Below are 125,260 nucleotides of genomic sequence, written 5' to 3' on the forward strand. Positions count from 1 at the left end.
AATGGCTGAAACCCACTTATTATAGCTCGCAGAGACATACCACAGCATAGCATGTTGGAAAACAGCCAAATGAGCCCAAAATGTCATAACATAGCATGTCAAAAAATGTATCAAAAACCGCATAGTATGGCAAAATATGTCAAATTTTGACATGTCCACAAAATGGCTTAAAATTGCTTATTATAACCCGACGAAACAGGACCTAGTCTAACATGTTGAAAAAAGGGCCAAAAAAGGCCAAACAGTCATAATATAGCAAGTCAAAAAAATGGCTGTAAATTGCTTATTATAACTTGTAGACACAAGCTATAGTATAGCATGTCAAAAAAAGAGCCAAAGAAGGCCAAAAACATCATAATATAGCATGTCGAAGAAATGGCCTACAACCGCATATGGCAAAATATGTCCAAAAAATGGCTGAAAACCACTTATTTTAGCTCCTACAGATACGTCATAGTGTAACATGTCAAAAGAAGAGCCAAAGAAGGCTAAAATGTCGAAAAAATAGCCAAATAAAGTTCAAAACCGTTTATCATAGCTCGTAGAGACATGCCATAAGTATAGCATGTCGAAGAAATGGCCGAAAAACCTCATAGTATAGTATGGCGAAAAATCTCAAATTTTGACATGTCCAAAAAATGTCTGAAAACGTCACATTAAAGCACGTAGAGTTGCGTCATAGCATACAGTGTCAAAAAAACGCCTAAAACACCATAATTTAGCATGTCGAATAAATGTCCGAAAACTGCGGCGTATAGTATGGCCTAAAGACCTAAAAATGACATGTTATAGCTTTTCAAAGCACATCATAGTATACTAAGTCAAAAGAAATGCCAAAAACATCTTAATTTAGCATTTCAAAGAAATGGCTCAAAATGACATAGTATAGTACAACAAAAAATATCAAATTTGAAATGCCAAAAACATCATAATATAGCGTGTTGATAAAATGTCTGAAAAAGACAATTTATAGCTTGTTGAGACACATCATAGTATATTATGGCGAAAGACAGCTAAAAACATCACAATTCAGCATGTCGGAAAAATGGCTATATAAATAATAAGTGAATATATTATAAATGATATATTATAGCCTGTTGCAGGAAAGGGAACCAGTGCTATCAAAATTGTCATGTATAGTACCTGTATCGAAGAAAGCCATTTCATCTGGCCTCAATGACTTCAGACCTGTCGCCCTCACGTCACATGTCATGAAGGTACTGGAGAGATTGGTTCTGGCCCACCTTGGACCACTGGTGAAACCTGCAGTCGATCCACTTCAGTTTGCCTGTCAGCCCCATGTAGGTGTAGAAGATGCTGTCATCTATCTGCTGCAGCGTGCCTTCTCTCACCTGGATGTGAGTTGTGGCATTGTGAGGATCGTGGTTTTTTATTTCTACAGTGCCTTCAATACCATTCAACCAGACCCGTTGAGAGAGAAGCTGCTCAGGATGGGTGTCAGTTCATCCACTCTCTCCTGGATCTCTGATTATCTGTCAGACAGGCCCCACTTTGTGCATCTGAGGAGCTTCCTGTCTGATGTGGTGGTCAATAATACAGGAGCACCTCATGGGACTGTTCTGTCGCCATTCCTGTTCACTCTGTACACCTCTGGTTTTCAGTGCAGTTCCGATCATGCGACCTGCAGAAGTTCTCTGATGACTCTGCGGTGGTTGGGTGTATCAAAGATAGGCAGGAGTCAGGGAACAGGCAGCCGGTAGATGACTTTGTGGATAAGTGCGGCAGGAATCATCTGCTCCTGAGTGTTACAGCGATCTTCAGGAGGACCAGAACCACGATGACACACATCAAGATCCTGGGTGGGGAGGTTGGACTCGTAGACAACTACAAGTACTTAGGTGTCCACTTGAACCACAGACTGGACTGGAGTACCGACACTGACGCTGTGTACAAGAAGGGGACGAGCCGACTGTATTTCCTAACGAAGCTGAAATTCTTCAATGTATGCAGCAAGATATTTTGACTCTTTAACAGCTATTTATATTTGCATTATTTTTCTTTTTTAACAAATATTTTATTTAGTTGCTGCTTTCTTATTTGCTGCTGTAACAAAACAATTTCCCTCACAGGATTAATAAAGTATTTCTATTCAATTCTATTCCATATAACATGTCAAAAAATAAAACTTTTCTCTCACAATGTTTTGATACATTTTTACTTTTTAAATTTTTTCAAGGGCATAGTACACACTTTCTTGCTGTGCATGCAGAAAAACTGTGACTTTTGTGATTTTACTATGGGTTTTTCATCTAAATTTTATCACAATAACAAAAAAACATTTTTTAAGCTTACTGTACTATTATGTAATTTTATCACATTTTGATGTATGTACTATGACTGTTTTTATAATTTTTTTTATCACATTATATACTGTCTTATTAGATTTTTTCATCATAATTTTTTATGGGAACAATAGTGCGATTTTTTTTTTCTATTTTATATTAGCTTGATGCAATCTTTATACAACCACGTTTTAAATGACATTTTTGATGACATTTGTTTTGTTTTTGATGTGTCATCAGGCACATCCAAATGAATGGACACAGTTCCTGTTACAATGAATGCCAGTCACAAAGTCTAAAAGTAACCCTCGTGTAGATTTTATTCTGAAACCAAGTTCTTTCAGAGAATTCTGCCTCCTCATCTCATTGTCACAAGGCTAAGGTCCAGCATTAGGTGTCACTTCCACATTCATCAAAAAAGAAACTGGGAGAGTGAGTCAGACCAGTCAGGGAAGTTTATCTGATCCTCTGTGGTGAGTCTCTTCCGCTGGCTGCAGCCACGAGGTCAGCTCACCCGCTGAAGCTAAAGTCAGTTTGGGGCTGTCAGGGTGTGTTTGTGAAGTTTTTCAGTGGAGGGAGATAAGTGTCAAAGGACGTGGCGCTGACGGATCACTGACAGGTGGCTCAGCTGTCTGCGTCCATCAGCCCACAGCTCTTTCAAAAGCACTGATGAGCTGCTGAGAGGGAAGTTTCTGGTACACTGGAGAGAGCGTCTTGTGTTTGCGATTCTTAGCTAAAGTATTAAGCTGTTAAGGCTAAAAGAGAAAAGTACAGTGCTGGTTAAAGGCTGTAAGTGTTTGTTTCATTAAGATCTCCAAAAGAGCCACTTAGTTACGTAACAGCAGCTGAAGTTAATCGTCTGTGGCATCATAAAATCAACCTCAGTCACGTCTTGTTCATCAACACTTTGATTCAGCCTCAGCACGCAAATAAACAACCATGTTCTGACTTTGCATGGATGGAAACAAAACAAAGCCAGGTTCGATCAAAGCAGGGTGAACTTTTAGCATGAGGCGCCACTTGGTCAAATTTTTTTTGGTAGGTCACAAAAAAGTAATTGAATGAACAAACTCAAGGCTGGATTTCTAACATTTCGGTGCGGTACGTTGTGATCATGTCTGACACAGGAACCCTAAATGTCATGTTTTCACAATAACAGGAAGAACTTCTTTAAAAGGAGGTACGACATCAAAGGGTCAACAAGTTTATGTTTGCCTTTCATACCTCTATTGTTAGTCTTCTTCATCTGTCAGATCTTCCCCTCACAAATTCTTACGTCATCATATCTGGCCAATCATCTTTCTGCCTAGCCTAACTTTACCTAAAAATTCTGCAGCGATCTATTGATTGATTAAGTATCCTGTTTCTGGAAGTTTCTTTTCTGTGCCGTCCTAATAGGACAATATTTAAAGGAAAATTCAGTTTAGAACTTGGCACTATTTTGGGGGGCGTTTTCAGTCCTATCTATTGACGGCATACAGTCAAAACAGGCAAGACACATTGATAGCAAGATGGGAGGCCATGCAACAAAGGTCTTTGGGGCAGAATAGAACCAGGGACTTTGCAGGATACCTCAAGTTATTTTTGTAGTTTGGGTCATTCTTTCTATTAGTAATAACAACATGGTACACAAAGTTGTAAAAACTGGTCAAAGGTCATGATATGGATATTTAACATTATGGAAAACAATACCCATTAGACTTCTGTATTTTCTCAGCTTGCTGTTTGATTTTCGTCACTTTGCAGTGTACGTATTTCACTAACTGTGTAACTCGGATGCCTAACTTCAATGAATCAAATGGATGATGGTGTGGAGAGCATGAGCGAATGTTTGGAGAATGCTCTCAGTTTCTGAGAGGCAGACATGAGGCCATTACTGGGTTCTGCCAAGCAGACCAATTAAAAGGGAAGAAAACCTGCCTCGCTCCAGCAAAGACTCAATGTTTAACAGTTACAAAGCTCCTGATGGCTGAAATGGAGCTGTCTCGCTTTATTTTCTTTCAAGAGATCACTTTACTTATCTTGCATCATCAACCAACTACACACCAACTGAGCAGCCTATCCAGTTTTTAAATCCTTTAAACCTGCTCTGTTTATTAAAATCTTTGAGAGGCTCTTTTGGACCATTTGTCAGGTCTTCCGAATGGAAATCACAGACCTTACAACGTGAGGGTATTCTTTCAAGATTCTCTAAAAACAAAGCTCATTCAGAAAGCAGGCAGTGATGTCGCAGTTTGAAAAACTAAATCCTGATTGATTCCTACACTAGAAATGTTTCTCTTGGCACCTACGGACTGACTGTTTAGTTATGAATTAAGCACAGTCATAAATCAATGTGCATCTCATTCTTCTGCCTTCATCTTCTATTCAGTGTCGTGTGAGTCATAAGACCTAACCCAATAAGGAAGTGCAAGCTATTGTCTATGACGCAAGTCTGTCAAAAGAAACGTTTTAGGAAACACACACAATGCAGTTATCTTAGTTTCTGAATGAAAATGAATGAATGAAAAATGTATTTCAGACGTGAAAACAAAATAAGCAAAAAGTTAAATAAGTTCCAACAAATAGGCAGAATAAAATGAAAACCATGTTCCATAGATTCCATTTACAAGCATTGACATGCCCAAATATATGCATATGTATATACCCACCACCATATACGCACCATACTATATATATACATACACATACATACACACATAAACATATAAACACACACACACACACACACACACCTTGTGTAAATCATCTCTTTGCACCTCTTTTTGAACTGGATCATGTTTGGACAGCATTTTAGCTCCATGCTCAAGTTTCACACCACCAACTGAAATGCATTTACTTTTCATAGTCGTGCGAACATATAGCATCTTGAAATTAAACTTCTCCCTCAAATTATAACCCCCATCTCTTTTAAATAAAAGTTTCTCAATATTAACTGGCAGTAGTTTGTTTCTTGCTTTATACATTATTTGAGCAGTCTAATATTCAACTAGGTAAATTTAAAGCGTGGGAATGTAAAAACAATGAGTTGGTGTGATCATAATATTCTTCCTTCTGAAATGTTCTTATGGCTCTTTTTTGTAGTGCGAATAATAGTTGCAGTGAGCTTTTGTAGGTGTTAGCCCAAACCTCAACACGGTAATTTAGATATGGTAAAACCAGTGAACAGTAGAGAAAGTTAGGTGATTTTTGATTCAATGCTTTCCTTTGCATAGGACTGAGATGCTTTGTGACAGTTTTGATTGTACGTGTTTTATGTGAGGTTACTTTATGATCTATTATAACACCTACGAATTTATTGACAAACACTCTTTCAATAGTCACATCATCTATCTTGCTTGCTTTAAATGTATCATTAATGTAGAGCATGAAAAGAATTGGCCCCAATACTGACCCCTGGGAGACTCCAAAAGCGATGTCCAAACATGCCGACCTGTACTGACTCATCTTCACAAACTGTTGCCTCTTCTCTAAATAGCCTCTCAGCCATTTCTATACAACCCCCCTGATACCATAACGTTCTTGTTTAATAAATAATCTGTCACGATTGATTGTATCGAATGCTTTCTTGAGATCATTAAATACCCCAGCTGCATATTACTTTTGGTCTAACTGCTAAATATGTTGATCTGTTTGATCTGAATCCATTTTGACAGTCAGTTAGTAAATTGTATTTATTAATGAATTTGTTCAGTCTGTCAGCAAAGAGTTTTTCTAGGATTTTGTAAAATTGGGGAAGCAGAGAAACAGGCCTATAAATATTTAGATTGTTTTTGTCTCCAGTTTTGTACAGCGGTATGACCTTTGCTATTTTCGTTTTACTTGGGAATCTACTGGTTTGGAATGATAAGTTACAGATATGCATTAGAGGTTTAGCAATTCCCTCAGTTACTTTTTTAACTGCGCCATGTCAATGTCATTACAGTCAGAAGAGGATTTGTTTTTACATTTATGAAGAATCTCTATAATTTCACTCTCTCCCACTGCTGTAAGAAACATTGAGCTCACATTAATGTCAATGAAATCACCAATATTCTCTTCAGGTGAATCAGAATCAGAATCAGGAATTGTTACTGCCACATTTGGTGCAACACTTACAAAGTAACGATAAAAGTCATTAACTACATCATACATATCATTTATAATCATATCATTATCAATGAAGTGCATCTTTGGTTCTATGTTTTATGAATTCTCTATATAGTGTGTCTTTTTGCAGGCATTTTGCAATCCCTTAGTTATCCATGGATTGTCTCAATATTTATGATTTTTATTGTATTGTTTTACTGGACAAAACTTATCATAAAATAATTTTAATAGACTTAAGAATATTTCATATGCTTTGTCACTATTATTCTCTTTATATGATATTTCCCAATTATAGTTTAGTAATTCATTTTTTAAAGCACTGATTGACTCTTCTGTCCTTGCTCGTCTGTACTTGAGTTCAATGTCCTGTCTTACCTTCTTGTAGACATTTTAGAAAACTGCAAAAACTGGTAAGTGGTCATTGATGTCATTAATTAGTAGTCCACTTACTGTAGTATTGTCTATAATATTAGTAAATAGGTTGTCTATCAATGTGGCACAGTGAGATGTAATCCTGCTGGTCTATTTTAGGATAATGTACACTGTATTGATAAAGTCTTCAGTTGGTTTGGTTTAGCATGAAAGCTAAGGCGGTTAGCTCAGTTTAGCCTGAAAACTGTTAGTTGGTTAGTTTGCTTGGTTTAGCGGGAAAGCATACCAAAGCTGTTTGGTACGGAAACTAGCAGTCTGTTAGCTTGGTTTAGCATCAAAGCTGATAGCCAGTTAGCTTGGTTTAGCATAAAAGCTGACGGCTGATGATCTTTAGCCTAAAAACTGTCAGTCAGTTGACTTAGATTCGTCTAAAAACTGGCAGTCAGTTGGCATAGTTCAGCATTAAAGCTGGGGGCGGGTTAGCTTGGTTTAGCATAAACACTGATAGGCATGCAGCTACCAGCATGCAGCTGGTTGGCTTTCATGCTAAACTAATCCAACTGACTACCAGCATGCAGCTAACAACTAACAAGTTATATCTCATTGATTAATCTGTAGAAAAACTGAGGTGCAAAGACTCCTTGTAAAACCACAACTTGTACATCTGAATATATCTGCTTGTACAGATTTAACAAACAGGATTGTCCATTTAAATAAATTTAGTGAACTTTACAGGTGCTGGTAGATGATCTGTCACCTTCACACAGAGCAAGGCTTGCCATTTCTCTTTGCCTCCAGTCTTACTGCTAAGCTAAGCTAACTGGCTAGTTTGTTTCTTGCTTTATACATTATTTGAGCAGTCTGATATTCTTGCTTCATAGTCAGCAATTATATGTATGCCGAATACAAAGCTAGAGCTAAGTGAGCAAGAGAGCGAATAACCAGTAAAAATGAAAATTGATAAAGGACATGAAACCAAAAGTTAAGTTGCAAATCTTACACAGATCTTTATTGTTCTTTTATTACATACAGTTCGTAGCAGGCAAGTAGCCCTTTTTTCTTATTTTTTTTTCCATCTCAGCAACAATAACATACACATACGAAAACCTTCTTGTTTATCTTCTCTTCCCCTACTTACTTTTCCCATAAGTTACTCTCACTTGATTTTTACCATCTATCAACCATCTTTAAGCAAGACATCACATCAACTTATACAGGAAGTTAATGGAACTTAAAATCTTGCATTGACAACCTATTTCAGTTCCTTAACACAGCTTTGTCTTTCTTTTCTCTTTTCCCTTCAGCATTCAACAACATTCTCTTATTTCCATCAACCAGTCTTTGACATGTTTAACTGTCCGGTCCCTTGGGACAGGTACTGTAAATACATCCTGCTGCCTGTACTGGTGCACGCAGTGTCCACAACTAAAGCTCCATGCAAGATGCTACACTGAAAAGTGGTCTGTATCAATCTGAAAGGTCAGCTTTTTCTCAAACCAACATGGCTCAGTTCAAAATTTTGTTTCAAAACGAAACTCCTCATCTCCTCTCTCACATAATTTTGACATCAGATGATTTGCAACTACAACGCTTCATAGTGATGTTTGTTCAAACAGAGAGACAGAAGTCTCATCTGTCACTGGATTTAAATTAATGCCTCTGACTGCACTGAATGCAGAAAAATTAAAAAAGAAAAGTGTCCATGTCCTAACCTCTGTCATTAAAAGGAATGTATAAAAATAAGACGTGTCTTCTGATTGATTTAAAATCAGACTTTTACAGAGAAATTTGTAGCTTTGTTTCTTACATTTCATCTTTTTGGGGGGATTCTTCTCCTTTCCTGCCTGCTAAACATACTCAAAATTTCAAATGACTTCACCTAAAAACTAAAACAGTGCTCCTTTATGATACCTAAAAAAATACTACAATAAATTTTAGAATATAAAAATGTAAAACTTTCATTAGCCCCCCGAAAAAGGTCTAAAATAATGCTTAAATATCAAATTAATAGTAAACAGGATTGAATGCACCACCTCTATCTTCAAGAAATCAACAAACTCAGGACACACACACAATCATGTGTGAAACGTGTGTTTGCTTCTCATTACGCTTCCCTTTATAGAGTCGGTGGAAGCCGTGCACGTCTCTCAAGAATACTGCGTCTCTGTTGGATGCACTTGGATGGAGGGGTAAGGTAAATAGCTGCCGAAGAGGACAGTAACACAGAACACTGTTGTTATAATACGCACGCACGCAGACACACATAAATACTAGTCCCACGCTTCTCCAGGTTGTTTCTTTAACATTTATGTACAAAAAAACAAAATGTCCACTAAGGAGTCCATTTCTCTTTCCACCTTGGTTCACACCATAGTCTCTTTTCTCTTCCCTAAAGAACACAGAGACTTCTTGTCCTTTTTGGTTTTGTGTGATGTGGGCGAGGAGAGTGGCGACGTCGAAGATGTTGTCGACAAAGATGACGAGGAGGAGTGGGTGGAAGGCGACGTGGAGGTGGGGCTGGGGGTTGTGCTGTTGCAGGGCGAGGTTGGGGCGGACTGAGATCCCGGCTGTGGGCAGTTCTCATCCGCTTCCTCCATATGGGTGATGGCGGAGACGGAGGAAGGGCGGCGCTTGAAGCGTGCGTCGCTCCCAGGCGGTGAGGGCGTGGAGGGCTCGCTTAGAGGCCTGTGGACGGAAATGGCGCTGCGGAGACAGTTGAGCCACTGTTGTTTGTGGAAGACGTCGTTGACCTGTAGCGTGTGTGACTGCGCTTGGCTTGGGTCTTGGGGGCGCACACGGAAAATGTTCTTGGCTGTGGAGAAAGTAGATAAGTTGAATTAGCAACTGATAGACGTGACAGAACACAATCTATGTTGCTTTAACTCCTGTAAACTTTTTCCACTTTGACACAAGCCTCACCTTTGTCTGCGTTACTGAAGGCGCCTCTGAAGGAGCCGCCCATTCTAACGTCTCCGTCCTGCAGGTCCTCCAACACCAGATCGTGCACTGGTATTGGCTGCCGGTAAACCTGGAAACACTGCCGGTCGTTCCTGGTGACGGGCCGGGTCAGAACCAGCAGCTCGGTGAACAGGAACACATGCAACTTCTGCAAGGAAACAAGAATCAAACTTTTAAAACAGATAACCACCAGCAATGTTTTCTGCAAGATGTTTGCCTTATTGTCTAGATCGCCTTCTCTGGATGTTAGGCTTGTGTTGATGAGAGCAAAGTGTTGGTGTGTTTTGCTCACCGTGCCGCTCTTGTTCCGTAGCTCTCCGTGACACAGCAGGCTCTTGCACTGTTCTATGAGAGGGTCCCTCTGCCTGTCGTCCAGGTACTCCAGCTTGTCGATGTAGTACTGGCACTCAGACTCTCCCTTCTTCATGTTGATGTCTGACAGCACACCTTGCATGATGGTGATCTGAAAACAAGGAATCAAAATATTAACTCTGGCCACATTTTAAGAAACCCGATCCAAAGATAATGCCACAAATCTTGGGTTCTTGACTTACTGCTTCGTCCAGGCTGGCGGCGTCTGGGTGCTCTGGTGGAGTGTGTCTCAGGATCTCTTTCAGCAGCAGTGGGTACTTGACCAGGCGGGAGCGTGGGATGTCCAGGAAGCTCCATAGGTCCAGCTTCCTGCTGAAGGGTGACTCTAGGCAGCGCTGCAGGAAGTCCTGCACCCGCCGGTCCTGCTTCTTTTGATCCAGCAGAGCTTTTGCTGCCAGCTGGTTGCTGCAGTAGTCCTTGTAGGCGTTAAGCCTGGGCAGCTGGAGAGAGGAGATGAGACACTTATTAATGCTGCCTCTTTTATGGAAACTAGCTGAACTTAAACAGCATCAAAGATGTTAAGGTGCTTGGTTACAGGACACTTACCCAGCTTACGACAATCTGTCCGATCTGACCCACGGTCCCATCCGGCCCAGTAGCTTTGGAGAGCTGCGCCAGGAGGTCCTCATGCAGAGGGATGTAGGCGTCAAGGTTGCCGAAGATATGAGTGAGCTCCTCCTCAGACATTATGCCAAGCTTCAGCATCGGGTCGTGGTACGCCTGTGTACAGGAGAGGAGCCAGAACGTCAAACAACAACATCCAATAATGCCAAGAGGGGGTGGATGCTAAGAATAGCCTTGAAGAGCAGTAGGGGTACAAGAGAAAGACAGCGGACTGATTCTTGTCTTTTTATAGTTCCTGGCTTTGCTTTGTGAAAGGCCTGCCAGACTTTGATTTAATCTGTTTGCTTAATATGTACTCCCTCTGCCTCAGAGATTTACAAGTACAAACCTTGCGTGCGAGCTGGAGGTCCTCAATCAGGTCCTGTTCTCCACGAGACAGCTCAAATATGGCCTGGAAGGGGAGGAGGAGGAACAAAAAGATACTTTTTTAAGCAAAACAGCTTAATCAGAATGCCATTACATTGTTGCAAGCGATAGCCATTAGAATACATCTAAAGGTGCACTGTTGCCAAATGACTGAGGTCAACTTTCTGGCTGCTCTCTCCCTCTCCTTCTAGCTCTCTGTGTTTAAAACTATAAAAACTTTATGGCTTCTGACAGTTGGCTAAGATGTCTGACATATAGAGGACAAGTAGGGAGGTAGGGCAGGAGAGCACTGGTTTGTTGGCTTGTCAGGTATATGTGAGACTGGGAAAGAAGCCCAGGAAGGCTTTTGCCCCTTTTAGACTATTTGACACAAATACTACAAGGATATGTGAAACTAGCCTGGTAGAATTTGACACAGTCTGGATTTTGGACTCAGCAAACTCATTATCTGCCTAGCTTTGACCTTTGGTGTTGTAACTAGCTCTACTGTATGTTTGTTTCTTAGTGTTGATTCTCACCTCTTGCCGCTTGATCTCTTTGGTGGAGAAAGTTCCCTTTTGGTGGACGTCTAGTGTCTCCGACCACAGCATGCTGTTCCTCCTTTTGGGCGGTGTTGGGGCCGCGGCCTTGCTGCAAGGCTTCTGGGGCACGCCCGGCGACTTGCCATCGCCCCGGAAAGAGGCCTGGACATGGGAAAGAGGAAGCCCCAGAAGTCAGACATGTTGCAATTGAAAGCCAACTTGCAGCACAGCAAAGAGGTGCCTCTTGCCTTGACGAGTTACCATTCTGTGTGGTGTCACAGGAGCTCACCTGGATGGTTTGGCCGAAGCGCCGGACGGCCCCATTCTTCACCGGAGAAATGAGGTTGGCTAGCGACGTCACCCTGCCGAGAGGACGGACACGCTTTGTGCTGGGTTCCTGCAGAGCAAGAGAAAAATGGAAGGAGAGATTAGTCAGACGATTTCACCATGACAAAGAAAAGTCTGAACTTTGCAGCAACACAGAACAAATCCATCAGTAATGCCAACAGTGAGTGACCTCAGCAGTGAGTCCCTTGTGACTTCCTTGTGATAATACACATCAAGTCAAGTCATAAATCCTCATTATTGACTCCACTCCCCACTTTGGAGCAAGGAAATAGGAGTAACTGGAGCCGAGGTCGAGCCGCAGGCAGACAGACTGGCGGACCAGTGGACAGATACTGAGGAAGCAGCTCCAGCAGCTGTTGGCTCCATCATGTGAATGGTCTTGAGCCAGGCCCACTGAGCACAAAGACCCTCTCTGACTGCTGATCTGGAGGGGAAGGGGGTTCTGGAGGAATGCCAGGAATGCACGAGACCCTGCTCTCAGCTGTTTAGCCCCCCCACCCCCCCCCGCAAATACTCTGCTACTATCTGGCCTGACAACAGCCACAGCTCCACTTGAGAGTGGATCTGCTCCATCACTCAGTGTGACAGTGTGAGATAAATGCTTCCTGATTGCTGCAGCTCTTTAACTCCCTTTCCCAGGGAGCGGTATGGACAGTGTGGCAATGTGTCAGGACTGTTCAGTAAAACAGACCACCGCTGTGAGTTGGGGAAAGGAGCTGTAAACAGTCAGTGAATTTGTACCCTCTTAAGTGTTTACACAGTGCTGCGTTGCAGGGGGCGCACGGTGGTGTTTATGGCTGCAAGTCAAGACAGGCTCTCCAACAGGCCTCGCGTGAGAGCAGCACTACACCTGGGCCAGGTGACTACCCCCCCTTCTCTCCTCCCCTCACCCAGCCCAGAGGCTGGGAGAAAGGAGAGAGCTGCTTGGCCTTGTGCCAACAACAACAGGCTGCAGGAATCAAAGAGCTGCAGATCTGAGGTAATGATTTCAGTCCGCAGAGCCTCCTTAAAAACATGATACGATCAGACAGTCGTAATTAGCATTCCCAAACTTTGTGCACCTCAAAACATTTTTGCAATTTAAGAACTTCACACTAATGAGGGCTCATTCACTGAAATTAAGCACCGCACTGCTATGTGTTTTCTCCTGACTCAGGCCAAATGGGGTTTTGCCTTGGCTCAGCGGATCTGGGAAACAGAGCAGCCATTGAGACTCTGGGCTCTGCGGACACAGCTGTGGAACAGATCTACTCAGTCTGCTGTTGCATATGAGCTTCTGGGGCTGCGGTCGAGTCAGTGTCTGGGTCTTTGCATCGGACCAGTGCAATCTTAAGAACTTAGCAAGCCCTCTAGTGGCAGGGGCCAGCAAAGAGATGCCACATGTCCACAGCTTTGACTATAGTCTGCATGCAGGGACAGAATTTCTTTGACTTCATGGACTGGATTTGCCTGAATCAAATATGTGACCTTTTAATATCAGCATACAATCAAAGTAAAAACATTTCGGGAGGGTGGGGGTTCCCACAGTCAATACTGGACACGCATGTTGGTCATTCTGCCCTTCCTGTCCTTTGGAAACTGGCCCCCAGAATAACAAAAGGCGACTAGTCCCACTCTTTGTTTATCAGCTGTAGAGTAAAACTGTTCAGACAGAAGGGGAAAGTTGCTATTCATGGCAGTTTGGCCTGTGGAGTTACAGCAAGTCTGGTTCACTTCAGGAAACCAGACAGATCCGGGGTTTGTGCTGCTGCATTGGATAACCATTATCAGGGGGAATAACGACCCTCCAGACATAGGTATTGTCTATGTGCAGCGCGCTCCTTAAACTCCTGACCCAAGATTACAACCTTATAAACATCAGGAGTTGTTTCAGGGATCCCTGGAGCGCTTCCTGTGCTTTCCCTTTGATGTAACCCTGTGTGTGCTGTGAGCTAATACCCCAGATGTGTCCCTGGGATTACAGCACAGCTTGAGCTGATAGGAGACCACAAATGAAAGAGTTGAGGTCATCGGTAAGTCAGCACAGTGTATGAAGCTCCAAGTTTTGTGAGAACAGGACTTCATGAATTGTCCTTTTCCTTTATCATGTGGTTTACTGTCAATGAAACCACATCTTCCTGAGATCTCTTCCGAAAGAGAACTGTGCAAGCCTCAGGAGGGGAAGGAAGGAGTTGAAGTAGTGCCTTTTTTGAGTACAGAAGGAACACCTGGGTTTCAACAATTGTGTCCCTGTAATTGTGTCTGAAGCTGAGGGAATACACTCAGACATCTCTGCTGAATTTGCATCAAAGACGCTGCAAATATCAAAGGTCACAGGCGAAGTTATTCTAGACAGGGTTGTTGACTGAGAGTTTACCCCCCAGCTGCTTCACTTTTTGAGCTGCTTTGAGTCTACTGACTGTCCTGATCTCTCCAATATCCCATCAGGGCTGCTTGCTGGGATGCATATTTAAGAACAGACAGGGAATACACAACACCGCGGGGGGTCAGTCCACTGTTTACAACCTCAAAGGTGCAGTGTAATCCAATGATTAACTTTTCCAGGTTAGGCAGTTTCTCAAACATGAGCTCAGGTGCAAAGTTCAAAGTCTCATCTTACAGGCACAAAGCAATTGAATGCCCACACACACATATACACACACAAACACTGTGTGTCCAAGAGAGATAAAAAACAGGGTTAGGCACTGATTCACTCACAATCTGATACAAAGATATGACTTTATCTCATTGAGTTCCGGACAAACACTGACTGAGAGACACAGGAAACACCTTTAACGAAATATCACCCATCATCACCACCATCATGTGATTTAGCATCTCACCTCTGACTCTTTGTTGGCTTGGTTCTGGTAGTCTATCACTTGCAGAGTCCGTTTGATAGGCACCAAGCTACCCAGTTCATCGTAAGCCACCATAGCTTTCAATCAAAACACAATATCCTTTTTTTAATCCTTGTGAGTCGGCTTCAAGTAATCCACATCACAGAGAAAAAAGTCCATGAAAATCAAAAGCTGTGTGAGTAAAAAAAAAAAAAAAGCTTAAATAAATAAATACACCTTCCCCCTCTTCTTCTTGCCTGACGGGCTCGCTGAGGGCTCAACTCACACACACTCTCTAAACTTTGGTCTGAGGTAAGCTGAGGGAGGGAGGGCTTTATACCAGCAGCTCAGACAGGGGAGGAGCAAGCCTCTGCACAGCCCTCATGGTTTCAGATGAAGCGGGATAGGTTTCCTTGGAAGAAGTTAGAAGCTGCCCGCAGGCTCTGTCGGTCAGTCCATGAGGAGTAAAAACAGTAGTGAGAATTTCTAGGATCACAGGGAAACTTACTTCTACGCAGAGTTGACGTAAACAACTCTAATGTGGGTGAATTAATGTTGGAAAAAGAGTGAACCGTATCTTACATAATATGGGTTTATTCTCTTGGGAAACTGGGTTATAGTTTGCAGTTTGCTTTTTTGTTCTGAGGGCAAAAAAGCTTAAACTGTAAAAATTTTGATTTGTTTTTTGAATGAACACATTGCGGAAACATTATTGGCAATCACACCTCACACTTGGTTATTAAAGTCATTTAAAGATTAGATACTGATGCTTAAGTTGCACAACCAGCTTTGCTATCATGGACAAGAATATGTGCAAATAAAAAGCTTTTGATAAACACACTGTAAAATTATTATTGATGTAACTATGAGAGTGGAAATAAATGACAAATCAAAAAAAATCTAATATTTTAAAACTTTTTTTGGGATAACTGGCAACAACTTTATAAACATTTAAGTCATTTTGACTTTTTTTGGTAAATTTTATCTTTGACTTTATCTGTGACTTTTAAAAACAAAAAGAGCAATATGAAGTCTTAACTTTTGAATATGATAAACATTTACACTACTTTCTGATCATTTCTAAACTAAGAGATTAATTTAAAAATACTGATAAATGAAGATGCTGATGGTAAATATAACATTACATATATGTATAAACTAATACAGATGTGGTGAGACAATATAAGCCTCTTGTTTTATTGTCATTATAGTTATTAGAATATACCTTTGAGAATTCAGCCTTTCTTGTTTGTTACTTTAAGTTGTAGAAAACTAAACTCTCAAAATTCAGCTTTCTTTTATTGCTTGGTACTTAAAGTCGAAAAATCTTGACTTTCAGAATTCAGCTTCTTTTGTTTGTTATTTTAAGTCCAAGAAAACGTTACTTTCAGAATTTGTTTATTTTTCTTCTTTTTTTTGTTGGTACATTAAATGTCATTAATTTTGCCAAAATAAAAGTCCTCTGCTACTTTCAGATTTTATTGTGGGGAACAAATGCATGTTTTAAATATTGAGCCCTGCGTCCTGATATCTACACCTATGCCCAGCTTCATATCAAACTATTTCACCACATCAGTGATCATTAATGAGCGCAACAGTCATGAGGAGACAAAAGTCAAATCCAAATCAAAGCTTTTAGCACTAAAACAAAAGATGGATTATTACATCTCTGCCATCAGTTTTGGTGTCACGTCCAAAACTGTTTGATACTAAATGATTAATTCTTTTCAATATATATTAATTAACAAACTACAAAGTCATCATTACTTAACTCTTTTTTTAGCCAGCTAATTATCATAGCAGTCACTGCTCTGGGTGTCAATGCTCTCTGCTTTAAGCCAAGCTGTTATCAGTCTTATCAAGTCCACTGGGGGAGGTGATCAATTAGAATATCAATTGGGGCTGCATTGTAACACACTCAGCCAGATGTTGAAACTGAAACCTGTATATTGAGTACCACGGAGGGGGTGCAACTGTCACCCACATGTTGATTGGTCCAACAGTGGGAGAAAAGATTACATGTTGGCCAGTTTCAGTAAAGACAAAGAAGGTCAACTTTAATTTGTGTCTCTTTTTCATGCATGTGTGCACACCCAGACTGACAGATGGCTGAAGGACAACCACACCTGAAACTACAGACTACACATCCATACAGCTGGTGCACAAATGCACGGCAAAAAGTGGAGGTGTTAGGCCCGATGGAGCGGCTGATGTGAAGGTGCTGTGAGGCGGCTGTGTTTGGGGGGCAAATGGACAAGCCTGTTCATGACTCTGCTTCGTCCTCCTGGGTCAACACAGAGGCGTGAAACAGGACAGAGGGTTCACGCTGTTATTGTGTGTGAGGGTGACCAAACACAGATGCTGATGGAGGTGTATGGACGTTGACACCTTCTTTGTTGATGCAGCGGTTAGGAGGGCTCATCTGCTGCAGAACAACAGGACGCCAAGTTTGGGATTACATCACTCACACACCACCAAAACAAAGTAAAGTGGGACGGTGAGTGACTTCGGGAAGAGAGACGAGAAAGTTCAAGCAGGAATAAAGACAGCAGAGCGAAAAAGTATGCAGACTGAGGAGTCACAAAGGATCTAATAAAAAATGAATCTGTCTGTCTATAGTCTGTGCGTGCCTTCAGAAGACACTGTGTGCAGTCCTGCTGTTACTCACTCCATGTGGGGAGACCTAGAGCTGATTCAGCTGTACGTCTGGACCAGCCGCTGTAAAAACTCTACTCGACATGGCCCGGCCTGCCTGGCCTCGTAGCCTCTAGTCACACTGAGCTGCAGCTGGAGTGCAGCCGTGATTTACACTCCAAAACACACACATGGCAGTCTGCACTCAGAGTGCTGTAGTAGGATGAGTAATGCAGTTTCACCGCTGTCTAACCTATGCCGTGCCAGGGACGGACTGAGCTGCAAAGCCTGAGGGGCTGAGCTCAACTAATACTCCACATCAGCAGCAGAGGACAGGACACGTTGGGCCTAATTACAGCTTCAGGGGAGGCATTCAACAGGCAGTTCTAGGCAAAGAAACACTGCTAAATGACTTCAAACAACAGTACAGGAGCAGTGGAAGTGCTGCTGCCCTCTGCTGACGGAGGACAGCAACAGAAAGAGGGAGGGGAGGGGGGACTGAATGTTTTTCTGGGTAGCTGGGTAGCAACAACTGATCAGACCTGCCATGTTCTTCTCATAACACATTTTATTTATTTGTCTTTTTCTGTTTCTGAGAGAAAGTAAATGTGTAAATGTCATTTACTTAACTTTTGTAATGACATTAATTCAGACATGATAGGACTGTTGCAAAAAGAGCTGCAATATAATATTCTACTTTGTAAGGTGTTTTACTTTCTTGGTATTTCTGAAAGAAGAGGACTGTTAACTGTCTCACTGACTGCATCAGTGGTTGACTTTAAAACTGACTTGGAAGCCTTAAGCCTTTCAAAACATGCACAAATGTGATTATTTTTAAAAACATGGGAAGAAGACAATGAGCAATGATGAAGAAACAACCCCCAAAATTAGCAAGAAATAAAAACGTTACGTTAAAAAAAAACAATCAAGAAAAATACCTAGAACATTAGTTTTAAATAGGAAATAAAATAACCTAGCTTTTTTCCCCTAGACATTTTTTTCACGCTTTTTCGAATTTTTGAAATATAGTAATTTCTTGAATTGTGTTGAACATTTCTTACCAAGTTGCTCATTGTCTTTCCCCCATATCATTTAAAGAAATTGCACCGCTTTGCTCAAGGTTCAAAGGTTTAATTACTTGTAAAAGGCATCTGAAAGCAACAGAAGAAAAGTGATGTTGCTCCAGGTTTCAAAGTGTTACAGAAGGATTTCACTACTGGAAAGATGTTTATTTCATAAAGCCACTAGAATCTTGGTCTATATTTGATCAGTGCTGCATAGTTTTGCAGTGTGATTGCAATAAGGGGGGGGGGGGCTCTCACTGCTGATGCACTTTTACACTCTTTGTATTTTCTGGTGGCAAGGCATTTAAAAATGTGGAAGTACAATATATGGTTCAATAATCCACTGTTAGATTTTGAGCTGGGAGATCTGGGCACGAGCAAAATGGAGGGAAGTTTATCACAGTTCACTGACACATACTGCCCACATTGTTATTATACAAAGCTGGTTGAAAAGTCCCTTTAATTAAGCATGGTAGATACTTGACCCACTTATCACAATTCCATAATACTTTTAATTCCCGATCTCATAAATTAATGTTGCCAGATAGCAAATCCTGTTGCCTGATTCATAGGGGTGTATATCACATGTGTCATCACAATACAATATTTAAACTAAACTTAATTCTTTGGACAAAGAAATATTTACTGATATCACAAAGTCTTTCCCAATACGTTTTGAAATATCCCCATTGCCTTTTTCTTGGCTGCTTGTCATTATGTGCCAGGTGCTAAGCTGCTAGCACTCTTCAAATGTTTGCATGAAGAAGGTGTACTTAGATGTAAATGGTGACACAAGGTGGGTTTCCATTAACCAACAGATCGCACAAACTGAAAACTCTGAATATAAAATTCGCGAATGGAAACATGTCAGTTTAGAAAAAAAACCCTTAAATTTATCGCACATTTTTTTAGGGTCGCATAAGGTGGTATTTCAGGCAATATGAAAAAGCCACGTTCCATAAAAATGCAATGAAAACACTTTGGCCTTTTTAAGTCACATGATGCTATGGCAAGAGGAGTTGAATAACATCACTCAGTGGAAACCCAGTCATCTGGCTATTGTGTTTTATCAGCGTTTTAAAAATAACACTTCAGTTTAGTACAAATCTATAAAGGAAACCTGCTTCCAGATGTGCCATGGGAATTTCAAAATAAAAGCAGATCTTAAAGGTAATGATACCAATTAATGATTTCTATTTGCATAATAATGTTATATCATTCAATCAATGTATCAACACAAATTGATATATCGTTACCCTTACTGTTTCATAGTATCTGACAGTGCATACAACACTAAATTGGGACTCTTGATTCCTTTTACCTTACATACTCTATTAAAAGCTTATTGCTACATTCATTTATTCATTTATACAGTTGACAAGATTTTTGTTTTTATTAAATAAGAAGGATGGCAGCTTGTTTGACTACATGGTTGCACAAGTGGTTATCTGCATCACAACATTTTTCCTTTAGTGGAAGCAACTGCATTTGCTATGTTTCTCTAACTTAGTAGCAGTAACCAAATTAGGGTTATGACGAGGAAATTTCTGTCAAATTTTCTATGCCTGTAAAGTTTAAAATCAGCACCCCCAGAGGGTTCAGTTTAGGGTGTGACTGAGTGTACTACGATTAATCCAGGAAGTTTCTGTTGTGAGGACGAGGATCTATAAATACCTCCACTCCTCTGGGGTCGTAATTAAAATGAAGATGAAGAGACAGAGCATGTAGACAGTGATCTAATCACACAGCAGCCAATAGAAAAACCACAGCTCTTGAACCAGACTAACATGCTACGCTTACTCAACGCTATGTTTTCTTTCTGCCAGTGTTCACACACCCTGAGCAGGGCTGGTTGCTACCAAACAGAGCGGTAACTAAGACTCACAGACACCGCCGACGCTTTGTGATACCGATAGAACATCAGCAGGCGGGCTCAAACAGAAAAACACTATTTGCCAAGTTAGTATGAAATGATTTGTCATGATGGTACCGGAACACTGTAGTTATGACACAGAGGTAACAGGACAGCACTGTAGTTCAAAGGAACACCTCGATGAATGGTTATCAGTAGATCATCTGCATATTTATGTTTCTACTTCAGCAGATAACACAGAGTTTATAGGAAAATGACAGCAGAGAAGCTTTCATTTTCTCTTGGACAATTTCCGGGAATTTAAGTCAGGTCTCAGGTGATTCAAAAAACTATCTCCGTCATTACAAGGAAATTAATGTTGTGACATCTCATGGCACACACAGGGAGCGGGTCAAGCATTAGACACGTCGACATTTCGAGGACAGGATGAGTTTGACAGTTCCACGGTAGAGTGGGCTGATAATTCTGATGATATATATGTTTTCCGAGATTTGTGCCCATCCTTCCTGTATTCAGTGGACGTTATTACTTTAATACCTCTGGAAGTATGTGAGCAATACTTTCCATCTATGAGCAGGACTTGTTTATGAAAATACTGGATTTTACCAGATTTTTGCATCTGCATGCAGGTTTCCATTACAGATTTGCACAAAACAGCAAACAGCAACAACAACTGTTAAAACCACAGACAATAGCTGTATGGCGCTCTTGCAAAACATTATTTATTCTAACAATATCACACAAGCTTGTGTGAAATGGAACGGATCGGTACATTGTCGAAGTCAATGTCACTGGCACACACCGCCAGAGATAAAAGATGTAGCAAATCAACTCCGACCGGCTGTTTTAGAAAACTGATCGACATCAGGCATGAGAGACCTGCAAGATGTAATCTGGGCTTTAACGAGGGGTGTGCACAAGTGCTTTTATTCAATCTTTACAACAATTCCCCCCAAAAAGAAAGTAGGCATGCCTTATTGTATGGTACAAATCTTTGTCAAAACTTTCCATCTTGGGCGTGTAGATAATAAGCTTAGAGGTTGTTACTTTTGCATCCTGTAGCAGAGGGGATTTTGAAAACAAGTACATGCAAATAGTGAAAGGGAGGCCTAAATAGCCCGCCACACATTTACAGCCACAATCGAAATCCAGTGAGTCAGACTAATATAGTTAATATAAATGTCTTCAGGTTTTTAATAATTTGCTCAAACAAAATGACATTTGAAGATGTTACCTTGGACTCTAAGAAGTTGTGATGGAAAATAAATCAGCAGAATAATCAATGATAAAAGTAATTGTTATTTGCAGCCCTAATCTTAGCAAACTTATTAACATGTCAACAAAACTAAGACACTACAAAAAATGCTCTGAAGACCATTTCCAGCAACTCTGAATTTTACTGAACAACTCAATTTGGAGTCAGAACTTGAAAGCAGCAGCACATCAGCAGCCATATGGATTTCTACTATAAATGCCTCTGTAAAAGGAACAGAGTGTGCAGGAATAAGACAGCAAGTGCAAGTGGCTCAATTAGAAGAAAAAAAAAAGGTCAAAGCATAACACTGAGTGCTGCTCTGATATGAATCAAGGAGTGGCCCCCAGGACTCTCCACAGCACTGTAAAAGCTTTGTTTACTTAAATCAGAGCAACTGATCCAACTGGTTACAGAAGTCCAGGCTGTACGTCTCTGCTAATCCCTCTCATGTGGGCGCAGGACAAAAACAGCCTGCATGGAGACAGAATAGATGGAGTGAGGCGACACACTGACTCTGTGTACACCCCCAGCACGTGAGGAGTTTATACCCAAATATTTCAAAGAAGAGACACAGCAATTAAAAATTGTAAGCGTTGAGACACTTAATCATAATACAACGGTACGTATGATATCTTAGGAAATTCTACATAAAAGGGTTGATATCTAATGAATTAGTGCTGCTACCAGTTAGGTTTAGGAGAGAAATCGTGTTTTGGCATCGTCACGTTATTTTCTTAACATTAAGTAACGTGAGTTGGGTTTAGTAAAAGAATCATTGCTGGGCATTGTCATGTTACCTACTTAACATGAAGTTATGTACTTAATGTTAAGTTCTTTAGGTTAGGTAAATGTAAAATTGCAGCATTCTAGAAGGATGCTCCCAGGGCACAGGGACAATTGTTAAAGTCTCCTTTTGTCCTTAAAAGTAAAAAAAAATCAGGGGTAAAGGTTCCTCGTTGGATGATGTCATGTTACATACTCAACTTTTAGTTAAGCAGGTTAGGTTTAGGAGAAAAATCATGGTTGGGTGTCATCAAAATACATACTTCTTAATGAAAAGTTTAGTTAAGTAGTTTTGAACATACAGTAGACTTTTATTCAGATAATCTGCAGGGCTGGTACAATAGTGAAAAGTGCCTGAAGCTAACTGTGTTCAGTTATGATGAAATCATCCTACACTGGAATAGCACTGACAAGTCTTTGTGCATGTACTCTATGTGCACATTTAACACCCACACACCAAATGAGGTGTATTTTCCAACCCAGCCAGTCCCGCCTTTCAGTTACGCCAAAGCAGGTTCTTCACTTTCGAGATTTAACAGCAGACCTAGACGCTCCACCATACAAACACACTCTTTATCTAGATGTCTTTTGGTAATTAGTCATTTTGATGATATGCTCTGAATAAACAACCCTGGTTTCAAATTCAGTACAAGATCAGATATGGCCACCAGTTTAGTTATGCAACATGGTGTTCCTGTTGCTATCAGATGTTTCCTAACAACACAACATACAAAAGTAACAATGGACAAAGCTACAATGGATTTTAAATTTCACTACTTGTGCATAGGAAACCTTCAGAAATGACATTTTGGAGTTGCTTCACTACATAATTAACAACACCAAGTATTACAGTTAACGTGATACAGAAAAATTGTCCCTCAATCTGCCATAAGTGATCCAATGCCTTATCTGCTGAGATCTTGTCAGACAGCCACTGTCGCCCAGTCACCCTCATATCAGCTCTTTGTAACTGTATTTTCTTTTGGTTTAAGTGTGAAACCAGTTTGTTTGTCCAGTTTGTTTTGTATCCTTACGTTTTGTTTGGTTTATGGCAAACAAAATGCAAAACCTGTTTGCTTACATAGTACAATGCAGTGTTTTGTAGCCTGCAGAAAGAAAAACAAAAACCACTGCTTGTAGTTGGAGCACACTGCAGTAAATTTGTTGGACTGCAGCACAGACCTCTGGCACGCATGCAGTCTGGATTGGAATGTACAAAAATTTGCGACGAAATAAAAATAATCCTGCGGTCTGTGCACCATGACTTATTTAGTTTGGCAGTACTGCCACTAAGCTGTGCCGCAACAAAGCTAATAAGTTATACTACACTGGTTAGCTTGTTGCCACTGGTGCTGCTTTGGCAACCGGTTGGGTCGTGTGAGAGCTAGCCAGCATCGCAGCTAATTAAGCATTAACCGCAACGTCCTCCCGCATCAGCAATCTGTGGGGAGACAGGAGGGTGGGCACAATGTTTCCATGGGAACACTGTTCAGCCACCATGGGTTTCAAAAGTGGATGTCCCCTAGGGTATTCTTTAATAACAAACTTTTTTTTCTCTTTAAATGATTGACGTGGAAAGTCCTGGTGTTTCTATAATCCTAAATTAAGCTGAGTGTCTCACAATGTGATTTACCTTAAAGTCGAAGCTGCAGAGGCTGACGGCGTCACCGTCATCCTTCTCTCTGCGTTTGCGTTTCTGTGGAGAGATGAGAAAGCAAGATGTTAGTGGGATGAGTCAACATGTGTCACTGGAACATGTTGATTGTATCAATAAACATTCATATGATGCAAAGTGGCGAGTTCTGTCGACCATAGATGCTTACACAAGTCAGGAAGTCTGGAATAAACACTCGATACCAAGTTTTTTTTTTGGTGTTTTAAGATTTGCCTCTAGTGGTCTATAGCAATACTATAGATTTTTTAACCTCTCTGCCAAACTTAAAATACAAATGAATTCAAATTGGGATTACAATCCTTACATTCTTGGAGTTCCATGCAGTAATTGGAGTACACATCCATGTCTGGATGCTAATATAGACCAACATGTAGAGCAATTTATGGCCACCCCATTCTCCACTTCTGGCCAATTATGATCATTGCCCCCTTAGCTCTATTGTAAAGCTACAAAAGACCTGCTGGAGGTCCTTCTGGGCACAGGAAAGGGTTAATTAAGCAATAGGACACTTTAACACCTGCATGTAGAGTGTCAGTCAGTCAGTTTAGTTAACAGGTGAGAACAGCAGTCTGGCCTGTTGAGACTGAGGAGCCCTGAGAAGCAGTGATGGCCTCTGGGACCCCTGGGGCTCTGTCACTGCGGTCCATTAACCATGGAGGCCAGACTGCTTCTGGCTGGACACACAGGACGTCAAGACCTGATTGACCAGCGAGGTGAGGAGGGCCAAAATGGACACATAATGGTCAGGGGTGGCTGCCGATGAATGACTGAGCTGTGTGTGTGTTTGTGTTAGAGAGGGGCATTTCCTCTGTGTGTGTGTGTGTTTGTTTTCCCACATCCGTAAAACCTGAGGACCTATAAGCTTGACAATTTCTGCTTTAAAGACCCCCCCGCATGCATTTCAGGTGGTGTTGTAACTGTTGGCCTTAAGATAGCAGTGAATTACATGGTTTGTTCAAAGCTGGTTGCATCTCAATAGGAGGCTGTCGACCGAGCTACCAATAACAAAAGATTGTGAAATTCACCTCACAGCAAACTTTCATTCAGTGTCCCAATTGAGCTCAGCAGAGAGCTTTCACTGATGGTTTTATAGCTAGATATTATATAGCAGGGATCAGTTATTGGCACTTTTTAAATGATAACACTCCGAATACAACTAGGAATACAAAATAGTGAAATGATGGGGATAGGGCGACAATGACGACAGCAAACTTTCTTTTTTTTTTTTTTTTTAAATGTGTGCTTTTCTTTGTATCATTCTGTGTCCCCTCTCTAAACTCTGAAGTTTTTGCAGATACATGAACGCAGCACAGTTATATTTTACCTCAGCAGCAGTTTGCAACTTGCAGGGTGAATAATTGATCTGTCGATCACTTATAAATCTACCAAACAGCGAGCAATAAAATAACCCTGGAGGTGTCTTTGTTGTCTTATAATCAATCAACAATCGATAAATCAGTCGTTGAGAATTTCACCTGAACATGTGAAATTTAATTGATTAACCGTTAGGTAATGCCATGCAGTCAAAGTATATGAAATATGTTGCTGTGAGCTTTGATTTAGGAAAAAAACCCACTTTGTATTCTTTGACATAAACAAAATAAGAAAGTCTCTATGTTTTCTATTTCAGATAACGATTAATTGATTTATTGTTCAATCATTAAATTTCCCAAAAATTGATTAAGGAAAGTGTTTGCGATATGTAACCCTAATGTGTGTGTGTGTGTGTGTGTGTGTGTGTGTGTGTGTGTGTGTGTGTGTGTGTGTGTGTGTGAGAGCCACCTCATGCAAGTGTAAAAACTTTTTTACGATATTTTTTTTCGAAATTGACATGTTTCTGTCAGGCGTATTTTATATTAGCAATTTCAAATGGTGCAATTTGAGGGTTAATGGGTTTCCGTTAACCCTCTGTATTTCAGAGAAGACGGCTAAATATGCAAATGGCTGCTAGATTTGCTTCACTCACCTGCCAAAAAAAATAAATAAATAACAAAGTAATCTACTGAGTGGCTGGTAGATTTTGGAATCCACTAGCCACAGTGGCAATAAAGTATTTCACTGCTGGAAATACAGTCCTTTTCTAAAACTGGGCTATCTATGCAGTAGAAAAAAACATAAATGTTTGAAATTGGTGCTACATAACCAAATAAAATGTCAAAAAAGGGCTGTGGCATTGGCTTTTGCTCATGTGGTAGATAACCTACAACCACTAATACACCATGAAATATAAATCCAGCCTGTCCAGCCTGTGAAGGTCAGCACAGCCTCTTATAGGTGAGCTTGTTGTTCTCTACCAGCTCTTTGCAGAACATACATATTTCACATTTCTGATTAGACATAATTTGTGTAGGATTTGTAACTGTGAGGAGAATAACATTCAGACTAGGTTATGAAAACATCGACTGAATCTTAAGAAAAGCCTGAACAGAGGTATTGGGTGAAGACCAGCAGGTCAGCTGAAGTCTGCAGCCCATTGTCCAGGAGGTGTGCGTGCTAATTGTGAACGCTCCTTCTAAGTTAAATATTGCTTTAAGCTCAGCTCTTACACGAGATAAAAATGACACAGGAGTAATCTCTGTGCAAAAACAGACACGGCAGAAGGAAAAGGAGAAGAAAATTGGCCGTCCTCTTCCTGCCACCTTTGGAAATGCCTCCGTCAGCAGCTCACTGATAGAATAACACACTCCAAGCTGGGACTTGTTGAAAAGGTGGGCTGGGCTCAACGTAAATACCCTGACTCAACAAACACACCCCCCTCTGTGCTCATTACACACACACACACACACACACACACACACACACACACACACACACACACACACACACACACTGAGGGCATAGAAACTGTTGTTACTCATCTGAGGAGAGACTGACAGATTTGTATGTTAAATAAAAAGAACGGTGATATACACAGACAACATAAACACAGCAGCCACAAACACTACAAACAAGTTTTAACACTCTCAGACAGACAATGAGAGGTTTTGGCTTTCTGTCTTTAGATACCAGCCTGATGATGGAGGCGTGTTCTTCTGTCTGCCACATTCAAACAATATTGCAGTTTCATATTACCATGACATCATGGGCTAAGTGTTCAAAGAAAAATCCATCCTTTGACCTGACGAGCTGCTCACTCTGACCCAGGTCTGGATGAAACAGGAGGCCAACCAGCCAAGAAATGTTTAATGCAGTTACAGTATGGTGGAAAGGAAGATAAGTATTTACTGTACAGAAATGGAAGGTGGAAGAAAAAAAGAGATAAAAATAAACACTAAAACAAAGAGAGTCATTTGCGTCTTCAAATCAAATACAAATTCACATCAAACACGTTTACTGTTCTATCCCACCTCAGTCACATGTAAATGACAGTAACGCCACGCCATGTATACTGGTCTGGTAACAGAGTATACATGCATCCAGACATCTACAACTACAACACATAGAACAGTGTTCAGACTGACATTCACATGGTGGTCCTGTTTACACCTGGTATCAACATATTTCCTAAGAGATCGCACCGCAACTGGGCAGCTTTAAGCACAGGTGTGAATGCTCCCAATGTGTCTTCAATGTAAATTCAATCAACGTAAAAACCGATCACAGTGAATTTTGTGACATTTCAATTCCAAGTCCACAACTTTTACTCAGATTTTACAGCAACTATTACAGTTTCCCGTAAGTTTCACCAGTCATAACAGTTTCCCAGACAATGTTACCAACCTGAACTGTTTCTGGTTGCAAAAATAAAGACAAGTACGCCACAAACGTCTCCCATTCCCCAGCAGAATTTACTGCTAAACACTATGCAAGGCAATTCCCTGATCCCTTGTTCTGCACGAAGGATGGCGTAAACTGCACCATTGCACCATGTGCAATGTTGTAGTAGAACACAATACTGCACAATTGAGAAGTACTTTTCTGCTGAAAAACACACATGAAGAATAGCTGAAACACGTGGACAACAGACAAGACTAATTACCACGGTAAGTTAACTTGGTGTGGTATAAAAATCAAACAATGCATCTTAGATTTTGAATGAAATATTTAAAAAAAAAAAACTCTATCCCCTTCCATTTCAGCCTTTTCTTCTTCTTCTTATTATTATTATTTATTAATTCATTTGTTTATTTTATTAATCAACTTTTATTTATTACCTTTAAGCACTTAATTTTGTTGTGATTTATTATCTCCGAAACAGGCTCGAAGTAAAGTTATTGTAAATCTTCTAGCTGCCAATAAATACAAAATAAATAAATAAATAAATACGAAAAAAAAAAACCCAACATCATTTTGGCCATTTTTACTTACATCCACAATTCAATTGCAAAAAAATGCATAAACATTGCAACATGTTCAGCAATTTTTTAGAAAGCCTCAGTGAAATTAGGCATTTATGGCAGTAACTATCCCAAAAAAAGCCCACAAAAGGCTGGAAAGACAAAGATTTGGACAGCATTGACTGATCTGTGCATTGAACAACTAATTAATCGATTAATTACTTCCTACTCTGCTCTACTACTACTCTCTTCTTTAAACAAGGTGGCAAGGGAAAGTGGAGGTCTGCAGGTGAGACATTATACATAATGCCTTTACGTGGGTGCAAAGTGCAGGTTCGAAACACGTGGATTTTGTCTCCATGAGATAAAAGTGATCAGATATGGTCACTGACTGCAGCATTACAACATACATTTATGACCCTCTGTCAAGACTGTAAAACATCACAGAGAGCTCATAAAAACAGGCAAAGTTTTCATTTTCCTCAACACGTGTTATCAACTATTAAGAGGCATGAATCCAGGGCTCTGAACAGCTGCAATGCAGCATCAGAGTGTGATGTATCTGCAGAGAGTTGATACAGCTGTACCGGGTCCTCTCATTGACATGAATGAGTGTTAACTGGGGAGCAGCACACTGGATGCATTTATGTGTTATCAAAGGTTCACTAATATAAATCCCAGTCTCTGTGGAATGCTGAGGAATCTTCAGACAGTCGGCGGTTAAAGAAGTTGGTCTTAGTTTGAATATAAATTGCTGTTGATATGGGCAAGGCCTTCCCGCAATAATTATCAATGTTTGCATGAAAAAGCTTGACGCGACTCCGCAGCTGACAGACACATTAAATCACATCGTCTGATTAAAGCTGGTCTGGAATGCTTCTTATCAGACAGGCCACTCTTGAGGCTGACATCTCTGGCCGCCTGAACTTGCTGCCTGATGAGACAGAAAGCTCTGAATCTGACTATGCTGTTAATTACCTTCACATTCCACCAAACGCCAGTCTGGTTTGATCTTGGCACTGAATTGGAAATTTGACTCACATTCTTGGCGTGACAGAAAGCCCCTCAAGGCCTTGTACCTGATGTAGTCTGAGAAAATGCACCAAGCACCCAGGGAATGCTCGCCTGATTCCAAGATTTGCCTGAGGGCCAATGCACTCTACACCTATCTCTCCCCCAGCCAGGGAGTACAAAAAAAAAACACTTCAAAGCACAAAGACTTGGCTAAACTTGATTCAAAACCTTGGCAAAACCTTGAAGCTTAAAGTGGCAGGGTTGCGATAAGAAGGGCACCAAGACTAAGACACCTCCAGGATTCTTTTATTGCTCGCTGTTTGGTAGATTTATAAATGACGGGGGGAGTGAAGTGAAAGGGCGAGCTAACAAGGTCCACATGACTTCGGTGGATGAGCTAAGCGTGCCGTGTTTGCGAATCAAAGGCAGCAGGCTGGCATGAGATAAAGAGCTGTTGGCCTTCTCTCTCTTTCTAAACCCGCTTTTATTCCTTGTCCTCGGCCTTCAGATGAGCGATGGATTGCGTTTTGGGCAGCTGTAAACCCTGGAATGCCTCCGCTCTCGTCATGCTGCTCGCCGTCTAATCTGCTCATTCTTTTCTGGTTCTAATCAGCTCGTCTCATTTAAAGGCCGACTGTAAACCACGAGCAGGCCAGTCTGTTAGAGGCAGCGGCGGTTTGTAGGCCATTATGTTCCTTTGATAGGTGGGGGATAAGAAATTGGAGCAGGCTGGATTTCCTTTATCCAGCATTTGGTCTCTGGCTGCATGAACAGGCCTTGTTCAGCCACGAGGGAGCCACAAAAGAACAGTCATCACAGTCCCTCAGTGAGGTATTACATGGAGATATACACTCAGTGCTGGGAGCTGCCAAAGGGAAAAGCTGGCCTGGAATGTAGACCCAAGTTTATAGATTTCACTGCACTGATGGCACTCTGAAACTAAGGTACCAGGATTAAGGTGGGTGATTGCTGTGAGGGTTAAGTACAGAGGCTCCAGTGCCTGATTGAAATAAACCACTTAGGCTAAGGATGCCTTTATAGGCCATCTTTTTATGCCATCTAAACATGACTGAGAAAAACACGGGTTGCGTAAAATCACCATAATGATTTCCCTTAGTATCTATAGGCAAGTGTTTGCCTATAGATACTAAAGTATTTCCATGACATTGCTAGAAGGTCCTCAGTAACCATTTCAGAAAGTTTAAGGGACCCATACCAGTCTCTTTAAAGGTAAATAATTCGTGGAACATAAGAAATGGCTACATTTTTGGTGATTGAGGAGAAGGAGGAGATACCAAGACACATTTTTCGGGACAGAGAAAACAGACACTATGAGCAATGCACTGATTGTTAGAGCATTCAATGTCTATCTTCAAAATCTCTACAAAATTTAACTGGACCTTGGACACCAAACTACTGCATTATATTACGTATGTTACAGAGGTCGTCTGCTAAATTCGGCATCATGTTTGGCTCAGTAGAGTCTGAACCAGCAGCTTTGTAGCTAGCTAGCCAAATGTTACCATAGCTCTGTCTCATATATTAACAGTAACGGTATTGTTTTACTGAAACTATCCAGTTTGTGCTATCACATTCTCTTCATTACCTCATATGGATTGTATCACAGCAATATTTCTTGCACTGACTTTGTCCGTTCCTTATTGACAAATCTGCTTTTCCGTATGTTTGGGTTAAATTTCTTTAAGATTATGTGCTTGTGTTTTCTATATTCTTCAAGGACAACAACATCTTCTGTGCAGTTTGACTTTCCTTTACTTGTTGTGTTCTCTCTGATGTCCATTTTGGAGACACTTGAGAACACTGATAATACTGCTATTAAGTAGCATTGAAAGATGATGATATAATGAAGACATTATGACAGTTACAACCATGAAAGCCTTGCTGTAAATAGTCTAGGAGATAATATGCAACGCTCCAAAATAAACCCAACATTTTACAAAAATATTTTGCATGAGGGACAAACTTAAGTTTACAACTTTGGGTAGTTTATGCCACCGGGCACAGATCTTAAGCATCCCTGAGTGAAACAAGGCCAAGTGTTTGGATGGATACTCCTCTACACAAAACTATAACTCTCAAACTAGAGCTGCACTCACAGAATGCAGTATATATATCACAATAACTTGAAATGTCACAAAACGTATGCCAAGAACTCGGTAAATCTCCCATACTGCTACAGATGCTTCTTGTGCCAACCACCAGCGTTATATAACCTTTCTGTTGGGGCAATGACTATTTTTGACTTTTTCCTTAAGCATGCACAGCCACATGTTATCAGGCTGGATAACGTGACTGTGTAATGTCAAAGATGTTATTTTCATTTCTGTTTTTTTTCTCCTTTTGTTCTTGTTTAATTGTTTTTTTTCCTTTTTTGTACCCATCATACACTAATACACGTTATCAGCACACCCGTGCACACCCTGCACAAAGGCATGCATTCAAAGTACCCTCACCTGTAGTTATAAGATAATATGTCAGCCACACAGTTACATACTGTTGCATTTACATGTAAACATATGCATACTTGAACAAATGTAACAGTCTTGTTTACCTTGTTTGTGCAGCCCCAAACATCAGCATGTTTACCAACACATTAATGACCCTGAAAACTTGATTTTCAGTCTTATTTCTTTTTTATAACTAGAGATGTCAAAAACCAGTTCAAAGGATTTTAATGGATAAGTAACAATTAGAACACAGCAACTTAAAATCAGCTTTTTCTTCACTGCACCCTCACGTTGCAGCTAATGTGAAAATAATATTTGAATCAAGACCTTCAGTATTTGGATCACATAGCTAAAGGACAATAACGTGGGAGGCCAATACAAAGTCAATATCCATTTAAGTTTATGCTTTATTTAGAATATTTTCACCACTTTACCTTGCCATAAAACAGCCCTTACAGACGAGGCTTTGAAGTTGTTATATAAAAAAAAAACACCAGACTTCGATGAACTCCGCCAAATGGCCTAGTTGTTGGTCTACTGCTGCTTCCATCAGCTGTTTATAAGATAAAGGTGTGGAGTGTGACTTTTTTTTAAACAAAAAAACTGAATAATCATTAATTATCTCTCTCCTGAGCCAAAATTAAAAACACAGGTCACTTTTCAGTGATTAATTTTTTTTTTAAGTTTATGCCTTACCCGTTTTGCAGCAACCCCCTTCCCCTTAAAAATAGCAAACAGTCCCTATCCCTAACCACCAAGGGAGGCGTGTAAAAAATGCAAAGGAGGTGTAAAGAAGGGACTTTATGATGTCCCTATAGCACCATCTCTGTGTAAAAAGGGCTTTTCAATCATGCTTCCTTGAAACTGTCTCACCCCACTCTCACAATCCTAAAAAACAACAACAAACACAGCCAATGATATATCAAAAAAGATGCTCTTTTTGCACACATTTTGCCCTGGCATTGACATTATGACAAATTTTTGTTTTCAGCATAATGCATAACATGCTCACTGTGTAAAGAAGCAAAAGTAAATAAGACATTAGTCCTCTGGTCTGGATTGTTTATTGGGATTATGGTGGCTGAGGGCCAACAAGGAGCTGCCTTCTATCGCTGTGACAATGAGCAGGGCTACCGTTTCCGAGACTTTGTTGAAAACTCTGAGGCGAGATTTAAAGCCAAAACACATTGTTATGACGGGAAGCGGTGCTCAAGTTCACTCCCAATTTGCACGACAGGACAGAAGTCAGCCAAAAGCCAGCTTGAAGAAATGTGCAGACAGTGAATGTATATATGAAAAATGCATACCTCATGCAAGTACTGTAAACCTTATATAAAGTAAATAAAGACGGTATGTAATTGTCTTGCTGTGTGTCTTGGCTGTGGACCACCTTGCACATTTTCTTTCCTTCTTTCAGGTGGTGCTGACGGTCAGCACTCTGGTGTAGGTTATTACGATTAGTAATGAACTCGACATGTTTGTGTCTTGCATGTTGCCTAATGTGATCAGCCAACTTGAAAACGTGAGGCCTGTACTCACCAGACTGAAGTCCCATTGTGGTCCTGGGGTGAGGAAGGTAAAGGAGCTTCCTCTTCGCAGTGACCTGAACAACAAGAGATTAGGGCCACAATTAGAACAGAAATACAATGCATCCTCCGCCGCAAAAACCAACATCTACAGGGCCTGTTGTGCATGACGTGCTGCTGAGCGTGCAACCTTGTCCTGAGTGTTATTACAGAAGGTAATCCCTATAAACCCACTGCTGTGAACAAGCATGATTCAGAAGCAACCATGAAAATATTCAAGAAGCTCTGGATCAATTTAAACCAACATCTGAGTCCTCTCTGACCTAAAGTCCTGGTCAAAGAGTGAGTAAAGCCGATGACTTAGTGAGCTCAAAGCATTCAGATGGTGATAGGAGGGGAACTGTGACTCATGGAAGAGCAGGGTCCTGAGAAAACATTCACCTCCCGCAACCTACCACAGCTTTAGCATGGTGGAGACGCAGCGCTGTCCTCCAACTCAAACCATGACTGACAGATAAGGTCCCTCCCTGTCAGGGTAGTAAGGGGAGCATGACTGTCCTTAGACCTAAGACCCCTGTCAGATTTGAAGGAGGCGTTCTTTATCTAACACCTTCCTCCTGCCCAAAGATTTGGACATCGCCCAAATGTCTTTTTGTTGGGATTTTCTGGCTGGGGACAGCTTTGCCTTTTTTGGGACTCCACAGTGGGATTGTCCATACTGAACACCCCCCCCCCCCGAAAGCAGCCATGCATGCTGTGAATACCTCTCATGTCAAACAACTTATCTTACCAACCTGTGTGATTATTAAAGTATTACAAGGTTGGGCCTGATAAGGCCACACTGAGGGCAATTACACAACACATCCCGCTCAGTGACTGGATGGTTACTCAGCAGGAAGAAACACATCAAAGCAGAGCTTAAGACCTGTCTTATACCAACATTTTGGATTTTTATTGAAGCACTATTTCATGCTGGAAAAATACTTAAAGTGAGAACTGGATTTCACGATTGCCGTACAAGGCTAAGTAACTGTGCAGCTTATGAAACTACATAAACTTTGACACAGACTGCAAAGAGGAGACTGTATCCTGTTACATAGCATTTATCTTTATGTTTTTTTGTAGATAAAAGCATAAGGCCTCAACCATTTTTTCATCCCTTGGAACCTAAGCAATTTGGCTTGATTTCTTTCAAAAACAAGGGAAGAGGGCAATGAGTGAAAGAAAATTAGCAAGAAAATAAAACATAAACAAACAACAACAAAAAAAACATACAAGAAAAATATCTGAAAATTGAACTAAAAAAAAGAAAAAAAGATGCAGAACAAAATTCTAATGAATTGCATTAGTTCTGTAACATAATTTTGATAATGAGCTTTAAATCGTTTTTTTCCCCTTTACATTTTCCCTAGCTTTAAATAATAAATTCTAAATCCACTTATTTCATACAATTTGTAGAACATTTCTCACCAAGTTGCATTCATTGCACTTTTTCCCCCCATATTTTTTAATCAATTTCCTCAGGATTCAAAGTTTAATCTGATTAAGGTCTCAGAACTGTCATTTTGTTTGCTTAACCCTTTGAAACTTGAGCAAAATGGCTTGATATTTGGGAAGAGGGTAACCAGCAACATAACAAGAAATTGCCCAAAATTACCAAAAAAATAACAGTTTTTCAAAAAAAGAGGGTGGGGGCAACCTTAAGAAAGTGCTACTTTTTGGGGTTTTTTTCAACTTTTTTTCTGTAACATAATTTCAAATACATAATAAAGAGTCTTTGTCTCATTTTTTGACCATATCCAATTATCATTCAATTCTTGTCATAATTAGCATATGACTTCCTTAGTCATGGCCAAAAATACATTTTGTGTGGTCACAGTGAACTTTGGCCACCAAATTCTAATAAGTTCATTGTTGAGTTTGCGCCAAATTTGGAGAAATTCTCTCATAAAATAGCACGTTCACAAGAATGTGATGGACATTCAAGGAAAAAAAAAACACGACTATTACTTGCACGGAGGTATAAAAATATGAAGAAAAGCTACATTTCTAATAAATGTAGAAGCCCCAATTGAACTAATATGAAAAAGCAAGCAAAAGATGAAATGTTGAGACATTTTGGAGTATGTTTAGGGGAACTATCATGCAACAATAGTGCATCACACTCAGCACGCATGACTATAGGATGAATCAAAACCTCCTACGTTGTTCAGCTTTCATAATCCAGTCTTGCACATGCTCTTACATGGTGTCTGAACAATAATATTGAAGACACATGTCATGGGGCTGCCTTAGAAGGAGGGACCCAAAAAGGCACCAGCATCCAGAGAATGTGGGGCTGCTCAGAAACACTTGTTCTGCGTGTGTGTCCGGCAAGTGCTGCTCGTAAGGCTGAGTCATTCCAGTTATACCGTCGCTCTGCTAGTGTTGCTCCAGTTGGCCTTTATCCAGTGACACAGACAACTGTCCATCTATAGTCAGCACAGCTGCGCCCTTTCTCTCTGCCCTGACACCCCAGGACAGCAGGTAGGGGCTTGTGCAGAAATGATAAGTTGATTTATTTATTAGTCAGATATTAACTGGCAACTGTCTTAATAAGTGATTCATTTTTTAAGACACTTTCCGAGAACAAAATTGAAACATTCTTTGGTTTCACCCTGTCAGATGTGAGGATTTACTGCATATCCCTTTTGATATTATGTAAACTGAATACTGTTGGTCAGGTCAAACAAGACATCTGAAGAGATCGCATTGGACTCTGGGGTTCTTTTGTTACATTTACAGACACACTAAATTGACAACGTACTGGTCAGATTAACTTATAAAGAAAATAATTTGTTCCAGTTGGGAAAATCATGTGAAATCTTTTAACGTAAGGCAGATTTCTACACCAGCATTCTGAACACCGTGTCTACTTTTCTTTAGATAAACTGAGGTGTTAATTAATCTGATTTTACTGATTAAAACAAAACTACTCAGTTATTTCCCCACACATTCATCTATATGTGGTGGACTGATACGATTAAACATCTGCCAACACAAAGAGATTTTCTGTTTTTGGAGCTTTGTCAAAGCGCAGCACATACCCTGGACACAGATGAAGCAACATAACGTCAGGTGCATTAACAGTGAAACTTAATCGTTCATTCTGCTGGACCTAAAAGTTTGCATTCACTTACAGCAGCTGCTCTTCTCATCCACTGCTCTAATCCTAGCAGATCAGCTCTGATCAGCAACTGATCAATTATCCACCCCATGAGTGACTTTGGAGAGTTGTGGTTGGCATTTTGGGCTATCACTAATACAATATAAATTAATAATGTATTAAACTGATTGTGTTAATTGAATATGAAAATAGCTGTTAGTTGTAGCCATATACTGATGTAACATGATACTTATGTTTTGCAACAGCCTTTGAGATGCACAGAATATTGCTCCAATATGTCTACGATTAAAACAATGCTGATAAAAATCATGAGAAGCAGTGCTCTATTTAGACATTATCCATACGGACATTATGACTCATTAATTTGCAGCTTCATTAAAAACTTTTATGTATTTTATTATTTTTCACTTTATATTGTTTACTTTGTTTGGCAACATTTATATCTGACTTTATGCTCTTTTATTGCTGTTGGTTTTTGTAAGGTGACCTTGAGTGTCATAAATAAAATACATTATTGTTATTACTGTTTACCTAAACTTTGCAGTTTGAAGGCATTGTCTAGAGAACTCTTTGCAAGATGATATGCTAACATTTTAAAAAACTAAATATGATGCTGAATAACTCTAAACTCTACTCAGATACTCTATTAAATATGTAGACTCTTTAAAGTTAGTGGTACCAACCCTAGTATTGATTAATGATTGGCCAATTAATCAGTTGGCAGCCCAACCCTCCTATCAGAACCCCTGCCAAGTGATATAGATAGATCGAATATCTTTTTTTTTTTTAACCAAATACCTCATTATCAATAAAGTAACAATACTGTTGGGTAAACTTTTGACACTTTCACAAAATATTTACACAATGAAATTGCTTATAAAAACTAATCTTCAGTTAAGGTGGATATAATGATGAATTGGGTAAAAAAAGCAAATAATAAAACTGCTAGAACAGTCTGGTGAGTTCATAAAATTACATCACTTTACTGTCATGCAGTAAACCAGTAAAAGACAACACTTACAATGTTATGACATCCACAATCTAAGACAAAATCTCATGTCATGATATTGATATAATATCAAAATGTTTCCCAGCCCTAATTAAATTCACTCATTTTAAATAAAAAATAAATATATAGATATTAAGAAAAAAAACTGAGGTTAAAATTTTGCCTCTTTAACATGTGTTGTTCAAGTATTGTAACGTTGTGGTGTTGCTTAAGGATAAGCAAACAGAGACGATGCAGACAATAATAGTGTTAAATAAATGTTAATTCAATCTGCCAACTTTGCATCTCATGTGTTTTTGTTATTAAATTGTTGTATTTTATCAGAAAAGACAAAAACAAAACAAAACCTGGACCATCAGCTGCCCTGCTATCTAAATATCAGCATCGGCTATTGAAAAAGCCCATATCGGTCGACCAGTCATAACAATGCTCATCTTTACACAATAAAACAGACATGTATGGCTGACAGGACGATAAAATGAAAAGGGGAGAAAATCTGAGCAGACAGGTTTTGTGGAGCTCAGTGGGTTGAACGGAGCACCAACACACTCTAATGAACTAAGTTAAGTTCCTGTTGGGACCACCCATGCTGTAATGTGTGCACTGATGCTACTGTAAGGTGTTTGGGATAAACAGCACGTGGTGTACAACAACAACAATAGCTAAAGAGAGCAGAAAAATGAGAAGCTCCCTGGGTGTCCTTGAGGCAAGTCAGGGGTCAGAGGTCACCACAGGTGTTGTTCAGACTTAACTGTCAAAGTGCTGATTTAACTTTACACTCCTGTCCAGGGCAGTTTGTCCTGTTGGAGTGTCCTCACCCACCCAGCTGACTACTTGATGATGTATAGACAAAAGTAAACCTTATGACATAACTATACTGTCCCCGCCATAGTGGTCATTTACACTTGCAATGCTATAACACACACACAGTCTCAAACATCAAATGACCAACTAGAATATTCAAAATTGTGAAAAATTAGCTCATATACTGGCCTGGCTGATTCATCAGTCTAGCTCTAGTCTAAAAACGTGGTAGTTTCATTTGTCTAAGAAAATGCAAAGTATATGGTCAAAAGCAATGATCATTATTTCCGGTATGACCAAAAATAAATAAATAATTTTATTTCATAAACATATGACCTAGTTCCAAGTCTCAGTCTCATGTCTGAGTCTCCTGGGAAAATCAGGAGGGTTGGTAAGTATGACTAAAACACTCAGTCTATTTACGTGGACATGAATTTATGATTGTTGTTTTTGTTTTGTTTTTATTGTGGTATCCTGTTTATGTAATATGTAAATGTGCAAATATGAGTTACCCGATTTCTCTGTTCTCATGTAAACTCCATATTCTGAATATGATCATAGTCGTCATAAGCCTCATAAACAGATTAGGTGTCAGCCAACATTGTTTTTTCAGGGCTGTTACCAATTATAAGCAGTTAATGAGATTGATAAGTGATATTTGGAAGCGATATGCATTTACAATAAAAATTATGTTGAAATTTCAGTTGAAATTTAGAATTTGGCATATAATAAACTCTGACACAAAACTTTGTTTAAATGCCTTAAGTAAATGCTTAATAAAAAACTGAAACTTTTGACAACATATAAAGTTCCCCGCAACTTTTTTTTATTATAAAGTTCAGTGGAAATTTAAATAAGTCACACTCTCTTCGGAACACTTTGGTCCATCATTCCTTAAAGCACACAATACCTCTGTGGAAATCATCCATTAAGCTAATTCTAGCTAAAGTTAAGATATTAAATGACATCCAATTAAAGCGTCACTGACTCATGATGACACTAACGCAGGATGCGGTGGAGCTGAGAGAGAAGCAGACAATAAAGCAGAGGCTTCTCAGGAATGGGCATGGCTTTCAGCAGAGCAGACAGTCATTGTGGCATTGGCTCAGGGAGCAGGACGGGGCTACACCCACTATCTGACAACTGTTATATCATCAGGCTTTCCGCCAAGGCTGATTTCTCACAGTGGTGTAGAAAGACATGCAGGGAATCTCACGGTGGCGAGAGCCTGCAGCAATTAAACATAGCTGCTCACCTACTCATCTACTTAATGTCTCACTGCTTAATCTAAACAACAGTTGTAGAGCGAGCGATGTTGGAGTAGATGAGGATATTTGTGATAAAAGAGTGTGAGGACGTAAGCTTATTAACAACTGATCACAAGTTTGAAAAACCAAACAAACTGGGAGTTGCATTCGTATTGGTGTCCTGTCAAAACAATTGAAAATGATCCAGACAGTCCTGGAAACAGATGCGTATCAGATGCCAAAACATGGCGCAGCATTTTATAACACCATAAGACAAGATTTTACAATTCTAGAAAGTTACGCTATAATGCAGTGTGTAGGCTGTTGCCCATAGGCTGCATAAAAAACTGGACCACTGTGACAGCAACTATTGATTTAAGGACTTATGTTGTTTTGGTTTTTTTTTTAGCTTTGAGTTAGGCAGTTCCGCTGTCGCCATCTTGGATTTTTGTAAACAGGAAGTGACCAAATTTGGACAAGAGGCTGGCGATGTGGGGGAGCGAGGGGTGGATCTGACTCATAGAATGAGGTGACACCTTGCAGACATCCTGTAATTTAAATCAGCCATGCCCTTCATTATGCATAACTTTAAGCCTTCACAAAGTTTGGTGAGTTGCCATGAATCAAGGAAGTAAAAAGGTCTTGACGTCAGTAACTGCGTTTGAAATTTTGCATTGGAGCCAGAGTTTGGTGACAGTTTTACTGGAGTCAATAGGCACGTTTTCACTGCAGGAACTCGGGGTAGTTTTATGGGATCTCGCTCGTTGGTGCGTATCTCCACTGCAGGAACCGCCCCAGTAGGACAACTTTCAAGAGCTTTTACGGAGGTGAAACAAGCAGTGTGGCCCAGATACACTGCTGGGTTGGACGTCAACAAAACAAGCGCCATTTTTAACGCTGTGTTCATGTGATTTCAGAATAATCGGAATGAAAACTTTCCCACGGGGAAAATTCACATGAACAGCCTCTTAAATAAACTTTAGTTATATCGCTTTTCTTAAAAAGGTTACAAATAAAAACAAGGTAGCAATAAAACAACAATAAAATAAAATGCAAATGTCAGCATAAAATGCAGAAACTCAGATAATTCATAACACAAATCCCTGACTTGACATGACATCATAAATGCATTAACATGGCAGGCAAAAGTCAATGTTTGGTTAATGGTAAGATGGATTCTTAAAACAAAAAAAAATCTATATCAGCGCTTTAGCACCATTGCAACTTTGATATCTATCCATACAAACACCTTTTAACAGAAACAGAGGCCTACATCTACAGATAATTATCAGCCCGCAACTCAAACCCCACAAACTGCTGCAGATGAAAAAAGAATTCACGACTAGTTACGCCTGCACTGCGTTCAAGAGATCAAAAACATCAGAATTTAAAGAGGCGACATTGATTTTTTTTTTTTTTAAAAAAAGGGACACACACAGACTCAAGCTCTGACATTGGCCTAACTGTTGGTGAAGATCATGGCACAGCCAGTGTGTATGTCAACAGTCTGAATCCTTTCAAAGTGTCTTTGAGAGAGAAACCAAATCCCTGCTGACACTCAGACGTGTCAGTTACTTGTAGACGGATGAACAACAACAAATATAACTTCTCCAAAAAGAATCAGAGCTCTTGCTGATAGCACAAGCTATTTGGTTTGGTTTTATGACCTATTTTGTTTGCAGTGTGCAGCACAGGTGAAGACATCTCAGCCAATTATCAGGTCAGAAAAGCATATTTCAACATTAAATGAGTCACTGGAGGTATCCAATGTCATGTTTCCCATAAGATGAGCATTCTGAAAGCTGAAGTCTCTGTGTGTAACTTATTCATGAATACCTGATTGATATTCGTCACTGTTGTCAGCCAGGGGACAAAGGTTTTTTCTCTCTGTTACCACTCTTATGTGTCGAGGGAAGAGCAGCTCATGAGTCAGTGGATTAACATCTCGGCTAGCCCTGCCCTTGTTTGTTAAAGCTGATTTTGAAACTGAAGTACCCGCCGCCGACCCACCTGCACCCGCATGTCCACCTGCACCTCGATTCTATAGAAAACACATCACCCAACAGGTTGCATATACTAAAGTGTTACTAGAAGTTAATTTTATTTGAGAAACATTCCTGTTTTTATGAGGCACAAACTCTACCCAAAGAACATTTAAACACCTCTGCTCCGCCCAGTCAACGTGCTGTTTTGACCATAATGCTTTACATGGACAATGAACTCACAATGCCGAGTTCACTTCAAACCAACCTTGTTTATTTCCGTTAGTTGAAGTCTACACGTGCTTGGCAACTCACAAAAAAATAAAAATCCACTGCCAGTCTGCTATTTAATGCCAATCTCACTTGGGAAATCAAACTCTATTTTCTCTCACTCAGTCCTCATGCTTTTTTTCCATAAACCTTGTTATGGGGGTCAAATATCGGGTGCTGTTTTTCCATGTTTGTCTGCAGAGCCAGTTGGGCACAGGGCAGGGCTTGGCCACTTTGGCACACAACATGGAAAGCCTTTGAAAAGAGGCCAACATAAACTCTCGCAGGGGTTTATTATCCCAAAACGCACTACTATTATTGTAAGTTAGTCTGAGAACTTTGATAAATCTCATTGTATTGATACAAATGAGCTCTGGAACTTTTATTTTTTAAGTAGCGGTCACATTTATGGCCAATAAATTTAAGAGCACAGTGCTTGGGTTTCTTGGATGCACAATAACATCATCTCTGAAGTTATACACAGAGTTCACCTAACAATGAACTGGCAATATAATGCCAGGTCAGTATGAGGTTTCTGGTTTCTGTAATCCATCCTTCCATCCATATTATTCAAGGTGTCCACAGATATCAGACAGTTAAATGTAATGCTTTTTTAGAACTTTTCAAGATGATTTTTAAACAAATTTAGTAGTTTTAAGCAGTTTTTCCCGGTACTTTTCGGGTTTCTCTTTTTGTAGTACTTTTTTAAAATATTCTTTTTTTAAAATTGATTTTCAGTTAATATTCTTGTTGTTGTTGTTGTTGTTGTTGTTGTCGTTTTTTCATTAATTTTGTGCTATTTTGGGGGTCAGTTCTTCCCAAGTTGCTTGCCTTTTTTCCATGTTTTTCGAAAGAAATCGTACCTATTTGCTCTGGTTTCAAAACATTAAGCTACAGTACCTCAAATAAAAAGGAAAAAAAAATAAAAAGGCCACAATGGTCAGGCCTCTCTTCTCTGTACCTGAGGGGCGCCATTAATGGCAATTTGCTGCCATCTTGTGGCGTTTTGACGCAATGAAAATATCAGAACTCAGTTTAAAACACTATGTTAAACACATTTAGAGGATCTGGTAGTTTGCTAGAATAAGTATTTAAACTCATTTGGCTGGTTCCGAGTTTAAAACTATTCGTTTCACCGCCAAGTAACGTTAATGCATCGTCATTCCGTACTGCTACCGTGGCTAAAGTGTGCTAGCCAGTTAGCTAAACTGTGGATGTTGTCCCGGGCTAAAAGCTGAGTCTGGCTCGGCAGAGACGGTTTTACTGGTATTTTGTGGGTTTTGTGACTGCTTTGGTGAGTTAAGTTCAGGACAGAAAACATGGACTCACCGTCTCAGTCTGCCGTTGCTGTTCTCGAGAGGTAAGTCTTCTTCTTCAGCTGAAAACTTTCTCTTTAGGTTCCTGAAACTCGGTTGTCTTTTCGGTTTCTCTGAAGTTGAAATGGGAGCTTGAACTTCATCGCTTTCACCCATTTGAAATGTCATAAACACTACGTGCTGCTGAAGGGGTTAAACACAATAATTACAATAAATCTTACTACAATAGCACGGGGGCTCGTGACTGTTTTTGAATATGGCGGACATCCAAAAGACGACCAATGAGAGGAGAACAGAGGGAGCCGTTGCTAGGATACTACGCTAAAGGGGCGGGGCCAGAGAGTTCAAAGTGCTGCAGGGACGGTGGTGACTGATAACGCCATTTATTTAACCCCTAGGGACTGTTTGGAGCATTTTACGCTTTTCATTCTTTATTTTTTCGATAGTTTTGACTGTGTTCATCTTGGAATTTCCAGCTAAGCTCCTACAATAAGTCTAAAATACACAGTGGAAACTAAATTGTTACATTCATACTGTTAAGTGCAAAAAATGCACAATTGAAACCCATTCAAGCTGAAACTTTTGATCCCGCAGCCATCAAAGCATGAAAACATGCATTGTATTATTTCTGGGTGTCATTCTGTGCCTTTGTCTTAGAATTTGACATTTTTACTATTTTCCATCGGATGGCGTCATTTTTATTTCTGTATTTATTTGACCATATTTGGCATATGGAGCAAATAATATTTTCATAAATTATATTGTTACAATGAATGTTACTGCAAAACATTGAAATATCCCAGGCTGTGATAGTAAAAAAAAAAAACTACTTTACATGTAGTATATTGAAAATAATTCTTTTTTAAAAAAGTCTAAAAACATAGTGGTGTCATGACAAAAATGTTGCATTTAAAGGGTTAAAATTCTGATTTAAAATTTCTGATTAAAATGTATGATTATTTGATATTTACGGTTAGAACTGATGTTGGTTAAAACATGAACTCCATGAAAGTAGAAAATAATATTAATGTTTTAAAAAAATTTAAAAAAAAAAAAAAGCTTAATTAAAAAAAAGCAAATTTGTGCTCAGAGTGACACAAGTGTGTATAATATTAAAGTTAGCTCTAAGGGTTGAATATCCACCATAAGTTTTCATTCCCCCCTTAATTTATCCAGAGGTTTTCAACTAATTCTTAATCTATTTAGGGACTTTATTTAGGGAATTCATTTGTCATTTGTTTGAGAGGGAATGGCTGTGATGGGACTTTGTTTTCTTTTATATCACGACCCTCCCTGAAGCTACACATATTTTTCCTTCAGCATCCCTGACTGGACAAAAGTGTATGACCCTCCATCCACCATAAACAACCATATTGCACAGTTTTCAGATATGATAAATGGTGATTTCTATTTTATTTTTTAAAGAAAACATGGCTTTCAAACCCAAATGTAGGTTTTGGGGTTGTGAGGACACAGAAGTAAATGTCCATTTAAAGTTAAATATCATTCCCATAAGCCAAATCAAAAACCAAAATCCCCTCCCCAGTGATTAAAAAATCTTTTAAGCGCTACCCATATTCTGCACCATCCCTTCCCCTCTCAAAAATAATGAATAGTCCCTTATATTCACAGAACAGCGCAGTAACACATGTTAAAGCAAAGTAGCACCGTGGACCAATTTATAATCCACGCTGTGGACCAATGGCGAAAAAAATCAACACTTTTATGAAACTCTAGTTTGCACATTCATTTAAATTACACAGCCACTACAAAAACAAACTAGCATCCACTGGCTGTTAACACATCATGTTGGGAATTATGGAAATATTCTTAAATGTGGATGGTCTTTGTGCAATTTAAATAATTTTAGGATTCTAAATTGGATTAAGTAAGCTATAGTTTTAAAGGGAGTTTTTGAAGAAAGGCTGCAAAGCCTGTAGTTAAAGTCTTTAATGTGTTTTGACCAAGGGAGTCTTTTTGTGTTGAAAAGTAGTGAGGACATAAAGGCAATAAAAATATATTTAAAAAAAAAAAAATCAATAATCAGTGGTAAGCTATGTAAAAAGTGCATCAGTATGCGATCAAAGTAGATAATTATGGCGCATTTAACAGCTTCCCACAGGACATTCTAAGTGACAAACATCTCATTTATTTATGATGAAAATGTTTTTTCAATGACATGAAAACATCAAAATTAACTTTTGTGAGCTGAAAACACAGGGAAATAGTGACAGCTGTGCTGATACTCTGTATCTGGACCGGTTACCTTTTGTTTGTTTGTTTGTTTTAACACTCTGGATAAAGTTGGGAGTTTTAACACAGGGGTCTATGTGGATTGACTTGCTTTTTGAGCCAATGAGGACATTCGATGAACTGCAATTTTGGCACTTCTATATTAGAATCGTTTTTTTTTTTTCACTTCCGAAAGTTGCCACTTGTTTGCCAACAAATTCAAAATCAGTTTAAGTTTACAGTTAACCGGCAGCATTTATGGTATGCAGGCAGATGCCATTACCAGGCTTCCCACATATTTTAACTGAACACATTTCAAAACTTTTTCATGATTTTTCAAGTACCTAAATTAAAACTTCTATTTTCAGTGACTTTTCCAAGCCTGCAAAAACTGGATTGTGAAATTTAAACAACATTTCCTGGTTTTTCATGAGGGTGGGAACCCTGCATTACAGAAAAACAAACAAATCTATTAATTTCTTCCTGATTTTCATGTGACTATCCTCAAAGGACATATGATTTACAGATGTTAATGTGGTAGCAGGAAAAAAAACATGCTACTTTATTTCAGTTTCAGACTTTAAATTTTCTGGTTTCTCAGTAATAATACAGAAATGCTAGAAAAGAAAAATACAGCTTTAAATAAAGGTCTAGAACTTCATATAATATCCATGAAGACAAACATCAGTTTACAGAACAGCAGCTGTAGTATGAAAAATGGAAATGTTTTTCCCAAGTTACACACGTGGACAAAATTGTTGGTACCCTTTGGTTAATGAAAGAAAAACTCACAATGATCACAGAAATAACTTGAATCTGACAAAAGTAATAATAAATAAAAATTCTATGAGATTTAACCAATGAAAGTCAGACATTGCTTTTCAACCATGCTTCAACAGAATTATTTAAAAAAATAAACTCATGAAACAGGCCTGGACAAAAATGATGGTACCCCTAGAAAAGACTGAAAATAATGTGGCCAAATGGACATGTTAATCCAAGGTGTGTCCACTAATTAGCATCACAGGTGTCTACAATCTTGTAATCAGTCAGTGGACCTATATATAGGGCTACAGGTAGTCACTGTGCTGTTTGGTGACATGGTGTGTACCACACTCAACATGGACCAGAGGAAGCAAAGGAAAGAGTTGTCTCAGGAGATTAGAAAGAAAATTATAGACAAGCATGTTAAAGGTTAAGGCTATAACACCATCTCCACGCAGCTTGATGTTCCTGTGACTACAGTTGCACATATTATTCAGAAATTTAAGATCCATGGGACTGTAGCCAACCTCCCTGGACGTGGCCACAGGAGGAAAATTGATGACAAATCAAAGAGACGGATAATACAAATGGTAACAAAAGAGCCCAGAAAAACTTTAAGATTTTTAAGATTAAAGGTGAACTTCAAGCTCAAGGAACATCAGTGTCAGATCGCACCATCCGTCGTTGTTTGAGCCAAAGTGGACCTAATGGGAGACGAACAAGGAGGACACCATTGTTGAAAACAAATCATAAAAAAGCCAGACTGGAATTTGCCAAACTACATGTTGACAAGCCACAAAGCTTCTGGGAGAATGTCCTATGGACAGATGAGACAAAAATGGAACTTTTTGCCAAGACACATCAGCTCTATGTTCACAGACGCAAAAATGAAGCATATCAAGAAAAGAACACTGTCCCTACTGTGAAACATGGAGGAGGCCCTGTTATGTTCTGGGGCTGCTTTGCTGCATCTGGCACAGGGTGTCTTGAATCTGTGCAGGGTACAATGAAATCTCAAAACTATCAAGGGATTCTAGAGAGAAATGTGCTGGCCAGTGTCAGAAAGCTTGGTCTCAGTCGCAGGTCATGGGTCTTGCAACAGGACAATGACCCAAAACACACAACACACAGCTAAAAACACCCAAGAATGGCTAAGAGGAAAACATTGGACTATTCTAAAGTGGCCTTCTATGAGCCCTGACCTAAATCCTATTGAGCATCTTTGGAAGGAGCTGAAACATGTCGTCTGGAAAAGGCACCCTTCAAACCTGAAACAACTGGAGCAGTTTGCTCATGAGGAGTGGACCAAAATACCTGCTGAGAGGTGCAGAAGTCTCACTGACAGTTACAGGAATCGTTTGATTGCAGTGATTGCCTCAAAAGGTTGTGCAACAAAATATTAAGTTAAGGGTACCATCATTTTTGTCCAGGCCTGTTTCATGATTTTATTTTTTTAAATAATTCTGTTGAAGCATGGTTGAAAAGCAATGTCTGACTTTCATTGGTTAAATTTCATAGAATTTTTATTTATTATTACTTTTGCCAGATTCAAGTTATTTCTGTGACCATTGTGAGTTTTTCTTTCATTAACCAAAGGGTACCAACAATTTTGTCCACGTGTGTAAGTGCAATAAGGTCTTTTTTTTTTAAATATCCTATTTCAGCAATTCTCAAATTATTCTTATAGCATATGTTTTTGTTCGTAGAAAAAGAAAGCAGTCACGGTATGTTTTGCTTTTAGTCTGTTCATCATTATGTGCCCACGTCAGATGTGTGGCATGATGGGAGGTTGGCAGCGTGAGCTCCAATATCTTTGCGCATTGCCACCAGGTGCCTCCAAAATTAGCATTTCTAAATCCTGCAATTAGTGGCTTCTTTAACCCTTTGAAACTTGGATTAACATCAGTTTTCTTGTGCTGCGTTCAGTCGCCTTTCACATGCATTTAAACCTTTAACATGTCAGCAAATTGACTGATTTCTTTTAAAAACATGGAAAAAAAGGCAATAAGAAAATCTGCGAGACTTGCCTTGCAAGTTTCACACGGCAAGTTTAGTTATTATCATTATTAGCAAGTTATTATTATCATTATTAATGTTATTATTATTATTATTATTATAGCAGTTTTTCCAAGTCATTTCCTATTTTATTTATTAATTTATTTATTTATTTATTTTTTTTATCACCTTCCCTCTACACTGCCTTTTTACACTTGCTTTAAGCATTTATTCAACCCTCAAAAACCCTGTGGTTTTCATTTCTTTAAGGCTAGCTGTAAATAATAATGATAATATTATTATTATTATTATTATTATTATTATTATTATTATTATTATTATTATTATTATCATCATCATCATCATCATCATTATCATTATTATTTCTACTACTATTGTCTTTTTCTCAGGACATTTCCAATTTTATTTACTTAATTATTAATTATTTTTTGAGCGTTTTTTCTTGTAGGCCTAACATATTTTATTAAAGTTTTCACTCATTTTTAGGTAATTTCCTGTGAAGCCTTATTTCCATGTTTTTGAAAGAAATCAAGCAGGTGCTCAGGTTTTCAAGGGTGAACTGTGACAGCAGATTAACCCTTTGTATTTACAGTATAACAGTAACCGTAAGCATTTCTTGATAACGGTCATTAAATCTGACCGCAGTCCCAGCTGTAAAGTCAGCGGTGAAGCAGCTTCCTGCGGCTGCTGACTCGTGTCCACAGGCTGCGGGCCGTCTGGGCAATGGTCACCCTGCGCGGCAGACGCAGGCTCCTCAGAGGCTCCCTGATGCAAGCCAGCACTCCTGGCTCTGAGGGTTGCCCCAGGTACTCATGGGAAATGTAGTTGATCCTCCTCAGCTGTTTGCTGTAGTAGTTCCTGAGGTCACAGAGCTCTTCAGCTGCACTGTCAGAGATGATGGAGGAGTGTGACGGAGAACCGGGCACGGTGTTGGCGGCGGTGTCACCATCCGGGGATGGAGAGGAAACAGCTGAGTCAGCGCGGGGTTTCCTCCTGGCTCTCTGAGGGGTGGTGGATTTAGGTTTGGAGCAAGGCTTCCCTGGATGCGAAGGTGTTTTCTGACTGTTATCTATAATGTTTATCTCAACATCGACCTCTATTGCATGTTGAGGCGTGACGGACCTCCTTTTATCCCCCTCTTCCTCTCCGTGTTTTTCCGCCCGCTCTGTCCGTTTGTCCGTCTGGCTGCCTGTCTTCAGGTATTGTTTCCTGGACAGGTTCCTCTGCTCTTTAAATAGTTTTTGTTTGGGTTGTGGGGGACAGCTGTTGTCTACCACAGTGGGCTCAAAGGTCACATCGGTCTCCTCCTCATTGGCTGATGTGTCCTGTAAATATGTGACAAGCAAGTGTCAGTGAACAACAGCAGAAAAGTGACACCAGGTTTATCAGACGCCATCATATTCATCGCTTAATGTCCTTTCAGAGTCATTTGTAATAAAAATACTGTAACAGAGAGGAATTCATGATGCGGTTGAGCATGTAGTCAGTGAGAATAAATAATGTTAGCAGGCCCAGTGTGATGAAATGTTAGTGACAGTTAGTGGCAGCATGCTCCTGAGTGTGGACATTAGCACCAGAGATCATAATTAGTAGGCTTGGGCGATAATTCAGTTTTACAACTATAAATATTATCAGATGGGATCATTTATGCCCAATCCCATTTCCAATTTTGCCCCTAACTATTGTTTTTAAGTGCCACCTTACCCCTTGGAGCAGAAAGGTTAGTGGTAAAAATATGTTCCCTTATGACAGGGGACAAGCTTTTCTAGATCTTGATATGGTATCAGTCGTCATCTTCGCTGGCGTTTACATAAACAGAGGCAATCAGTGTTGCCAGGATTTAAAGATGTGCTGTCTTTTGCTGTGATTTCGTTTGCATGGGCTGTAGGCAGCCTTTTGCAGTTAACAGGATGCTCACGATTCTTTCACAACTAAAGTTTGGTGCCAACAATCAATCAAACAAGTTTAAAATTACAAAAAAACATGGCTTCATTACCAGGCCACCAACACTGCTCTGTTGGTTAACATTAGCAGCCCGTGCTCATATCCTGCCAGTCTGCACTGATATTAGAGGAGCTGTAACAAGTGCAGCAACTTCCCGGCTGGACTTTAGTTTATTTCAGTCATCATATACCAAAAGGGGGAATACAAGGTGTAAATATTTCCAGTTGCGGGACTGTCATACAAAATCAGCAAAAATAAAGTAACATTAGCTAGCTGATTAGCATACTAGCATTTTTGTTTTTTATGCTTATTATAAATAAAAAGTCCAAAATATATTTAAAAAATAAATAAAATAAATAAAGGCAGTATCTTTTCATTTTTGCTGAGTTAATTGAAGATTCTGGGGCCATTTTTAAAAGCTCAAGATGTCTGGATCTAACAGTTTCCTACATCCACAGGACAACACAATATTTCGGAGCTGCATTTTATGTTTCATCTTTTGGCTGAATAAGAAGCAGATCAGGTGATCTTAAATATTTGTTTTGCAATCTGTGTCACCACGAAGGTTTGGATCTATTCAAATTAACCCATACAAAACAGCAATACTGGGAGCCAATAACATTCTTTTATCGCCCAAGCCTGCTTCTTTCAAAGAGTTGGATGATTTCATGCTTAACATTTTTACGGTTAAGAAGAGCATTTTAAATGATTTTCAGAATCCTCAAGCACCCAGGCTGTCTGATCCACATGTGAAGCATGAAGGTAAAGTCTGGGCGGAGCCATGCCAACAGAAGCAGTTAGTGAACAGAAGAAAGAATGATGGACTGTACTTTGTCAGCTTGTCCTCTGGACAGGGTGGGGGGGTTAGGGGAGATCTGTCTTGACTTTCTTGGACACAGGGGCGACTCCAGCGCTCTCAACTGATCTCTTGCCCTCTTTGGCTTTGCCCTGGCCACTCACGGCTTTTACCTGCAGGTCATTGACAACAATCTTTACCTGAGAGGGGTCACAGACCTACAAGGAGTGGACGAGGGGACACTAGAGGGGAGGACACTGGAGTCTGCACATGAATAACATAAATAACAAAATCTTCGGTTCATCGTCACAATGGCTGAAAGTGAGGATCACAAAGGTCTCTCTGTTTTTACATGATTTTTCTTCAGGTTCCTTTCTCAATCTGTGCAGATCTACATGGAACCTGAGCTCAAAAATCAAACCATGTATCCTAGTCAAAAATATCAATTATGATACATTAATTATTAGTGCTTAAGTGGTCTAAAATCCCAAAATTATTTAATGTAGACTACAATAAAAAAGAGAAAAGCAGCAAATCACCCTATTTGGTCTGCTAGAATCAGCCAACATTTGGTAAGTATCATCAAAAAACAAAAAATAAATAAATAAAAATGCTGATAAAGACCATGAGAGATGTTAAAAGTCTGAACCCCCCCCCCCAAAAACAAAGAAAGATAAAAAGTAGATTTTAAACTAACTACACTTTCAAAACTGATCATCTGAAATATGTTTTGAAATCTTTAATTTCTGTTGTATGACTTCATTGACTGATAGTTTCTACAGCAATTTAAACAATGAGATTTGTGAATTATAATAATAAAATGTCAATAAGGTAAGTGAGTAAAAATCATCAGTCAGTGTTGGCGTTCTACTTTTCTGCAAACAACGAATATGTTCCATTCATACATTTCATACGCATCGTGTTTATGTTTCTAATGTGATGTGGTTAGTTAGCTGTTGGGTCGTGAACAGGATGATGGTGTAACTCCTGGGTGGGATTCCTGCAGCTGACCAACGCTCGCGACCAGCAAACAACAAAAGACATTTTCGGACAAACAGTTGTGACCTTCATGGTTTGTTTTGGTTTGTTTGCATTCACACAGCCAATAGGAACACTGAAGTGATGTATTATAAGCCGGCTAGCAGCTGGTACACAACTGTCACTTTTGCTTTGACAAGTCAAAATCATGTTGCATTTCCATTTCACATAAATGCTCAATAGGTCTGTTTTTAATTGGTCGTTTCTCTTTCTGTTTTGTTTTATATTTCATTATTATTATTATTACTGTTTTGTATTACTTGTATATTTTTTGTGCTTTTTTTTCTTTAGACTGTGAACGGCAATGTGAGAGGTAAATGCCGAGTTAGAGAGTGTTTTCTGGAAAGTGGTGTTTCCATTAAAGAGGTACTTAGTAGTGTTGAAAACATGAAATGGTCAAAAATATGATAAGTATCTGAATTTATTGTGAACATCTCCTTTGTCTTATACGTTGCGTGTGTTGTCTTTATGTTGAATAATTGAAAATAAAAATTAAGACCAAAGTAAAGTTTCACATATCTTTTATACTATAATGTGCACATGTAATGTATCCATGGTTTGCAGAAACATACAACGCCAATATTTAATCTGGTGGTTGGGTTGGTTCCCCTCGCACTCTGTGCCAGTAATGGCTGTTGGGCCTCGTACCTTTTGATCAGATGTGCAAATCACGATAGCAAAATTAAGAGCAGCAGTGGAATCTACAACTACAACTATTTCATCTCTGATTAATCATGTTAGAACACTAATGACCATTATCAGTGGCAATGGTGTGAAGGTTATTGTCTTCGACTGAAATCTCTTTTATAAAAAAAATCACTCTTTGGACAAACAGGCCTGTATAGATTGAATGATTATCAATATACAGTGTCAAAGTCACAACATTTAGCTCCAGTTCAATTAGGACTTACCTCGATGGATTATTATAGACAATAAGGAAATTTGTGACAACATTTTAAAATAACACAGAGGGAAGACAAAATGGAAGAAGAGGAAACTGGTTAGAGATTTCACAAAGAGAACACAAGAGATTGGAAGTAAAAAAAAACACATTACTACACACAAGAGATACAGGAAAATAATGTTGAGTGGAGACTTAAGAGAGGAGAATCTGTGCGTTATTCGTTCTTTTGATTTTCAATTTGAAATCTGGAAAATTAATCGGAAAAAAAAACAGAATTTAAAACTGGAAAATCAGAATAAGAATCAAAAATTAAAAAAACAATTTGTTATTTTATTATTCGTTTATGAATCAGACACAAAAAATAAAAAAATAAAAAACCTTGTTTTTTGTACTTTGGATTTTATGCTCAGATCAAAAAAAGAAAATGGAAAAAAAAAAAACAGGCTTCAGACTGAACTTGATTTTGATATTTAATTGTTTGATATGTTGTGACCCGTAAACTGCTCCTGAAAAAATACCTTTTTTTTTAATATTCCAATTTTGGATTTCTAATTAAATGTCAAAAAGAACAAATGAAACATGGATTGAGGAGCCAGCATCTACTGAGGCCCTTTATTCGCTCGTCACAGACAAATTGCTCTTACAGTGAACGGTGGCCAATGTGCTCACTAAAATGTTTACAGCATGTCATGGCACCTGCAAAAAGCTTTGCATAATTCTGTTTCTGGGAAATGGCATAACATTTTTGTCTATTTTTGATATGAGAACATCATGATAAAATGACTTGGGTGGCAATAGTGGATAGAGAGAAATTTGGAAAAATGTAATATTTCAATATAGTAAAAAAAAAACAAAAAAAAAAAACTTTCACCTGACAATAGATGTGTGTGCAATATACTACATGAAGTGGAAAATCTGACTGTTTTTTTTTTTTAATTTATCAGTGTGGGCAGCATTTACTCACCCCAGCAGATCCGGTCCCTGTTGTCCTCATCTTCATGCTGAGTGTGTGCGTCTGGTTCTTCAGCAGAGGAGCTTTGCGGCCCAGCTTCATGTAGAAGTAGGTGGTGTAAGGAGTGAAGCTGAAATCCTCCCTGAAGTTGACACACAGAATTTATGTCAAACAGCAGGCCGTAATACTTCTACTGTCTCAGGGCTAGAAATTAGGGTTCTACCGATATTGGGTTTTCAGGGCCGATACAGATATGATTATTAGCAGTTAATTAGACAGACATCTGATATGCATTTACATCAAAAACGAAAATCTTTCCATCAAAATATAGAATTTGAAATATAACAAAATCCAACACAAAATTTTGTTAAGCAAATGTTTAAACAAAACTGAAATGTTCAACATAATATGCAAAAAGTTCTTAGCAACTTTTTATTAATCTAGTTGAAATTTAAATAAAAATAAATAAATAAAAATAGCTCCTTGAAGTTTTACAAAGCAAAAGTTCCTTCCATGCTGACACTTTCTTTGCGCTTTTTAAATAATTAATTTTATCCGCGGTCATTAAGATAAAATGCAGATACAGATAATCTGGAAAATGTCAAATATTCATCCCAATAATCAACCAGGCTGATAATCTGTCGACCCCTACTCAAATACACATAGATAAGGCACATCACTTTTTATTCTGTTACCTGCTAAGGGAGTACGGATGTAAATTAGCAGTCCTGCTAACTCCGGCATATTTACATTTTTTTTATACTGATGTTCATTAATATGCTGTGTGCCTTTTATAAATAAATATTAAATACCCCACTACAATATCCCTTTTTTTCCAATAATGATGGTAAGGGACAACCTCTTGTGTAATACTAATTAAATCAACAGTGGCTGACTAACCGTCATCATCTCAACCACTTCCTACAGCTTGTAACAAAACTGTTGATTTGAAAATTGCACTCAAATTGTTAATTTACATTTACAAAAGATTAATCAGTCTACTTTATAGCATGCACACCACACTGCCATCAATGGCTGTGTCACAATGTTGCTGAAAACAAAATATAAATCAATGTCTTCTCAATGTTAAAATGAAGTTTGTTATTCTATTAAGAATAAGACATTTGAAACATTCAATCATGTAAATATCTTGTCAGAATAAAAACACGATGAGTCACCTGAGGTATCCCTGCAGCAGCAGCTTAACGATCACAGCTTCAGCCTGCAGCCGAGACAGCGTGGTGGTCTGGATCATCTTCCTGCGCTTGGCTGGGCCTTTCCCCATCCACGTCTCCACCAGCTTCAGAGGAGTCAGCTTCTCATCCATCGACCCTGCCAGCTCCACGATCTGCACCACCTGCTTAGCATGCTGGGTAATATCCACGGTGGTGTAGTCTATGGGGAGAGAGGTCTGATAATTACTAACTTGAATTTAAGAGAGGACGGCTTTTCACATCCCAAGAGAATACATGCAATCATGAACGCTACTAAAACATATGACACACACACACACACACACACACACACACACACACACACACACACACACACACACACACACACACACACACACACAAAAAGACACAGACACAAATGCACCTTTTGCATGGCGGCAGGTATCACACATCTGGTTACATCCTTCATCGTCCCACACATCATCAAAGTGGACAGCCATGAGGGAGCGCCGACACCTTCACACAGCAAACAGGACAATCAAGAGATATTCAGGTCATGCTGTGGGAAGTGCACATCGTGTGTGTGTGTGTGTGTGTGTGTGTGTGTGTGTGTGTGTGTGTGTGTGTGTGTGCGTGCGTGTTACCTGTCCACATTCTGGCAGTAATCAACCATCTGCAGCAGCTTCTGCTGACCGACATTCTCCATCACCACCATGGTGCTGATCCTGAAGATGTCAGAGAAGCCAAAGTAGACGATGCAGTCGGCCTGGCGGTCGTCTCGACCTGGAGACACACACAAAGTTGTATCTGGAGAAACACTACGGAAATGGGTCCTGACAGAGGTGAATCAGTGTGTACCTGCTCGTCCGCTCTCTTGGTAGTAGTTCTCGATGGACTTGCTGATGGTGTGGTGGATGACAAACCGGACGTTGGGCTTGTCGATGCCCATGCCAAACGCCACTGTGGCTACCACCACCTGCAGCACAACACAATCATGTTACACGTTCAAATATGACCAGTAAGTGAGTATTTTTTATAAAAAGCAGCCACGTGTATGGCCCTTATTATCCTTTGTTTTTTAAGCTCAGTTTTGTGGTCTTAGAATGGAATTTGCACAGAAATTATACACTTTCTATGTAGTCTATGTCTATGTCTATAAAGTGACAAGTTGGTAAACACATTAAATTATCTGATAAATCATAAATGCCACCATCTCCAAAGTGAGCATTTGCTGCTTTACTCTGTTTTGTAAATCATTTTAAACAGAGACTCTCTTGATTTTGGACTGTTAGACAAAACAGATCTTGTTATGGGCATTTTTCACTGTTTTGTGTGCTTGTCATAGGCTAAAGTATAAATAGTTTCAACAAGGAATCAAAGGTCAAACTGTCAAATTTTGGTCCAAATCTATTTTGCCCAAATATGTGGTGATGCTGATGTCCGACTGTCAAAGAACAAAAATACCAAGTTGGACAGATGACATGATGAGCTAACGTTACAAAGCAAAAGTTGGCCATAATGTTTGTGCCTATTAGAAGAAGAAGAAGGTAGATTTATTAGTCTCAAGCTAACATTGCCTAGCAAAGTTTGCTGCAAGGTGACGTTATACACAATGTTGTCAACATATCATATGAGGTTATATTTACTTACACTATGCTCTGTGTATCTGAGGTTTAGGGCACGGGATGAAATACACTCCATTCTCTAGCCTCTCACAATACCACGAATCATTTATCCCATGCACACAATTTGAAATTTTTTTAAAGTTATTACTGCACAAACATAAAGAAAAACACAGAAAAATTATGTTTCTGATGCTTTTTCTATGGACAGGCAGGATGTCCGAGTGCATCGTGTAGCTACACGAAATGTGATTGGCTCGAGGCATTTGAGGATGGAGCTTAGCGATGGGTCAATTGTATAGTCTCACATCAGGTTAACAATATGTGTGTGAAAAGGGGCTAAAAATATGCAGTGTGAAAAGGCCCTCTGTCACCATAACCCAAGAACCAAAACAAATCTTGCCCCCCTTCCACAAAAAAAGAAAAAGTACACCCAAATACCTGGATTTTGTTGTTGGTCCATTTGCGGTGGACGCGGGACTTATCGTCAGGGTCCATGTTAGCGTGATAAGGATAGGCGAGGATGTCTCTCTTCTGGAGTTCAGAGGACACTGACTCTGCATCCTTCTGAGAGAACACATACACGATCCCTGCGGCACACACATCAGGAAATATCAATACACTTACAATGCACTTTCAATTATCTGTTCAGTCATGTCTGAGATTCACTTTTGGGATCTGAGCATATTAAATCTGCTCATCAGTCTCGTCTTCTGCGTACCTGACTGATCCTTGTATCTTTTGTTGATCAGAGAGGCGATGTCACTTATTGACGCATCATTGTTTGAATCTTTAACACGAACCTGAGAAACAAGCACAATGTTGGTGGTGGCATTTACAGATTACAGGTTTTTTTGGTTAATAGGTTACATATGCACCAGTATGGTCTTAATGTTTTGTAAGTAGATGCAAGGCAGTGCAGGTGATTTTAAACCTTTGAAAACCTGAGCAAAATGACTTGATGTCTGTCAAAAGTGTGTGGGAAAAGGCAAGGGGCGACTTAACAAGACATGGCTGAAAAATAAGAAAGAAATTAGTGAAAAAAAGTTATGAGAAAACTGCCTAAAAATAAGCAAAAAAAACCCAATACAATAATACAAAAGCATGAAAACCTGAGAAAAATGATGAAAATTTAAAACAAATATATATACCTGATTACATTTGCGTTCTGTTACATCATGTTAAATATATAAATCATAATAATTATAAATATCATTTTCTGGACATTTTTTTGCTTTTTATTTATTTATTTTAATTTTTTAATGTATTTGTATAATTTTCTCGTAATCCTCCCTCCTTTAAAAAACAAATTTTCTTTTGTCATGTTTTACTAATTTCTAAATTTGTGGGACATTTCTTGGCAAGTTCATCATTGCCTTTTTTCTCCCGTGTTTGTTAAAAATATAAAATCAGTTTGCTCAGGTTTCAAAGTTAAAGGTTTATGTGGCGGTGTGTGCAGAGCATGTGAGCGACTGTGCTTGACAGAGAGATATACGGTGTGTGTGTGTGTTTGTTTGTGTAGGAAGCAGGTGGCTGAAAGGTGCGGTTGCCGTGGTTACCACCTCGTAGTAGAGATTGGTTCGGTTGAAGGATGCAGTGAGCGTGATGGGCTGCTGCACGCACAGGATCTTCTCGCAGTCCTTGAGGACGCTGCTGGTGGCGGTGGCTGTGAGGCCGAGCAGAGGGACTTTGGGGAACTGCCTCTTCAGGATGCCCAGCAGTTTATAATCTGCACATGTCACACAAACACATAGTCATAGGACAAGCCTAGAATTTGATCTAAAGGGAGAAAACTACACTTTCACCCCTGCATTTGAATGAGGCTCACCTGGTCTGAAGTCGTGTCCCCACTGGCTGCAGCAATGCACCTCGTCCACGGCGATGCGACTCAGCAGGTTTGCGTTGTAGGCTTTCTCCAGACGAGACATGAGCAGCTTGCTCTTGGCGATCTTCTCTGGAGTCACATACACCAGCTTGAACGGGCCCTTAGGATCTGTCATTCCATTCATGACCATCTTGGCGTGCTCCTAAAAATTTTTTTAAAAAATCATTTTTTCACACTAATAAAGCTGACATTTCACACCAAATCCATGCAAATTTAAACACATTTGGAGAACTGTTTTCTGACACAGTTCTGACCAACTAAAACTTATTACACTGTCTGGTTGCAATAGGAAAACACTGATTCCCTTCATTGTGCCTTGAATACAGTTTGTGGCGCTCCAGCATTGAAAATATATAGATATTAATAATCAACAGCAACTTCTTTCCAGAAACAGAGTCCCTATTAATCTACATAATCCACAGTCCTCAATGTCAGCAGCTGATTTGTATCTTCTTTCTAATCTCTGGGTCATGTAGTTTAGTCATGTAGTTTTGAGTATTGTCCTGTGAACTGCTACCTTAACTCTCATGACTGTCTGTTTTTCAGGTTCCACGTGCTGGAACTAATCTTGGAATCTTTCTTAAACGGCAATATTCTTTAAATCTTGAATGTGTGCCATATTCAACATGTTACACATTGTGCATTTTATATATGTTCTCATTGCTATTCTTGCTTATGTTTATTGTTGTTATTATGAGTTTTTGCACACATATTTATGTTCTTCTATTTTTACTTGCATACTACTTTGATACAGTGCATTGTAGAATTAGGCGCAGTTTTAGAGTTTATACACTTTACACATTCAACACATTATCCTTATTAGAATTTAAATTTTAACAGATCTGAGTGGATTGTCTATTTCACTGTTTTACATATATGGTAACACACTCACATACTGAGCCTATTTACATACTTTTTTTCCAATACTGAAATATTACATACTGTATCACTGTTTGCTCTTTTTGTTTTTTTATTTTATGTTCTTATATACAGGTGTTGGTGCTTATTTCCAATTAATATATTATCTTTTATCTTATATTCTCAGAGTACACTCGGAAACCATTAAAAATGACAGTCTCCCTCAATGACTCCCAAGTTTAAATAAAGTTTAAATAATCCAAAAATTTTATAAAAAACAAATAAAAAAGACTAAAAGTTGACCTAGAATGAAATACAGAAGCAGAACGTGGCCGCTAGTCGTTACCTTGCTACTGGACGCATTCAGCGTGACTGCTGCCACATTGATGGACATCAAGCACATGACCTGGTCCTCAATCAGGGACACCAGGGGACTGACAACCAGTGTAAAACCTGACATACACACAAACAGTTGATGTGATTACAGCCGAGTCAATAAGCATGTCAGTACTCACAGGGTAAACAGGATTATTTAATAAACGTGTGTCAGTGTACCCTTGGAGCAGACTGCAGGCAGCTGGTAGCAGAGGCTTTTTCCTCGTCCTGTGGGCATCACCAGGAACAGATCTTTGCCGGACAGCGTCAGGTTGATGGCCCTCAGCTGCAGAGGTCTGAAGGTGGACAGACGGAAGGAGTTTTTCAGGTGACGCTCCACTTCTTTGGACCAAGGGAAGTCTGACAAATCAATAGATTGTGGGGAAAAAAAGTATTATGATGGTTGTAATAAAACCTGGTTTACAGAGTTTCTGCAGCCCCTCAGCACCCCTACTTCCCCTGTCCATATCATGTGCATAAACTCTAAAAATAATAATTATACATTATTATATACAAGTACCATATTACTTTCAAAATGTCACAGAAAATGACCTTTTAAAGTTCATTGTCAAATTAAACTACAGTGGACTTACTAGATACTTTTGTACTACAAATTTGTGGCCCTGCACTTCAAAACTTTCAGCCTCTATAGCACCAGCGCTATGTGTAAAACAAGTTCAACACAGCTGCTGTGTGTGGAGTACCTGTGCCATCATACTGCTGCATCTCCTGCTTGCTCATCACTGAACCAGCTCCAGATGACTTTGAGGAAGATGAAGATGAAGAGGATGATGGCTGTGCAGCATCACAGGCTTCCTCCAGCCGCTGCAGCAGGACGTTTTTACGAGTGTTCAGCTCGGCCTGCTTCTGCAGGAGCTCTGTGATCTGCAGCTCCACCAACTCCAGCTCTGCCTGCACTGAGTCCAGCTCCGCCTGCACATCTGGACAGGAACACACACCAGGAACACTGTTAGAATGATTCAAAGCAGGTATGAATGCTGACATACACGTGTGAATGTAGGGAAGATAGCTGCAATAAGATAGTTGCAGACCTATTTTAGAAGTAAAAAAATATATAAAAATATTGTTAACTTCTGAATATGTTAAAAAACAACTCTGTAACAAAGTCAAATTACATTGGTGCTACTGCGTACCAATTCATATTACATCAATCAGTTCTTCCATGGCAGATCCAGCCTGCCATCTGTAGCAACAGTTTTGGCATCAGGTCCATTTTATTTAAGAATTTGTTTAGTATCACTGCTCTTACTATACCTAGCCTTTGTATTAAAACAAGAATAGACAGGATGTTTTTAGAGTAACATGTGCAGCAGGTTCCCTCAGTGGAGTTATCCTCTGCGAGGAGACTGCCAGGTCTCACACCTGCACAGGTACTAGTCCTCTGGGGATCACACCTCCACGGTTAATGATCTCATTCCTTCCCTGTGTATCTCCCACAGTGTCCCTTTAGAGACGAGGCAGGGAGTGATCCGTCATCAGTCCCCATTAAATCAACAACCTCTAACACAAAAACAACTGCAGGATCATTACAGAGTATTTGTTACAATCTTTGCACATATTTTAAGTCAATAAAACTGATGCAAAGTAGTTCAGTGATTAAACATCTCAACAGTTTGTTTCTAAGCTTGAAAAAAAGTGACCTACCGTTAGTTCCACCATCACCATCCATATTTCTCAGCCTGATTTGCTCAAGGAGCCAACTTTCAGACTGTTAGAGATGCAAATGTGATCCCTGTAAAACAGAAAGGCATGAAAGTCTGTTTTGAAGCACAAAGACACAAACTGACTCTGCTACAGTAATCTGACTGTGTTTATTCATGGTGCTTATATAATTCACTTAATGCCTGTTTATGTTAGGGAATATCCTTCTGACTTTTTTAAGTGAATATTTTTCATATAAAACATTTCAGTAGTTTTTGATTAGCTAACTTATTCAAGGTATTATCCAATGCAACATTCATATTCTAGTTTTCATCCACTGCCAGTTCACTAGAGTTAGCATAACTAAAGTAAGTAAATTACTATAATTCAGGCTACACATACTTAACGTTAGCCAGTATTAACTGTGGCTACGAAATACACCTATTTACCACACATAGTTAATGTATCGTAAAGAAAGCTAACTTGGCTAAGACTCGACAGCGCTGCACCTGCTTCATCACACAGAGAGCAACGAGTCACTGTTAGCTGTTAGCTAAACATATTGGAGCATCATGCTTACCCAAACTCTGACTCGCGTATCACTGCTAGAAAAACGACGCTACCTCAAACACCTTCCCTTCTCTGTTGTCGGAAAAATTAGCCAACTTATAAGACTTTGAAAATGCACAAAAAACGAATGACTAACCATTCACAAACTCGGTCCAGGCCCCTTTTCGTGTTGGTGAATCCACTTCACGGTTGCTACAGCAGCGGACACACACAGACCGCGCCAGGAACTCATGAAACACACTTATACAGAAGGTTAAGAACCCTGAGTCTTGCCTGTCAGGCTGCCTGCAACTTCCGCTCCCTGTAATGGGATCGTCTCCATAGTTGTCACACATTAAAATCAATAATGGCCCGCTTTTTCATGTATAAGTAAAGCTTATATAGTGTAGTTTATAATACATAACTTGGAAAGAGCAAAATTATACTGTTATTTCTAAGTCTACATTTGCCCTGCCTGACAGAACCTGGGACAGGGCTTAATAATCCAAAACTTAAGTATAAGTAACAGAAAGTAATTTCAATGGAAAATACCATTTGAGATATTCCTTCTGTTCAGTAAATATTCTTGTCATATACCAGCAGGGTAAATATATTGTATACGTGCACTATTGCAGATGCTAACATCATCACCACTTTTATTTATCTATTTATTTATTCAAAAACATGCAATTTGACATGAAATTTTCTGGAAGATGCCAAAAAATAGAATTTGAAGGGTGACAAGAAAATTACCCTGGCTAAAAATAAAAAATAATAAATAAATAAAAAAGATAGAGAGGGAAAATCATTTGAACATCATCAAATAACTAGAGAATATAAAAACATATAATTATTGTGACTAAGTCATAAAGGTCACAGAAAAAAACATGTTCATTATATATTCTATATTTATTTTAAAATATATATGTAAATTTTCAAATTCATATACGACATATATGAATTCAAAAATGTGCCTCGTCCCCCTTTAACGATGATATTGCCTGTATATGTGTGTGTGTGTGTGTGTGTGTGTGTGTTTTGATAATTAAGTACATCATGTACTAAATTGCTATGTTTCATGTTTTTAATTATTATGAACACAAGTTTTTAAGTTGCTTAGTCATAAAAACTTTGTTGTCCCAACGAATGCACTAGAATAGTCTTAAAGGGCTCTGGTTCCATCTTTATTTTTCACATTTTAAAGGATTTTTTTAATAAGCCATAGGAATTACATATATGAATTTGAAAATGTGCGTTGTTTCCCTTTATTAATGATAATAAATGATAGTATTTCCTTTAAATAATGTGTAAGATTTTAGTCAGAAAAATGTAATTTTTTATGAAAAATCAACTTAAAACTTGTGTTCGTAATTATAATAATTAAGTACATCATGTACTAAATTGCTATGTTTTATGTTTTTCAATCATTATAAACACAAGTTTTCAAGGTGCTTAGTCATTTGAAAGTTAGTTGTCCCAACTCATTTTTTTCACATTATTGTAAAGGAATTTTACATTGAAACATAGGAATAATATATATGAATTTGTTTGTATCGTTGCTTCCCTTTAACGTTGATAATGCCTGTACATATATATGTGGCGTACGTAACATAATTTTAAGCTCTATCATTAGGTGTTTTTTGGGGGGGGGGGGGTTTGTTTTGTTTTGTTTACCGAAATGCAGCCTGGGAGTCGTAGTTTATTACTACCTCAAAGTTTTTATGTACACATACTTTTATCTTCTTTCCCCTTAAAGAACCATATGTACGAATACAGTTCTTAATCTTTTCTCCTGCTCCGTTTGCTTCCCATCCAAACTGCAGAGTTGCTCCAGCTGTGAGTCACAAAACACTGTCACAAATAGCTCATGATGCCACTTCGCAACTCTATGAAGAACAAAAGTGTCGAAGTTGCCACGTTGAATGCGACACGGCGCTGTTCCGGAAGATGACATCGCGAGAAGGTGTGTTTCCGGAAGACGTGGCTGTTGCTGCAGTGGCAGCTGTCATCCAAATTGTTGTTAGAGGAGTGCTTGAATGCTATTGTAATAATTACCCTATTTCTTTTGTATCCTCCCCCGTTTATTCACCGCCAAGATGATTTCGCTTACGGACTCCCAAAGTAAGACTCTCTGTGTTTGAGCATCTGTGTGTGTCGCTGCTCTCTCGCTCTGTGTGAAACCGGCTTTATCTGCAGCAGTTGGGTAACTAGCAGTTAGCATTCAGTGCTAGGAAAGTTAGCTTCATTTTTTGCTCTCATGGCGGTTCAAAACGATAACCCGTGGCCCATATAGCTAAGAGCTACTTCCTCACGCTAACTGTGTGGCTCGTAGCAAGCTCTGTAGCTGATAGTAAGATATGATCATGTTTTTATTCCGTGTCTGACAAGCTTTGGCTAGCTTCACACAGAAAGTGAACATTGGAGGTACAGTAGAAACCTCACTGGAATGTCTGTTTTCAGTTTCACTGTGATTTTATAGGAAATATTGAACTGTATTCGTTTATTTAGGGACTGTTCTTTATTTATCAGATGGGGTTGTAACTTAGTTTTTTCCCCCTTGAACCTCCCTAAATGTTTTGAGAAAAATGAATGACCCTCCCTCCAACATAAAATTAGTTGTTAATTTAAAAAAAACTCTTCATTGTTTGAAAGTGAAAAGATGAAGACTAAATACTGGTGTTGGGGAAAAAAAAAAGGTTTTTCACTGTTGTTGAGCATGCTGGTTAGTGCGTGCAAATTGTTTATTTTTGGTAAAATTTCAAAAGAGCCATGGAGAATAAAGTGATTATGATAAATATTACTTTGTTAAGCACAGATTTGGTTATGTTTTTTTCTAACTGAAACATTTGTTCCATGTAATGTGTTAGGGGACAGTCAGAAGTTTTTGAAAATCCAATCATAATTTCTGCTTCTGAAGTTTTTGTTATGCTAATCGTATAATTTTGGTGATTTTAAAGTATACATTTCCTCATGTTTTCTAGAAAAACATCACCCAAAATTTTTAAAGACAAAAATTATCTGCAAAATCTTTCTTTAAAAATTATCCAAAATGTTTAAAGAACAAATAATGAGTAATAATAATAATAACAACAACAATACAACAACACCAACATTGCCAAAAAAATTCAAAGAAAATAAAATCGCCACAATGTTTTCTTTAAAAAGAATCAATTTTTTTAAAGAACACATGCAAAATTTGCCAAAATGGTTTCTTTAAAAAATATCCAAAGAATTGTTAAAGAAATCAAAAATCCCCAATGTGTATGCCCTGTCCCTAAGCCAAAATATAAAACATGTCCCTCCCCAGTGCTTAAAAATTAATTTAACATGTCTCCCTCTTTTTGCACTACCCCATCCCCTCTCATAAATAAGGAACAGTCCCTTAATTGTACTCATGTGTATTAACAGAATACTAAAACGTGTTGTGAATTTTAGATACCAAAACCATTCAGTTAAGATCAATCATTAACAAGTATGACATGCAGGACAAAGTGTGCTGGATTTATCAGATAATTATCAAGAGAGATAGAATAATTGATCAAGACCTCGGTGAAGCAGCTGGAGAGTAATAAAACCTCACATAATCTCCTGTCTGCCACAAGAAGTGTTAATTGGCTGCATACAACAAGAAGACAGCAATAAGATCTTCTCTTTAGTGACAAACTTGGATGCAATAATTAAACCTTCCTGTGGTATGTGTGTGTGTGTGTGTGTGTGTGTGTCTGTCCTGCAGAGATTGGAATGGGATTAACAGGCTTCGGCGTGTTTTTCCTCTTCTTCGGGATGATCCTTTTCTTTGACAAAGCGCTCCTGGCTATAGGAAATGTGAGTATTTCTGCTTCATTGAAGCGATATTATATACTATGATGCTGAGAAACATACAGGTGCAGCCTCCTGTCCTCTGAATCAGCTTGTGCTGACACTGATAAGCTTTTCAGTTCAAATTCAGAATCAGGACTCTGGTTGTTCGTGAATGGAATCTGTTAGTATCTGGCATCCTGTTTTGGCCCTATCCATGCTCTCCACACTCTATAGGAACACAGCTGTTACATTTATCTTCACACTTCGTTAGGTTTGAGGTCACACATGGTCAGCATCTGTTCTGATTATAAAAATCTTTTATTGTGGGGCACCCTCAAGTCTGAAGTCTCCAACCCAAAACTGAGATAACCCCGATGTCATCTCTATGACATCATCTGGGTCATTTTCTCAGACTTGACAAAGCTCCTCCAGAGTCACAGAAGACAGTTTTCACAGTAGTAGTAGTCTGATTGGATTCTGGAACCCTCAGTGCAGGGGCGAAGGACTAAGTCAGGATGGTGGTTTTGCTGCCATTTCAAAGGTCCACCATTGGACTGCTTTCTAATACTGGATACCGTCCTTGTTTCACTGTAGATCCTGTTTGTTGCTGGACTTGCTTTTGTCATCGGGTTGGAGAGGACATTCCGCTTCTTCTTCCAGAAGCACAAGATGAAGGCCACCAGTTTCTTCCTGGGAGGTGTGTTTGTGGTGCTGATTGGCTGGCCCATCATCGGAGTGGTGCTGGAGATCTACGGCTTTTTCCTCTTGTTTAGGTAAGAGGAGACAAAGGGAGGCACGAGCTAAAACATGGACACAGCAGAATGATGATGCTCAGTGCACTTGCACCGTGAGGTGTGAAACTGGGGGGCAGCGCATAGTTACTACGGGGGTAAATCACTGATTTCATGACGATACAATATTATATAGATTCTTTGGACAGCGATACACTATTTGCCATTATCAAAGCCTGCCATGATACGATTTTGATTTTATTTAGGGGCCAGCGATTGATATGAAGCGATATTAGAAGATCATTTAACGCAGTTGGTTACAGAGGGAGCTGCTTACCCTTTATTTTGTTTTTGACTAGAAAAGATTTAAAAAAAAAAAAAAAAAAACATACTAAAATCCTTATAAATATTTAAAACTGGCTCATTCTGTTTGAAAATGCTTTCTGGAAAAATTGTTCAAACTTAAACCAAGATTTTTTTTTCAGTTCTGCAGCTCCGTCTGTGCCCAGTGTACTCTCTGCGCTCCGAGAGTGTGGTGAAATCAATAGCCAAATGGTTTATATATTCCAGTAGTGCTCCCAATCAACGGTCCAGCTGCCAAAATATAAAATCAATGTGTGGTGGCAGATGTTTTAATTGTGGTGGGCCACAACAAATAAATGAATTCATGGGAAATCCTGCCATGGTAACACTAATTTGCCTTCCATTTCTGATTTTTGATAATATCTAGAGAATCTCAACACTGAAAAGCTTCAGTGACACGGCATCGTATGGATTTCTCTTGCAAATTAAAAAATGGAAACTCGTGCAAAAAGTCTGAAAAGCCAAAATTTCGTATGTCCGTGTCATTCTGCTTGTGTCCTTCACATAGCAGCGTTTGAATCTCCCAGTTCATGTTATTTATTGGCTCTTTTTGATATTGAGAACAAATTATTTATTCAATTATTATTTGTCCACGTTATTTGTCTTTCTCTGTTCCATGTAGTTTTCTGTCTTTGGAATCTGACCGTCTTCTTTTTCTCTTTCTTTGTTTCTTCCCTTCCCTCATTCCAGGGGTTTCTTCCCAGTTGTAGTGGGCTTCATCAGGAGAATACCAGTCCTGGGCTCCATCCTAAACCTGCCCTTCATCAGTGCAGTGAGTATCAGCCGGCACTGCAGCCATCCTGCAGCTCTGCTTTGGCCACACGCAGCATGGCTTTTTCTTGTTTATTAATCACTGTGTTCAAACACTGCAACTACAACACATTAATCAAAAGTGCCCCAAGCCGATGACAGCTCAGCTCATGCACATCACTGCTGGTTTAACCCTTTGAAACCTGGATCGGTGTTTTTGTGCTGCGTTCAGACACCTTTCACAAGTATTTAGACATCTGAAATATGAGCAAATTGGTTTGATTTCTTTCTAAAACACGGGAAAAACAGCAATCAGCAACTTGGCATGAAATATCAAGGAAATTACAAAAAATAAGCCAAAAGTGACAAAATCCTGACAATTAGCTTAAAGAGAGAGAGAATCATAGAAAATCAAGAGGTAATGCCATTATCAAATAACTAAGAGAAAATATAAAAAAAATCTATATTTCTAATTAAATGTTTAGAGTTAGGCTTCTTTTTCTTTGTTTTTTTTTGTTGCAAATTTCAGGCAATTTCATATTATTTGGTACTATTTTTTAGCTATTTTTTGGGGTCATTTTTTGTTAAATTGCTCATTGCATACTTTCCATGTTTCCTTGTTTTAACAAATCAAGCCAAATTGTTCAGGTTTCAAAGGGTTAATAAAACAATGCTGTCAGTTTATCCACTCAGAAACTACCTGTACATGTAGTTAGAGATGAATATAATGAACTCAACATAGAGTATACATGGAAAGAATGTTGTGGCATTTTAACAACAAAAAGGTAGTTTTGAAAATGAATTGATGTCAGGGTCATCTGGCCTTTGACTCCAGTTTCATGAGGACTGAGGGGACCGTCACTTTAAAACCTAGAGGTGCAAGTCTGCAGACACATTATTAGCTTTGAGGCTTATGGACATGCTCCTTCCATGCTGTTGTGTGCGAAGCTTTGTTTTGAGGTGAATGTCTCTCTGTCTTTGTTTTTTTTTATTAAAGCCTTCGTAAGGCTCTGAGGACAATCAGCAGTCGTGGTCAGTCACTGCCGATTTTCCCTTGCATGCTAACATATTTAATATGCTTTACAATATTTAGAAAATCAGTATCCTATGATAGAAGGAGAAGCATATACTTTTATTTAGGGAACTGGTAATTTTTTAAATTTTTTTTTTTAAATAATTTATCTCAACTTATTCATTTGGCTTTCAAAGGCACACACCATAGGTAAAACAAGACTCAAAATGGACTGTGAAGTCCAAGTTATTAATTCAGTGGTAAGTCATTAAGTTTATATATATGAAGCTTTATTTGTTGTTTTAGGAGATATTAAATTTCAATTTAACTACTTTACCAAATTCTTACAAGTTGCAAAAATTATCCAAATTGGCAATAAATACAACCAAAAACTGTTTGTCCTGTTCACCTGTGGTGTGTCCCCTAAAGTTATGCATGCTTTCCATTCTAAAGTGCAAACAGTGCAATGCGGCGTCGGTTTAATCAACACTAACACTTTACATGTCATTGTTCACAGGTGTGTGTGTGTGTGTGTGTGTGTGTGTGTGTGTGTGTGTGTGTCAGATCATGCTTTACACACGAGAGAAGCTAAAAAAATCAATCATATAAAGACTGAACGTGTTTTCTTTGTTTTCCTTTAGTACGTGGACAAAGTGGGCGAGAGCAACACCATGGTATAACAGAGACTGTTTGTGCCCAGAGAAGGCTGTCTGAGCACAGCAGGTCTTTTTTATAAAGCAACACAATCTCCCAATCGGGCTGATTTAAAGCCGTTCTGGTTCTCCGTTCAGATTCCTCCCCTCCTCCTCCAGCAGGCGAAAGACTGTTTTCTGTCTATCTGCAGTTTCACTGGTCAGTGCTACCAATCAAAGGTTCATCGGAGCGTCGCACCACCGGTCTCTTACTAAAGGGTGGAGTCACTAAGGTCACTACAATAAATATTTCAAATGCTATTGATCCCTTTTCGCCATTGAGTGCATCTGGCATGAAAATGGAGGATGGAAGACTCCCTCAGAGCGCCACCAACTCTGACTATGTGACTTTCTTACTCTGTGGAACAGACAGACAAAAAACCCACTGACCCTCCACAAGGATGAGAAGTGGACCGCCATGTTGCCACGTTTCTGTGCCTGTGCTTTAACTTTATTTGGACAAAAACTTAAAGTCCAGCATTATGTCTCTTTGCAGTTATTCTGTGACTCTTTGTTCATGTTTTTGTGTGGCTATTGTAATATTTCCCCTTGATTACATGTTATTTCTGTTCACGGTCGGCTAATGAATACTTCAGTATAAATTATTTTTCAAATGATCTGTGCTTTACTTCATGTGTCGTGAGGTGTTGTGGGGTCATACTAGTATTTGTTGCTGTTGTTATTGCTTCTATTAAAGGGAGAGTTCAGACCAAAATAAAAAAAATAAATATTTTTACTCTGACCCTTTAGTGCTATTTATCAGTCTAGATAGTTTTGGTGTGGGTTGCAGAGTGTGGAGATATCAGCCGTAGAGATATCTGCCTTCTCTCTAATATAATGGAACTATATGGCACTCGCCTTGTGGTGCTCAAAGTACCAAAAAAATACATTTGAAAAACCCAACAGTAATGTCTCTTTCCAGAATTTATGACCCGGTTATTAAAAATAATCCAGAGACCTTGTTGTGAGCTGTTTAATGTGGGAACTATTTTCTTTTGTACAAGCCACACCTGCAAACCATATCACTGCGCAGAAAGAAGTGCATATCTACTGCTATCTCACCAAGCTCCACTGAGCTAGCTAACATTACAGCTCATGTTGAGTAACTGTGTCATGATTTGTTTTGGGTTTTGTTTTTTTTTTTTGTTTTTTTTTGCTCCATTATATTAGAGAGAAGGCAGACGTTTCTACAGCCAAAATCTCCAACATTAGACAGTCTGCACCAAGAAAATAAAAATAAAATAAAATAAAATAATTGAATCAATAAATAGCAATACAGATAAGAGAAAAAAAGTTGTTGTTTTTTTAATTTTGGGTTGAACTGTCCCTTTTAGGTCTGGTCACACCAGAAAGTGGCAACACCTAATTCACGATGACACATGGATGGTGAAGTTCATTCAAGTAGTAATAAAAGCTCGGTAATGTAGTGACTACTCATAAAGCTAGCAGCAAACTGTAACACGCTAGCCAGGCAGGAACATGCTAGCACTTGTTGGTCACAAAAGATCTCCAAGCTAGCTGGTTTTCTAACTAAATGGTCTAAATGGTCTGCTAACTGTCAGTAACAAGCTAACTGGTTTGCTAACTGTAAGTAACAATGTAGCTGGTTTTCTAACTGTCAGTAATCAGCTAAATGGTCAGCCAACTGTCAGTAACAAGCTAGCTGGTGCGCTAACTGTCTGCACCAAGCTAACTAGCTGGTTTTCTAACTGTCGGTAATCAGGTAGCTGGTTTGCTAACTGTCAGTAACAAGCTAGGTAGCACAGTCGTTAACCAGAAAATAGTGAAGGTTCCATTTATTCAAGTTTATACCATTGTCTCGTGTCTCATAACTGTCTCTTAAACTTTATAGTGCAAAAAGAAGTTTTCCACAAAAACAATTAAAAAAAAACACCATAGAAACTTTTTTTCCAAAAATGAATGCCAATTTGTATGGATTAAATGAGCAGCATGTTTGAATTCTTAAGAGGCACATTTTCATAGCGTATTGAAATGAACCAGTGGCTGCCTGTAAGGTTGAAACTTCTAAAATGTATCATGTGTAGCTGAAAATGGTAATTTCAGCGTGGATCTTAAAGCCAAATCTATGAAAATAACCGCCAAATTGTGAAAAACCTATGTACTTAAACATGTAAAATATTGGTATGGTTCTGGTATCACAATCAAAGAATGTATTATTTACTCAGATATATTATTTCAGTGGTTTAGAGCAGTCAGTTGGGTTTTTGTGTTTTCAGACCTGAGACCTATGACACTTTGAAGCAGCTGCAGCTTTACACATTTATGGACCTGCAGACGTTTTATATCTGGATGAACATAAGTTGTATCACATCATACCACTTAGAGAATTCCTTTGTGTCCTTAAACTCTGTTGAGCTTTAAATGTTCAAAGTCTTTTTTTTTTTCTTTTTCTTTTTCTTTATTGAGAGAGGAAATTCTTAAGAATCGACAATAACCCAGGAACCGAATAAATGAACTCTTCAACTGTGGGTCTTTCTGTTCTGATTGTCCAAGAAGTTGAAGTGACCTGTGAAATGACAATGTTTTGCTGTATGGCACTTTTGTAAATATACTATGGAAGTTAGCTTTGTATCTGACATCCATTTTGTGTGTGGTCATTTGTTCCTGTCATGTTATTGACTCTTTACATTCACTGTGAATCTAAGTTTTTAACATTGAGATATACAGTATATGTGTGTGTGTGTGTGTGTGTGTGTGTGTGTGTGTGTGTTTGGATATTTTTCAAGCAGGGAGATTTTAAAATCACTGAACAAAACTAAACTAAAAAAGTAAAGAGGTTATGTGAGCCAATCAGACGGTTAGCCCATTCACCACTTTGGTGCAAGATATAGAGAACAAAATAAAACCTGAAAAATACAAAACATAATGTATTTGTGTGGAAAATTATGTCAATCATCAACTAAGCAGAAAATGACTGGTTGGATGAATTTTGCTTAGTTTTTCCAAAGGATTTGAGGATCACGAGCGGGCAGCGGGCATTATGTTTTCCAATTGTCCGTCCGTAGGAATGTCCATATGTCCATCCATCCCATTCACGTGAGTGTGATATCTCATGAACGCCAAATTTGTCACTAACGCCCACTTGGACTTTACAATGACCTGATTGGATTTTTGTGGTCAAAGACCAAGGTCACTGTGATCTTTTCTGTCTCATTCTTGTGAATGCGATATTTCAAGATCAGCTTGGGGGAAGTTTTTAAAATTTGGCACGAATGTCCACTTAGACTCAACAATAACCTGATTTGATATCAGCCATCCAGAAAAATCAATGTGACCTTGCATCCATCTCATTCTTATGAACACAGTATCTCACAATCATCTTTCTTCAAATTTGGCACAGACGTTCACTTGGACTAAACAGTGAATTTATTAGGATTTGGTCAAAGGTCACTTGTGACCTTGCATCTGACTCATTCTCATGAACCCAATATCCCAAGAAGGTCTTGAGGGAGGTTCCTCAAATTTGGCGGCAACACTTAGATGTAGGGCTGTCAAGATAATTGTTAAGTTTACTGAAAATTTAGTCATATTTGCTCGATTTTGTGAAGTTGCAACTTAAAAACGGCAAATAGACTTAGTGTAAGCAAGTGTTTGCAACTTTCAATAAACCAAGTTAGTGTGACTTAACATTATGAAGCACATAAATTAAGACTAATAGTTATATTTACTTAAAAATTTTAAGGTATTCGGTTTCCTGGATTTTTCAAGTAAAATCAACTTGTCAGATTTGACAGTGTATAGTTTGATAAAGACACGCATCCTCTATATGACAGTAGAAAAAACTAATGAACTGTATGTTGATGGGGGAACTTAGACTCATGACCTCAGTATTCCTGTAAGTATCTTCCTGCCTCTGTGAGTCCGCGGAACAGTTAATGGTTTGACCATAGACTGTCTGACATCATTGACAGGAAAATTCAGTGCTCCCAGCCTCACTCACTCATGGATAATTACATTCATAATTGGAAGTGTGGCCTTTTGATTCATACAAATCCAGCTCTCATCTCTCCTTGCTCCGCTCCACTGAGCAAGCCGCAAACATATCAATACTCCACAGAGGGGGAAATATGACTGCTCATATCGACAGTGACAACATTCCCCAGAGTCCATCCACAAACATCTGACACTAACGGCCCGCCGCTCCAACATGCGTAATGTTGAAAAACTGCGTCTTGGGGCTGAATGTGCTTATGGCAGCAGTTTTGATTCAGAAGTATTTACAGTATAGCTCTCAATGAAAAGAGCCGGATCGATCGTTCATTCACTCTCCTCTCCGCCCCCGAGTCAACAAATTGGCGTGACCTATCACTCCTGGCTCAGGGAAGGAGGCTTCCCCGACCAGGAGGGTATAAATACCGGGAGAGGGATCACTGGGAGCATACCGAATCCACCTACGGTCTCTCATCCTCTCTGCTGGACACCAGGCGCACAGGACCTCTGGCACCATGAAAGTAAGTACACTGCGCCAAAAGTCTGAATTTAATGCGATGGAAAATCTAGTGATATGCATTTTTCTCCTTAACTTCATTAAAGAACATTTTGAAACAATAGGTTGCTTTATAAAATTCTGAAATTCTTAGAAACCAAAGATTTTCTGGCATTTTACGCACCATTACCTACATGGCTCATACCTGCATATAGATCCGTAATGTTGCACTTGAGTTACAAAGTTACTCCATGAATTTGATGCTAATTATTAGTTATTATTATTATTAGTTATTAGTTAACCCTTTAACGCCTGAATCGACATCAGTTTTCTTTCGCTGCGTTTAGACACTTTTCACGAGCATTTAGCCTCCTGAGAGCGTTAGTTTGATTGCTTTCGAAAACATAGGACAAAAGATTATGACCAACTTGGCAAGAAATGTCCGGAAAATTTAACTAACTAAATAAATAATAGTAAAAGGTGACAAGAAAATGACTTGAAAATTAACTGTGGTGAAAAAAAACATACCCAGAAAACTACTTATAATTTGTGTAATCATATATTTCTGTAATAATATTACATATATTTTAATTTATTTTAATTGTTACACTTTCTTAAGGCGTTTTTTGTTCTTTACCTGTCTTTTCTTCTCTTCTTTTTCTTTCTTTCTTTCTTTATTTGCTTGTTTTCAGGTGCTTCTCTTGTAATTTTTCATTGATTTCTTGTTAACGTTTGGGACATTTCTTCTTTCTTAGCTTATTGCCCTTTTCCCATGTTTTAGAAAGAAAACAAGCCAGTTTGTTCATGGTTATTTATTAGTTAAACTATTTCTCATAATCTGTGCGTAAATTCTGCATGTGTGGTTGAGTCTTTCTTGGATGTTTAAGAATTATGACTTAAAATATTTGCAACTATATGCCTTTATCGCCCACAGGGTGTGAGGGCCATTACATCCACTTATATACTCTCCCTTTTACTGCTGGCATCCTTTATCTCGCAATCGTGGAGCGCACCCAAGGTAAAACTGAATTATTTCTGTTTATTAAACTATCAATAATGAGAATTTTTTTAAGATAATATTGAAGAAAGAGAGCTGGAAATCTGAAAATGAGTTGTTTTAGATAACATAAAAGGACAGGCTTGCAAAGCAGAAATATAAAATGTATGCAGCTTTGTTTTTTCTTTAAAGGGCTCTTTCCAACGGAGAAACTGGACCCCGCAGGCTATGCTGTACCTAAAGGGCACTCGTATGTATCTAACTAATGATCCCATGTCTGCATGCAAACCTAAAGTGTTCTGAATAAATACAGACACACTATGTAGTGTTGTAATTTCAGATAAATCCTTGTGTATCTGTTTATAGACATTACACTCCAAAAGATGAGTGTTAGATGCATTTCTTTCTTTCATTCCTCCAGAGGGACGAAGGTTCATCTCAGAGGACCGAAAAGAAGGAGATGTTTATGACACATTACATTTAGGTACAGTTAATGTTACTGTACAAAGTCGTTTATCAATACACTTTGTTTATCTTTTTTTTTTTTTTTTTAATTTTATTTATTGGAATCATCAAAGTCTCCCAAAGAGTGTCCCAGAACAGTCTTGGAGCTGGAATCACTTTTGGCCCATGACATTGACAGATAATTGGATGTGGTGTTTGTTTCCTGTCAGAGACTCGCAGTCAGAATACGGAGAAGCTGAGCGTGGACCAAGCGGCCACCGTCCTGCTCAATTTCCTGCAGCAGGCCAGAGAGGGAGGTGAGAGCAGCATCTGTGCCAGCTACCACACAGCTAATACGTCCACCCAACCTGAGCAAAATGGCTTCATTTCCTTTTCAACTTCACAAGAATTGGCCCCAAATTACCAAGAAATTCCTAAAAAGTTACAAGAAAATAACCTGAACATTGAAAAACAAAGTTATTTCTGGTGTTTATATTTCTTAAATTAAAATATAGATTGAAGGATTTTTACACGCCCAAAAGCACAGAAGAGGTGCCAGTGCTTTTTTTTTTTTTTTAGTCATCAGTAATTGGCCACACTGGGTAACTTTTAGATTACTCATCTGCATGTTAATGATTTAATGATCACTATTTTTATGACATTTTAATTTTGAACACAATTTCCCTCCTCTTTCACCTGCTTGAGAAAGCTTTTAGATGCACCTTTAACAGGTGGAAGAGGCTCTAATGCACAAACTTTAAGGAATTCAGATGAATGATTGTGCCATTTGCTTTGTGTTTGACTCAAAAATTATATTTCAATTCCATAACATCATGTTAATTTTCTCTCTCTCATCTAGCAGATGAAAACCCCGATGAGGTGTATTTCCAGGAGCTGCCTGTGTGGAAAAGAGAATACTTTTGATGGCCTTTCATACATTTTTAAAGCTACCAGAAAACACTGTCTTTGTTTTTCAATCTAAGCTGTTTGATTCTATGTGAGAGGAACAGCTCTTTTGTAAATATAAATTCTCTGACTATGCTTGAAATGTGACATTTTAATAAAAAGAGTTTGAATTAATAGCACGATGGGTCTAAGATTGTCTGCATTTTATAAACTTTGACAAAATATTGAGGGCATCTTTTCAATGTTATGATCACAAGTGCCAGATAAGCATGCACAATTTATTCTGTCATATCGAGTAAACCCTTTGAAACCAAAGACCAAAGACAGCTGCCTTTTTCAGCTTTTTCCCCCCATAAATCTTTATGAACACCTGTTTTTGTGTGGTGTTGATGGTTACATAAAACAACACTATAAAATTATTGTAATTATTTGGTTTTCAGGACAATCTTTCCTGTTTTTTAAAGAATTTGTTCTAACCCCCTTCCCTTTTTCCCACTAATTTTGAGATCATTCTCTTGCACACTATGGGACATTTCTTGCCTGGTTGGTCATTTCTTTTTTTCACCGAATTTTATTAAAGAAATTAAACAAATTTGTGACGACAAAGTGACAAAAGTTCTGTAGGTTTAAATGCTGTAAAAGGTTTCTGAATGCAGCGGAACAAAACTGATGCCGAGCTCTGAAGGATTAAGTGATAGTTGTGTCACTGATTTTTGTGCTGCAGATTTTGCATGTGGTTGTTTTCAACTAAATCATCCTTATTTCAAATTTTCTTTTCTTTTTTTGGACCAGCTCACTTCATGATTGCTGCCCCGTGCATTTGCCTGGTCTACTGCGTCCTCAGTTGCCAGTTTTGTGTGCAGAGCATTAGAAATTGTTATAGTTCAGTATAAATGACAAGCCAAATACAGAACAGCAGCAATTCAAGACAGAAAACAGAGGAACACAGGCAGGGAACAACAACATGAGCACAGTGGTGAACACAGACAAACAAAGGGAACAAAGAGATTTATACACACAGAGAACTAATCACAAAAACGAGACTCAGCTGGAGGAGGTAGACGTGGGCAAATGGAGGGAACACAGGGATTGGCCAACAGCAAGGGTAAGGTAGGGATCACAAAGGTGAAGCAAACAAGAACAATAGAAATCATATGTGCAGGGTAGACTCTGGGATCAGAGAAGGAATTACAAGACTGATAGAGGGCAGGTGTGTAAGGAAACAGGCGGGAGACAGACAAAGACAGGAAGTAAAACAAGAACACAAGGGTCGCTGAAACGCTTATCTGTTCAATTTTCCACATCAAAAAGGAAAATGAGAAAACTGGAAAACTGAATCCAGTCTTCTAAAATTGTATTTTTTGTCTGTCAGATCAGTGCAGAATTAAGATTTTATTAAAAATTAAAATTAAAATTTAATAAAATTTTCCAGTTTTCTCATTTTCATTTTGGAAAATTGATCTGATATGCATTACATAGACCCATGAGGAGCTTGACTTTCAAAGTAAAACAGGATATAAACTAAACAGATGACTGCATGAAACAAAACAAACAAACAAACCGGACAGAAATCTCCAAATAACGTCTTAAAAACAAAAGATTAATGTCTCGATATTTATAAAAATGCAACTTTCATCATAAATGATGAGTCAAAGTCAATTAAAAGCAGGCACACAGGGTTGAAACTTGAAAAATGGATTTGTTTAATCCACTGTACATAAGGTAAATTGGGCTGATAGAATTAGTGGATTGCATTCAAACATAATTGTATATCATAGCAACTGAAGACAACATCTTTGTTATCTAACCTGGCTGAGAGGAAGGATGTATAATGAAAACAGCAGTAGACCCAGAATGGAGCCTTAGGGAACACCACAGTTAAAAGTTGATCATGAGCTTCATAAGAGATGTTTGGGTTTTGTGATTGACCTTTTTCAAACCAGCTCTATCAAGGACCATCTATTGTCGTAACACTTTAGGCCTTTTACTTTGTCTCAAATCCGCAGACCTTCAAACAAGTTGCTTTCCTTTTTTTGTTTATTCTCTACACATCCCTTAGAAACACTTGACTGTAATCTGTAGCTACTCATGGTTTTTCTCAATTTCCTGACTCTCCAGGTTGCTTCTTCTTTCCCTTTGGTATGGCACCCAGCACAAAGGGAGCCTTGATGTTCAGTCGGTCCCTCTCTGCCTCCTCATCTTCATCGTAGGGCTCATTGTCATCATCGTCCTCCACATCACTATGGTGGGGAGTGGAGTGGATGGAGGCAGAGGGAGAGGGGGGCACCGAGTAGGGCCGGGGGTAACGGAAACCCTCTGTCTGTGGAGACAAAGGTGTTGTTTCAAATTACTCTGCTTAAGATTTTAAAAAGAATACCATAAGATTTCCTGTCTTACAAGCAGCTTTTTGTTCACATCAAAACCACCCAGAGAGACTTCAGACTTTATACAAAAAGGTTATCCACTTTAGGATTGTTTTGATGTCTTCAGTTGTAGAGTTCATATGCTAGCAAAAAGATGCAGCATCAGAGATCTCTGAATTGTGATTTTTGTCTTTTCTTTTCAAGTTCATGGCCACTTCAACACGTTCTCATACAAAGTTGTCACATGTTGCATTGGACTTCCACATCACCTTATTACATTTTAGGTATTCTTTTGCATCTGCTGTTGACATTCCCCAATGACACTACCGTGATGTCAACAAAAGCACATAGTGGGATGATGCTGCAGGTGGATATGTTTAGGCTACAAAAGCACATGGCAACCAACATGCCAGCCAACATGTTGGCTCAGATGATTAGGATTAGGGGAAGGAGGCACATGGTAAGGTGTAGAAAAAAAAACCATCACATACAGACAGAAAGCAAATACCAGACTCCTGCATGAAAGTCTGGGGTTTGTTGGACTTATGTTGACTTATCCACGACTCCTCCCATTCTTGTAGGGTTGAAATCTGTATCAAATCTGAAAATTGTGTATCAGGTAATTTCAGTCTTGCATCAAACAGGAAAGAGCAAAGGTAGAAAGGCGAGTCCTATTCTATATAACTGTACAGGGATTGACGTCAGCACACTCCATGATGATGTCTTGACATTCATCCAAATGTTAGACTGTCAATTAAAGCCTGACAAATGTGGGTAAAATCCTAAGGTATCCACTGTGTGTCAGTCAGGACATGAGGGATTCTTATGTACATGTATATGCAGCTAGAGGCCAACAAGGTTACAAGTCACAGAAAGCTTTTTAATGAGGAGCAGCCAAAAGATGCTTCTCAGTTTGTAGCACCATTTAGCTTATCCAAAAGTGTTAAATACTGCACCCAACAAAAAACAGCCTTACTGGTTAGGTTAGATTAAAGACAAAAAAACATTGCTTGACATAACAGGATACATACTTAACATGATGTATCGACAAAGTCTACCCTAAAGTAATGCAGAGTTCACTTGGTTTCACATGGGACAAGGACACTAGCCCAACCAGCCTTATTTTTCACTCTTTTGCAGCCCCTATGATTACATGGGTTGATACAAATTCTGATGCATTACTTTTTGTGAGTATACACTGCTGTTGAGTTTTTCAAATTAATTTTTTTGGCACTTTGACTGATATATTTGGCTGATATCTCCAACACTGCAACTCACACCAAAACAACCTAGAAAGGAAAATAGCACTACAGGTAAGAGGAAAAAAATGTATTTTTGATTTGGGGGTGAACTATCACAAGGACTGCATCAAAGGAGTATTTGGGCATTTTAAATGTGAGGGACTACTACACAAAAAGCAGTCGAATTGCATACAATTGGCATCTTACTGCAGATGCAAACTGTAAAAACCATTGCCATGATGAAAATAAGATGACACTGATGCCTCGACAGAGGGACTAATTCTCGTGTTTAGTCACTCATTCAAAACTCCTAGTTTTCTTTAACAGTATTCCTCACCTTTGGAGGTGCCATGGGGTCCATCTTGAACTTGTCAGGGAAAGCTCTGTTTAATGCAAGATGGCGGGCGTGGATATAAAACTGCAAATCAAAAGTCAGCAGAGACATAGATCAGCAACTGAACAACATTTTGACTGAACATCTTGCTTTTGTTTTTCTTCCTCTTTCTAGTTTTTCTTTTGCATCATGAAAAAAAGATGTTTATAAGGTGAGAATATGCTAAAGAAGACTCCCTGTTTCTGTTCCACATTTCAACACATTCTCATCCAAACTCTCATATAGTGCCACTTTGCATCAGACTTGCATGTCTTACATATCACATTTTAAGTATCCTACTGCGTCTGCTTTTGACGTTCCAGGATGGTGCTATTGTGATGTCAGCAAATGCACATGGTGGAATAATGACGCATGTGGTTATGTTTAGACAACATTTTTTCATCCCAACTCGTCACATGGTGCCGCTCTGTCAGTGACCTTGCGCATCTGCTTTTGATGTTTTAGGTATCCTTCTGTGTCAGCTGTTTATGCTCCAGGATGCCATTACCATAATGTCAACAAATGCACATGGTGGGATGACACAGCATGGCCCATATGCTGACACAACAGCATATGGCAACCGAAGCAGTCACGATGGTTAGGATTAAGCAAAAAAGACCCATGTTAAGGTGTAGAATTTTTAAAAAAAACTTACATCCACATGGGAAGCAAACTCTGGACTCCCAAACAAAAGTCAGTTGTTTGTGGGGCAAATCCACCTCCCCACCTAACCGCTCTATAAGCGCATTTGCGCACTTAGTATCACATTGTTACCAGCAACATTATTACCTGACACTGTCCTTCAACTTTTCTGTAAAGCCACCTGTGCACGTTGCATGTGGATGCACTTGATGCCGTCCACCCGTCTGCTTGTGTATAATAACAACTTCGCTGGTTCTGTCTGAGTGTGTTGTCGTCTGACACCATTCAGCTGCTTTCCAGTTGGAGCTGAAAGGCGGTTTTTGGCGTCATGCTCATATGCCAAAAGCACTGACAGAGCAAACGTATTTGATGAGTTCGAATTGAGAACAGGCTGGTTTAGACAACACAAGTACATAGCAACCATCGCCCTCATGCTCCTTATATTATGTTGCTACCAGCAGTGTTTCAACTTGATGCTGTTCTGTGGCGTATCATGTGCACACAACAGGTTCCATGTAGCCACATTCTCAAGTGACGCCACCCATCCACGCATCATGCTGTCCAGTTGTATGGTTGTCTGACAACGTATAATAACACTGTGAATGGTTCTTTCTGGCCAAATTCTCAGCACATACCATCTCAGTCATGGTTTAAATACAAATGTCTTTCTAACTGTATTAATGCATGCAAACAATTTTATTGATTATTTTTACTATGATTCCTTTATTGTGAACTGTGTGTGCAGATGTGAAAAAGTATTTTGTCTGACAGATGTTGTATTCTGTCTTCTATCAAACATGTATTCTATGCTGGTGCAACAAAAACAGACCCGTCCCAGGTATTTCCAGTCCAGCAGGTCAGACAGCCTCTCAGTTCGGTTCCTCTGGATGATACGCTGGCGCAGAGACTGCTGACAGAAATTGAACATGAACTGGGTCAGCTGGTTACAAGACTCGTCGGGTGAACGGAAACGCCTGTCCACGATATAAACACCTGACAGAGACACAGAGGGACAAAATGAGAAGAGCTGAGGCAGCAATATTACTTATTATAAGACAAAATTTGTGTATGTGTGCGTTTGTCTCCACACCATAGGCCGCAGGGTCGGACACATGCTCCTCCATGAAGCAGCCGAAACCTGACAGGTTGGTGGTCACACTGGGAATGCCCATCACAGTACATTCACCTGGGGGGATAGAATCCAGCTCAGAAAAGCTACAGTATTTTTGTTAGATGTTCTTTACACTTTGGGTCACCAAACGCAAATAATAGGTTACAATGTGAGGTTACCAGGTGTGTATCCCCATGGTTCATAGTAGGAGGGGAACACTCCGAGGTTACAGCCACGGACAAAGTCCTCGTAGTCCATTGGCAGCAGAGGACTGGTGGAGGACAGAAACTCAGGGTGGAAGATAACCTGATACAAAGATGAGGATTAGTAACCACTTGGACTTAGACTTGTCATTAGCTGCAGTATGTGAAACAGTAATATGACCTCAGATGCAATGGTACCTTTCAGCTACTGACATTCCCTCAAACCAAATGTTTCCTCTTATTTACATCAAAAACAAATAACAAAAATCTGCATTCTTTAATTTTGACATATCACTTAGTTTGATTGTTGTGTGCCAATATTACTCTTTTGTAGCTCTGTCATCTGGTAATGCTAGCTCATTCTCATTCATGGTTTATCAAATTGCGATGCTTTTTGGCATGTGATACCAACGCTGAAGGAATCCTTTGGCGTCTTAATGAGACGCACTAGACTTTGATTACCTCCAACTTACACCCATATACAGCAATAATAGACACTCAGAGCAAATGTCGTAAAGAGCGAGAGAGTCTGTTTTGGAAAATGGGTCAAACAAACACAGACTTTCACCCAGGACTCTGCTGTTCATGTCCCATGTAAAATCCAAAGTCAGTGCTGTTCTAACATAAAGTCAGCGCTGTTTTAAATTTATAGTTAAGTAACTTACATCGGTCCGTTACATACTGGCATCAATTTGTGACATATTCATGTCACATTATGTACTTTTCAACACAAATCGTTTTCCAAGCCTAAGTATTTTTATTTCTGAAACTTAGTATGACCATTGACTCATACATATGACAAAGGGTATGTCTCATGGAGACATCAAATGATGTATTTGGCAGCAATTGACAATAGTGTTTTTTAGTGTGTTTCTTATGTTTATGCATTTATGATGTCAAGTCGTCAACTTGAGTTATGAAATAACATTGTTAGAAATGTTAGTATACTTGCCTGGTATGCTTTATAGAAAAAATAAAAAATACCTTTTTCAGTATCCCACTCGTAATTCCGACTTTGGACTGTCATTCATGTGCTTGTAACTCGTAAACTGTAAAAACGATATATCTGAGGAGCATGTGAAGGCAGCGATAGAGCTGCTAGCATGGCTGCAAATTCTTCTTTTCGTTCATCACTTGTTCACATGAAACCCTTGTTGTTCAGACCAAAATATTTTCAAACTTCATCATCACCTGGCAAGTCATGACTAAAAATTCCCATAAACTGATTCCAGAAGAGAACACATTATTGATGTAAAGGAAGCGTACAGGACATGCTGTCTACCTTGACTCGATCGTTCCTGGAGTTAAAGAGGCCGATGCGTCTCACATTGGACAGGATGGGATCTTTTGAGTCGTCCAACATGTTATGAGTGGTTACTGGAGGGAGGCTGTGTCTCTGCAAAGACGGGACAGGTCAGTTTGGTTTATGCACTGTGTGTTAGTGTGATGGAATTTATAATTACCCATTTCCATACCTTATAAAATATATCCCAGTCCCAGCCCAGTGGCCACAAGAAACTGTTGGCATTGTGCATACCACACATACGTTTTTGTCTGTTTCCTATGTATTATATCAATGTTCCTAAATTGATATGATATATGCGCTAATTTTTTTCATCAGTTGGCAGAGAAAATGGGGGACTGTTCCAAACAACAAACAACAAAACCATATTAGTCATCGCTTAGTTTCCAGAGACTTTTTAGTTACTAAAATGAGTGTTTTTTAGCGACTTATTACAGTTTTTCCACTGGGGTATTGTGCCATAAAAAGCTTTTGTTTTTGACCGAGACATTGCTGCTAATCCAGTGGTAATTGTACTAAGAAAAGTGGCTGTTTTTTACAGAGACAAAACTACTTTTCCGGTGAGGATTGTGCAAAAAAAATGGTTGTTTTTTACCAAGCTGCTTGGTTGTTGTTTTTTTTACAGAAATATCTCTGCTTTTCCAGTGGGGATAGTTCCAAGAAAAGCATTTTATTTTACCAAAACCTTGCTGCTCTTCCAGTGGGGATTGTGCTAAGAAAAGCATTCGTTTTTTTTTTTTACCAAGACATGGCTACTTTTCCAGTAGGAATGGTTCCAAGGAAAGTGGCTTTTTACAGAGACATAGACAGCTTCTCAAGTTATGACTGTGCCACCAAAGCTGCTTTGTTAAGCCCAAACATGATCTTTTCTCAACCAAGTGCCTAAACACAACCACATGTTAAACACAGCGTTGTTGTAAAGTAACAAAATTTTGAGTTTCAACACATCAGCTTCATAGTAATGTACACATGTAACACATCCATAGTCTGCAGAAAAATACTATTCCAACATGTTTGGTGATTGGATTGACAGTCCATTTAAGATTTATGTCAGCATAATGTCAGTTTAAAGGGGGTCAAGGTCTTGAATGGTGTCCTGATTTGATTTAACTGAATTACTGCACCCTCAAGGACAATAATGCTTGTCTAGTAGTTAATCAATCAGTGGAAGACAAACAGTAGATAAATACAATGTGTGATTCTAGTCAGTTCTTTTCCGCTGGATGTATGCATGTCTGTCTCTAAGGCATGTCAGCTGAATTTCCATGAATGTTAAACATGTTCACTTTCATACACTGTATATCACACATATTCAAACACACTTACCTAAAAGAGTTGATTGAGAAGAAATGACCTAATGACTGAGTCAGTGGTCCGAGACCAGTAACCTTTCAGAGTGTGATTCAGTGAAGTATTGATCAGCACAGGCATTATCTAAACCTAATGATATCTGATGAGTGTCACACCACACCACATCACCACACAAAACAATACCAGCAATGCTTCATTTTATTTCATTCTTTCCAGAAAACAAAATGTTGATTCACAGGAAGGTTCCTGGAAGGACAACACTAGAGAACTGTTTGTAATATGAAAAAAAGCAGAATTTTGTTCTCTACAATTTTTATGACAATAATGAGGAAGCCTTTTGATCGGTGCAGTGTCAGAGGATGAAGATTGTGGGATTGGCTAACTATATGCTGTTCTACAACCATATTTTGTAGACAGCAGATGGAACTTGAAAGGAAGAAAAAAGTTACACTTAAAGCTTAAAGTTAGGCATAATTATGGGCTGACTGCTTCAGAATTGCTTCAAAAGCTGCAGCCTTTGACAACTTTGTTGTGAAAACAGGCTGGCCACTCCCCATAGATCTCCATGTTAGAAATGCCTAACTTTGCAGAAGAAATAACAGAAATAACAGGTTTGCAAAAAAGTTTTGGTCTCTGTAGCTAATTTTAACATCCATGACGATTGCTCAGGGGGTTGAATTTTTATAAAATTCACTCATATATATTTTTAAGGGATTAGATTTACGTATTATTTAAGGGCGGGGCCTCTTGAGTGACAGGCTGTCTACAAGGCATCAATCCAATCTCTGCCCTCTCGTCCAAATATGGTCTTTTCTGGCTCCAAAAAACTAAGATGGCAAGACTCCAGAATGGCAGTCCACAAACCAACCGGTGACTTCACAGAAGCTACATCAATTATTTATAAAGTCAGCGTGAGGACCACGCAGGACAGTCTGGCCTCATTTGCAGTGTCTTTTGTCCCCCCCAGTCTTAACTAGCCTAATGTTTGTTGTAGTCTCTGTATGTTCTGTTGTGACAACTCTGACTCTATATTTTCTCTTGCTCACTTATGTTTTATCAGGATGGACAAATGAAAAAAAAAAAATAAGGAAGAGAAAATCTCCAGTACCTGAGTAGCGTAGATGGCTCTCTTCATTATGGTGAAGTCGTCTCGATCCAGAATGGAGTTCATGTCGGGGATCTGCCCTCTGAGGACAGCAAACAATAAAACATGGAACATACAGAATTATCACCATTCATCACTGAGAGCCGGTGTTGATGTACGCAGTGTAAAATCAATAAAGCTATAGGTTCATTTACAGAGTCCATTTACTTACTTTAACAGAGCATCATACAGCTTTTTACCAAACTTCTCCTTCACTGTGTGAGCTGTGTCCCTGTGAAAAACATATGGAAACCTTTAGAAATGTACCTTTTTTATTCACCATTTACTCCAAACTTATGACCTCATCTCATGAAAAGTGGTGAGACCACTGTGTTTTGACCAGGGAGAGCCCAACAAAAGGCAAGTTGGTTTTTTTTACTCAGAAATTGTTGTATTTCTGTCAAGACAGTGCCAAATAAATAAATAAATATTAACAATATTTATTTTTTTTTTACTGAAAAATCAGTGTCTCCACCAGGGATAGGGCCATGAAGAGAATTTTTTTTAAACCGAGAAATATCCTTATTTCCACTGTGGATAAATCCACATAAAGCAATTTTTTTTACAGTTACATTGCTGCGTTTCCACCAGGGACAGTATCACAAAAAGTGGCCCTACTGAGAAGATGCTGTATTTCCACAAAAGGAAATGTATTTTCCAGAGACAGACTGTGTTTCCTGACGGGATTATGTCGTCAAAGCAGGTATTTTAAACCAAACTTGATCCTTTTTGACTTTGTGTGTGTGTGTGTGTGTGTGTGTGTGTGTGTGTGTGTGTGTGTGTGCTTAAACCTAATCACACATTAACTACAGCCTTGTTCAAAGGTAAAGTTTCAACGTATTCACTTCATAATAATGTACAAATGTAACATATCCATGGTTTGCAAAGACATACAATGCCAACATTTGCTCTGGCAGTTGGGTCCGTTCTTGTACTGGACTGTTATATGTAAACAACATCAGGACATACCAGAGCTGCTTGCGTACTGCCTGTCCCTTCAGTGACTCTACATTGAAGTTGTTGGTTTTAGCTGGCATGATGAAAAAAACTACCACTGTCACATCATTTCTGTGGACCTGTGGAGAGAGTGAAGAAGGAAAAAAGAAAGCGGGATGAATTAGTGTGTTGGACTGGAATGCATGCTGAAGAAGTAACACTTGTAGTTTATCTTATCAAGGTTGTAAGGGTTTTGAAGGTGTACTTTTTGCACATTTAATGCTTACAGCAGAGTGCTACTGAATGCACAAGAGTGAAGGACCTCACCCTCAGCAGGTAGTTGAGTCTGGACAGTGACTCAAGGAAAATATCAGCTCCTTTGTTGGAAAACTCATAGCGTCCGGCGATGAAGAAGAAGAGGGTTTTGTCCAGGTTGAAGTCCAGATGACTAACAGATGAATAATTACAGTAAGACTTAAGAGCGAAACAACAAGATGAGTCAGAGCTAAATGAACAAACTGAACCCACCCATAGAAGTGTCCTCTCACAAACTCCTGGATGCGGGCCTTGCTGGTGGAGTGCAGGTTCTGAAACTCATGCATGGCCGAGAACTTCTTCACATTGAGCCCATTTGGGGTCACGACATCTGTACCATCAACACAGCAAGGAGAGAGCTTTAGTGGACAAATAAATAACTGGTAAGTTTGACCTTATGGTGATGCTAAGGCTTCATCCTCTGGGGACCATAAACGTTGAACTTTAATATTAATCTGGCTGGTGGTTCTGTCTGAATCTGGAAAAGGGGTAAACCTCCTGCAGACTGTGAGGTTTCAGCAATCTCATACCTTTAGTGCAAGCTACACTGTGAAACATGGATCTTGATAAACTTGGGTATGACATCAAGTTTGATGTGTGCAGATTGTGCAAGGACATCAGCCACTGAATTGCAGGCTACGACGTACGTCCATCAATGTCGATACACAAAAACAAAACATTGTCAGGGTGCGTCATCCATCTACGCTGCTGTAGTGGTAAAAACAACATGTAAACAAAAAAATGGAGCTCTTGTCATAGTGGCATTTATGTATCTCAAAAAACTCAGAAGAAGAAGAGGAGGAGGAGAATGTGGAGACAGCTAGGGAAAAGATCCCAACTTGGCATGCCAGCTTTGCAATAAGAGCTCAAAGTAAATATTAGTATCTATTAGCATTTAGCAGAGCCGCACTGATGAGTGCATCATTTTATGCTGCATTTCTGATGGTTGGTTAGTAGATGCATGTCATAACAGCAATCAGTGAGATGATCATCCTAAATTTCTGACACTGTCAGAATTTTATCGCAAGCTGTCCTTGATCCTAAGACCGTGACAACGGCCATCCTTAAACTTCTCTCACTGGGCAACAGAAAACCATCGTTTTAGAGCCATGACCAAAGATAGACATATTTCTTTTACGGTGGTCATCATTTGTCTGAAACAGCCCAAAACTGCACAGTGTATACTGGGCCTTTGGTTGTACGATTAGACCAACTGATCGGCATCACTATCCTTAAAGTAAAACTCAGTTGGGATTGAGGTACAACAGTGAAAAGTGTCCCCACCTGGCGTCCTGTGCAGCATGTGGCTGGCCTCCACAGCGGTGATCTGGGAAACTGTGGTGAAGACATGAGCACAGTGGACCGCTGCTCTCTCCAAGCAGTAACGATGGTAGATCTGCCGCTCACCCGCCTCCTTGTCTATGTTGAACTACAACACACAGATCAGTACAAAGTGAAGGGCAATTTCAAGGATTCTTATTTTTAACCTTGTAGGTTTAATGCAGAATTAATTAGCAAAAACATATTCAAGCACTGAATGTAAGACTATGAAATATAACAGCAAACTCTTTTACCAACAGGAAGTAATGCAAGCGTGTACATAAAGATGTCAGTCAGACTGCCACTGTGACATCCTAATGCTAATTAAACTTCAAAACTTCGAATTGATTTTCTAAGTACAGAGGGTACAACTACTTTATTTGTTACATGAAACAAAAAAGATGAGTATTATTTTTCCCATTCATTTTTTCTTAATTTACAATGTGTATCTCTAGTACCTAATACAGCTCTTGGGTTCCATATTCTGCTTCATTTCCTCTTTCCCAGCTGCATAGTGTACCACAGTAAACAAAAGTGGAAATGCATATTATTAATATGAGTCCTTTGATGTAATAGATGTTACATTCCTCTGGACTTCCTGTTCAAGCTTATAAACACCACATCTGTCAATTACCCATTCAGCCAGTGAGTGGCCTTTAGCTCCACGCTGACCTTTAGGATGTGGGCAGAGCAGAGCCAATTACAAACACCATGCTGACCCCTCCACACACAACTCAACACCACTAATGATGCTCTAAGTGGCTGTAAAAGACTGTGAATTTTTAGCCCGAACCTTTGAATGTGAAAATGAATCTGATGGACTATGTGCATGTGTGTGTGCAAGTTTGGATTTTGTTGAAGTGTTTGCATGTGGGTCACAATCAAATGCATATTGCTGTTTTTATGGTTGATTTTAATATGTTGTTCATAAGGAGATATGCGGGAGATCTCTAGGTCCAAATGTGATCATCACTCATGAGAAGTATGAAAAAAAGAGTTTTGTTTTTGCTTACAGATAGAAGATGAATCGTGTTGATTTTATGTGTTATTTTTCTTGATGGATGAGTTACATGTATATTATATTTTCTATCCTCTTGGACATTTTCAAAACCTGTGGAATGCTGTAGCTCTAAATACTGAACCACCCACTCACTCACTCACCCACACACACACCCACACGCACCCACACACACACACACACACACACACACACACACACACACACACACACACACACACACACACACACACACACACACACACACACACACAAAATAAATAAAATAAAAAATGTAGTTACCAGGCTGCTTCAAAATTTTAAGTTGTTTGAATTCTAGAAGACAAATTGAGATTATTTTGTAAGGATTAAATTATTCATATAATTCTCATATTATTATTATTATTATTATTATTATTATTATTATTATTATTATTATTATTATATTGTCTTTTTTCTCATTTACTAACCTTTTCTCTAACTATATTTGTACAAGATTATGGATGTAGATGTCTTCACATCTTCTTCAATATGTTATGTCTATTGTTTGGATTGTATTAATGTTTCAACTTATTTTATTGTATTTATACTGTTTTCTTCTTTTGTCATTCGTAGGAGCAAGTGAGTTTTATTTTTTATGCCTGACCCATCTTACAGCATTACCTCCCCCCAAAAAATTACAAACAGTCCTTATCCCCAACTACCAAAGGGAGGCGGCGCTGCAACGAGGTGCATGCACAGAACACAGAGTCCAGTTAAACTCTGACTGAGGTGTTTACATGACTTATAGCTCGACTTCCAATCACTTTATCTGGGTGTTAGTCCAGTTTCAAGAAATTCAATTCCAGTTTTAGGCACACTAACATGTTCACGTGTATTTTAAAAGTCCACTTTTAACATCATGTAAACATCCTGACTGTGTAAACCATGACAACAGTATAATGCTATAATGTGCCCCCACCAGGTAATGTGGTGTCAAAGAGGTTGTGGTTATTTTGTGTATTTCTGTCAGATCAGGTTGCCGTGTAAGCACAAAATTAACAGAATTCAGGAAGCCAGATTTAACTCAAAGTCCCCTTACAAAGCAAGGCCTCCAGAGAACACAATGCAGGAGCTGCATCGTCACCTTTAATAATAATTCAGCAAAAGCTTTGTGTACATATTTGTTGCTCTAGCCTCCAGCAGTGACAGTATGTGGATGTGTCTATGTACCGCATTACCCACCCTCCTGACCTCTCACCTTGTCCAGGTTGTTGTAAAAGTCGGCATTCCCAGCACAGAGGTATCGTCCCAGCAGGGTGGCGTGTGTGGTGAAGACCGTTGCCATGGGAATCTTGCGGGAGCGAGACAGAATAACCCCTGGACCCGCCTGCCACTCATGGAAATGGCTGATGACATTAGGTTTGTCTCCCAGCTGGTCTGTTAACTGGAAAACAAAAGATGCATTTGGGCTGGAAATAGTGTCTACCTTAGGTCATACTGAAACCTAATCCTGTTTCCACTGCAGGGACTCTGAAGTAGTTTTACAGGGTCTCGCCCATTGGTGCATGTTCCCACTGCAGGAATAACCCCTGTATGATAATTTTTGAGAACGTTTACAGGGGCGAGACAAGTTTCTGCCTTGTGGGAGGTATTTCAGTACCCAGGGAAAACTGCTGGGTGAGGCATTGGTTGATGGCATGGGTTGATGTTTAGGTAGAAAGTCAGAAGACGAAGAAAAAGAAGATAAAAAAGACATCAACAAAACTAGTGCAATTTTAACCAAGCAGAAAAAGAAGGCAAAGAAGAAGAAGACAAAGATGACAACAAAGAAGAAGACAACGGCCAAGACAACAATCAAGATAACAACCAAGAGGACGAAAAAGAAGATGACGATGAAAAAGAAGAAGACGAAAGGGTAAGGCGAAGATGAAGTAGAAGAAAAAGACGACATTAGAAAAATATGGAGATGAAAACGCAGAAGAAGACGAAGTAGAAGAAGACAAAGGAAAGGAAAAGACGAAGAAAAAGACAGAAGACGACGAAGAAGAAGAATGAAACCCTGGTAGAATGATTACATCAGGTCATGAGTCCAGTGGGTCCTACTGGGGACCTACACTGCAAATATAGACATAAAAGCTGAGAGGACTGACTACGAGTCCTGTAAATGTTCCTGTCTCCTAGGTGTTATCCCGCAATGCAGCCTAGTTCTCGCAATGGAAACACACCTTAACTGCATCAGGATATTTCACAGTTTTGTAGCCACAAGTAGCAGTAGAAGGTGAAAGGCTGACATTTCGGGAATTCACTGAGAAACAGTGCGCTGAACAGTAACTTGAATGCCATCTGACCTCTTTGAAGAACCAGGCGATGAGGGAGCCCAGGATGAGCGCGTCGTTGGCCTCTCGGTCGTCGTAGGGTAAGCCTATGTTGCAGGTCTCCCACAGGTCCCCCTTCCAGCGGTCCAGGTTCCAAGCAGCTGAGCCAATGTCAAAAAGGATCACAAAGGGGCTGCCCTCGATCAGCCAGCGGCCAAAATGAACCTGCAGCATCAACATCAGCAAAGTAGGCCCAGTGAGAGAGGTTCCACTTTAAAATCTATTTTTTCTACTTTTTAAAATCTACTCCTATTAACATGTACCATTGAGGGACACAAAAGACCATAAGGAGATGAAAAGGAACCGCAAAAAGACACACAATAACTGCAAAAAGTGGCAAAACAACCACAAAGAGACAAAAACAAACGCACTAAATAATAAAGAAAAAAAAGGCTAAACCACCACAAAATTTGTGTGTCTTGGTTTTATAGGAGATGGTCCTTTTGCATATATGTGCCCAGGGGCCTGATGACTCTCAATCTGCCCATGGCGCCTATAAGCAATTTCTTACTCATACTAAACAGCTGACATTTTCCTGGCAAGTAACAGTGGTAGAAAAAGTCCTCAGTATGTTTGCTAAAGTAGAGGTATCTCTTCATGTTAGGATGGATCACTGAATGGGCCTATTGGGCTCAGGCCAAGGTGTCAGGGGGGCCCCTGGGGGGCTATTGTCGCACTGTCTCATTGTCTCACCCATGCTTACATGTAGTACTTCTTTGGTAAAATTCAGAGTTCTGGGTATTCAGAGTCCCACATTTAAGATTCTACTTCAGGAAAACCACAGTTGGGCATATATTTGTTGATTTGGCATTTCCAGTGCTATACACTGTAAGACTTATAATGTGTAAGCTATTTTTGTAGTTTGCCATTTTTCATCAAATAAAATAATTTATTGTACATCATTTTATGCAAATATTCCCTCTTTGAGATCTTATGTGGTCAGGCTCAGATGGCAGCTTCGCCTGAATTTTGCAGTTTTGAAACATGATGTGCTATTCTCAAAAAATCCTGGACTCATAAAGGTAGTGAAGTACAAAAAGTTCTGACTCAAGCTTTCAGCAGACACTGCCAATAGCACAAAAAAAATGCCCACTGTATAATTTGTCTCTACTCCTGGATCATCATAGTCTCTCTGGTGCATTACAGCCATCTAGTGGCCACTGATTGGTAGGTAGACTGCAGAAGTCCCCTCAGTGAGAGTTTGGTCAACAGTAATGTGCACAGTACACAGCAATACTGTTCAGATGGAAAAAATAAAGGAATCCCTCATATATTTGTTTCTACATTTATTTGGTTCTTTTTATCCCCATTTGAGTTGGTAATTTTCAGTCAAGTGGGATTAATTTGGGGTCACTAAAAAACAGGAGAACTTCGAGTTTCAGAAGAAGTGAAGTGTATCATATTTTTATATTATTTACAGTAGCTGTGTGTCTTGTGTTTAAGGTTTTATTGCTCATAGAGCTTACTTAACTTAGTGAATCTGATAATCAAATGAACCAAACAAAACTATAAGAGTTTTCATTTACGATATTTTGAAGAACATATTGATACCTTAGATACTAAACAAACAAACTAGATAGATACTAAAAAAAGGATCAGGAGTATAGATTACTATCTTATGAGATGCTACATAATTCAAAAGTGTTACTCAAATATATATAACAATGGGCCTTAAGAAGCAACATTTTCTTGATTTTCCCTTAATTTTCTTTTAAGAGAAAAAAAATAAGAGAAGTAAACTCCAGGGGCCCCCTAACATTTCCAACCATCCAAAAATGGTCTTACCCAGTTGTGCTCCACGATGAATCCCACGTGAGTATAAATAAGCATTTAACAGAGGTTACACCCCCTAAAATCTATGTAAGAGCAATGAATACAAGCCCAATTCTTTACCCAAGAATGAACCACTTCCTGACATACATTAGAAATAACACACTTTGTCCAACACACACAAACACTCACTGTCTCCTACCTGGCAGCCGTTGTGGATGAGAGCGTCCATGGCCTTCCTGATGGCGGGGTTGGGCGGCTCACAGCCCTCCACCTGGGTCTTAAAGTTGTGCTCGAAGTAGGGCCCCATCATGTAGTAGTTCTCCCCCCATTCATCCACAGTGATCTTGGCTTTGGTCTGGATCACTGTGTAGATTCCACCAACTGCAGGTGCATATACAGAGAGACAGAGTGGAATACATAGCTCGGAAGTTGCATTTCTAACTTAAGTGCTGTGTAGTGATATTTAAATATGATTGTAACGTCACTGACTAAGATCACAGAGTGGCTGTTTTACATTTGGGACCCCTGTCCTAGATCAGCATAAAAGTCAAAGGTCAGATGGTCCTCACAGATCAAACAGGCTTATATTTGGGACAGGCAGCTATATGGGACAGGCTTTTAATTCCTTTCACACATTTTTTTTTGCTCAGCAAAGATGGAAAAAAGACAAGATTATTTAAATAACCTTATGAGACCTGGACCAGAACAAGAAATGGACTGAAAAAAAGCTTAAAAATTATAATAATTCCCTTAAATAATTTTAGATACACACATATACTAATCTCTTTTTTTCCTGTCTTTTTTTTTACTATGCCAATAATATTCTCCTCTTCAGTGCTCACAGTTTCAGAAAAATTACCAAGCTAATGATCTGTGTAGCATAAAAATGAACTGCATGGTAACCAGTCTTATCTGATGTGGTAACGATTATTATGAAATGCATTTTGTAACATGTATCACTGACTGACAAGGAAATGTTACATGGATAATCTGAAAGTATTGATCCTGTCGTTTATTTTATTTTATATGTAATTTTATCTTATTACGTGGATGTTTATATTCATTACTTTACTATTTTATTTTTTCTTTTCCTATTTTTGTTATTATGCATATTATAATTTTTAAAATTATTAATTTGAATTATTATTATTATTATTATTATTATTATTATTATTATTATTATTATTATTATCAAATTAATCATGTATGTATTTAAATTTGTATAATCTGTTAATATTATACTTATTACTTTTTGCTTACTACTTTGTCATTATTCATTTATTTTTTTTGCCTGTGGGAATGTGTGTTTGTATGAGGGGATCTATATTTGTACAATGATGTACATGTTTACACTTGAAATTTCAATAAAAAATCTTACACCTGATCTTGGGGGTTGAGGTTGAGACAGAGTGTATGTGTACACAAATTCCAGCAGATGGCAACATTTAGGTCCATAATATTCATAAAGAATGAATTCAGCAACAAAAGAGTGAAACAAACTGAAATGGTCCTCACATAAAGTTATTAGTTCAGCAAATTGCAAAAAAATTGTAAAAGGTGACAAGAAAATGGCCTTAAAATGAGCTTCTGGGGGAAAAATGTCCAGAAAACTATATGTATAATCATTGCTACTATATATTTTAAATTATGTTACAGAAAAAAATATGTATGTACTTTTTTTTTTCCTTCTAGGCATTTGGGTCATTTTCTTGTTTGTCATTGTGTTTGTTTTTTTACTTTCCTTTTTTTGTGTGTGTGTGCCACATCTTGTTAAAATGCTTATTGCTTGCTACCCATGATTTGTTTTTTGGTTGTTGTTGTTTTTTTTTTTAAAAATAAGTTAAACCAATATGCTCAGGTTTTAAGTGGAATGCATTTTGTAAAAACTTTTTTTTATAGCTAGCCTAAATTGTATTTGTATTGAACCCTTTAGAAACTTCAAATGCAGTTTCAAGAAAGTTGTTCTGAAAAAGTAAATGTGCCATAAATCCATATTTGGAGCTACTAAGAGTGGTTCAGTTGTCTCAAGACAAAACTTAAATTCAGAGTGTTTATGCGGTTGACTCTGGAATTTGGAAATCAGGAAATCTTAAATCTCAAATTTTATCACTACTCCCTCAAAACTACTAACTCACTTGAACAAATAAACCAGAGTCAATATCTGAGACAGACAGACAGAATTTTCTATTTTGTAACAGACCAAAACATGTGGGAATGTTTATCCCAGTCTCTCACGTGGCGACAAAAAGACAAATATTGATAGAAATGACCATCAGTGACGTCTAAACTGCATCAGAGAGCAGGCGTTATATAAGGCTGAGGCCAGAGAAAACAGCAGAATGGACAATAACCTCTGAACTGTTTGACAACATGACCATGGGCTAAATTCATAATACAATATTAATAGCATATATGTACACTCAAAGAAATTATTTGACCTTTTGTCAGGTTTATATCTTACAATTACATATAACATTTCCATCCAATAAAGACAAAAAAAGGACAATTTTTGTAATAATCAGTCACAATCAATGTTACTGCTAATCATTTACATATACCAGGCTGTGATAATAAGAAAAAATAATTTTAAAAAATGTACTTAGCATGTGGTATAATAAAAATAATAATAATAATAATTCATTTTTGTGTTTGTTTGTTTGTTTTATCTGAAAACTGGCATTGTGTCAAGAACCTGGCATTGAAAGGGTTAAAATTCTGAAAATTAAGGAATATTTTGTATTTATGATTAGGACTGATGCTGGTTACAAATTAAATCAAGGAAAGTAGAAAATAATCTGATAAAAATAATATATAATAAATCAATATTTATATAATAATAATATATAATAGAATAATATATATATTTTTTTTTAAAGCTTGATTTTAAAAAGCACATTTTGTGCGTTGGGTGATACAAGTGTGTGTAATATTAAAGTGGGACCCCAGGGTTTAATTGATAAATTATGTTATTGTTGATTAACTTTGAAATACCTAAAATATATTAACAGTAATCACATATTAGCAAAATTAGATCAATTCTATGAGCAATAGTAATAAAAATTGTCATAGTCTATTCACCTCAGTATTATTTGATTTCATTATTTAGGCCTAAATGGTGCTTTTTGCTTCATGTTAGAAATATTCGATTAAATCAGAAATTCGAAAATTTTGACTAAAAATGCCTTTATCTGTATGTTATAGTGGTGCTGAAACCAAAACCTATATTGATTGCTACACACATCCCCCAAAGAGGTCATGACCTCAGCATCATCAGCAGTACTGCTCAGTCTCTGTCAAGGCTGAAGTATAATATCTATAATTATTATGAATGCTGACTCAGCATGACACACTGTCACTAACACAAAGTAACAAACAATATTTTTTGACACGTTATCCATTAACATATTCATCCAGTTTGCTCACTGTCAGTTTTTGCTTTATTTTTATGGTTTTACACATGACTATTCCTCCTTTACCACTTATCTGCCGTTTAATATTTAACTCTTCAGAGGGAGCAGACTCTGTCTCCGTGCTCACTCGATTTCAATGTTTGCTCTTTGAGGGGTAAAGAGGCACAATTTTACACGAAATAGTTCCAATACTGCCAAACAGACAGACTATAAAGGGCCAAGTTACTATCACTGGTGGACGTATTTCATGTATTCATTTTGACAAATTTATCTTTTTATTATATATATTTTACAATTATATATTTTTATCTTCAGATAAATCACGCAGTGTCTTGACAAAGTGACTTACTGTTTTCTCTTAACCCTTTGAAACCTGAGCAAATTAGCTTGATTTCTTTCAAAAACATGGAAAGAAGGCAAGGACCAACTAAAGATGAAATAACTCAAAATCACACAAAATTAGTTTTAAAAAAGTACAAGGACATTACCTGAAAATTAGCGACAAAAAAATAAAGTTAAGAAAAAGCAAGACAATTACCTAAAGTTTGCACACTTAAAAAAATATTTAAAAAGAGCTGAGGAAATAACCTTTTAAAAATGCTTAGGAAATAATAATAATCTAAGTATTTTTTGCACTTTGAGAAATGTTCCTTGCCAAGTTGCTCATTCCCTTTTCCCCCATGTTTTCATAAAAAATCAAATCAATTTGCTCAGGGTTCAAAGACTTAAATACTTGTGAAAGGCATCTGAGCCCAGCACAAGAAAAGGGATGTCCATCCAGGTTTCAAAGGGTTAATTATGGTTAATTATTTCAGTAGACTATATTCAAAAAGTGTACTTGAACTGATCGTATTGTGAAATGTAAAATATTCCCACTGTGTCATTTTGCAATACTTTGGAAAAAGGCCCTCTGTAGCTGAACTCATGCTTACTGCCAGAATACATCTATTCAAACATGTCATTTCTTCAGAAATCATTAAACCTGTGATCTGACCTTTGTTGGTGACCTCCCAAGCCACCTCGAAGAGCAACAGGTCCTCCACAGGCAGCTCGTCTTCCTCCCAGGACGGCAGCACCCCGCTCAGGGACGACATTGACAGGGACCGTGACAGCGGCATCTTAAAACGTCCAGAGGTCCAACAGACACTGTATGTGTTTTAGAGCTGTTGCAGTCTGTGGATAAATCCTTCAAACAAGCCTGCATGTGGAGGTCCGGGGCTCGGCTGGGACAGTCCTCCAGGGCAAGATAAAAGGGACTGATGGGGGCAAAGAGCTTCCACCCCGCCTACTGAGGCTGACCTCCAGGAGGGGACGTTCCATACACATATACACACATGTCAGGGTGATTGTGAAATGTTGATGAATGAAAGCTACCCACCAGGACAAGAGGAAACACCCCCAGTGACAAAAAGTGCCAGAATATTCTCCGTAGTGGCCAAGCTCATCTGAGGTGGACTTGCACAAAGTGGAAAAGTGTGCTCTGGTCTGACAAATCCACATTTCAAATTGTTTGTGGAGATCATGGTAGTTGTGTTCTCAAGTAAAAAGGACTAGTAAAAGTAAAAGGACTACCCAGATTAATTCCAGCACAAAGGTCAAAGCCAGCATCTGTGATAGTATTGGGGTGTGCTCATTCCCATGGCATCGTGGGTAACTCTCACATTTATGAAGGCCCCATGAATGCTGAAAGGTACACACTGCCAAGCAATAACTGGCAAAGGACTCACAAAACACCTTCATGGACTTGGTTAAAAGTTCAAGTTCAGGCTCAGGTGCATACACGGGTGATCAGTCACACAGGCAAAAGTATCCAAATCAACTGGCTAAAAAGGGTCAAAAGGCGAAAACTGTCCAACATACACTTACAAGTAACACAAGGAAAACTCTGGAGCTCTCACTCGAAAGTAAAGACTATCAACAAAGGAGGGTTAGACATGGAATCATATTCTCTTAGACAAGGGAGACACAGGAGAAACACATAAGGGCGTGGCAAGTAATCACAAAGGAGAGAAACTTGACAGGATGCAGAATCTGAAATGTGATGACACAATGAGCCTTGTGCAGCAACATTCACTTAAATGCCTCATACATTTCTCTTAATTTTCTGGTAGGAGAAAATAAGTCAACATCAGATGCACCAGCACTCTTAACCACCCAAATCTGTTCTGACCAAGTGTGCTCAATGATCATAAGTAATCTCTCAGTACAGGTAAAGCAGAAGCCTGAAATGGTTTTCGTAAAAAAAAATGTTTCAGCTGCACTTGTAAATGTTCACAATTCTGGTTTGTGCACAAAAACCTGAATTATCAAGTTATCTAATAACAAAAATGGAATTAAAAAAAATACAGAATTTCCCTCTGAATTGTACTAATTTTTTCTTACTTTTGAAAAGCAAAAATATGAAAATATTGGTGAATCCACAAAATCAGTGGGTACTAACAAAATAAGAAAAAACTCTGGATATGAGCAAAAATTCAGAAAATGAGTTTTATATAGTCTCTTGCATGAGGCCCATTGTTTCCTGCATTAGGGCCATTGGCTACCAAAATAAAACAGGAAACATGCAGATGACAAATAAGCAAGATTTCAGGGAACTTGACAGGTCATGACACATGAAGGTTTTGGAGCATCATATGCTGCCATCCAGTGTTGTTTAAAGCCATTTCTGTGTTGCTGCTTACTTTTTGCTTTCAGTCTTCCTTCCTGCATGGCAAGCCATTGGTGTATAACACACTGGGAAGTCTAGAATGAAAGTAGAATAGAATCAAAGAACTGTTTCTGAGCTGCTGCTACTCTTTGCATGACAGTAGCCAAACTGGAGCCTAATTGCGCTATTACACATCCATGCGTTTCAGCCTTTTTTTCCGTCATTTATCTGATTTTATAATGTTCTAGACGTCACCGTTGTTCAACATGCAGTCACATATTATCCTGTACTGGCTGAGTGATCCCAACCAAGCTGGCAACATTTCCCAGAAAAGCTAATGAATGATACATTTCAGCACCAGCAGCAGCGGACAGCTCCGCAATTTACAGCGCAGTACGCATGCAGCTGTGATTGGCTGAGAGCTGGGAGAGCACCAGGTCACCTGATGAAAATATAAACCGGGTTGGACAGGAGTGGATGGGTTAGATAAACACTTGAATCAGCACTGTTTGGACAGAGACGCAGAGGATTTGTTTCTTGTGTCTGAACATGAGACTGGTGGCTCTGGTTGTGGTGTGCGGGCTCATTGTTGGGCAGGATGGAGGAAGTGCGGGAGCAGCTCTGCCAGGGTTTGACTCTGCACAGAGGACACGCACAACAGGTGGGCAGCAGAATGAGGAGAAGTTTCATTTATTTTCTTAGAAAAATAGACTACATTTGACTTTACTGGTGTATCTACCTCAATAGGATTTTGAGATTGTGATTTGCTTGAATTTTTCCTTTTTATAGTAATTTCTACTAAATAGGCCTATCTTATTTTTTAACCGACTATATGTAGTTGACAGCAACAGTTACTTTGCTGATTTAAATCATAACATCAGCTTATGCAATCTAATTGCAGTCTATTAAGTAATGAAAATCAGCTCCTGCTCGCCTTACTAAAACAGCAAAAGTCAAGAAAACTATATAGCTTATGTAATAATTATGATAATAATAAGAGTTAGAAGTGGACTATTCTTCGCCCAAAAAAAGTACTTATATTTACATATTTTTAGGCTTTCTTTAATGCAAGACTTTTTTTCTTCATTATCCTCTATATTACGAAGGCTTTTACAGAGGGGCTTGCTAATGTATTATTCATATTATGATTAATAAAACTTTTTATTACATGATGAAAATTAAATTGACTTTTTTTTTAATCAACAGGACAGTGTTTTCAGATTTATGGTGTGATAAAGTAAGATATTAAATTTTCTCTCTGGAAAAACATTTGACTCTAACTCATCAAAAAAATTAAACAAGAATTTTAAAAATGACTTTATCAAAAGTTCACATTTCTTTCCTGGAAATGTGCATTAATCTGTGCATATTTAATTAGATGATAACATATCTAAACATAACATTTTAGAAAACAAAAAAGAATAGCCTTAAAGTAAGTAATTAACTGGTGAGGATTAATAATGATATTGATTAGTTATAATCTTACCATATTCAACTGTCGTTTCGAAATTGTGGTCCAAATGTTTATGAAATTTTACCATACATTGGCCATATTTCTCATAATCTTTGCCAGAAATCTTCACTTCAGTAGCTCTAGCATACACCAAAATGTCGAGTTTTATAATTGTTCATATTATGAAGGTTTTAACAGAAGAACACCTTATTCCTAAAAACATGGCAAAAATGACTGAAAAAAATGGAAAAAAGAGGTGTTTACAAAGAGATATAGAATTTGCCCTGTGTAAAAACCGTTTACTCTAAAATGTCACCGCAATGAAACAAGGATTTTGAACCCAGTGTTATCCAACATTTAGATTTCTCTTTCTGGAAATTAATGTAAATTAGCTCATATTTAAAGGTACAATTTCAGAAAACAAAAAATGTTGGGGTTGTTTCAAGGTGAACTCTCAGTTAAAATTCCTGCCCTCTTCATGCATTAAGACATTCATGTTGGGAAACAAAATCAACAAAAAATAAAACTAAATAGAGATGATCATAGTGATAATAATAGTTATAGTGCGAGGGGCTGCAGGTACATGCACTGAGCTGATATGTGTTGCTGCTGCTGTTGTCCTCCTCAGGGTCCATCCTCTCTGGTCTCAGGAGGAGGACAGCGGGAGAGTTTTTGACAGAGGATCCCAGCCCCTGTTTGTCCCTCAGAGAGAATGAAGACCAGCTGCAGCTCCTGTGCAACGACCGCAGGAGCAAATTCAACTTCAACCCTTTCGGCCTCCGCTTCGGGAAACGCTACATTTACAGGAGAGCCGTCAAAAGAGCCAGGACAAATAAGTTCTCACCCTTTTCTGTCTTCTCACGAGAACTGGAGGTGCCTACCTGAGACACACGTGAGGACTTGTGTCTCAGTGGTGAAGAGTCAACGTGAGAAATGTCTTTCCATTTGTGTTTGAAAAAGATCTTTTTCTTCAGATGAAATGATGTTTCTGTGAATAAAACTTTTGTACCACCTCTACTGTGAAACTATTTTTAAGAAAAGAATTTGAGAGGTAAAAAAGTTTTTAAAGATACAATATATTCAAAAAAGAAAGCACAATGTCTTAGAAAATAAGATTCTGTAAGATGGTTTCCCTACTGAGTCATCTCAGTATTTGAAACCTAAGCAAATTGGCATGATTTCTTTTAAAAACATGAAAAGGAGGAAAAGAGCAATTAAAGAGAAAATGACCCCAAAAAAAGTAAGAAATTAATAAAAATGATACAAGAAAATTACCCAAAAACATGTCAAATATGAAAAAGACCTGGAAATAGTTTGTAAAAAAAAATATAGTAATTATTTTACTATAATTTTAAATTTAATCATTTTTTATATTGTTTAGCATTTTCTTTCTTTCTTTTTTGCTAGAACGCTTTTCCCCTAGATTTTTAAAAACAATTTTCTAAAGTTCTTTCAATTTGTGGCAGATTATAAATTGATGATTGCATTTTTTTTCTTTTGTCCTCAATTCCACAATAAAAGCATTGTATGGTGATGCTAAAAAAGTTCGATTTTAATTTTTGCAGTGGCTTCATCCAACCATAAGATGGCACAGCGGCATCTTTTTAAACAACACCTCTGACTACATAATGTCCATGAGCAGCTAAATACAGACGAGCATTTTAGTGCAAATAAGCATCATGTTCATATAAAGTCAAATAAGTCAAAAATCGGGGCCAGCCCTACACTTCTGAGGGCCTTAAGCAAGATTTTTTTTTTTAAACTTTTAACTAATTTATGGCATTTATGGGGCCGTATCTTGTTAAGAAGCTCTTTGCCTTCTGTACATTTTTTTTCTTTTTTTTTGCAAAAAACAAACAATGTGCACAAGTTTGAAAGGGTTAAATCACCTTCAAAAACTAACTTTTTTCTTGAAGTTTTTTCCTAGTAATTAATTGGCACACATTACACAATATTACTATTCTATTTCTCTTATTTATTATTAATATTATTATTATTATTACTCCTCCATATGATTCCTCACATTGCATCATTAACAAAAGGCTGTAATGTGAGAGAAATAAAGGACTCACATACACACACTAACCTTCATCAAATTTATTAATTTACACACAACACAAGGTCGGACAGTAACAACGGATGTCAAAAAAAATCAACTGGAGCTGGACTTTCCCACTCCTCCCCTGCTGCTCCATCTCCCTCTGCAAACACAACGGGAGGGGAAGAACACTCCACCATCACACTCACAAATTCACTGTGCTTTGACCTAAGTGTGCGGCCGCCCGCTGGAGAGACTCACTTTTAGACGGGAGGAAAACGGCATCCTTTTTGGATTTTTTAGTGTCTTTGCCGAGACATTAAGGGTCTTTCTCTTGGTGGACTAAAGGAAGGACTCAGTACAGTGAGCAGTGGAAGAGGACAGTGACGGTTTTTGGCTTTTTGAGGTTTGTGTTTGATCCTGGTCCAAACAGCGAGAGTACAACAGTAACACGGTTCATCTTACATCTCGTAACACAAACACAGTTTACAACTGCTGGAGAGCACATTTTTTTAAAGGAGTGTACTACTGTTTCAAAGTCAAATCAGGCGTGTGAAAGTAAAATTCTCACTGGCACATTCTTTTAAAAAACACTGGTATTCTCCTTCAAAATAAGAGCAATACAGTCTAAGAGACGGGGACGATATTAAAGGAGTGTGTGCGTGTCGACAGGCCTCTGGGCACCATGGGTGTGTCTTCTGTGCGCCGGTGTGCTCAGATGTCCTTCAGGTCCTTCTGGATGCCCCACAGCGTGTCGGCGCTCTTCCTCAGCTGGCTGACCTCGGCGTCAGTCAGGGTCATGTTGACCACGCTGCTTACGCCGGTGCTGTTCAGCACGCAGGGCAGAGACAGGAAGACCTCCTCGCCGATACCGTACATGTTCTGAGATAAAGACATACACAGAGTCAGGAGGCACAAAGAAGCATCATATCTTAAACGAAAATGAATTACATGAGCTCTCAAAGCAATTTGAGGGTCTTTAACCCTTTGAAAGCTAGATTGACATCAGTTTTGTTGTGCTGCATTCAGACACCTTTCACAAGTATCTAATAAAAGAGCAACTTGGAAAGAAATGTCCCACAAATTGCAAGAAATTAGTAGATTTGGAAAATAGTTTGAAATTTTTATTTCAAACTATTTTTCAAGATTATTAGAATTTTAGGCAGCAATTAGGGGTAATTTCCTTCCTATGTTTAGATATGTGTATATATATATGTGTGTATGTGTGTGTGTGTATGTATTTTACTTTTACATTTTTGTTTATTTTATTGTATTAATTTATTTGTGTGTTTTTTGCAAACTTTTAGTTAATCTACTTATTTTTTTACTAATTTCTTGCTGTTTTTTGAGTCACTTGAGTTACTCATTTCTTTCTTCTCATGTTGCTTGAGCAAATTGATTTGATTTCTTTAAAAAAAAAACATAGGGAAATAAAAAGAGCAACTTGGCAAGAATGTCCCATAAAATGCAAGAAATTAGTAGATTTTGGAAAATGTGTTTAGTTTAATTAGTTTGTGTGTATGTGCGTGTGTCAGACCTTGACCATGGTGGAGACAGGATGAACACGGCTCATGTTCTTGACGATGCTTTCAGTCAGGTCTGCCACGCTCAGACCGATGGCCCAGTTAGTGTAGCCCTTCAGCTTGATCACCTCATAAGCACTGAAACACAAAACAGCACATCAAACAGAACATCTGTGCCATGTGTGTCTGTGTTAAACACGTATACAAATACACATATATCAATATATATTTACTAGCAACCATTCTAGTGATATGACAAGTACACAAATACAACTTGGTGCTCCAGAACCATAAAATAAAATGATTCTCACTGGGAATTGTTTTTGTTCTTTAAGTATACACAAGGTGCCAGAGTGCATAAACAGCATCAAAATAGAGCTTGATTATTTTTAAAAAAAAGCCTAGTCCTAGCTCAGACCCCAATGTCCTAAAATCCTAGAAATGTCCTAAAATCCTAGAAACATCATATTATCCCATAAATTTCCTAAAATCCCCAGATATCTTAAAATCACAAAAATATCCTAAAATCCTAGAAATGTATTAAAATCCTAAATATGTCCTAAAATACTAAAATTGTACTAGAATCCTGGAAATCTCCTGAAGTTCTAAAAACATGCTAAAATGCTATCCCTGTCCCAAATTCTGAGAAACATCCTAAAATCCTTAATCCTAGTACTTAAATATTAATATTAATAGCCTATATATGATTAGAATAAAATCCAAGAAATGTCAGAAAATCTGAGAAACATCCGAAAATTCTAAAAGTATGTTAAAATCCTAAAATCATAGCAAAATCCAGAAATCGTAAAAATGTCCTAAACTTTGAAAAAATATGCTAAAATCCTAGAAATGTCCTAAAATGTGAGAAACATCCTGAAAGCCTATAAACATCCTAAAATCAGAGAAACGTGCTAAAATCAGAGAAACGTGCTAAAATCAGAGAAACATGTATGGGGCTGCTGTGACTGGCCCCTGGTGTGTAATTTTGTAGAAGTGGCCCCCACACAAAGCAAGTGGAGTATTTCTGTCTTATGGTAAAATTTATTGTATGTATATTAGTATTAGTAGTGGTAGTAGTAGTAGTATAGTAGTAGTAGTAGTAGTAGTAGTAGTATTTTATTCAGTCATCATACATTATACAATAAACACAAACAGTATCCTCAGTATAAACAAAAGCAACAGTCTGTGTATGATGTAGTGACTGAACAGGCTTAGGCAGAAGCAAAATGCTTATATATGCCTTCAAAAATGTCTTTACAGACCATTCTTTTGAAAACCAAAAGTGAATTACACATTTTTAAACTTATACTGTTATCATTCCATAATTTGACCCTAATAATAGAGATACACCTCCTTTTAATTCCCTTTTTAGCTTTTTGTACAGTAAACTTATAAAAACCTCTCAGATCATATCTGCTCTCCAATCTCAAAAAGAACTTTTGGACGGAGTATATTGCAAAAGTATGAAATTAATTATACCTTTATAAGCCTATTCTATGCTGTCTGAGGGTTGGGCTAAAACTTACCCATTTTATCATGAGCAACAAGACTGTAATAACACAGGTGGATAATAAAAGTCAGTATATTAAACCATCATGAGGCTTTATTCTTAAAAAGAAATGTTTAGCTGACACTTCTTGCTAACTGGTGTTTTATGCACAGCGCCTGTCCTCAGTGTGCGGCCCGGCCCATAATGCACAGCAGCCTGAGCCTCGGCAGGCTGTTAGAGAGGGAAGCTGCTATTAGCACTGCCAGGGTTGGAGGTTACATTCCCTCTGGGGCCACTTGAACTAAAACTGTAATCACTCATGCTTCAGATAATAGAAGCACTCACAGTTCTGCCTCTGACAGACCAGTTAAATAACGGCACAGAGAATCAATGATATGATATGATAGCAGTTATCAGCCCATTTAATCAGTTGAAGTGGATTTCAGTCTTGTGGTGTTGTGTTTTATCTCCATTTATCAGCCATAACAGGAGGCAGCCTGAGCTCTGAGCAGTGGCGCTTCCAAGGGAGGACAGGGAGGCGGGGCATGGCCACCATAACACAATTCCCCCAAAATAATTGGAAGCATTACTATTTTTAATGGCAGAGGAATGGTCATACTTTAAGCCAGTGCATAGGTAGAGGTATCATGTCAAACTAGACTTCGTAAGGCATCCATATTTTACCAATCATGTCAGCATACACTGATAAGTAATGGTTACTTCAGTAAAAGTACTTATACCACACTGTAAATAAAGCTCTGCATTAAAAAGTACTAGTAAAACTTAAGTACTTGTAAAAGTATGAAGGTACAATCAGAAAAATGTATTAAAAGTAAATTGCTCAATGCAGGAAAAAAAACATTAAGTGCTTTTGTATGAAAAAAAAACTACACTATTATCAAAATACAGTACAGGGTAGATTTATTAGTCAATTTTTAAACTATGTCAAAAAAAATTAAAATTAAAATTAAATTTCGTCCTTGATCCTACATCATTGGAGCTAAAGGATGAGTTGATTAAAATCACCAGCTACTATGAAAATTCCATCCACTTGCTAGATGACAATTGTTTTTCTGTTCAATGGACTAATTGTTTTAGCAGCACTTGTTTGTTTTCATTTGGCTTATATGCAAAAATTGTCATTTGTAAAGTAAGTAGTAAGCAAAGTTATCATCTCTGGTGGTCTACATCTGTATGCCTCTCTCACATTCACTCACACACAGCCTACCTGTCCACTACAGCCTTGTGCGTGGCCTTCCACTGCTCCTTGTCACCGTCTGTGCCGATCTCAGGGTTCAGCTTCTGCAGGTTGACTCCAGCCACGTTAGCACCGCTCCACACTGGCACTGTGGACAAAAACACGATAACACAAAATTAACTCGTTCACTCTGCCAGTGCAGTCCCAAGAATTCTGACTGCAAAGTGACAAAAACCACAAGTCTCTGATCTATGTGTGAACCCACCACTGGTGTCTCCGTGCTCTCCCAGCACCCAGCCGTTAAAGGAGCTGGCGTGGATGCCGAGACGTTCAGCCATCAGATAGCGGAAGCGGGCAGAGTCCAGGTTGGTGCCACTGCCGATGACGCGGTGCTTGGGCAGACCGCTCAGTTTCCAGGTCACATAAGTCAGCACATCAACTGCAGAGAGGGTGTTCCAACAACACGTTATTAATATGTACTTATACAAAACAAACAAACTCAAAGATGATCGTGTATGTGTTTTTGTGCTCACCAGGGTTGGAGACCACAATGAGTGTGCAGTTGGGGCTGTACTTGATGATCTGGGGGATGATGGACTTGAAGACGTTGACGTTCCTCTGCACCAGGTTGAGGCGACTCTCGCCCTCCTGCTGGCGGACGCCGGCCGTCACCACGACCAGGCGAGAGTTGGCTGTCACTGCGTAGTCTGGAGGAAGAGGACAGAAATGAGAATTGATAAAATGATGTCTTTGTCTTCAGGGGAAGGTGAAAACTCTTGCGTGCAGAGCAGCTGTGGTGCGTAAGCAGCAGGTAGCGACCTTTGTCAGCGACTATCTTGGAGGTCTTCAGGAAGAGGCTGCCATGCTGCAGGTCCATCATCTCTCCCTTGAGACGGTCCTCCATCACATCCACCAGAGCCAGCTCATCACACAGGTCCTGGAGAGGAGGAGGAGGAGGAGGAAGATGATGACGGAGGAGAAATGTAGAGTCCATTAATTTCTGTCATGTTTTGTATGTCTTCTAAGAAAAGCCATTCTGATCATGTTGTTGTGTCTTACCCGAAGCAGGATGCTGACGGCACAGGCCATGCCCACCTGGCCCACCCCGACCACCGTCACCTTGTTCCTGGGAGGCTCAGCGGGGCTGCTGGCCAAAGGGCTGATCAGCTTCTGCAGCACTGAGGACATGATGAAAGCTGCAGGGAGACACAGAGGGGACATGTCCTGGTGAGCAGGTCTCTTAGCACAGCAGCTCAGACTGACGTGTGAATGAAATCTGGGTTTCAGTCCTTCCAAACTCGTCATTCAGAGTCATATACAGCCTCTAATACAACAAGCAGCCTGTGGACTGTATTACAGTACTGTATCTAAATGGTTTAGTGTATCAACACACAGGTCAAAGGTCACAGAGTTGTCTCCCAGGGGTTTGCAGTCAATAAGGAAGCACTTAGTCAAAATGATGTCCTGATGAGGGTTAAACAGTAGACTTTGGCGGTGTCACAGTATTACTGTATACTATTTACAAATCCAGACAGTATGATCTATAATACCATTAAAAATGCACATGCTCGTCTCTCTGCTGAACTGATATGGAGATGCTGTATTAAGATGATGTACTGTAGTGCACAGCAGGCACCACCAGATGTCAATCTCTACTGTTAGAACAGGAGACTGTGCTGGAGAGATGGGCCTGCGAGCAGTTGGGATGATGTTACAAGACTGTAAACAACTGGCTAAAAACTGCACAGAGAGTTTGAAGAAAAAAATGACAAAATGATTCTCACATCTTATACTGTGAATTAAGGATTTATTTCTACCAAATCAGAGTTGGTGATTGTTGGCACAATGAAAAAACTAACCAAGACAACTCTGGTGAGTTTTATTTTGTATCTGTTGAATTTGATTCAAGTGTGTTTCATATGAGTTTACAAAGGAAATTAAGCTAAAGTTAGTTTTAGTTTGGTGAAATAACAAAACTTGAATTCAGAAGGTATCCTGTCCTATTTTTCTGGTTAATAAAGAAAATAGTTGCTGGAATATTACCTTTATTGACATTTTTTTGAGTTTAGTCTAATGACACCAAAGCCAGCTCATTCTTTTCATAGTCCTTGACAAAAGCTAAGCAAACACATGTGTACACTAATGCAAGCATAAAAAATGTGACAGAACAATAGGCATGCGACTCATTATTCTTGTCAACATCCATAAATCTGTGGACCCATTTTCCAGTTAATCGAATACAGTGATATAAAATTGTCTATAAAAGGTCTAAAAGCCAAAAATGTCCATCATAAGTTCTCAGAGCTCAATGTGACACCTTCAAATGTCTTGTTTTGTCCAACTCACAGTCCTTTCACTTTACATTGATATCAAACATAGAAAAGCAACATTAAATCATTACACTGGAGAATCTGAAACCAGAGAATGTTTGCTTGATAACTGATTAAAATACTTAATTTCTGGTCATTCAACTCATCAATTAATTGATAAACCAATGGCTGAGTAAATATATATTTAATATATATTTATATATACTAATAAGCAGTTGCTACAATGATTATTTCCATTATCGATTAATCTGATGGTTATTTTTTCACCTAATGTATTAGATTTACAATGGAATAAAATAAAGGAAACCAAGCAAGACTGGTAGATTTAACCAGTGTGTGATATGTCTGTTCAATCAGTGAATCAGAAGTAACTTCATATCATTGCTTCAAAACTGATCAACAGCAGTCAAAAAGTAAATAATGGCCAATCCTAGTAATAGGCTGCGCAATAACAAAATATAAGCAGTTACAGTGTGTAAAGGCCATATAACGGGTAAAATAACACTTACAGGAGGATTTGCGGATGGGCATCAGAAAGCGAGACATGGTGGCGATCGCAGGAACCAAACCCAGAAATCAACAACTGATGACTGACTACATGCCAGTGTCCATCTTAAATACTGAATTCTTATCAGGATTTTCACTGTCATCATTTCCTTCATTATCAGCATCATCACTGTCCCAGAATGAACCAAAAGTTACTCCAGCAACATGCCAATCTGAACATACATTATGTGTTTGTTATAATCAGATCCATCCCTGCACCAGTGTGACACCAACAGTAGTTATCACTAGTGATGCTGTCATCCTCTGATACGTGACGGCTGATTCAGAGCCTGGAGCTTATCACAATAAGATGTTGTCCTTCACAGATGCCTGATGTGCCATGAGGCCTGATGACAGGATTGGAACTTAAAAACGTGCTCCTTTTACTTTTGATCAAGGTAGAATGTTAGCATCTTGCACTGAGGAATTATGTTATTTTTTGTCTCGTTTTTCTTGTACCCAGACATCAAGATGCACACTTTGAGCCCCCAAGAGGCTTCAAGGTCAAGTCAATTTCAAGATTCTCTCTTAATTAAAAAGTGCCAGTTACTGACAGTCTAGTATTACAGTTTGGGATGATGTAGCAAGAAAGAAAAACTGATTCACTAGAGGAAAAACGTGTATGTTTCGGCAAATACCGGTTGCATTATATTTGCAGGTTTCATATCAACATTCCTAAAGTGATGTAGTATATGATCTTTGTCATCTGGAGGTGGAAAGGATGGTGGATGATCTGACATCTAGATGCAGACCACTGATCTGCACTAACAAACAACAAAACTGGTTGTTTTTGTGTAATAATTTTTGTAAATAATCAAAAATGATTTAGGACAAGGCAATATTAAACTTAAGGTGTTTTCTAACTTCATTAAAGGTATCTGGTGCTGGACTGAGAGACAGTCTTTCACAGGTCTGTCCTCTGGCTTTCCTCTCCCTTGACTCAGGGTTGGAAAGGAGCATTTTAGCCCGTGCAGAGCTGATTGAAGACGAGCTTCAGCTGGTTCTCCGCATGACTGCAGCATGTGTTGAGCAGGTACTAATCAGCAGGCACCTGTTCCTACAGAGCTGCTGTACCCGCTCTGGCTCCATCTCCTGGTGTCTGTTGACCCAAAGTGTGGTGAAACACCACAAGTCACACGTCAACTATGCAAGAGACTCAGGACAAAAAAATAAATCTGGATTACGGAATATCAACAAATTCTATGTATTCTATGGAGTCAAAATAGTGTCAAAAGTGTGGCAGCTGTGTTTGAGCTTGTCTGAATTTTTTTTAATGAATACAATCAAGTGTGTGAATGTGTAAAAATATTAATGCGTTAATCTGAGCATCCCCACTGATTATGCTGCCATCACGTGCTCCTCGGAAACATCGTATTTACAAAATTTATGAGTTATGAGCACATAAATGGACTTCGAAAACTGGGAAGTTTTGAGGATACCCGAGTTGCAGAGTTATGACGTTTGCATGATGTTTCAGGGCTGATGGTATAAAATTATATATTTCATTATTTTTTCCCAGTAGCAATCATTTACTTTTAGTATTTGCACATTTCAGTATATGCTTCTTTTAGCTGTATAAAGCATACCAGGTGAGTATACTAACATTGATAATAATATAATTTTATAACACGAGTTGTTGACTTGATGTCATAAATGCATAAACATGGCAGGAACATTTTTTATTATTAATTCACGTTTTAAATATCAACTTTTGATCACATGCTAAGTGTATTGTGGTATTAATGTTAACTGCTGTCCATGTAGAGCGACCTAGATCAAATATACAAATAGAATATATAATATATAATATCTAAAATTATATATAAGAATTTAAATAAACTGGAAAGAGATAAAAACCTCTTGTTTTAACGCTATTAGTATTCAAATGCAACCGATCATCTTTGACCTCAAAGCACATGAACACAATAAAGTTGAAAGAACAACTTTCCATCTCAGAAACTACAATCTTCCAACACCACATAAATGCAGCATTGTTGAGGAAGAGGCGTCAAATAAAGGACAAAAGTATTTGTACATGTAGGTTTGATTTGTACTCACAGATTTGATATGTAGCTGTACAGCTGTGACTCACACATACAGCTGAGTTCTGTGAGTTTTTTTTCACCCGCAAATATGATGTGTAACTTTTTTTTGTAACTGTAAATCTTTTTCTCTTTTTCAGAAATGTCATGCAGTGCTACAGCTATCCTTATGGATTAAACAATGAAACACATTTAAACATTTGAATTAATTTTATTGTTTTGACCCCATTTTGACTCCATATGTGAATTCATATATTCCCATTCAACAACAATGGCTTTGGTTTATGTAGTTTGCATGTTCCAACTTAAGTCACAAGTTCATTTCCATTTCGTCCTTCAGTGTTGAACTTCCTCCTAGACAGCACAGCTCATGTGCTTTTTTTGTTGACACAATTCAATATCAACAGGGAAATGACCTTCCATAATCAAACACTCACTTTAATTATATATTACAGGAAGCCAAGAGACAACCCACTGTTCAGCAGTCAGTAAATGGGTTATATTGACAGATTTCAAATCATATCAAGGTCAAATTACTACGCATTGGGTAGTCTTAAAAGAGAACTGAAACCATGGGTGGCTTTTTCATTTCAAAGCTCTGTATTTGGGGTGAGGCATGCATTGAGGGCATATGTCCCTTTCATGAAATGGATGAATCTTTTATTTAGAAAAAAAATCTGAAATATATCAATATATTTACTCACACTATATGTGAAAACTGCAGGATAAAACCAATCTGGAGATGGTGGGGGAACCTACATAATCTCAGTAATTCTTCACTTATTGTTTAGATCTTATTCAAATTTGGAATAATATCTGCCCAATACCTCAGAGTATTATGAATATAAAGAAAATGATTTATTATAGAAACTAGAGTCTGGAAGCTTTTGAATACAGTAATGGTAATTTATCTTTTAAGAATAAATGTCCTTTCACTTAAGGCAATATATGTGTGATAGTATATAGCTGTAGGGGGTCCACCTACATTGGTTTTTCAGGGCCAATACTGATACCAATTCTAAGTTAATGAGACCGGTAACCGATATTTGGAATCGATGTGCAATTACAAAAACAATGAGAATCTTTCTATCAATATTTAGAATTTAGTAACTTTAGTAACTTTTGGTTCAACACAAAACTTTGTTTAAGAGCCTTAACAAATGTTTAATCAAAACTGAGACTTTCAGCATCATATACAGCAAGTTCCCAGCAACATTTTTATAAAGTCAAAATAAAAAATGAATAAATAAAAACTGACACTTTCTTTGCACTTTTTTAATGAAACTTTTTTTTAATCAGTGATTATTAGAATAAAACACTGATACAAATAATCTGCAAAATGCCAAATATCGGCCCCAATAATTGGCCAGGCTGATAATCTGTCAACTCCTATGTATGTTTGCACAGTTCATTATTGTGATTAAGAAACTTTGCACAAAAGTAAGTAAATCCAAAAGTGAGTAAAATGCATTTTGTTTTTCAAAGTCATGATGCAGGCTGCTCTCATACACAGTTCTGATGTACACTTATGAAAAACAAAGCACCAAATCTGGTACATTTCACCTAACCTAAGCTCCAGAAAATAAATTCCAGTATGTGGAAGGTTATCAATGGAAAATTAATGTAACAATTTCAATTCACAAAATGAAAGCCCATGACATTTCCCCAAACAAAATGTGATCATGAAATTCAATAACCCTTCCAGGTTTTCCACATGCCTTTAAAACTCACTGTAGATCTCAAAATAAAAGCCTTAGATGGAGTGATATATATTACAAGAAAGAAATATTTAATCACGGCTAATCGCATGATTGACTTGCAATTAATTGCAAATTAATTGCACATTTTTTTAACTGTTCTGAATGTACCTTAAAGTGTTGTTTTTCATGTTTTTGTACTCTTAACAATATAGGAGTGGACAAATATTCTTGCTTAATGCAAATGTACGTATATTATTATTGCAACAATCCAGTACAATGAAAATTACTCTCCAGAATATTCTCCAGAAAAACCTCAAAGGTTCTGCATGCTCAAAAAATATGCTGAAAGAGAAACTTCATCATATTTCTGTAGAGAAACTGTGATGGCTTATCAGAGGCTGTGTGAATGGGAGCTGCCTGGCCACCACGGTCATGTTGCATGCACGTTGCATCAGTGGTGAGTGTGCTGACTTTAGGTTCCGCTTATGTGGAAGGTTATCAACAGAGAATTACTGTAAGAATTTCATCTTGCAAAACAAAAGCCCATAACTTTTCATGCCTACAAAATGTGATCATGATATAAAATAACTTTTCCAGGTTTTCCACAGCCCTTTAAAACAAACTGTAGATTGCAAACTAAAAGCCTTAGCTTGAGTGACACATATTATGAGCAAGTGGTTTGGGCACCACTGGCCTTATCTATCAGTATGCACAAAGAACAAAACCCTGAGCTCCTGTTGTCCTGTCAGATTTAGCCTGCTGGCACAAGCTGCCAACAAGTTAACATATCAGCTCATATCAAGGTCATAAATAGGCGGTGAAGGGGAAGTGGTGAGTGTCCAGAAAGGGACGCACCTCGTGGCTGTGTGGCTGTCAAGCTCTTACTCAGGAGACAATAGAGCTACTGAACCATACAATGCATCATCTTCCAAAAATTAATTCCATAAAAGGTTCAGTAGCCTCATTTCTTATAGGATAGGTGTCTTAGTAACACAGCCAGTAAGATTTGGAGTAAAGAAGGTGACACCCTGCTTTGTTCCTCTGTTTTAGTGAGATTTTTGTGGAATTGAGGTTATGTAAGAGCCTCGGCCTGCGCCCTGAGTGCGCACTCGATTTTACCGTCCACGATTAAGACATGGAAGGCTTAAATATGCATTTAATATAAATAAAGCGTGTAATGGAACTGGAAGAGGGGAAGAGTTCAAGTTCAGTGAGAGTTCATCGGCATGTGGTTTCCTGTGCAACATTACAACATTGTCATATAAATATACGCGCCCTTAAAGTCAAGTGCGCCTCGGAGAATACAGCCAAAATATGCTCGTAAATAACAGATATGTCAACGTGAAGGTGATACATCATAAATATTAGCGCTATAATATTTTTACGACATCGCAGATCTAGATTAAGCAGCATTTTCAACACTTACTAACTGTATCACAGGCTGGAATCTAATCCGCACGAGGCTAATTGTAAAACAATTATTCATCATTTTAGGCTTTTAAACGATCCAAACTGGTGCAAAGCGTTCATAAAACTGACATTGATTAATTCTCCAAGGAGTTAAATGAGATTTAATCCAACTTGGCATGAAATTGAAAATGGGCTCGTGCGGCGCGCAGAGCATCCATTGCTGCTGAGGCGTTCAGCACGCATCACCGTGCGGCCGCTCCGAACCCGACACCCAAAAATGTGCAGAAATAATCATACCTACGTTTTTATAGAAGTTTCTACGGGCTGATATCCGTTATCTGATCCGGTGGAGGAGACAGTGGAGTCCGGAGGCTGGCGCAGAGATGGGGAGAGTGCGGAGCTGAACGGGTCTCAGGCAGGAGGAGGAGGAGGAGGAGGAGGAGGCTGGATTGCCAATGTGACCAGCAGGATGGGTTCACATGTGAGGAGAGGTGCAGAGGCACGATGCCAGGTTGTCTTCGTGACATTTCAAGGCTACATGGTGGAGATAACATGCAAAACTGGCATTCAAAATTCTTCCCTGTCTCTATAAAATACCTTTTTTGGAATTTGTATTCCTCAGTCAGGCAGAGGCAGCAACCATAATTGATAGGCTATTATTACTGGACTCCCTCCTCATGGAGAATTTCCTATTCAAGTCAGTGAGCTCAGTCAACAGGCTGTATTCCTCATACTTTCCCTTTCATTCACTGCAGTGAGCAGCACATTGCAATTCATTTAAATTACTGTAACACATGACATCTTAAAGCTTAAATGCAGCTTTTTGCAATGAAGAGAGGTCATTTAAAAAAAAAAAAAAAAATGACTGTTTACACTTAAAAAAAAACTGAGCACATTAGTTTTATTCCTTTAAAAAATATATAAAGAAGCCAACAAGCAGCTTAAGAAGAAATGGCCCAAAGCTGAGCAAGACATTAGTAAAAAAGTTCCAACTAAACTACCTTTATATTTTTGTATCTTATTTTAAGGACAACACATATTACCTAACATTTCTGTAAATGTGCCAGTGTTCGCCATCAGGCTTATTTTTTAACTGTGGCTTTGGCAAGATGTTTTGAAAACTGTAAAATGCTAACATAACAGTAGCTGGACACCATAAAGACAGCAATAATTATACAAACAGGAACTTCCAAGACAGAACACACGCGGTGCAGAGAAACAGGAAACAGTGGAACAACAGTACAAAACAATAGCACAGCAGCAGCATAATAGCATTTCAGCACAAAATAGCCATGCATGCAACATAAAGCAACAATTTAGACCAAATAGTCATGCACACTTCATGCAACAGTTGAATAAGCAAAAAATAATTTAAAAAAAACAAATAAGAAAATGATAATATAATTATAGAACAGAAGAATTATAAATGTAGTTTTATGGACATTTTTCACTTTTTAACAATATCTAATAATTACCCCCCGCTAACTGTCAGGTCATATCTTTGTTACCTTTTACTATTTCTTTGTAATTTATGGGACATTTCTTGCCGAGCTGCTCGTTATATTTTTCTGTTTTTGAAAGAAATCTAACAATTTTCTCAGGTGTCAGAGGTTTAAAGGCATACATGAAAGGTGTCTGAATGCAGTACAAGTAAACAGATGTTGATCCAGATGTTAAGGGGTTATATTACGGACAGATCTAATACTAAGTTATTTGGACTAAGACGTCTTCCAGCTAAATAGTCACAGTAAGGTCCACAGGTGTGTTTACTTTATCTGGGTGGACCCGGACACAGGTGGACTTTCACCTGTAAATAAAACTTTCATATTGCTTCAGGGTGAGTCTTATTGTAATGGATAAAATATTTATTATAAGTCAGTGGTGCACTTTGTCCAGTCTGTAGTAACATGTGGTAATATAATATGACCTAAATTTTATTATATGACTATATTATACAGTAAAATCAAGATTCTTTTCCAACTTTTGATACTTTTTAACATTATCTGTTGTCACGTGTGCACATGTGAATAACATAATCAGAAAGCTCGCTTTACCCTGTCATAGCTGAGTCACTGGATAATAAATTATCCATCAGTCACCTTTGGGCTTTGTGCCTATTAATGAGGTCTGGAGGTCAGACTGTTCGTCTCAAGCGTTTTATGTCTCCAGCAGTCACTGGGTCACAGACAGAAAGAGAAAGTCTGTGAACACAGTAACTCCTCTTCTTTACTTCCTCTCTCTTGGAGGACAACTCTGGCTAATTTTTTTTCTTAATATTTGTTACAATCACCTTATTTTATTCACAACTAAGAAACAATACATCCAATGACTTTATATGTCTTGGAATAAACTCTTAAACGGACAGTTCACTCCAAAATCACAAATACACGCATTTTCTCTAACCTGTAGTGCTGTTTATCAATCTCGATAGTTTGGTCTAAATTGCAGAGTGTTGGAGAAATCAGTCATAGAAATGTCTGCCTTTTCTTCAATATAATGGAGCTAAATGGCACTGTGAAGCTAAAAATGCCAAAAAAAAAAAAAAAAATTGATTTAAAAACCCTAATAGCGATGTCTCTTACTAGAAATCATGACCCGGTTACTCAAGATAATAATTTTCTTTCTACTTAAATACACATGCCAACTGTATCATCATGCAAGGGGAAGTGTGAATCTACTGTGAGCTCAGCTAGCACCACTCAGCTAGCTAATGTTAGCTCAGCTGAGGAGGACACCTTTAATATTTACATGTCCTGTTTTCATGAGCACTAGCATTTCGCCCATGAGTAGATGTACACTTTCAGACTGTTGGCATTTCCAAATCATCAAATACTGTCACTTTGGTCAGTGATGTCGGCATAAGACACCAACACAAAAAGCATTTGGCGGCAATATGATATGCTGCTGGGCAGTGTCAATTTATACATCTCACGGCAGTATGATGCGACAACAAACTGGAACAGTTTGAAATGCTGCCGGTAAAATTGTAATAAAAAGCAGCTGAAAAGTCCTTATAGGGTGGTTAAGACGGTGGATGGTCCAACATACCCAGGACTTTGACTTGGGAGCATGCTGTTCACTTTCTGTGTGAATGTTGAGCCAAACCATGAGCTTTTTTTTACAAACCTAAACTTCTACTTATGTTGCTTAACTTAACTACTTTCTTTTGTTGCCCCAAACTGACTATATATTGCATAAACCTAACTTCATGCTTTTGTTACCTAAACTTTAGTATCGTCATTTGGTGCATAAGTAAGTGAACATAAATGTGAGGTGTTTTACCGCTGTTTATTTTGAAAAAAAGACTGTATGCATCTAACAGACAGAAACCGTATATTTCCTGTTACAATGGAAGTGTGCTTTCAAAAGACACAATGCATTTAACACACAGCAATTGACAGGGTGCCCCAGAATGTCAACAACAGATGCAGGAAACAGACTTGAAAGTCCACAGACCAAGTGGTGGTTTTTGACAGTTGTAGTTTGGTAGAAAGAAAATAGTTCCTACATGAAACTGCTCTTTTTCATTTTCTTCCATTTATTTCAGATTTTTTCCCCCCTAAAATTCTGATTTTTTCCTTCAATTTCTTTCAATTTTTCTTTTTTTTTTGTGCTCTGAGCACCACAAGCCAAGTGACGTGTAGTTCCATTACATTGGAGAAAAGGTACACATCTCTATGGCCGATATCTCCAACATTACAACAAAACAATCTATTCTGATAAATAGCACTTACAGGTGCTTACAAGACAAAATCTGTGTATTTTTGATTTTGGGGTGAACTGTCCCTTTAAATGTTGAATTGTCACACATAAGAGGCTATTTATTGCACATTTATTCCACTTTGCAGTGTGAATGCATTGCACTTTGCTCCAACAGTAGCAATGGAATCCAGTAGTGGCCTATATATTATCCATGTGAACATGCTGTTCCCTGCATCCCCCCGCTGATGCTGCACATGTCACACATGATGATGATGGTGGTGGTGATACAGGCTGGCAACCAATAGGAGGCTGCGGCTGTGCATCTCTTGTCCTCTGATGGGTCGAGGATGCCGATCCCTTAAAGGCACCCACTCAGCTGCGTTGGGGGCTATTGTGTGTGTGCATGTGTGAGGGGCTGGTAAGGCCGTTGCGTGTGAATAGTGAGGAGAGAGATGGGGGGATTAGATTGGCCAGTGGAGGAAGGCGGGGCTAACAGGCTGTTACATAACACAAAGCTGCCTCACTCTCTCTGTCTTTATCACTGCGCCTCATGCTCTCCTAATCTCTGACATGCAAACACACTCAACGGTTTCACATATTTCTCACAATATTCTGGATAAACACGCCTCGTGTTGTTTGTCTCAGTGATGAGCAAACAGGATGGAGGCTGCTTCATCAGAGTGAGGAGAGACACCGAGGCAGACAGCTAGGCTGCAACCAAAGTGGATGCTCTTATCTTCAAGTTCAAGTTCACACTATTTAAGCCCAAATTCATTTCCTGTGACTTTTTCTGACATTTATCTGCAAGGTCGTTTCAACAAAGAAAATAAATATTATCATGAAGAAGAAGCACAGAGGACATTGAGGTTAACACACTAAAGAAGAACTAAAACTAAACAAATTAAAAGATAAAAATACAAAAGTACAGCCTATTTCATGTGAGTAATGATTTGGTCAGTCAAAGAACTCGTTTTAACTAAATGTTAAAATGCCAATATCATATCTTTAAATGTCTTTACAGACACACTGTTTAATACATGTTGTAACAGAAATGTTTTGACACAGTAAAAGCATGAAATCATCACACTTCTGATGCTTAAAGATTAATTTGATCCTTTGCTCCTATGTGATCTCAAATTCTCATTGTTTTTAGTTTTCATGATGATTTTGTTCATTGCCTCATGCCTTCTTTCATACACAGCCCAGTTCAGCCTGTTGTATATGATAACTGTTATATAAATAGAGCTTGCTCCTGTGCAGCACAGCTGCTCATCATGGCCTTGCAGCTGTACTGAAGGCTGTGTCTGTTATGGTGCCTCTGTGATCACACACTGCAGATTAAGAAAACACATGCATAAGACAAAACACAAGAATTTTTACCAGTTGTGCAAAAATGCACAGCAAACAATGAAAACAAAAAAAAATGTTACACATAGAGAAAACACAACCAAATATAGAAATGCACTGCAAATGCAGAAAACGCATCTTAATATAGAAATGTGCTTGAAATACAGAACACAACCAAATATAGAAGCATGCTGCAAATGCAGAAAACAGAACCCAAAACTGAAGCGTGCTGCAAATACAAAAAACAGAACCAAAAATAGAAATGCATTGCAGATACAGAAAAACCCAACTTAATATAAAAAAATGCTGCAAATACAGAAAACACAACGTAATATAGAAACGCACTGCAAATTAAAAAAACACAACCAAATATAGAAGAATGCTGCAAATACAGAAAACACAATAAAATATAGAAGTCTGCTGCAAATACAGAAAACCAAATAAAGAAACAACTATGTAGCTCACATGACAAAGTTTATTGAACACTAAAAGTTAAGCATTTGATTATTATTTGCCTGCCAATTCAAATAACCTGAAGAGTACACGATTAATTTTGAAACTGGCTAACATTATGTTGTCCGGCTACTCCAATGTTAATAGTTACTTTAAGAACCCAAAATAGGGAAAAATATGTTAAACTATGATAGCTTTTGCTGCCATGATCACTTTAGTAAATGTGTTAATCAGTTAAAACTAAATTAACTGCTGCCTTTTTCTGTCATTACACAAAGGTTTGGAAGAAATATTATGTTTTTCATTAAACTGCAAGTTATTTTGACCTTTTTAAATTATTAATTTACCAGCACTTTACCAGCAAGGTCAGTGTTAATGGACACTGTGTGACTGCTGGGTATCAAAAACAAAATCACTTCCAGGTCAGGGTTACATGGAGAGCTGAGCTGATGTGTGTATGTGTCCATGTTTGTGTGTGTGTGTGTGTGTGTGTGTGTGTGTGTGTGTGTGTGTGTGTGTGTGTGCGTGTGTGTGTGTGCTTAGTTGTTGATTACAACAAGCTGAAGTCGGTGCAGTTATGACTGTAAATATGGAAGTGAAATGGACTGTGTGTGCCAATGTTTACATTTTACTGACACTGTGCAAGGTCAGGTCGCTGACCTGGAGGGGCAATGTTAAAGCCGCTGGCCAATCAGGACGCACGCAGCTCCCAGTCAGCAGCAGCAGCAACCAGTCATATAGCAGGGTGCACACAAAACACAAATATTCTGTTTTTGACAGTCGGGGATAAAGTTTTGCAGGTTGAGGGGTCATTGGGGTCACAGTGAACAATTCCATCTGTACTTAAACAAAGTCAACTTCCATAACTAGAGCTTAGGGCGTGAAGTGAGGCCATATCTGTGACTTGAGCCCAGCACAAAATGTCATTGTGCGTCCATTAATAGGTTGAAAGAATCCACTTGTGTTAAATTCTGTCTTTTGGTTTCCACTACAAGCTGTAAAGAAACCTGGACGAAGCATCTGTCACATCAGCCGAAAATGACAAAGACTGATGTGCATTGCTGGATTAACCTGGGAGGGGGCCGTGGGGCATAACTGCTGGGCACCGATTAACCCCTTGTTCTTTCCACTTTCTGTGCAGTGTTAATAGTATTTCATGTCCACCACATGGCCTCAGCTTTTGAGTTGTTTCATTTAATACATTAACTTTGAGTATCACACATATGAGAACAATGTTGATATAATTAAGGTTTTCAAAACTAGATTTTGAAATAAGGGCACCCCTCAAGACAAGACGACAATATTGTATCTGCTCAACCACTGTATTTGTTAAACAAGCTTCTCATATAGTAATTTGGGGTGATGATAAGAAGCAGCTGAGATGGATAAATTGAGTGGTACAATATTATAAGTGTTATAGTTTGATCATTTAAGAAACGTCAGAGTCCTTCACACTTTGTATGTTTAGTGTTTGGAGCCTCCTGGTGTCTGGAGGTACGTGATAAGACAATGACCTTGTGGATGTTCCTGACTCCCATGATAAACGGTTTTGGTTACAAATATTGTTTTGTCAAGTCCCTTTCTGTCTCTGTCTGAGTTGGAGTTTGAATTTGCTTCCGATGACATTTGCTAGGAAGCTGAAGGCTGAATACCATGACTGATTGTAAGAATATTTACTGTTTGCAGCTTTTACACAGTTTTACACGTAAAGTTTTTTGGCAGCATAGGGCTCAGTATAGTAACACCATCACAAGTGAATACAATACATTTTCAAACTGCCAATGCACTGACTAAAAGTAATGTTATCCTATGTTTTTGGTATGATTGTGTCCATGCATAAATACTTCACCAAGGTCTTTTTTGGAATCAGATCTATGTAGTAATAAACATATAGTTAGGTATGAATAACTTAGGCTTGTTAAGTCAGTTAACATCTAGATTGCTGGTATTATTTTCACCATGGTAAGTTTATGTGTGCAGGATTTCCCTCACATTGAGAATGCAGAATGTCAGATGCATTGAAAGTGAAACCTAAACATTCATTCTGCTATGTCTAAAAGTTTGCTTTCACTCATACCACTTCACCACCAAAATTAACACGTTTTCAAACATGGGTAAACTTTCTAAATACTGCATTCCCACTGTTAGGGGACACACCGCCAAGTCTGCCTTTCTATCAGCTTGTGTGCGTATGGGTGGTTTGTTTTGTTGGTGTGTCCGTGCAATGTGACAGACAGACCAGAGAACAGGTAAACAAGTAGACAGCAGAAACAGAGGTCTGTGAAAACTTTTCAGTGGTTTCTTCTTTTTATATATCTCTTACTTATTCAGCCTTTCTTTCAAACTGGAAGCAAAATGTATTTGGATCAGTGTTAAAGTGCTGCCTAGGAGGAGATGGAGGGTAATTATTGACGGTGCGTCTCGCCAGTTAATTGTTGTGTTTCTATCAATGCCGATTGGAGCCAGAGGCAATAAATACCTGTGATATCTGCAGAGTCATGTGGCCAACAGTCATGCATTCTCATTGCATTAAAAAGCCAGATGTTAGTGGGGTTTTTGTGCAGTGGGAATGAGGCATTACAAACATCTGCCTCTGTCATTCATCAGTGTGATATGAATGGATCAACAGATCAATTATAAATCCTAAGAATGAAAAACTGCAGCTGAGGAAAAAATGAACTCATGGAGATCTCCACCTGTTGCACTACGTTCATGTACCCACAAAAACCTCAGATTTTAGAGCGAGGATGCAGAAGGGACACGCAGGCATTTAAAAGATGCAGTAAGAAAGGATAGTCCAGAAGAGGCCATTGCAATTACCCACACTTATAAAATTGTATTTATTGTTTAACACCCATTTCTAATAGGCATCACAACATCTGCAATCCTGACTGTGTCAGCACAGCTTAGAGCTGTCCCCTGGCCCTCTGGCTGCTTACTTTAAATGTTATGCAACTAATTCTAATCATGTCACAGATGGTATCAGGTTACGTGACCTCCACACAGCACCTGACTACTGCTTCTGTTTAATATATTTACCCAGGACTCACTGAAAAGCCCTATTAGTGCTAAAACAGTCAGCTTGGGGAAATCAGTTAACCCCGAGTGACTGTTTGGTGCATTCTTTATTTTTTGCTAAGTCTGGCTGATGCATTTGGCATACATTTTAGCAAGATTGTGTATATTTGTTTAATCTTTGAAATTTCCAGCTCAGCTCCTACAATAAGAGCATAACATTGTTACATTCATACTGTTAAGTGCAAAGAAATGCATCACTGAAACGCATTTAAAGTGCAATTTTTAATCCCGCAGCCATCAAAGCATAAAAACATGCATTTTATTATTTCTGGGTGTCATTCTGGGCTTTTGCCTTGGAATTTGAATTTTTATATTATTTTCCGCCTGATGACATAATTTTTTACCATATTTGGCATATGGAGAAAATACATGTTATTTCCATGAGGTGCACTGTCACAATCAGTGTTGCTGCTTATCATGGACATATCCCAGGTTGTAATAATAATAATAATAATGATAATAATAATTCGACTTTGCATGTAGTATATTGAAAATAATTCTTTTTTTTTTTTTTTTCATCCAAAACCATAGTCACATCATGACAAAAATCTCACATTTAAAGGGTAAATTAATGTATACCTCATATTTATGATTAGGACTGATGTTGGTTAACTCAATGAGATTAAAAAAAATAATTTTAATGTTTTTCTTTTTAACAGATTGATTTTGAAAAGCCCATGTGTGCAGAGTTAAGTCCTAAGGGTTAAGCCAAAATCAGCTGACAGCATAAGCAAAAACAAGGGTTGAAGGCTTGTAGCTGTTGCTCCTACAGCTTTTGCAACAGTACAGTTGAGTGACCCTCACACAATGAACTAACTCAGTAATGTAGTTGTGTAACAGAAGCTTTACATTTCATCCATTTTCACTGATGATGTTTTTTGAGTGTCGCTTTCGCCGAGGGTCAAGGGTCAGTGAGGTCAGGTCGTTATTAGCTATTGTTACATAATGAGGCCACACTAAAGTCTTGTAACTGTGATTCAGAGCTTTGCTGATGGAAGTGCTGGTTACAGAGCTCCACGGATCCTTGGCTGTGAGTCAGCAGAAGCACAGCTGTATTCAGTGACAGGACATTGTAACATGGATGTACAAATTTGTCCGTATCATGACCTTGCTTGGTCTTTAGTCCAGCCGAGTTTTCCACTGAGCTTTCTCCCCGCTTGGAGAGACTTCCCAGGCCGGCTGTAGAGTGGATTCCTCCCACTACAAATTCCTCACAGCGAGCCAAGCCAGCCCCCCGTGTTCATGTGACCAGGAACACTGGCTGCTATTTCAGAGTGACCTCCAAATCTCAGCACAGGGCTGGAAGGACAATAGCTGGATGCATGAATGAGCGGATAAATGCGTTTGCACATGCGCCGGAACGTCCTGCTCTGCCCCCGGTCCTTTTCTCTGCTGTGGAGCCATGCAGTGTTGACTCTTCCCCTTCTTCTCTGTAAGAGCCAACAGCAACAGGC

At 38.6% G+C, this 125,260-nt stretch overlaps 7 protein-coding genes across 13 annotated transcripts; 3 read left to right on the top strand and 4 right to left on the bottom strand.

Annotated features, from left to right (window-relative positions):
- Positions 1-7,746: 7,746 nt before the first annotated feature.
- Positions 7,747-43,404, bottom strand: net1 (neuroepithelial cell transforming 1). Of its 2 annotated transcripts, XM_042511361.2 has the most exons (11): positions 43,149-43,404; positions 33,355-33,418; positions 24,015-24,077; positions 11,895-12,002; positions 11,603-11,767; positions 11,047-11,109; positions 10,641-10,814; positions 10,277-10,534; positions 10,015-10,185; positions 9,684-9,870; positions 7,747-9,576 (listed from the first exon to the last, which is right to left on the bottom strand). In XM_042511361.2, exons 1-11 carry the CDS (start codon positions 43,301-43,303, stop codon positions 9,128-9,130), a joined length of 1,857 nt encoding a protein of 618 aa, XP_042367295.1. In that variant the 5' UTR covers positions 43,304-43,404; the 3' UTR covers positions 7,747-9,127. The 2 variants fall into 2 exon arrangements, with proteins under 2 accessions (XP_042367295.1, XP_042367296.1); XM_042511362.2 differs by lacking the exons at positions 24,015-24,077; positions 33,355-33,418; positions 43,149-43,404 and adding an exon at positions 14,776-15,089.
- A 1,857-nt stretch (positions 43,405-45,261) lies between these two features.
- On the bottom strand, positions 45,262-62,159 carry recql (RecQ helicase-like). Of its 3 annotated transcripts, none has more exons than XM_042511734.2 (15): positions 62,066-62,159; positions 61,363-61,450; positions 60,402-60,638; positions 59,878-60,057; positions 59,669-59,775; positions 58,408-58,606; positions 58,142-58,308; positions 57,301-57,382; positions 57,021-57,169; positions 55,816-55,933; positions 55,602-55,740; positions 55,382-55,473; positions 54,961-55,177; positions 53,795-53,924; positions 45,262-49,473 (listed from the first exon to the last, which is right to left on the bottom strand). In XM_042511734.2, the coding sequence occupies exons 2-15, from the start codon at positions 61,385-61,387 to the stop codon at positions 48,808-48,810; spliced, it is 2,508 nt and encodes an 835-aa protein (XP_042367668.2). In that variant the 5' UTR covers positions 61,388-61,450; positions 62,066-62,159; the 3' UTR covers positions 45,262-48,807. The 3 variants fall into 3 exon arrangements, with proteins under 3 accessions (XP_042367668.2, XP_042367670.2, XP_042367669.2); XM_042511736.2 differs by lacking the exon at positions 45,262-49,473 and adding an exon at positions 50,946-51,061; XM_042511735.2 differs by lacking the exon at positions 45,262-49,473 and adding an exon at positions 50,946-52,574.
- A 1,703-nt stretch (positions 62,160-63,862) lies between these two features.
- golt1ba (golgi transport 1Ba) lies at positions 63,863-71,854 on the top strand. 2 transcript variants are annotated; one of them, XM_088072802.1, is made up of 6 exons: positions 63,863-64,029; positions 65,642-65,733; positions 66,304-66,482; positions 67,494-67,575; positions 68,551-68,585; positions 69,207-71,854. In XM_088072802.1, the coding sequence occupies exons 1-5, from the start codon at positions 64,005-64,007 to the stop codon at positions 68,557-68,559; spliced, it is 387 nt and encodes a 128-aa protein (XP_087928928.1). In that variant the 5' UTR covers positions 63,863-64,004; the 3' UTR covers positions 68,560-68,585; positions 69,207-71,854. The 2 variants fall into 2 exon arrangements, with proteins under 2 accessions (XP_087928928.1, XP_042367379.1); XM_042511445.2 differs by lacking the exon at positions 68,551-68,585 and having other exon boundaries at positions 63,868-64,029.
- Positions 71,855-73,499: 1,645 nt separating this feature from the next.
- spx (spexin hormone) lies at positions 73,500-76,490 on the top strand. Of its 2 annotated transcripts, none has more exons than XM_042510964.2 (6): positions 73,500-73,729; positions 74,639-74,722; positions 74,894-74,951; positions 75,123-75,185; positions 75,376-75,462; positions 76,005-76,490. In XM_042510964.2, exons 1-6 carry the CDS (start codon positions 73,724-73,726, stop codon positions 76,067-76,069), a joined length of 363 nt encoding a protein of 120 aa, XP_042366898.1. In that variant the 5' UTR covers positions 73,500-73,723; the 3' UTR covers positions 76,070-76,490. The 2 variants fall into 2 exon arrangements, with proteins under 2 accessions (XP_042366898.1, XP_087928807.1); XM_088072681.1 differs by having other exon boundaries at positions 76,008-76,490.
- Positions 76,491-77,730: 1,240 nt separating this feature from the next.
- gys2 (glycogen synthase 2) lies at positions 77,731-98,100 on the bottom strand. The gene is made up of 16 exons (XM_088072680.1): positions 97,845-98,100; positions 93,640-93,821; positions 91,641-91,832; positions 90,551-90,736; positions 88,278-88,422; positions 87,207-87,324; positions 87,006-87,126; positions 86,712-86,818; positions 85,915-85,974; positions 85,707-85,785; positions 83,267-83,380; positions 81,961-82,087; positions 81,761-81,856; positions 81,500-81,663; positions 79,993-80,073; positions 77,731-78,371 (listed from the first exon to the last, which is right to left on the bottom strand). Exons 1-16 carry the CDS (start codon positions 97,966-97,968, stop codon positions 78,150-78,152), a joined length of 2,118 nt encoding a protein of 705 aa, XP_087928806.1. The 5' UTR covers positions 97,969-98,100; the 3' UTR covers positions 77,731-78,149.
- Positions 98,101-99,996: 1,896 nt separating this feature from the next.
- On the top strand, positions 99,997-102,214 carry kiss2 (kisspeptin 2). Its single transcript, XM_042511676.2, has 2 exons — positions 99,997-100,158; positions 101,579-102,214. Exons 1-2 carry the CDS (start codon positions 100,047-100,049, stop codon positions 101,833-101,835), a joined length of 369 nt encoding a protein of 122 aa, XP_042367610.1. The 5' UTR covers positions 99,997-100,046; the 3' UTR covers positions 101,836-102,214.
- An 818-nt stretch (positions 102,215-103,032) lies between these two features.
- On the bottom strand, positions 103,033-115,697 carry ldhba (lactate dehydrogenase Ba). Of its 2 annotated transcripts, none has more exons than XM_042511262.2 (8): positions 115,524-115,697; positions 108,258-108,394; positions 108,018-108,135; positions 107,732-107,905; positions 107,464-107,637; positions 107,229-107,346; positions 104,526-104,649; positions 103,033-103,870 (listed from the first exon to the last, which is right to left on the bottom strand). In XM_042511262.2, the coding sequence occupies exons 2-8, from the start codon at positions 108,384-108,386 to the stop codon at positions 103,703-103,705; spliced, it is 1,005 nt and encodes a 334-aa protein (XP_042367196.1). In that variant the 5' UTR covers positions 108,387-108,394; positions 115,524-115,697; the 3' UTR covers positions 103,033-103,702. The 2 variants fall into 2 exon arrangements, with proteins under 2 accessions (XP_042367196.1, XP_042367195.1); XM_042511261.2 differs by having other exon boundaries at positions 115,528-115,696.
- Positions 115,698-125,260: the final 9,563 nt, after the last annotated feature.

The sequence above is a fragment of the Plectropomus leopardus genome, chromosome 22 (genome assembly GCF_026936395.1).
Source record: "Plectropomus leopardus strain MGB_pleo_1.0 chromosome 22, ASM2693639v1, whole genome shotgun sequence".
In the NCBI taxonomy this organism is placed as follows: domain Eukaryota; kingdom Metazoa; phylum Chordata; class Actinopteri; order Perciformes; family Serranidae; genus Plectropomus; species Plectropomus leopardus.

Bases quoted from the DNA above. Each gene is read 5' to 3' on its own strand.
- net1 (XM_042511361.2), bottom strand. From the start codon at position 43,303: ATGACATTTCAAATGGGTGAAAGCGATGAAGTTCAAGCTCCCATTTCA. The intron at 33,419-43,148 runs GTGAGTCCATGT...CTTGTTGTTCAG, and splicing joins AGCAACGGCAGACTGAGACG to GTCACTGCGAAGAGGAAGCT. The intron at 10,186-10,276 runs GTAAGTCAAGAA...CCTTGTTTTCAG, and splicing joins CCGCCAGCCTGGACGAAGCA to ATCACCATCATGCAAGGTGT.
- recql (XM_042511734.2), bottom strand. From the start codon at position 61,387: ATGGATGGTGATGGTGGAACTAACG. The intron at 58,309-58,407 runs GTGAGCCTCATT...TGACATGTGCAG, and splicing joins GGGACACGACTTCAGACCAG to ATTATAAACTGCTGGGCATC. The intron at 55,474-55,601 runs GTAACACGCACG...TGCTGTGTGAAG, and splicing joins TACTGCCAGAATGTGGACAG to GTGTCGGCGCTCCCTCATGG.
- golt1ba (XM_042511445.2), top strand. From the start codon at position 64,005: ATGATTTCGCTTACGGACTCCCAAA. The intron at 66,483-67,493 runs GTAAGAGGAGAC...CCCTCATTCCAG, and splicing joins GGCTTTTTCCTCTTGTTTAG to GGGTTTCTTCCCAGTTGTAG. The intron at 67,576-69,206 runs GTGAGTATCAGC...GTTTTCCTTTAG, and splicing joins ACCTGCCCTTCATCAGTGCA to TACGTGGACAAAGTGGGCGA.
- spx (XM_042510964.2), top strand. The intron at 74,723-74,893 runs GTAAAACTGAAT...TTTTCTTTAAAG, and splicing joins AATCGTGGAGCGCACCCAAG to GGCTCTTTCCAACGGAGAAA. The intron at 75,463-76,004 runs GTGAGAGCAGCA...TCTCTCATCTAG, and splicing joins GCAGCAGGCCAGAGAGGGAG to CAGATGAAAACCCCGATGAG.
- gys2 (XM_088072680.1), bottom strand. From the start codon at position 97,968: ATGCCGCTGTCACGGTCCCTGTCAATGTCGTCCCTGAGCGGGGTGCTG. The intron at 87,325-88,277 runs GTGGGGACACTT...TTGATGGTACAG, and splicing joins CATGCTGCACAGGACGCCAG to ATGTCGTGACCCCAAATGGG. The intron at 86,819-87,005 runs GTGAGGTCCTTC...CTCTCTCCACAG, and splicing joins GACTCAACTACCTGCTGAGG to GTCCACAGAAATGATGTGAC.
- kiss2 (XM_042511676.2), top strand. From the start codon at position 100,047: ATGAGACTGGTGGCTCTGGTTGTGGTGTGCGGGCTCATTGTTGGGCAG. The intron at 100,159-101,578 runs GTGGGCAGCAGA...TGTCCTCCTCAG, and splicing joins ACAGAGGACACGCACAACAG to GGTCCATCCTCTCTGGTCTC.
- ldhba (XM_042511262.2), bottom strand. From the start codon at position 108,386: ATGTCCTCAGTGCTGCAGAAGCTGATCAGCCCTTTGGCCAGCAGCCCC. The intron at 107,906-108,017 runs GTCGCTACCTGC...CTCTTCCTCCAG, and splicing joins CAAGATAGTCGCTGACAAAG to ACTACGCAGTGACAGCCAAC. The intron at 107,638-107,731 runs GTGAGCACAAAA...CCCTCTCTGCAG, and splicing joins CATTGTGGTCTCCAACCCTG to TTGATGTGCTGACTTATGTG.